Source organism: Dendropsophus ebraccatus, chromosome 2 (genome assembly GCF_027789765.1).
Source record: "Dendropsophus ebraccatus isolate aDenEbr1 chromosome 2, aDenEbr1.pat, whole genome shotgun sequence".
NCBI lineage: Eukaryota > Metazoa > Chordata > Amphibia > Anura > Hylidae > Dendropsophus > Dendropsophus ebraccatus.
Window position 1 is genome coordinate 32,106,536 of NC_091455.1, and position 144,179 is coordinate 32,250,714.

General features: G+C 42.9%; 1 protein-coding gene across 1 annotated transcript; it reads right to left on the reverse strand.

The window, feature by feature from the left end:
- Nucleotides 1-14,618: 14,618 nt before the first annotated feature.
- On the reverse strand, nucleotides 14,619-80,450 carry GRHL2 (grainyhead like transcription factor 2). The gene is made up of 16 exons (XM_069957285.1): nucleotides 80,307-80,450; nucleotides 56,673-56,859; nucleotides 55,889-55,956; nucleotides 52,465-52,852; nucleotides 49,926-49,978; nucleotides 49,605-49,758; nucleotides 39,392-39,503; nucleotides 39,183-39,277; nucleotides 28,696-28,854; nucleotides 28,169-28,259; nucleotides 27,662-27,801; nucleotides 26,969-27,000; nucleotides 23,949-24,040; nucleotides 22,444-22,529; nucleotides 18,742-18,806; nucleotides 14,619-16,428 (listed from the first exon to the last, which is right to left on the reverse strand). Exons 1-16 carry the CDS (start codon nucleotides 80,324-80,326, stop codon nucleotides 16,311-16,313), a joined length of 1,860 nt encoding a protein of 619 aa, XP_069813386.1. The 5' UTR covers nucleotides 80,327-80,450; the 3' UTR covers nucleotides 14,619-16,310.
- Nucleotides 80,451-144,179: the final 63,729 nt, after the last annotated feature.

The following is a 144,179-nucleotide window of genomic DNA, read 5'->3' on the forward strand; positions in this document are numbered from 1 at the left end:
CAGCCATTGGAGGTAGATTCAGCTGTCATTTCAAGATGAATGGGGCTCTCCCAAAAGACCACCGACAGATGATGTAGGTGGAAATAGAGCTGGGCCTGATGAAAAATCACTGCCCGACTCCTTTGTTCAGGGAGAGATAAGCCCCAGGGAGAGTTCTCTGGCTGCAGTTTTCCACATAGAGAACACAGGAATGATCGGCCATGCCAAACATTCCTGTGTGTGGGGAAGAAGGGGGGCGAGCAGGAGATATAACTGACTGCTGGGTGTTCAGTTGGTCGTCAGTTATTGTAGATGTATGGCCACCTTAAAGGGGTATTCCACTGAAACATAACTTTTCACATGTTACTGCCCATAGTAAGACTAACAATTCCTTCCATACTTGTAGTTATTGTATTCTATTCAGTCTCCTTCCCCTAGTTCTGAGCTTCTGCTTTCTGCTGAGAACACAAAAATCTGTGTGTGAGCTTTTCGCTCTATTTTCTGAGCCGGCTGAGGTAAACAAGTCTCTATCTGCAACTTTGTAGTGCCAGGAGGGATAATCACACTGAATTCATCAGCAACTTGACCTCCGATGAACCCTCTCAGCATTACAAAGATGCTACAAAGTTGCAGATAGGGCTTTGTTTACATTGGCCTCGTCGAAAGGGAGGGGGGAGGAGTGAAGATGGAGACAAAAGCTCACACACAGTTTTTGTGTCTTCAGTAGAAAGCAGCAGCTCAGCACTAAGAGAAGGAGACTGAATAAATGTATTAGAATTATTAGTCTTACCATGGGCAATAACATATAAAAAGTGATGTTTGAGTGGAATATCCCTTTAAGTGAGCAGCCTCATTCTGTGAGCCATATTGACCTTACCTCCTTCGACCCAAGCTTATCAATCTCCCCTTCTGATTATTCCATGGTATCACAAAACATTATCTGCCTGCTCTCCATTACAAGACCTTGGCTTGATTTCCGTCCACTCCCCAATTATACACTCAAGGACTTACTATAACTCTGCACATAGTAGTTATTTTGGCTAGGAGTATATACCTTAATAGTTTTCAATGTAAATTCTTATACTGAAGAACTTGGAATGTAACCTCCATCGCCATGTTTGCTCCATTCACAGTCCCCTCTCCCCAATAACTGGCCTGTCAGAGGAACTTGATAAGAACTATTCAGATCTTCCAATATATTGGAAAATAGTGATAGAGAAGGATCCTGCCCCATGTTTTTTCTGGATCATATCTATGAATGGAGAGATGGATCATCTGCCGGGTGCCCACAAAACACCTTACTACCATGCCCCTTGGCTAGCGTAGATCGATGGCGTACAGTGGCTTAGGCAGAATTTTACTGTGAAATAACTAAGAAGGCTTATGTCCGTCTGGGTGTTTAAAGTGCCCCGCGCTTTCAAATACGCTACTCACAAAAAGTTAGGGATATTTGCCTTGTGGGTGAAATTTGTGGAAAACGTTGACTGATGCAAAGCGCTCTGCTATGCTGTGCCAGGGACCAGTGATCCTCAGTGCTGTGCCCTGATGAAAGTCGACACTGAGCTGAAATGATGGCAGCAAACAGTGTTGGAAACGTCAAGGAGAGAACTGGCAGGTGTCTATAGTGCTGGTAGTGTTACAGTGTGGGCAGGTGTGTCTAGTAGTGGTGGAGATGGTGTTACAATGTGGGCAGGTGTGTCTAGTGGTGGTGCTACAGTGTGGGCAGGTGTGTCTAGTAGTGGTGGTGTTACAGTGTGGGCAGGTGTGTATAGTGGTGGTGTTACAGTGTGGGCAGGTGTGTATAGTGGTGGTCTTACAGTGTATAGGGCAGGTGTGTATAGTGGTGGTGTTACAGTGTATAGGGCAGGTGTGTATAGTGGTGGTGCTGTTACAGTGTGGGCAGGTGTGTCTAGTAGTGGTGCTGTTACAGTGTGGGCAGGTGTGTCTAGTAGTGGTGCTGTTACAGTGTGGGCAGGTGTGTCTAAGTGGTGGTAGTGTTACCGTGTGGGCAGGTGTTTCTAATGGTGGTAGTGTTACAGTGTGGGCAGGTGTTTCTAGGGGTGGTGGTGTTACAGTTACAGTGTACAGGACAGGTGTGTGTGTAGTGGTGGTGGTGTTACTACAGTGTGGGCAGGTGTGTCTGGTGGTGGTGTTACAGTGTGGGCAGGTGTGTCTAGTGGTGGTGGTGTTACAGTTACAGTGTACAGGGCAGGTGTGTCTAGTGGTGATGGTGTTACAGTGTGGGAAAGAGTGTCTAGGGGTGGCGATGTTACAGTGTACAGGGTAGGTGTGTATAGTGGTGGTGGTGTTACATTGTACAAGGCAGGTGTATCTGGTGGTAGTGGTGTTACAGTGTACAGGGCAGGTATGTCTGGTGGTGGTGTTACAGTGTTTGAAGATGTGTCTAGTGGTGGTGGAGATGGTGTTACAATGTGGGTCGGTGTGTCTAGTGGTGGTGGTGTTACAGTGGGGGCAGGTGTGCCTAGTGGTGGTGGTGTTACGGTGGAGGAAGGTGTGTCTAGTGGTGGCGGTGTTACAGTGTGGGCAGGTGTGTCTGGTAGTGAAGGTGTTACAGTGTGGGCAGGTGTGTCTAATCAGTACAGAACTGCCGTATACTGTGTAAATTGGTACGGCGACAAGCCCATACTACTTGAATAACATCAGTAATCCAGTCATTGTGCCTCTGCATGAACATCACAGTAAAGGAGTCATCCTCCAGACAGACCATAAATATCAGACCGGTGCCAAGTGTATGGGACAGCACTGCAGTTTCTTGCACCATCGCTGCTTAAGTCCATGCAAGTTTTTAAAAAAAATAAATAAATGTGGGTGTATTAGCCCTTTAAGTGATATATTTTGTACTAATATAAATGCAAAAACAGAATAAAACCACTGAGCGTACTAACCCATGTATCAAACAAAAACAATATTTAGCACCAAGATATAAACACAGTGAATCAGACTAATGATATCATCAAACTTCATAGGAGCAGATGAGGAAAAGTGGGTCAAGATTATAAAAATATCTTTGGGTAGGTGTAGCTTGAGAGTACATTGTGTGTATCCATGGAATAGGAATAGAAGAGAATCTCGCTTTCCTTTGTTTCTGCTCTGAACTCGGAATCTCAGAGCTTCGGCATAGCGTTGGGGAGTTCTGCACATTAGAAGACAATAAACATGTTATTGAACAAAAAAATATATATACAGGATATAAATAGGAAAAATAAGCTGTGCGTGTGTTGTGAAGAGAGAACACATTAGATATAATCAGCTAGAACAATAGAAACAATGACACGAAAAGGTCAGAGAATGCAAAACTGAGAACATATTAAAAAGGAGAAAACGAAGAAACATTGATTGTCCACAGCACCGTGGAAAGAGCAAAAACTAACAACAACAAAAAAGAAAAAGAAAAAAAAAAACAGGCTTAAAAAAACATGGCCGCTTTCTTCCAGAAATAGCATCACTCTTGTCCTCAGTTTGGGAGTGGGGTTTGCTAGAAGTTAATAGAGCTGAATTGTAATACCACGCACAACCTGAGCACAGGGGTGGTGCTGTTTTTGCAAGAAAGTTGCTGTGCCTTTTTTAACTCCTGGACAACTCCAATAGCGCACTACTCCAATAACTTTCAATAGCGCAATATACCTCTGCGATTAAGGGGGTCTGGTTAACCTGGTTCCCTGCTGATTCTCAGCTCACCATAGGGTGTTGTGTAGAGGCAGGCACAACACTGACACACAGCAGTATCAGCAGGGACCCAGGGTTCAGTTGCCGCTGCTCCGCCTGCTCCACTTCAAACATGTTTTCCCTCACTTTTCTACCTATCCTCTTTCCTCTCTCTTTGCACCACACAGCCCCACCAATCACCAGGAGGTTTAGTATGCCCCTATAAAAGGGAGATTAGTTCCTGGTGGGGGGAGTTTTCTAGCCATTTCAGCCAGAGAGAGCAACACAGAGACAGTTCCTGCTGCAGTGAAGTTAGGGCCTGGCTCAGGCTAATACCCTTGTCAGGGACCAAGAGACTAAAACTTATTTTTATGCAAGTCGCCACCGCTAGCATGCAGTGCCAGACCCATCAGGAGGAAAGGACATCCTCTGAGGATCACCTTGTCCACTCCAGGGATAATCTCTACAAGATACAGGGCAGCATACCTGAGTTAGGAACTCAACCCAGTAGGACAAAGCTGCAACTTGCCTAAGTATCCTACTGTAACGCATAGCTGTTCTAAAAAAGTTTTGGTAAGTCTGCTCAACCCAGCACAGGAACCTGGGGCCTCATACTACCCTAATAGGACGGGTATCCCGACACTGTAGTGCATAAAGCGGTCTTCTCCTTTCCTCTCACTATCCCGGTAGAGCACACAACTACCTTGGACAGGGCTCTGAAGACGTTCCTTTATTTTCACTTCTGCAATAACTACCACTTCTACGTCTTGCCTGCAGCTGTAGTCACTACAGCCTTATTTTCTTGTATTGCACTGAAGAATTTAAGTAACCGGACGTTACTGTGGTTAATCGGCTCCCCTCTTGTCACAGAGGGGGGGGGTCTTGTCACACTGGGGGCCGGTGTGCCTGCCCCCAGCACTCAGGGGCGGGCCAGTGCTCACGAATAGACAAACGAAATGCACAGGAAAAAAAGGACGGTGCCACTGGCACCACCACGCTACGGTCTGGTAATATAAAAAACACAAAGTGATGTACCTAGTGGTACATTAGCTGTAAGGCTTAGGAGAGAGATGGGAAATAGCTTGCCTTACTGCACATAGCAACATAAAATGTTGATGGTCAAAAACAATATTTTCTTTTTTCTGAATCGAGAGACATAAATTTCTATGCTGGAGGAAAGTATTGCACATAAGCCTAAACCTGCAAACCTCATAAGCGTTGGCAGTAAACCCTGCACCCCTGATGATTGTGGAGCGGCTTATAGGAAGATGAATGCTGTGACCCCCTGCTCTGTTATTGTGCGCTCTTAATAAGCGGCTGTCTACCCACCATCACAGCATCGGTCTATATTGATTTTACTGACAGAGCGGAATCACACATGCAGTTTTCCAAGAAGAGATGTATAAATCATTTCTTTACATTTTTTCGAATCATCTTCTGGCTTTGAAGTACTATACACTTTATGGTATTGTGGCATGATACAGGTAAGGTAAGGTTAGGTAAGGTTAGTGACATAGGAGAAGGTTCAGTAGGTAAAGATAGTGACATAGGAGAAGGTTTGGTAGGTAAGGATAGTGACATAGGAGAAGGTTTGGTAGGTAAGGATAGTGACATATGAGAAGGTTTGGTAGGTAAGGATAGTGACATAGGAGAAGGTTTGGTAGGTAAGGATAGTGACATAGGAGAAGGTTCAGTAGGTAAAGATAGTGACATAGGAGAAGGTTTGGTAGGTAAGGATAGTGATATAGGAGAAGGTTGGTAAGTAAGGATAGTGACATAGGAGAAGATTTGGTAGGTAAGGATAGTGACATAGGAGAAGATTTGGTAGGTAAGGATAGTGACATAGGAGAAGGTTTGGTAGGTAAGGATAGTGACATAGGAGAAGGTTTGGTAGGTAAGGATAGAGACATAGGAGAAGGTTTGGTAGGTAAGGATAGTGACATAGGAGAAGGTTTGGTAGGTAAGGATAGTGACATAGGAGAAGGTTTGGTAGGTAAGGATAGTGACAGGAGAAGGTGTGGTAGGTAAGGATAGTGATATAGGAGAAGGTTGGTAGGTAAGGATAGTGACATAGGAGAAGGTTTGGTAGGTAAGGATAGTGATATAGGAGAAGGTTGGTAGGTAAGGATAGTGACATAGGAGAGGGTTTGGTAGGTAAGGATAGTGACATAGGAGAAGGTTTGGTAGGTAAGGATAGTGATATAGGAGAAGGTTGGTAGGTAAGGATAGTGACATAGGAGAGGGTTTGGTAGGTAAAGATAGTGACATAGGAGAAGGTTTGGTAGGTAAGTATAGTGACATAGGAGAAGGTTTGGTAGGTAAGGATAGTGACATAGGAGAAGGGTTGGTAGGTAAGGATAGTGACATAGGAGAAGGTTTGGTAGGTAAGGTCAGTGACATAGGAGAAGGTTTGGTAGGTAAGGATAGTGATATAGGAGAAGGTTGGTAGGTAAGTATAGTGGCATAGGAAAAGGTTTGGTAGGTAAAGATAGTGACATAGGAGAAGGTTTGGTAAGTAAGTATAGTGATATAGGAGAAGGTTTGGTAGGTAAGGATAGTGCCATAGGAGAAGGTTTGGTAGGTAAGTATAGTGATATAGGAGAAGGATTGGTAGGTAAGGATAGTGACATAGGAGAAGGTTTGGTAGGTAAGAAGAGTGACATAGGAGAAAGTTTGGTAGGTAAGGTTATACACATAGGAGAAGGTTTGTAGGAAAGGATAGTGACATAGGAGAAGGTTTGGTAGGTAATAGAGATGAGCGAACCGGGTTCGGGTTCGAGTCCATCTGAACCCGAACGATCGGCATTTGATTAGCGGGGGCTGCTGAAGTTGGATAAAGCTCTAAGGTTGTCTGGAACACATGGATACAGCCAATGACTATATCCATGTTTTCCACATAGCCTTATGGCTTTATCCAACTTCAGCAGCCACCGCTAATCAAATGCCGAAAGTTCGGGTTCGGATGGACTCGAGCATGCTCCAGGTTCGCTCATCTCTAGTAGGTAAGGATAGTGACATAGGAGAAGGTTTGGTAGGTAAGGATAGTGACATAGGAGAAGATTTGGTAGGTAAGGATAGTGACATAGGAGAAGGGTTGGTAGGTAAGGTTAGTGACATAGGAGAAGGTTTGGTAGGTAAGGATAGTGACATAGGAGAAGGTTTGGTAGGAAAGGATAGTGATATAGGAGAAAGTTTGGTAGGTAAGGATAGTGACATAGGAGAAGGTTTGGTAGGTAAGGATAGTGACATAGGAGAAGGTTTGGTAGGTAAGGATAGTGATATATGAGAAGGTTTGGTAGGTAAGGATAGTGACATAGGAGAAGGTTTGGTAGGTAAGGATAGTGACATAGGAGAAGGTTGGGTAGGTAAGGATAGTGACATAGGAGAGGGTATGGTAGGTAAGGATAGTGACATAGAAGGTGGTTTGGTAGGTAAGTATAGTGATATAGGAGAAGGTTTGGTAGGTAAGGTAAGTGACATAGGAGAAGGTTTGGTAGGTAAGGTTAGTGACATAGGAGAAGGTTTGGTAGGTAAGGTTAGTGACATAGGAGAAGGTTTGGTAGGTAGGTTTGTCTGTTTGCCAATGACACAAGTGTGCAACAGGGTTGATATTCCTGGAGGTGTCAGTAATATACAAAATAATTTAGCTTTGCTAGATAAGTGGTACAAACAATGGAAACTGCAGTTCAATGTTTCCAAATGTAAAATAATGCACTTGGGGAGGAGGAATCCTCTGTCTAAGTATCATATTGGCAGTTCTGTGTTGGAAAAGACTTCAGAAGAGAAGGATTTAGGGATAGTAATTTCTGCCTTAAAATGAGTCACCAGTGCAACCAGGCGGTAGGGAAAGATAAAAAGATAAAATACTTAAGAATGTAAATCTGTATAGTCTGGAGGAAAGAAGGGACAGGGGGGACATAATCGAAACCTTTAAATATGTTACAGGACTAAATAAGTTTTAAGAGGGAAGTGTTTTTAATTAAAAGAAAAAACTGAACTCAAGAACAAGGGAGCACAGTCTGAGGTTAGCTGGGGTAATGTTTAGAAGCAACATGAGAAAATGTTACTTTACTGAAAGAGTAGTAGATGCTTGGAGCAAACCTCCAGCAGATGTGGTAGGTAAATCTACAATAACTGAATGTAACCCTGCTGGGGATAAACATATATTTATCCTAAGATAATAGGAAAGTAATTACTAATAGGGCAGACTAGATGGACCAAGTGTTTTTTTTTCTGCTGACAATTTTCTGTTTCTAAGGCAACAAATACCCTTTTCATATCTGGCTCACACACAATGTATTTCACTTTATTGGGTATACATGAGTTAAACATTTAAAGGGGTACTCTCTACTCTCTATTTAAAAAAAAAAACTCAAGTCTTCCAGTACGTATCAGCTGCTGTATGTCCTGCAGAAAGTGGTGTATTCTTTCCAGTCTTGGAAGAAGGAGAGTTTTTCTATGGAGTTTGCTACTAATCTGGACAGTTCCTGACATGAACAGAGGTGGCGACAGAAAGCACTGTGTTGGACTGGATAGAATACACCACTTCCTGTAGGACATACAGCAGCTGATAAGTACTGGAAGACTTGAATTTTTTTTTTAAATAGAAGTAAATTACAAATATCTGGCACTTGCTGGCACCAGTTCATCTGAAAGAAAACATTTTTTGGTGAACAACCTCTTTAACCATGTGGTACCATAGTTGCTGATACATATATACTGCAGCTCTTTATTATAATATTAAAGGGGTTTGCCACTTTATAGTAAAAAAAAATTCAGTGTACAGTATTAGTAAGTGTACTCACTGTATATACTGACAGCAGCTCCCTGTGTACCTCATAGAGCTAATATCAGACTCCCCTCCTCCAGGCTGGGCTGCCCTGCTCTGTGGTGTTTTGGTCCATAAGATGGCCGACATGGAGGAGCATGTGACCATGCCCCACCCCCCAGTGTCCACCACTGAGCCTGTATATGTCTATGGAGGACACAGTGGACAGGGCCTGGTCACATGCTCCTCCATGTCAGCCATTTTATGGACTGAAACAAAACAGAGCAGGGCAGTACAGCCTGGAGGAGGGGAGTCTGATATTAGCTCTATGAGGTACACAGGGAGCTGCTGTCAGTATATACAGTGAATACAGTTACTAATACTTTGTACTGACCTATTTTACTAAAAAGTGGCCAACCCCTTTAAGTTTTCTGCATTACTATTAGGATAATGTTTTTTCTTGAGGAGAGCAAAGAATATGCAAATTATCCCCTCCAGAAGGAAAGGCGTTTACTCTCTGGTGCCACCTACTGACTTGCAGTAGCAATGCAACCTCCAGCAGATGTCAGCAGAGAGTAAGCTCCATTCCTGCTGGTGGAGGGCTACTTTACATCCCTTCTGTGTAGTACTATGATTATTGTCTGTGTCCACTCTATCACTTTGCTGATACCTTTTTTCCTTCTGCTTTGATCCCATTCCAAGGAAGGGGTCCCCACAGAAGGATGTTACAGAACAGAGAAAGCATTGAAGTAAATCCAGAAGAACAAAGGAGAAGAAGGTTCTGCAAAAAGCACAAGATACAAAGCATCTTAATTATCTGTTTGTTTACTGCCTGAGATAAATCCACAGGATGAAAGCCCAACACTCCGGAGATCAAGTGAGAACAAATGAGTGGAAGTCTTTTATCTGCCCATCCTGGGAACCTCAGTGTGTGCCCAGAGTGCTGGAAATATAGCAGAAGAACCATTAACATCTGAGTTCCCAGCTAAAAACTGGGTTGAAGCTAATCTCTCACCCCCATAACATTTCACCGTCACAGTTACATGTTAAAGTTGAAAGAAGACGAATCTGTCCACTTTAACCTTTTATTCTCAGCCTGTTTTGATTGTGACAATGCCAAAGATTAAACCTCAATATTGAATAAGAACTATAAACGTTACAGTCATCACTGGCCATGATAGCCTTCAGTAGCTAATTTTCAGCTTTACTGTGTAGATTCAGGAAGAATGAACAGAGTCATCTCATTATGATTAAAAAGGAGGGATTGCATGATAGAATATGGGAGTGTGGATAAGGCAGGACAGTAATATACAAATATAGATGAGGCTCTGTATGTACTGGCACATCCTGGTCCGTGAGAACAGTACTTCATCCCATCCTAGATACTGTATTATTCTATTGACCATTTCCTATGCATTAACACCTATTTATTGAATCTGCCATAAAGCACACCCTGCTGCTCTGTCTATACAAACAATGCAGAAGCCCCCATATACAGCCATTTATTTTATTTTATTTTTTGCTTTGTTGTGTAGATCCAAACAGCGCCATCTGAGGCACCTCAGCTCAAAAAAGGGAAATACATGGGAGATCATGGAGGTCTGGATAAGGTAGGCTATGTACACTATGTACAAATATGGATAAGGCTCTGTATGCAGGTATACCAGCACTCCCTGGTTTCCACGATGGGGCAGTACCCCATTCCATCCTGGACACTGCATTAAAAGGGATATCCGGTCAGGAAAATCTTTTTATACACTGTTGCAAGTATATAGAATATAATTACAAACCTATGCTTACCTTGCCACCCTGCTATGGGTCTCTGGGTTCCCTTCTGAATGCTCCTAACTCCACATCTGAAATGAACTGTGTGGTGACAGCCCGCTCAGCCAATCACTGACTGAGATGGGAAAGTGCAGCGGCCAGCGATTGGCTGATCGGGCTGTCACTGCTGAAGGGCGGGGCACCAGTAGAAGAAAACCAGAGGAGCGCTGTGAGGTAAGCATAGGCTCTTTATGACCTGTCAGTTCAAAGCTCACTGTCAGGGCTATTACATGCAACAGGTGGGGCTGCCAGATCATTCAGGCTGCCCATTGCATTGTCTATACAAACACTGCAGGAGGGAAGTGTGTGTCTCCAATATGGACGCCCCCCAGGGAGGTTTTTAAAAGCACATCATAAATAGCAAAAATATTTTAAAGAAATAACAAACAAACACATAATTCTTTTCTGCAGACTTACATTAAGTCGTAAAACTAAAATGAAGTGGAGGAAATATTATTAATATTATTAAGCTCGAATTCTGAAGAACAGAATGCTATTGTCGTATATAAATAGATCTTCACTCACAAACTTTTAATTATCTTCATTACTGTAATAATTCTGTTTTACTACTGTATATGTCCCTCTAAAAAATACATACATAGGGGGAGATTTCTCGAACATGGTGTAAAGTGAAACTGGCTCAGTTGCCCCCAGCAACCAATCAGATTCCACCTTTCATTTTCCAGAGTCTGTAAAGAATGAGAAGTGGAATCTGATTGGTTGCTAGGGGCAACTGACCCAGTTTCACTTTACAGCATGTTTGATAAATTTCCCCCATACTATATATATATATATATATATATATATATATATATATATATATATAAAGAGAGAGAGAGAGAGAGAGAGAGAGAGAGAGAGATCTTAAAGGGAACCTGTCACCATGAAAATGTTATCTATCGCCATATTGATTGAAAACCGTAAAACCCTGCTCATTTTGGGCTAATGAGTTCGCTGAAGAGTGTAGCTCAATGGTAGAATCACTCGCTGGACTCCTAAGTATGGGTAGATTAGAGATTTCAATCAATAATTGACAAGTTATACTGAATCTTTTCCCACAAAGATATATATCAATCTGCTCAGTTCTTCCTGCTCTATAACATAATGTCTATGGATTAGATAGCATTGTCATGGTGACAGGTTCCCTTTAAGTGTAATCTTTAGAATTGCACAGAAAAGGGCATATAGAAAATCTTTATACATCTATAAGAATAGGAGTGCAGGAAGGGCAGGGCTGTGTTTGACAATTAAACGTGTTTTGTAGGACAATGAACACTTCCAGTAAGAATAGCAGCAGCATGGAGATACACGGCCCTGCTGCTGCTACCAGTGTCGGAAACTGCAGGGTTGCTCAAGCCCAGATTCTGGCACTGTTACATCTGCTTTATGCTGTTCTAGTGATACTAAGCCTCCTCTTTTATCTGTTTTATTGCATTTTAGCATTAGAATAGACATTACACTGGGGGAAGCTGTCTGTCTCGCTGTCTCTGCAGAATAAGCTGCAGGAAGTAGCGTTTTCTCTCCAGTCCAACACGCCGCTCTCTGCTGCCACCTCTGTCCATGTCAGGGACTGTCCAGAGCAGGAGCAAATCCCCATAGGAAACCTCTCCTGCTTTCCACACTTGAAAGAATACACGCCCTGCAGGGCATACAGCAGCTGATAAGTACTGGAAGACTTGAGATTATTTAATAGAAGTGAATTACACATCTCTGGCACTTTTTTGGCACTAGTAGATTTAAATGAAAATAGTTTTGTGAACTAGCCCTTTAAACGAGATAAAATAAGGTTGCATGCTGCGCCGTATTGTTCAGGTTCGACAAAATCTGTAACAGAGGATCCATAAGTGAATGTATGAACTTAAATGTGAAGGTGAATAGAATAGTTCTATAAAATTCTACACTATAGAACAGTAATTTTCAATTTTTTTTTTGTGCAAAGTGTTTATTGCAGCAATACATAACTTGGAAGTCATAGCTGTAACCAATTGGGGGGGAGAGATTGATGATCTGTATTTCATAGTTACGAGCACTTACAGGACCAAGGAGGTGACTGATCTTCCTAGGTTTGCATGGTATGTGCGCTGCATGAGGAAGGATCCCAGTGTAATGCCATATTACAGGACCGGCCACTTTTGTTTCTCCTTCTGTTTATGTCCATAGCAACAGCTTAAATCAACAAATCCAGAAAGGTAGCGTGTTATTTTTGGCTGCGTAATTGGCTGATGCCGTGTGAACACTTATTTCTCTATATTTTTCTTAAAAGTCGATTCTTATTTAGGAACACTCTTGTATAGCGATGAGTATTTAACGCACATTCACTGTTGACATCTTCCCTCTATGTTAGAATAAAGAAGCACAAACACGAACAAGCTGTAAGCCTGCTATGTACGTGATCAGATGTGTGTACCTGCTATTAGTCAATATATGGTCCGTTTAGAGTCAAAACGCGTAGGTCACTGACCAGGCTATTCGCGTGCACTACATGTGTGAACCCATTATGATGTTATTATGATGTTGTAACAGTACTTGTTTGATTTATACTGTAAGCCACAAGTGTCAAACCTTTTGTGAAACTTCAATTTCCATAATGTCTGGCTTTGACTTTCTGGCTTTTTCTACCGCCTGGTTGCACTGGTGACTTATTTTAAGAATGTCAAAAATCACTAACCCTAAATCTTTCTTTTCTGAAGTCTTTGCCTACACAGCACTGCCGATATGATACTCTGATAGAAGATCCCTCCTCCCCAAGTGCATTATTTTACGTTTGGAAACATTGAACTACAGTTTCCATTGTTTGGACCACTGATCTAGCAAAGCTAAATCCTTTTCCATATTATTGACGACTACAGAAATCTCAACCCCATTGGTGACTTGTGACATTGGCAAAAAGACAAACCTTACCTTACCTTCTCCTATGTCACTATCCTTACCTACCAAACCGTCTCCTATGTCACTATCCTTACCTACCAAACCTTCTCCTATGTCACTATCCTCATCTACCAAACCTTCTCCTATGTCACTATCTTACCTACCAAACCTTCTATATCACTGCCCTTACCTACCAAACCTTCTCTTATTTGACTAACCTTACCTACCAAACCTTCTCCTATATCACTAACCTTACCTACCAAACCTTCTCCTATGTCACTATCCTTACCTACCAAACCTTCTCCTATGTCACTAACCTCATCTACCAAACCTTCTCCTATGTCACTATCCTTACCTACCAAACCTTCTCCTATATCACTATCTTACCTACCAAACCTTCTAGGTCACTATCCTTACCAACCAAACCTTCTCCTATATCACTGCCCTTACCTACCAAACCTTCTCTTATTTGACTAACCTTACCTACCAAACCTTCTCCTATGTCACTATCCTTACCTACCAAACCTTCTCCTATGTCACTATCCTTACCTACCAAACCTTCTCCTATGTCACTATCCTTACCTACCAAACCTTCTCCTATGTCACTAACCTCATCTACCAAACCTTCTCCTATATCACTATCTTACCTACCAAACCTTCTAGGTCACTATCCTTACCAACCAAACCTTCTCCTATATCACTGCCCTTACCTACCAAACCTTCTCTTATTTGACTAACCTTACCTACCAAACCTTCTCCTATGGTCACTAACCTTACCTACCAAACCTTCTCCTATGTCACTAACCTTACCTACCAAACCTTCTCCTATATCACTATCCTTACCTTCCAAACCTTCTCCTATATCACTATCCTTACCTACCAAACCTTCTCCTATGTCACTATCTTACCTACCAAACCTTCTAGGTCACTATCCTTACCAACCAAACCTTCTCCTATGTCACTGCCCTTACCTACCAAACCTTCTCTTATTTGACTAACCTTACCTACCAAACCTTCTCCTATGGTCACTAACCTTACCTACCAAACCTTCTCCTATGTCACTATCTTACCTACCAAACCTTCTAGGTCACTATCCTTACCAACCAAACCTTCTCCTATATCACTGCCCTTACCTACCAAACCTTCTCTTATTTGACTAACCTTACCTACCAAACCTTCTCCTATGGTCACTAACCTTACCTACCCACCTTCTCCTATATCACAATCCTTACCTACCAAACCTTCTCCTATGTCACTAACCTTACCTACCAAACCTTCTCCTATGTCACTATCTTTACCTACCAAACCCTCTCCTATGTCACTATCCTTACCTACCAAACCTTCTCCTATGTCACTAACCTTACCTACCAAGCCTTCTCCTATGTCACTAACCTTACCTACCAAGCCTTCTCCAAACCTCCTGCCATGTCACTATCTTATGTCTATGTCTCTCTGACAGTGCCCATTTAAAGTACTGTATAAATGACAGAAACCATAACTAATAACACAAAAATAAGAAAAAGATGAAGCTTTATTTTAACGGAAAATGGAAGCCTTATGGTCCTGCTTCATTTGTGATAGAGCAAAGATTTCCACTTAAATAAGTTATATTGCTTTAAAGGCATTTTTACTACAAAAAGGAGTGTATCTTATATGTCATACCAATAAAATAATTCATCCATAAGGCTAAAACATTACTTAAATGTCCCGATACAGGTTCTAAAACATTGAGAACTTGATTTTTGAGTGACCTTCCAACTAAGGTGGTTTCATCAGTACAAACAATACAGAAAAATCATCCATTACATGTACAATTCCAAAATTTGGAAGCATAGGTGTAAAAAGAAATTTAGAAGCATATATAATATTCTTTTTAAGAAAAAACACATTTCTCCAGCTATTTCACATTCACCGAAATGATAAAAATAGTTCCAGTCATATACTACACATTAATGTACAAGCTCGCCACATAATGAATTAAAATTTATAATAATTTGAGATAAAAATATGGAGGGTATTCAAGCTATCACATATCCTTATTGCAGATACAACAATATATGAGGTTCACCTTACAAGGGTAGTCCGAGGAGGTGGTGAACATAAAAAAAAACCTATACAATCCTTAGTAACTCCCCTGCTGCCACCAGTATCACAAAACTCTGTCTTCCTGTGTTCAGAGGGGGAACGTGTAGTTGCCCACTCAGCCCTTCAGTGGCGGGACACTGCTGACCTCAAACACAGGAAGTGCTGCTCTTCAGAATGGAGTGCTATGAGAGCAGGGGAAGGTAAGTATATGAGTTTTTTTATGTTCCCCAAATACCCTTTAAAATCAGACACGATTTAAAAATGCTAGATGTAACCTTCCCGCTGCATAAGAGTATTCTGAATGATGTGAGTTCAAGGGCTCATCCGCTTTTGCTGCACAAAACCCTATAATCAGCTCTGATCTGTGGAGGAATAAGCAGCTAGCATTCAATTCCCCTGCAGCACCCCCAAAGGGCAAATGAGACATTGCATAGTTCACAGTGATATCATGAAGCTTTCTATTTTCTTATATATTCTAAGTATCTGAAAATGAGTTTCAGTTTGGTTGACCACTATGGGAGTACACGTAATTGCATGTGCTAAAGTCGGGGTAGACAAAGGATTTCTGATTTTTAGAAAGTGGCCATTGCCATTGTGGCAGTAAACAAAGGAAATAATAAAAACGTAAATATAATATTGCACTTTACAAAATAATTTGTACATTGTGTTAAAAAAAATCATTTTTTTTAGATTACTTACAAAATACTTTTTGTACATTCAGTTTAAAACCAGTTGGATGCATAAGACCATGTCATTGGGCCCACATTGCGTAGACTGTGGAGATACTGCATAGAACCAAGGATTTGGAAGCCATGTAAAGTACATCATCTATAGTCCCCATCCACTTCCAACAAATGAAATTCTCATCCCTTTTTGAGATGAACATCAAGAAAATGGTTTCATCCGAAGAAAATCCATCTTGTATAGTATCATAATATCCATATAAATACAGTTCTTCTGTCCTTTTTCCTATATGGGCCATGAAATAAATCTTGCATTCCCGGTCATAGGCACTGATTAGAAATTGTCAATGTCTCTGGTGGGACAGGGACTGTAGGAGAACAGATGTCTTCTCTGTTCATGGACCTTTCTTCCCATCAGGCATCACATTGGTTGAGGGTTATATTTCCGTCAGTGTGATCTTGAAGCCTTGTTCCACCATGCTCTCCACGTTCAGTATGAAGGTGTCCTCATTGGAGTAGTGCTCGATGATGTTATCATCCATATTGACCAAAATGCTAAACAGAGAAAAGATGCAAAAAATGTATTACAGCAATTACAGCATATAAAATCTACCAGTGTGGGGGAGGGGGTCAAAGTGCGCCCATATCTAGCACCCTAGTTATTGGGATCTGGGTGCTACAAGTACTAATACTACTGTTAGAAACAAATCATTCTATAAAAGAGGTCCTGTCCTATTAACTGTGCAGGTATTCAAAATGGCAGCCCTGATAATGGGGACTCCACAGGGTATACTCAGCTAAAAAGACTTACATTTATTATGGGACACCATGAAAAAAAAGGTGCAGAGGGCCTGGTATTTTTGCTAAGAGCTGCCGACACCATTGGGTATCTGTTAGGGTATTAAAAAAAAAAAACCTGTGCCTTTCCTGGAGCTGATGGCAGCTGACAAACTTCATCTTTAATTATCTTTATTTCTTAGCCAGGTGTCAAGGAGGTGGAACCAAGCTTCTTAGGGGCCAGAGCATGGCATTCCTCTTTGCTTGCCCTCCCCTCATAGCCACCAATACAGGGATCAGTGCATTAGTCAAAGAGGGTTTTGGAGATGGAGGCAAACAAGAAAGTATGCCAGCATGTGGCACTTAAGCAACTTGGCCCCACCTCCTCGACACTTCGCTGAGAAAAAAAGAGGCATTTTCCAAGTTTGGCAACCACCATCAGCTCCAGGTAAAGTACAATTTACTTTTATACCCTAACAGCTATCCAATGGTATCTGGTGCTCCTGCCAACAGATTCCCTTTAAACCACATGTTTCTATATTTAAAGAGAAAAAGAAATGACATTTTGCAACCTCAAGCAATATCTCTCTTTGGATTCTCTGGTATGCTCTCCTAATAGCCTCATCCCTATGCTATGTAAAATGTATGTGCTTCAAGCAGTTACAATTGGAAATCCCATCAGTCAAACAAGACTATACATTCAGAATAGTATATGCAGTAAATACAATACATTTCGCACCAGCTGTGCGACCGATAATTCACAAAGCGCACCTCCCAGGGTAGCAGATAGCGTCTGGCCTTCCTTCTGTTGTGATGCTGCCGATAAGCAGGGCCTAATGTCATGAGCATGAGACTCTTAAGCCTCACAGGAAAGGCAGCGGCATTCTAAAGGAGATATTTCAGCTCGGAGTGACTCATTATTTATACGCGGAGCACTGATATGACCATAACATTGTATTCCTCTGTAAATATACAGCCGTTGTTTGACAAACTGCTGTGCTCCACTTCCCCTAATGTATGAGTCATAGTAGTACACTGAGTAGTTTCAGCTCAGTAAAAAAAAAAATCTCAATATCTTTCAGTTTTAGGAATATCAATGCAAAAGCGAAATTACTGGAAACCGTGCAATGGAAAAGGCGATGATTACCAGAAGCATGAGGTGTGAACACATAAAGGACGTGTAGGTAACCACTGTATTGCTCCAGAGCATTTAAAATTAAATAAAAATGAAAATTTACAAATATCTCAGATTTAAAATCTTATACTGTTTTGGATCCACAACTATTAGTTTCTATGGCAACAGACTACAAACAAAACCTCTGTAGTCTGATCATGCTATCACACTCAGTTTCATGAATCCCCTTCTTCTTGCTAGCCTACAGAATGTATGTATAGTAGTAGGGAACAGATGGAAGTAGTGTGACTGCTGGTTCAGACAACAAAGAGTTTGTAGTCTGTTACCATGGTGACTCATAGACCTGCAGATACTGTGTATACTCCATAGCACATCCACTCCTACATTCCTTTATGCCTCAACACTTAAGAATTGGATATGTACATTTTTTAGGGGAACCCATCATCATTTTCACACTGCCCAAACCACCAAGTCCTCAGGGTGGTCACGGTTGCCTCTCCATGCCATTATCTCTATACCCTAACAAAGAGACATCTGTCAATAAAGTTTGGCAGAGCAGGAAGAACCCATTGGGGACCATCCTGACCACTCCCGGTTTGGATATCATGAAACTGATGACTGGTCCCCTTAAAGTTTTTTTTTTTCACTCCCATAGCGTTGTGTTCGTGAGGAAGGATGGGTGAGGCAGGAGAGATATGGCCGGCCTGTTTAAAGTGCAAACATGAAATCATGAGAAATATCCCAGAGGTGATGAAGAGAAAGAAGAGACCCCAGAGTATCATGGCAAAGGGTCTGGATACTTATGTTTGTGCAAAATTTTAGTTTTTCCTTTTTAATAAATTTGCAAAAAATAAATAAATAATTAAATAAAATTCTCTTTTCACATTCTAAGTGCAGCCTGATTTGAGAAACTTGAACCTTTAAAGTTTTTATTATTCAATAATTGAGCTTCTTACCCTTTTTTGCTTTTCTTATAGATTTTAGCTATTTTTTCCACAGGAATACCATATTTTTCAGATATCTACAAAAAAACAAAACAAAAAAAAAAACAAGTTTAAAAACAGAAAACAGATAAAAGTGAGTACATCACACTAGAGAGCACTCATTATCTGGCTGAATGTGAATGAGACATTAGAGGATAAGCTAGCGCCCAGCCAGGTGCCGAAGAGGTAACAGTTTACTTTTCTACTCCTCCTTAGAGGGTTTATTTGTTGCACCATACTGCCCTCTACCTGCAGAACATAACACGACAGGTGCTGCATCACAAACTAAAGAAATTATCATACCTATATGTAAGAGTATTTTATATGGTTTATTTTCATGTGCATTCCTTCACATTTACTGCATCAGAACACAACTGTAATTCACAATATTTAAGATCTGGGTGAATAATACATTAGCCCCATTTACTTTTACCCAACTAAACTGGGTAAAAGTACACGGCAGTGATCTGAGGATATGCCTTGGATTTCAGCCATGTATTTTACTACGTGTGTTATGACATGGTTTTGTTGTTATGGGTGTGGATTCTTATACAAATTAATTGTATATTGGGGTTTAAAAAAAATCTTGGAGTCCTGTAGATAATCACATGGCGGTGCATATATAGATATGAACCTGATCTATTATTAGGTAAAATGCTATATATACAGATATCAGATAATAATAATAATAATAATAATAATAATAATAATAATAATAATAATAATAATAATAATAATAATAATAATAATACTTTTATTTGTATAGCGCCAACTGATTCCACAGCAATTTACATAGTTCATCAATTTTGGTCTCTGTCCCCATTACGGCTCACAATCTAAATTGACCCATTTGTATGTTTTGGGTGTGGGAGGAGTACCCAGAAACCCATGTAAACACAGAGAGAACATACATACTTTTTGCACATGTTGCCCTTGATAGTAGTTTATATATCTTATTGAAGCTGTGGTCACCAAGAGTAATGTAATAAAGCGTTAATGAACCCTATAGATATATGACTACATAAGTTCCCTTTAATGTCACTCAGAACTGGGGTATTATTGTATGCTAACAGGAAAAGATCCTCAGCAGCTGGATAAGCAGTGTAGCGACGGGCGGCCGATGTGCTGTGATTTGAATAATTCAAAATTTAACTATGTAGCCTGGGCAGCCAATGGACTGGAAATCTGGGCGGCCCACCGGCATTTGCTCGATATGCCAGATTGTCAGTCCGGGCCTGATTGTACTTAATCCATTAAGTATTGTGTTGCCCCCCCAAAAGTTATACAAATCCCCAATATACACTTATTCCATGAAATGCTTAAAAAGTGGTTTTTTTCCTGCACTTACTACTGTATCAAGGCTTCACTTCCTGGATAACATGGTGATGTCACTTCCTGGATAACATGGTGATGTCACTTCCTGGATAACATGGTGATGTCACTACCTGGATAACATGGGGATGTCACTTCCTGGATAACATGGGGATGTCACTTCCTGGATAACATGGGGATGTCACTTCCTGGATAACATGGGGATGTCACTTCCTGGATAACATGGGGATGTCACTTCCTGGATAACATGGGGATGTCACGACCTGACTCCCAGAGCTGTGCGGGCTGTGGCTGCTGGAGAGGATGATGGCAGGGGGATGCTCAGTGTCCCTCCAGTGCCCTGTGTCCCTCAGTGTCCCCCTGCCATCATCCTCTCGCAGCCACAGCCCGCACAGCTCTGGGAGTCAGGGCCTGACATCAGCCTGTTATCCAGGAAGTGACATCACCATTTTATCCAGGAAGTGACATCACCATGTTATCCAGGAAGTGAAGCCTTGATGCAGTAGTAAGTGCAGGGAAAAAAGCACTTTATAAGCATTTCCCGTAATAATTGTATATTGGAGATTTATATAACTTTTGGGAGCAATACAATACTTTAATAAAAATTTTCGCTGGACTTCTTCTTTAATGAATTTGCTCTCTGGAACTCTGATTATACAGCAGGGCATACTTATTTAATCTTAAAATGCTGACAAAGAAGTGAATACATTTGAGCAACATTTTACCTCTCCTTACACCAAGCTTGGAGATGTGTCCATAGGGTATAATGGGCACTATATATTTTCTATTGTTATGTGTTTGGATAGTTTGTGTTGGCATACTTTTTTATTACTGTATTAGGAAGGGCAATTGACTAAAGATGTAGCAGTTGCTAACCTTATCAACGCCAGCTTCCTGAAGACACAATATGCCAGTCCACCGTGTTTCTTGGGTCTGCAACTGTGCTGATCAATGCTTATGTACATTGCTATAGCTTCTCTGGCAATGTTCACACCCAACCCACAGAGAATATGAGGTGCACAGTGATTTGTAATGTATGCATCATCATTTACCTCACATTTACATGACACTTTAGAAGCTCTGCAGGCTCGTGGTTTTTGCACTAGGCCTAGCAAGGCATGTGGTACTGTATGCATCGCTGCAGCCCGTGCATAAAGCATGTGAGATGAAAAACCATGCACACTCACTCGGTGCTGTTTTTGTGCAGCACATCTCTGTCAGCAGGTTTATGGTGTTCTATCTCAGGGTAGCATGAGATAGTGACAAAAAAGCTGAACAGAATGATGTATCACTTACATTGCTCTGTGCAGCTGATCCATTATGTGCATGAGCTCAGTAGTCCTGGATATTCATGAAAAGCATAAAAACTCTGCCAACCAGCTGCTGATTGGCAGTTATCTATCCATGTTGTGTACAGGCAGTCAACTGTCAATGAGCAGCTTGAGGGTGGGGGTAGGGGTATGGCAAGAATCCTATTCTCCTGCACATTAGGAAAACGGCTGAACAGAATGATGTACACCGATCTGTTTAGCATTTCTGTCACTAGTAGACATGAGCGAACCGGGTTCGGGTTCGAGTCGATCCGAACCCGAACGTTCGGCATTTGATTAGCGGGGGCTGCTGAACTTGGATAAAGCTCTAAGGTTGTCTGGAAAACATGAATACAGCCAATGACTATATCCATGTTTTCCACAAGTTCAGCAGCCACCGCTAATCAAATGCCGAAAGTTCGGGTTCGGATCAACTCGAGCATGCTCCAGGTTCACTCATCTCTAGTCACTAGTTTATACTGCATTTATTTAAGGCAGCATAAACCTAGTGACAGATTGCCTTTAAAGGGAAGCAACAATGCATATAGTGCTGTATGCATCACCTTAGAAGGACAGGAGGGTCCACAGTTCAATGAGTGTTGTGTTCTTCACAAACAACTTGCAAACCACTTATTCTTTATACAATGCTTCAAAATGATCTCCAACATACACATCAATGGCAGAATGGTTTATGCCTTATAGTTTTTTACCTTTCCCTGAATTAACAGGGATAAATGCAATGGGTGCAATGCAATGGGTGCAATGCAATATCTATTCAATGGGTAAAAAAAAAAAAAAAAGTGTGCTGCGTGGTATATAGTGTTTTTATAGTGGGAGTGGATGGATGGCATATTCTGCAATGATGTGTACCGCTGCGTATGTCAGGACCATATGCTCATCTTCTAACATATACACCGAATGTAGTGAAGAAACAAGTTGTGAAAAGAGACGGATTTGACTAAATCACAACAGCTCGGTGGCGGCAGATGCCGACCATAACACGGAACATAATGTACATCTATAACATACTTACAGCTTCCAATAATCCCTTCACTGTAGGATACTTTAGCATCAAGGCGTCAAAAACTTCATCGGTTTCCTTTCTCACATAAAGTAGCACTGAAAATAATGAGGCCAGAAAGTACAGATGAAATCTCCAGATCATTCCCATTAGCGCTAAATAAGAACCACAACGGAGTTTACTGATGTGAGGAGTCGTCAGCGGCGGCGGCTTACAATAAAGATGGTTTGGGGGGCTGCCCACAGTCCATGGCTCCTCAGGGCTACACATGGGTGCCCAAACTGACAATATTCTACTGTGACCCCCTACTTCAGGTTCTCAACTGTGGGGGAGGGGTATCTAATGTGAGGGGCACTATTGTAGGGGCCATCAACTTTTACGAGGCAATATTGAAGGGGTTGTCTACATTGGGGGGGGGGGGGGGGCATTGGAGGGGCTCTCTTCTTTGAGAAGGCACTATTGGAGGCCATTATTGGGGGGTATCTACTTTGGAGAGTGCTATTGCACAGGCTGTCTACTTTGAGGAGGCACTATTGGGGGCTATCAACTATGAAGGCATTATTGAGAGGTTGTCCACTGTAAGGGGGGTACTATTGGAGGGGCTACCTACTTTAAGGGGGCACTATTGGGGGACTGTCTACTATAGGGGCATTATTAAAGGGGCTTTCTACTGTGAGGGAGCACTACTGTAGGGGCTGTCTAATATGAAGAAGCACTAATTTGGGGGCATTATTGGAGGGGATACTATTGTAGGCGCTATCTACTATGGGGGCATTATGGGAGGGGTTGTCTACTGTGAGGGGGTACTATTGTAGGGGCTGTCTACTGTGGAGGAGAACTACTTTGGGGGCACTATTGTAGGGGTTGTCTACTGTGAAAGGCTACTAATGGGGGATCTAGTTACTTTAGGGGCACTATGGGGCTTTAAACTCAGTCTGGGGACACTATTAGGGGGTAGCTAAACACTGGGTATTCGAGGGTAACTGCTGTGTGGGGTGTAGCGTTACATTTGATTGGAGGCTTATAACCAGAGTGTAAAAAGGGCCAAAGAGATTGTCATTTATCAGCCAATGTAAAATATCAAAAAACCTAAAAAGATTTTCTGGGATTTTATAATGATGGCCTATCTTTAGAATAAGCCACTTTGTATGGCTGTCCCACACCCTCCACCAATCTGAACAAATTTGCAGCAGTGATTGGCTCCCTTTACTGCAGACACAGCGCGTCATGCTTCCTCATCACTGTGTCTGGTTCTGCAACCCAGCCCATTCAAAGGTATGGATCCTGATCAGTCAGATATTAATGGCTAATCCTAAGGGTATTTATGCAGAATCCTAGAAAAGCCCTTTAAGTCTTAAAGAGGCCTTTACATATAAAAGGGAAAACTGACTTATCCTAGTTTCATCATATGGCAGGAAATAGAAAGATATAAGCAATCTCTATTATTGCTGTCACCTAATTTTTATGTTTATGTTTTTTTTTGTAATATATGAAGTTTTTGTCATAAATAAGATCACCTTTTTTGCTTTCTTCTTTCAGTTGCTTTGGAGCAGGAGGCCCGAACTCTTCATCCACCGGACGGAGCATTCGCTTCACCAGCACGCTGCTTCTGTAGAGAGCCATAACAGATATGTAATTCCTGAGATGATCTCTAGGGGCCAAAACATAGTCACCGCATACCAAGGTTCTTCTATTGAAGATCTCTACCCTCTACACACAGTATGCATGGTCGCTCTGGAAAAAAGCTGGCTCCTCACTCCCACCTAGTGGAGATAGCATCCCTTCAAAATCACTGTTTAAGGGTCAAAGTGGAACTCTGTCAAAAAATTCTTTTAAATCAACAGGTGTCAGAAAGTTATACAGATTTGTAATTTACTTCTATTTAAAAACCTCAAGTCTTCCAGTAATTATCAGCTGCTGTATGTCCTGCAGGAAGGGGTGTATTCTTTTCAGTCTGACACATTGCTCTCTGCTGCCACCTCTGTCCATGTCAGGGACTGTTCAGAGCAGCAGTAAATCCCCATAGAAAACCTCTGCTGCTCTGGACAGTTCCAGACATGGACAGAGGTGGCAGCAGAGAGCACTGTGTCAAACTGAAAAGAATACACCACTTCCTGCGGGACATACAGCAGCTAATACTGGTATTGAAAGACTTGAGATTTTTAAATAGAAGTAAATTAGGTAAAAAAAAAAAATTGTGGGAGTACCCCTTTAAAAGCCTTGAAACATAACTTAAGTTTATGGGGGAGATTTATCAAACTGGTGGAAAGTAGAATTGTCTTAGTTGCCCCTGGGAACCAATCAGATATGCCGAGACGAAACAGTGGCTGATTAGCCATATAATCTCCATGGTCGAACACTGATACGACAAGATGCTTCCTCCATTAGGTGGCAGTGATGAGCAAGCTTTTTCTCCGGTCTGGAATGGAGCTCATTTGCATATTTTTCCCATGAAGCACTGCATGGCTTATAAGACTCCATACACTAGTTTGTAATCTCTTAAAAAAAAACACACTACCCCTTCAGTATGAAATCTATAGATAATAAAAGTCTACGTATGTTCAAAGAATACATAACAGGAAAAAGCAAAGACATTTCTCAACTTATATAATGATCAGTATTCTGGATGAGAAGCAGCTTGTAGCATAAAGGAAAAGTTGGAACTAAAAAGTTTGTATTAGGCCCATACAGAGATATAATGGAGTCCTTATTACCGATACATGTGTGTTGCTCTATGGTGATATCATATTCCACACATTTCACCTGTATACCGAATCCCTTGGATCAAGGATGTTTTTTTTGTAACAGAATCTGAAGAAAAAGTTCTGAATGCCTTCAAATACAGTTTTAGGCTATGTTCACACTACGTAAAACTACGGCCATAGTTCTCGCCGCACATCGTATAAGCACATCATATACGCTCTGGCCAGGACCCCAAGAGGTGCCGGAAAAAACTGACATGTCAGTTTTCTGAGGCCGGAATTCAGTGAATTCCGGCCGCAGAAAGACCTGTCAGTTCACGCAGTGAAGCAAGCGGCTCCGGCCGCTTGCTTCACTGTGGGCTATGGAAAGCTCCGCGGCCGGAAAGGTCACCCAGCCAGGGTCACGGAAAGGCCGGGTGTTCACGTGCAGTAGGAATGTCTATATACGTTTCCGACTTCAGGGGCTTCTGATGTGTGCAGGACCGCTGCAGTGAGAGCAGTCCCGTACACATCAGTGTGTCCAGTGCGTCTCATTTACCCCTTAAACGCTGCTATCTATAGCGATCACGGCATTTAAGGTACTTAGTGACAGAACAAGCTTCTGTCACTGAGTGATCGGGACCCCCGCAGCCATGCTGCAGGGGTCCCGATCGCATGTATCGACAGGTGGGGGTAAGCCTCTTACCTCCGCCCTGTCAGTTTGGCGATCTGTGCATAGAGTCTGTTCTCAGGCAGGCTCTATGCATAGATCGCCGATAACACCGATCTTTGCAATGCTATTGCATAGATCAGTACATGCAATCTAATTATTGCATATTGTACAGTGAAAAAAAAGTGTAAAAAAAGTGTAATAAAAAGTTTTTAAAAGTATTTAAAAAAACCCTTATAAACCCCCTTACCAATAAAAGTTTAGTATATCTCCTTGCCCATTATAAAAATAAAAATATGCAATTGTCCGATGTAATAAAATATAACATTATTGTTCCCACACGGGGAACGGCATAAACAGAGAAAAAAAACACACATCAGGATTGCTGATTTGATTAAATTATATATCAGAAAACAATTAATAAAAAGCGTTCAAAATTTTTCTATTACACCAATATGATATTAGTAAAAACTAGAGATCATGACGCAAAAAAATTACACCCCAACCAGCATTGTAGGAGGAAAAATAAAAGCGCTATGGCTCTTAGAAGGCGGGGAGGAACATTGCATTAATTTGATCTGGGCATAAAAGGGTCTTGAAGGGGTTAATGTACACAAAAATGTATACACCAACAAAAAACGAATCCTTTTTTCTTTTATAATGGAAGTCAATGGAAAAATGGATCGAAACGGAGGCTCACAAATGCATACTTTTTTCATCCTTTTTGCCCCCGTTAAACGGAGACGTTAAATGGACTTCAAAAATACAGTGTGAACCCAGTCTTAGGGAGTTCCCTATTACAGACAATTATAGCATAAGAATTCTTCACCTATTAGGGTAACAAAAGTATCCTGTCCCGAGTCCCAATTTGTAGTAGAGACGGAAACACCATTTATTAAGTCTATGGGAGTTTACACGGAGTAAAATCGGCGGAACTCTCTGCCCGCCTCAGTGTGACACTGTTTCTCTATAGGAGAACTCGCGCAAGCCCTCCAATAGGGAAACAATGTCACATTTTACTACATGTGAAGTGGCCCTATGAAAACCATAATTTCCATGGGATCCCCACTGTTATGATAGGAGGATCCACTGGACGGTATCATATATGTATGCCATATCCGGTAGTAGACTAGAAGACTGAAATAAATACATTTTATTTTAAGCATACTTATAACATATCCCTTACCCTTCTATTTCATCATCCGCATTGTAGAAAACCTGCAAGAGAAAAAAAAAATCATCAGTACTAAATACGCCTGCATCCCCATTATTACAGTCAGTGATGTATCTGCCATCTATCGTTACTAATCGGAAAATGATTAGTATAGGAGATCAATAACTGATGGGGGGGGGGGGGTGCAACCACTGGGACCCCCACCAATCAAAAGATCTTAGTTCCCAAATTAATGAGGATTTAGTGGGCGTGCTCAACTGCCGCTGGCACAACCATAAATTCAAATGGCTCACAGAGGGACACATACGGCCAAACAGAAATTCTGTCAATAATTGCTCTATGGTGGACAGCCAATTGCTGGTGTTTTTAGATAAGGTATTGATAGGACAATCCCTTTAATACACCATTTTCGTAGAGCTTTGACATTTATAACAGAGATGGGGAACCTCCGGCCCTCCAGCCGTTGCAAAACTACAATTCCCGTCATGCCTGGACAGCCAAAGCCTTCGGCTTTGGCTGTCCAAGCATGACGGGAATTGTAGTTTTGCAACGGCTGGAGGGCCGAAGGTACCCCATCCCTGTTTTATAATGATCAGCTATTAATACCATTAGAAGGCGCTATCTTATACAGTACAAGTGCTACTGGGTAAAACTATCTGCTGGGACCAATTCCATTGGTCACTAAAGAACCTTGATAGCAAATACCTGTCCGGTCCTCTGTAAGTTTCCAAAGTGAACATCTGGGATGAAGAGGACGGGCTGGGAGTCCAGATCAGACATGGTTTTGAAGAAGGTTATATCGCTCTTCTTTTGTAGCGGTAAAGCTGACAACTTAGAATCAGAAGCTAGAGAAGAATGGATAAGGTAACAGAGTCAGGAGGATGAACTTTGAGTTATGGATACAACAAATACGGAACAATCCAGCTTGGTGATGATAGATGGTCCAGTCTGGCCCAGGACTCTATAGACTTATTATTGTTTACTCAAAGTCATCTAATATACTGTGTTTTGGCTAGTGCAGATCCTGGGGGGCGGAGCATGATACACAAACACCAAACATGGAAATTATGCTCCACCCCTGCGGGTCTTTCTCCAGCCATAACACAGTGTTTCATTTATTTTCTTTTAGATTTTCTTTAAATCTCTAACAAAAGAAAAAAAAGTTTTTCTGCCCCCAAACAAAACAGATTCACCTCAATCCCAGAAACTCACAATTATTCGAGCCCTGGGTTTGGGCAGGTTGACTTTTTCCTTTTTTTCGGTTTTGCTTTCGCTCTTCATCTCGTATTTTTCTCTCAGCTCCCTAAAAATATAAAAGAATACACATCAGATTTTTTTTTTAAAAATGAAAAACTCAAAGAAAATGTTCCAGTTTTACATTCAGTTACTGTAGATTTAACAACCACATCTGCTGGAACAGTGTTCCATGCATCTACTACTCTTTTAGTAAAATATTCCTGATCTCCCCCCCCCCCCCCCCAATAATCTCAGATTGTGGCCCTTGTACTTGTTTTCAGTCTCTTATTTAAGCCGAATATAATAACCATAAATGATAAGGTATAGTTGTGTGACATTCTGACATCATCGGACAATGCTATCTGTAACAGGAGGACAGATCTGCTGGAAGAATCATCATCCATTAAACATGAAGGGCCTCGCGCAGCAGTCAGTCATCATTACCTATTCATTCAAGAGAATAATGGATTATGGGCTGTCAGAGACGTCCGCACTTATGTTACCTTATCACAGAAGACCTTGATCTGGCAGTAGGCTCGGTGGATTGGTCGGTTGCTGCGGTTATTATAGCTATAGGTGTCAATCTGAATCATGAGTGGAAGTCCTTTCACCCCTTTCTGAGAAGAGAAGTCTGTGCTCAGGCAATTCACCGTGATAAAAATCTACAGAGAAAGAGAGGAGGAAAATGAACAATGGCGGCAACTGGGACCATGCAAATCACACATCCTGGTTTCATCTAAACTTTCACATAGTACCGTGCATAAATATATCAGATTAAAGCGGGGTTCTGACACTGAAATTTATTTTTAATTGTTTAATAAATGAAAATATAATGGTAAATTAAGTTATTTTGCTCTGTTTCTGTGGCTTTTCATTGTGCTCTACTCTGTTGTCTTCATTGCCCTGTCTAGTGTACATACTCTATCAGACTTCATGTTCCTGCATTACACTCTAGCTCGGAATTTAGCCAACTCTTCTCTCTCCCTCCTATTATACATTCTTGATTATAATATAATGCACTGGCTAAATTCCAAGCTATAGTGTACAACAGGTAACTCAATACATTATATGCACTAGACAAGTAGTGAGGTAATGAAGAACAGTCAGTTTTCATTAGAAGGAAAGCAAAATTGACAAAAGAAAAGCAGTAAAATATATCCTGTACCAGACCTTCTTTTTCAACTGTACACTCTAGCTTGAATTTTAGCCAACTCTATCTCCTCACCATTGTGCCACACTGACTATAACCTCACCCACTACACCCACAGGGCCCTTTCCATCATTTGGTAGTTCTTTTCAAATCAATGCCTAGTTTGGGGCTTCCCTTCTCTACTGGTGCTGGTATTCAGGTGAAAAACATCTTTTATTCTGGCGGCGTGGCAAGGTAGGGTGTCAAGAAGGCGGGACCTAAAGCATTCATGTCCTAAACTTGCCAAAAGTAATGATCCAGCCCAGGGGAGTGCCAACAGTGAGAGAGGCACTGCAGCCCTAGGGCATGAATGGTCTAGGCCCCGCCTCTTTGACACCCTGCCTTACTGCCCGAAAAAAAGAAGTTTTTCCCCCAAATACGAGTCTGCCAGGTTCACAATCTGCCTCCCGGATCACTGTGCATGCCATATCCTGTGTGGAAGCAGAGCAGAAAGGAGCTTTCCCTTTAAGGGCACTGTGCACCCTCAGGCCACGCCTCATTGACACTTTAAAATGTGTAAAGTAAAGGTATGACACCTCACCTATGATATTAGTGCCGGTAGTTTGCAAAGCTACACAGATTCACTTTAAAAAGAATCTAAGCAATATTTGGTGGAGTCTCCCTTTAATATGATGCAATACAAGAATCTTATATTTATTATAAGATTATTTCCACTGTTTCTTATGGCTTCTGCTTGCACTACCTCACCATAGACCATGATTCCCTAACCTGGCTATAGGGCATGGTGGGACTTGTAGTTCTGCATTTGCCACAGACTGCAGCTGATGTAACCAGAAACAGAAGATACTGAGTATATATCTAGCAGAATGAAGAAGACGCTGATGCCCTTTAGCTCCTATAAGTGCACTTTTATGGGAACATTACTAAGGCTAGGCCTATAAAGAGTCACTCAGGAGCAGTAAGATTCCAGGTTTACAGCAATGCTAATAACTCCATCCGCTGTTTACACTCTTTTATTGAAACTTTTACCCTATACCACACCCTGGTAACCAGCTCGACGCCTGAGAGGTGACACCGCTGGAGCCAGTGTATGCTTCTCTCTATTACCAACAAAGAATACGACTTTTTAATATAATCATGGAGTCTCAGCTAGTCGTTCACAGGTTACAACCATCATGTAGCCCAGGGGCGTAACTAGAAATGGCTGGGCCCCATAGCAAACTTTTGATTGCCCCTCCCCCCCCCTCTTCGTGACTGACCACTAAGCCATCAAGTCTAGCCAAAACTGAATAACTGCTAGTCGTCAGGGACATCTGCAAGACCGGGCTGATCCGCTTGGCCACCTGGTGCTGAAAATGATGACAGCTCAGAGGGCCCAGTGTACTGCAGGAGCAGCCAATGGGGCCCCCTGATGTGGTGGGCCCCATAGCAGCTGCTATGACTGCTACAGTGGTAGTAACGCCCCTGATGTAGCCTTAGATTTACCTACAAATTGTACCGCTATACTTAATATATGGGTTCCTATTTTGGCTAACATCCATAGTCATGTTTTAAAGGGGTTCTCCAGCTAAATTCTTTTTCTTTCAAATCAATTGATTCAGATTTCTATTTACAAAACTCAAGAATTCCAGTATTTATCAGCTGCTGTATGTCCTGCAGGAAGTGGTGTTTTCTTTTCAGTCTGACACAGTGCTCTCTGCCGACACCTCTTTCCATGTCAGGAACTGTCCAGAGCAGTAGCAAATCCCTATCAAAAACCTCTTCTGCTCTGGACCGTTCCTGACATGGACAAAGATGTCAGCAGAGAGCACTATGTCAGTCTGAAAAGAATACATCACTTCCTGCAGGACATACTGCAGCTGATAAGTATGGGAAGACCTGAGATTTTTTTTAATAGAAGTAAGTTACAAATCTGTATAATTTCTTGAACCAGTTGATTTACAAGAAAAAAAATTTCACTGGAGTACCCCTTTTAGGTTCTTCCTGTATTGTCCTATAGGTGGCACCAGAGAGACAGGTTTTTTGTTAGGTTACATGCTGGCAAAGTACATAGGAAAGTTATAGCTGAGCATTATACAATAAAAGGCCTTTATTTGCTGAAACCATAATACCCCTTTAAGTACAATAATCCTTACTGATAGATCCTTTAATATTGTGACATCTAGTCTGCAGTATGTGTGTATAGCGAGGGGGGTTACATGTGAAGGGGCTTAGATATAAATCATCATTATTATCTCTATATCCTTAGGATATTCTTTACTTCTCATCTGAATATTAGGCAGGCGTAATACACGCATTGTTTATCGCATTACCATAACAGCCATGTACATTGGAAATGCAAATCACAGTTCCAGGCATCCCGTCAGCTCAATAGATCCTCTTTGAAATGCAAAATCTATCAATCTATATGTTCCATGTATTTCCCCAATGGCAGAAATTTATATAATAAAGAACAGAATGGATATCATCTCCCTATATGCATGCAGAGAGAAGATGAGCCTCATATCTCCGATATTTCTCCCGCTATATGAGTCTCTTAAAGGTCCCAGAGAGTTTGTACTTTAACCCAACACAGTCAATAAAAAATAAGTCCTGGCTTAGGATTGTCTTACCAGCTCTTTTATAATGTTGTGTTTTAGCCTTGGTCATATGTATAGCTGTGCCGTCCTGGAAAACGACATACTACATTTCTCTGGACCTGGCTGATTTAGTAAATGCTCGTATATCTATCTATCTATTTATCTATCTATCTAGAGCCGTATTAACAGCAGCTGCCGCCCTAGGCACTAAGCTGGATAAGACCCCCATACTAGACCTGACCAATACCACCATACTGTGACTGCATAACACCACTATACCAGACCTGACCAATACCGCCATACTGTGACTGCATAACTCCACCATACCAGACCTGACCAATACGGCCACACTGTGACTGGATAACACCGCCATACTAGACCTGACCAATACCACCACACTGTCACTGGATAACACTGCCATACCAGACCTGACCAATACCACCATACTGTGACTGCATAACTCCACCATACCAGACCTGACCAATACGGCCACACTGTGACTGGATAACACCGCCATACCAGACCTGACCAATACCGCCACACTGTGACTGGATAACTCCACCATACCAGACCTGACCAATACCACCATACTGTGACTGGATAACACCTCCATACCAGACCTGCCCAATACCACCATACTGTGACTGGATAACTCCACCATACCAGACCTGACCAATACCACCATACTGTGACTGGATAACTCCACCATACCAGACCTGACGAATACGGCCACACTGTGACTGGATAACAACGCCATACTAGACCTCACCAATACCGCTATACTGTGACTGGATAACACCGCCATACCAGACCTGACCAATACCGCCATACTGTGACTGGATAACACCGCCATACCAGACCTCACCAATACTGCCATACTGTGACTGGATAACACCGCCACACCAGACCTTATACCGGCATACTGTGACTGGATAACACCGCCACACCAGACCTGACCAATACCACCACACTGTGACTGGATAACACCGCCATACCAGTCTCCCTCACTCTACTCTGTAATCACGCCTGTGCCCACTCCCCCCCTGCTCCCTGGTGCTGCCCCCCTTCAAGGTGCTATGGGGTGCCGCTTGTTCACAGTGCATTTTGTCCCACCAAAAACAGTTTGTGTCATTCTGTCTCACAAAATCTTATTCTGTGCCACAAAATGTAATTCTGTCCGACAAAATGTCATTCTGTGCCACAAAATAATAATTCTGTACGACAAAATGAATTTTGTGAATTCTTTGTGACAGAATAAATCCTGTGAGACAAAATGAATTCTGTGTGACAAAATAAATCTTGTATGACAAAAGTATGTTGTGTGCCCACAAAATGAATTGTGTGATCAGTAAATTCATTTTGTCACACAGAGTACATTTTGTGGTACAAAATACACTGTGAACAAACGGCACCCCTGCTGCCCTAGGCACCGGACCACAGGTGCCTAGTGGTAAATACAGGCCTGTATCTACCTCTCTCTATCTCCTATCTATATCTGTCTATCTATCTGTCTATCTGTCTATCTATCTATCTATCTATCTATCTATCTCCTATGTATCTCTCTATAATCTATCTCTCTATTATCTATCTCCTATCTATCTATCTCCTATCTATCTATCTCCTATCTATCTATCTCCTATCTATCTATCTATCTATCTCCTATCTATCTATCTATCTATCTATCTATCTATCTATCTATCTTGACCATACATACCTAAGTCAGGTTCTGGAGAAGTTCTGGGCTCTTCTGCTCTCTAGTCCAAGAAAGGATCCAAAAGAGCTTTATATGAGCTGCATTATGTTTGAAAATCTCTGGAAAAGAGAAGGGGTCCCAAAGGTGGACACTATACACTATATACATCACTAATGGAATAGTGGGAAGAGGTAACGTCTGCATGTGCCACAAATAAGATCCTGTCACGCTCCATTTTATGCACCACTTTAGGGTATATTCACACCTGCAGAAAACATGCAGCGTTTCTGCACCAAAACTAATCAATGTGTCAGATCAGCACTCATTTATTGATCCTATTGCACGGCTCAGTGATCGTATAGCCAGGGCCGCAGGAACGTTGGCTAGATTGTTCTTTACATGCATCCACGTAGCATGTGTGCGGATTTTCAGGCAAAAAGTCCACAGCAGATTTCCATGCATATGGATCTTATCCAAACCGTACAGAGTTTGCACAGATTTTAAAGGGAAACTATCAGCAGGTTAGACGGATCTAAGGGCCCCATTACACGGGATGATTATCGTGCCAAAAATCGTTATATCGTTCGAATTTAAACGATAATCGTTCTGTGTAATTGCAGGCAACAAGCGAAAAATTGTTTGTGTGTCGCTGATAGATGATTTAGATATGAACCTAAAGTTAGCGCTAATCGTTCGCCGTAATTCCACATTCGCTTGCTCAAGTTTCGCATTTGTTCACTAATCGTTCAGTGTAATAGCACATTGTTCATTGTTTTGCTGGGATCAGAAGAAATAAACGATAAATAGTAAGGATCGCAATAACGATCGTAGTAACAGTCGGAACTAACGACTATCGTTTTGTGTAATATGGTGACCGATTTAAGGTTAACGATAAACAATCTTGTGTGCGATTGTTTATCGTTAGTCATTAATCGTTAAAAATCGCTCCGTGTAATAGGACCCTAACCTGCTGATATGTCCCTATTGCACAAGAGATGCCAAGGAAGGTTTGTATCTGCCCATCCCCATAGCACCGGCCCGCCCCTTTCCAATGATAATGAATGGAGCAAACCGGCCAAGGATGGGCCAGATCGGCAATATGGGGGCGGGGCAGTGCTCCTAACGGTCTCACTGGACTATTGTTTAAAAGACTAACTGCACCGGAACGGCACCGAGGAGGAAGGTATATCCCTTCCTCCCCAGCGTCTCCTGTGCAATAGGGACATATCGGCAAGTTAGATTTGTCTAGCCTGCTGATAGTTCCTTTAACTAGATGTGGGGTGGATTTTCCCTGTAGATTTTAGTTGTATTGCTTTCGAAATCCACAGCAGTTCTGACCCTTGTGAATGTATCTTTAGTGTATTCGCAATTTTCGAGTGCAATAAATGTTCAGTTCCTTAAAGGGAACCCGTCACCATGTAATGCTATGTAATCTATCGGCAGCATGTTATAGAGCAGGAAGAGCTGAGAAGATTGATATATTTCTTTGTGGGGAAAGACTGATTGACAACCCTGCTCTTTCTATTCTTAGAAGTGCCACTCAATAATAGGACCGCCTACTGGACTCCTTCGCATGACAAGATCAGAGATTTGAATGAATAAATGATAAGTTATCCTGAACCTTCTCCCATAAAGTTATATATCAATCTGCTCAGCTCCACCCACTCTATCACATGATACTCATAGTTTAGATAACATTTTCATGGTGACAGATGCCCTTAACGCGCCCTGCCTGTCACGCGCCCAGGGGATTAAAATCCTTTTTTCAGGTAGTCAGCACCTGCTGCAGCCACGGCCGTTACGTGCCGCAGTTGCTACAGGAGCTGTATACAGTGGTTCAGGGAACCATATCACCCCGATTGGGCTAATTGGTTCCCTTTAAGGCATCCCAGGTATCCCACACACTCAGCACTGTGGAGAGCCCCTTTAAGTCAGATCTATGTTGGTATAACTCACATGATGATAATAATTCTCAGAAGAGCACAAAGTGGTGGAAATCAAACATAACAACAGTAGTTGTGCGTCTTTGTTGTGTACATATGAGCTCTGATATTTACCCAACAATAATCCTGCAGAGCCGGGACAGGGAGGAGCGCCCAGTAAACAAGTACGACTCTTCCTATAAAGGGCTGTAAGCCTTGTTACATGCTGGAGAATTCAGCTGGAAGCATTATACTGATATATAACTGAGGATGTGTGATCATAAAGCATCTAGTTTATTAGCATCATCATATGGGGATGGGTCAGAAGAGTCTGGGAGTCCTCCTCACACTCCCGCATCACTATAGGACAGTGTAGGCTCTGATGGCGTCATGTCAGAACTTTCCATTGGAGATATATATGCTAGGCACATTACTCTATTGCCTATTGCTCTGAAAGAAGGCTCCGACCTGTTCATGCATACAGTAGTATAATGTAATTCATAGGATCACAGGGGGAGATTTATCAAACGTGGTGTAAAGTGAAACTTGCTCAGTTGCCCCTAGCAACCAATCAGCTTCCACCTTTCATTTTCCAAAGAGTCTGTGAGGAATGAAAGGTGGAATCTGATTGGTTGCTAGGGGCAACTGAGCCAGTTTCACTTTACACCACGTTTGATAAATCTCCCCCATAATGTGTAAAAAAATAAAAATAAAAGTATATTGCACAGTATATGATTTTTTCTTAGCAGATGCCTCTGGTGCGGATTATAGTAGCCTACTAAAAGACGCACTTTTTAGGTCAGTGAGCCTGTAACGTCATATATTCATGTAAACTTCTGCTCATTCTGGGCTAAGTAGTCATGTGGGCAGTCCTAATCAATGATTGACAGCTCTTAATATGTACACTTATTCACAGATAGCTGTCAGTCACTGTGTAGGACAGCCCACTTGACGATTTAGCCCAGAATGAGCAGAGATTTACATGGAATAGGTGACAAATTAATCCTGAAATTTTCCCTACAAACATATGTATCAATCTGCTCAGCTCCTCCTGCTCTGTAACATGATGCCTGCAGACTGTATGCATTTTCAATGCAAAGTGTGCTGAAGAAAGATGTAACATTAAGAGATGTTGGACTCTTAATATAATTTTGTGCCCTAGCCAACCACATGATATCTACACATGTGGGTGGCTGCCAATATTATGACAGTGGTGGACCATGCCTTGCGGGATTGGCGTCTATGCCACAGTATGCCACGTAAACAAAGTGTGCCACTACATCTGTACACTAACTATGAGCTGGCATATATTTCTAGTATAAATTATAGTAAATGTGTCAGGCTATGGGAGGCACACCCTTTCTGTTAAGCTCCGCCCATTTATTTTATTTTTTTAAAAGTAGCACAAGAAGCAAATTTACTCTCAAAAATTAGCGATTAGCAAAATTAGCAAGAAAGCCGTAAATCGAAAATGATACCTCCCACGACTGTACGTACACCTGGCCCAGCTAGCATTTATCTGTTCTCATCATCAAGATTGCTGGACAATGCATACTGTATATTATTGTATACACGTAAAAGCAGCTATATATACCATATCATATAACCACTGCACAACAGACAGTAAAGTTGAGCATTAAAGGGGTTGACAATCAAAAATCTTTTTCTTTCAAATCAACTGATATACGAAAGTTATATAGATTTGAAATTAACTTCTATAAAAAAATCTCAAGTCTTGCCATACTTATCAGCTGCTGTATGTCCTGCAGGAAGTGTTTTATTTTCAGTCTGACACTGCTCTCTGCTGACATCTCTGGCCAAGACAGGAACTCTCTGTCTCGGTTTTCTATGAATCCCCATAGAAAACCTCTCCTGCTCTGGACAGTTCCTGTCTCGGCCAGAGATGTCAGCAGAGAGCACTGTCTCAGACTGAAAATAAAACAACATTTCCTACATGACATGCAGCAGCTAATAAGTATGGGAAGACTTGAGATTTTTTAATAGAAGTAAATTATAAATCTATATAACTTTCTGACACCAGTTGATCTGAAAGAAAAAGATTTTCGCTGGACAACCCCTTTAAGTGACTATAGTCCCTAGTAAAGGACTAGACCCCCCCACCCCCAGCACCAACTTTAAGATAGTACTGACAGCACTTAGTAATATTTTATTTGGCATAACCATCCCCTTCTGGGATTTTATGGTCTAGTGTATGATGAATGATAAGACAAAGGTCATCAGGAAAGAGAATGCTACGTTATTGCAAGTCTGAACCAGTTTTCACAATATAACCATCACAGAATAAGGGGGGATGGGGGGGGGGGGGGGGAGAAATCGGACTAAAGTTCATGTATGGCATAATAATGGCTACTGTTATCTGGTATATATATATATATATATATTATTGGGTATGTACAGAGAGGAGAAGGGGCTCCACAGCAGGGATTACAGCCGCTCCCTTTACTACTGGGGACAGAAGGACGTCATGATTGTGTTGCAGGAATTGTATAAAGTTAGAAACACATGGCTGCTTAATAGTAAATGTGGCAATACCAAAATCAGCCCATGGTGGCACTGTTCGTCAAAGAAATCAGCCCTATTGTTTTGTAGTCATATAAAACCCTTTAACCTCTTAAAGGTACACCTTCAATAACTGACGGCTGAACGATCGTTTAGCCATCAGTTATCTTTCCTAAGCGGCCCCCACCTACCCAATAGACAGGGAGGGCACGGCTTATTGATCCTGTATTCTCTATGGGGAGGGTTAAGCTGCAGCCAGAGAGCTCTGTCAGTAGCTTATGTCTCCCAAACTAAAGGGGTTGGGCAATGGTTTTCCTTGACACTATGTTTACACATGTTCCGTGATGTATGACAGCCATATCCCCCGCTCACCTTATGGGCAGTATGGGGTGCATGGCGAGGTGGAGAATAGGTGTGGCCTCCTTCAACGCCATATTTATCATGATTTACACCTCGCAGGTTTAGATCTGCTGCACAATGCTACGCCAGGGCCGACCGCGGATTTACAAAGAGTTGTGCGTCTAGCAGTAAATCTGTGCAAGAAACTGGGGGCGGGTCTTTATTTAAGACTGAGGTACTCATACACCCATCTTCATAAATGCCCCCCTCACTGTTTAATTGGTGTTTAGTTAGTGTTAATTTGTGATATTTTACTTCAAACTGCAATATAACTCTAATTAAATGCTATGTGTGAACATAGCCTTATACCTGACCCCTAACTGAATAACATGGACAATAAGTAGTCCTCTCCATTATGTCTGTAAGCCTAGTAGTCCTGGATATTCATGAGCAGCAGCAAACTCCACCCTCCAGCTGCTGAAGGAGGGGAGGGGTGTGGCAAGAATTCTATTCCCCTGCATATTAGGAGAACGGCTGAACAGAATGATGGAAGTAATACACCTCTATGTTCAGCATTTCTGTCACTAGTCTATGCTGCCCTCATTTAAGGTGGAATAAACCTAGTGACAGATTCCCTTCAATAAAAAACAGTCTCTGTATTGGTTAGACACGATCAGGACAGACTTTCAGCCCCTGGATGTATAGTTGATTGAGATCTTGAAAACAGTGAAGAAGCATACTAAAAAAGTTCATGTGAATACCAAACAGGGGTCTATTAGACTGTTACCTTGGCTTCTTCGTTAACATCCCAGGTAAAGGACACTGCATTGTAAGCAATTTCTTCAATGTTCCCAATAGTGTTAAAACTTTCCTTGTAATCAGCTGTGAAAAAGATGAGACGTATTAATGTACCAGAAACTGTACAATGATAGAGATGTATAACGTTATAGTAAATGGGGCGAAAGGGGAGGGGGGTCATTGAGAAGCATTGGTTACCAATGTCGAGGACGCGCTGCTTGGCTGTGTGCTGGCGGGAATGCCAGTATTTCCAGTACTTCAATTGTTCATCGCGATTCTTGTCCTCACTGAACACAACCATGATCACACTCTGCGGGGAAAAAATAAATGGGTAAGATTTAGTCTAATGTGGGGGTCATCCTGCTAGGAAAAGCTATCTATCTTATTGCCTGTACATAAAGAAATGCCTTAAGCTTACTATTAACAGTATACATATAGTACTGTCACGCTGTCTTTACCTATAAATAAATTGGGTACAGATAGTACTGTCTTCCTGTCTCTATATAATGCAGGCACAGCCAGTACTACCTTCCTGTCTCTATATAATGCAGGCATAGACAGTACTGCCTTCCTGTCTCTTTATATAATGCAGGCATAGACAGTACTGCCTTCCTGTCTCTTTATATAATGTAGGCACCAATAGTATTGCCTTCCTGTCTCTTTATATAATGCAGGCACAGCCAGTACTGCCTGTCTCTTTATATAATGTAGGCACCAATAGTATTGCCTTCCTGTCTCTTTATATAATGTAGGCACCAATAGTATTGCCTTCCTGTCTCTTTATATAATGCAGGCACAGGCTGTTCTACATTGCTCTCTCTGTAAATAATACAGAGATCAATAGTATTGCCTTCCTGTCTCTTTATATAATCCAGGCACAGCCAATATTGCCTTTCTCTCACTTTATATAATGTAGGCACCAATAGTATTGCCTTCCTGTCTCTTTATCATGGCCGTTTCTAGGGGCGGGCGGGCCGGGCGACCACACTGGGCGCCGAGAGGTTGGGGGCGCTGGTGGCACCCCCAGGACCTCACTTAGCGGCGTGTACTCCCGGCCGTCAGCCCGCCCGCCCCATCACCTGCTCCGACCCCTGTACCGCCGCTGGACTGCAGCTCCGCCCCCCCGAACAGCGCTTGGCTGAGCCGAACGCTCATCACCCAGCTGGCTGCTGCCGCCCCCTCCTCTGGGTCCTGGCCTGACCTCCCCATCAACTGCTCAGACCCCTGTACCGCCCGCCGGACCGCAGCTCCGCCCCCCGGATGGCACTTGACCGAGCCGAGCGCTCATTACCCGGCTGGCTGCTGCCGCCCCCTCACACATAGTCTCCCTCCAGCATATGACGTCATCTGACTGTGCTGGAGGGAGAAGATGTGTGCAGGGGCGGCGGCGGCCTGCTTGCTCCTCGCAGGCCGGAGGAGAAGAACAGACAGGGACCCGCTCTATCTATTGAGGTGAGTATAATGTTTTTTTTTTGTGTGTGTGTGTGTGTTTTGGGGGGTGGGGTGCAGAGCACAGGGGGAGATTATTTATATGAGGACAGCATGGGGGGATTATTAATATCAGGACAGCATTTGGGGTATTATTAATATCAGGACAGCATTGGGGGGATTATTAATATGAGGACAGCATTGGGGGGGATTATTAATATGAGGACAGCATTGGGGGGGATTATTAATATGAGGACAGCATTGGGGGGATTATTAATATGGGGACAGCATTGGGGGGGATTATTAATATGAGGACAGCACAGGGGGATTATTACTATGGGGACAGCACGGGGGGGGATTATTACTAATTTGGATGCAGCACGGCGAATTATTACTATGGGGACAGCACAGGTGGCATTATTACTATATGGGGGCACAGCAGGGGATGCTACATACAGGGGGCAACCCACAAACCTACTCACTTTACTGCACATGACACAAAAAAGTGGAAATTATAAAAGTGCGGAGCCTAAAAATGTTTGTCCGGCAGGTTCACAAAAGATCATCATGGTGGTCCGGGCCAGAAGGGGAGGAAAAGGGAACAAAGAAGACGTCACCTGTGAGTCACTGAATTACTTTTTTTTGCCCCACGCAGAAAAGGGTTGAATAACACTGCTGTATGCCATGATACACACACTGCTTCCCCCTAGTAACACCCGCACCCCCTCCACATATCAGTTTGGGGGGGGGGGGGCGCTTTCAGCAAGATTCGCCCTGTAGTTCAAATTACCTAGAAACTGCCCTGCTCTTTATATAATGCAGGCACAGACAGTTCTACATTGCTCTCTCTGTAAATAATACAGAGATCAATAGTATTGCCTCCTTTTTAGCTCTATATATAATGCAGGCACAGACTTTACTGCATTCCTGTCTCTTTATATAATGCAGCTACAGATAGTACTGCCTTCCTGTCTCTTTATATAATGCAGGCACAGACAGTTCTGCATTGCTGTCTCTGTAAATAATACAGACATCAATAGTATTGCCTGTCTCTTTATAAAATGCAAGCACCAATAGTACTGCCTTTCTGTCTCTTTAAATAATGCAGGCACAGACAGTACTGAATTCTTGTCTCTGTAAATAATGCAGGCACAGGTAGACCAGCTTTACTCTCTTTTTTCATGTGTGCACAGATAGTAGTGCCTCTCTATCTTTTCCTACAAATTATATGGGCTCAGGTAGTACTGCCTCCCTGTCTCTCCAGGTGTTGTAAGTCATGCCGCAGCCTCTCTCATTTATTCACTAGAAGCAGGAAACCTCTGAAATCCAGTATGGATATGTAACGGAATTATCATTACTTTAATAGAGTATATGTTTATACACTAACAATTAACTGAGGAATAATAAAAAATAAGAATACTAAGAACAAGATTGAAGTTCATCCTGTATTATCTCCCATAATAATATACAGAATGCATACATTGAACTACAAAAGTTTAAAGGGGTTATCCAGTGCTACAAAAACATGGCCACTTTCCCCCCTCTCTTGTCTCTAGTTCAGGTGTGGTTTGCAATTAAGCTCCATTTACTTCAATGGAACTGAGTTTGAAACCCCACCCAATCTGGATACAAGAGAGGGGGGAAAGTGGCCACGTTTTTGTAGCACTGGATAACCCCTTTAATGAACAAGAAGCAATAGGAAACAGAACACTGCCCAAATAATGTAGTAATGTAAGGATCGGCGCACTTCCCTGCACAGCTGCTGCTTACTCCCTCCTCCATGTCTTACTCTCTACATGTACAAACAGGAATTCTGTCACCATCAAACACTTTCATAGGAAGGATTTTCACATTAGCAGCCACTCCTTGGTACAATATACAAGTCTTTGCATTCCTTTAGCAGTCCCTCCTGAGGTTTAGTATTCCCTCCCGCACATTCCTCATAGTGAAGCAATGTATCCCAGTATATGGAATGTGGAAATCAAGGAAACATCAATGCAGCGCCAATATACACCTGGTCCAATCCCTTAACTGGATTTTTCTACTAAAATACACTTACACCACAACCACTATGTGTCCTCTTATCCTCAGCCCCACATTCACCAATCTTTTGAGACAGTTTATCCAATGCAATGTTTTCTGTTTCCAGATGTAAAATAATACACTAGGGTAGGAGGAATCCTATATCCGAATATCATTTCGGCAGTTCTGTGTTAGCAAAGACTTTAGAAGAGAAGGATTTAGGGGTAGTGTTTTCTAAAAGCCTTAAACAGAGTCACCAGTGCAACCAAGCGGTAGGGAAAGCTAATGGTATGCTGGGCTGTATATATAATGGTATGCTGAGCTGTATATATAATGGTATGCTGGGCTGTATATATAATGGTATGGTGGGCTGTATATATAATGGTATGCTGGGCTGTATATATAATGGTATGCTGGGCTGCATATATAATGGTATGCTGGGCTGTATAAATATATATATATATATATATATATATATAAATAAAATGATATTCTGAGGTGTATATATATATATATATAATGATATGCTGGGCTGTGCTGGGCTGTATGTATACATAATGGTATGCTGGGTTGTGTATATATATATATATATATATTATATATATAAATAATGGTATGCTGGGCTGTATATATAATGGTATGCTGGGCTGTATATAATGGTATGCTTGGCTGTATATATATAATGGCATGCTGGGCTGTATATATAATGGTATGCTGGGCTGTATATATAATGGTAGGCTGGGCTGTATATATATATATATATATATATATATATATATATATATATATATAAAAAAACGGTATGCTGGGCTGTATATATATTATAATGGTATGCTGGGCTGTATATATAGTGGTATGCTGGGCTGTATATATAATGTTATGCTGGGCTGTATATATAATGGTATGCTGGGCTGTATAGCTAGAGGTATAACTAGTAGGAAGAGGGAGATTGAGATCCTGCTGTATAGAGCTCTGGTGACATCACATCTGGAATACTGTGTCCAGTTCTGGAGACCTCACCTACAGAAAGATACTGATAAAATAGAACGGCAACAAAAATGGTGGAAGGTGTGAGGCATAAAACGTATCAGGAAAGACTTTGAATCTGTATAGTCTGCAGGAAGGGACATGGGGGACATGATTGAAACCTTTAAATATCATAAAGAACTAAATAAGGTTCAAGAGAGAAGAAACTGAGCACAAGAACAAGGGGACATAATCACAGCTAAGTTGGGGGAATGATCAGAAGCTATATTCAGTGGTACCTTGGTTTAAGAGTAACTTGGTTTAAGAGCGTTTTGGTTTAAGAGCTCACAGTTTTTCAAAATTATGACTTGGTTTAAGAGCATTGCTTTGGTTTAAGAGCTCACAGTACTGGGTGGGAGGGAGAGTGGCGGAGGGGTATGGTCTGCATAGTGTGGTCTACAGCACTGTACTCTGACCCAGGAAGTCTCCCTCCCCCTCCAAATCATAGCAGATCCTCTTTAGGCTGGGGCTTACATCAGAGGACAGGACTGTGGAGGTAATCTCTCTCCATAGCTGTATCCCCTCTCTCCCCGTACAGAGAGTGCCGCATGTATGTGCCCACATCTGCCCTGCTCATTCCTTCATACTCCCTGCAGTCTCTGTCCGCCCTTGTGTTTCCCATCCTCTGCATTATTGTACAGTAACTTATAATATCACAGATTCTGCTGTTTCTAAATGTTTATTTCATCTGTTTTACATGTTATTCAGAATAATAAATCATTATTTTTGGGGTGTGGAACCAATTGTCTGCATTTCTATGATTTCTTAAGGGAAAATTTGCTTTGGTTTAAGAGTGGATTTGGATTACAAGCACGGTCCCGGAACCAATTATGCTCGTAATCCAAGGCACCACTGTATATTTATAATTACTTTACTTTTAACTTAGAACAATACTGTACTGAAAGAGTAGTAGATGTTTGGAACAAGCTTCCAGCAGATGTGGTTGGTAAGTCTACAGTTAGGAATGTAACCTGCCTGGGATAAACCTATATCTATCCTCAGATAATAAGAAAAGAAATAACATAGGTGCAGACTAGATGGACCAGGGGGGCTTTTTCTGACCACAATCTTCTGTTTCTCTATCCATCTCTCAAGTACAGATGGAAGGGCAAAAGCTCCAGACACCCAATGGACATCACATTACATTACATGGATGGGCATTACATTACATTACATGGATGGGCATTACATTACATTACATGGATGGGCATCACATTGGTGAATAAACCTCTTTTTCTCGATCATGCTGCCACTATGAGCATTGACATAGGTATGTTTGAACTGGAATGCACACCAACTATCTATCACTGTCAGCGGATAAGGGTGCTGATGGATTCCTTTTACTATATAGAGAATAAAAGCCAGATTATTCACTTCACCTTTGACAACATGTTTGCCCAAGGTATGGTTCCCTTTCCTTATGACTTTGAAGAGTGCGTCTATAGTGTAGCTGCAACCTGACTGCTCCCTCTACTAAAGCGAATGAACCATAGGAGAGAACTTGCATTGCTTCCACTGGCGGCTACCAGGGGGGTATAACTTGCCATGCCGTGTTTTTGTAAAAATTGGTTTGAAAAAAAAACCAGGTGCATTTGTGTGCATCCGTTTTGATCCATTGACTTCCATTATAAAAAAGAAACAAATCAAAACGGATCAGTTATTTTTTTTCAACGGACACAAAAACATAGTTGACCTCATTATTGTGTCCGTAAAAAAAACAGATTAGTTTTGATCAGTTTTTTTTTTTTTATAATGAAAGCCAATAGAAAAAAACAGATCAGAATGGATGCACATGAATGCACCTGTTTTTTCATCCGTTTTTTGCAAAAAAACGGATTGCAAAAATGCAGTGTGAACCCAGCCTTAGTCAGCAGAGGGATGTAAGGAAATCTCTATATACATATCTAAGCAATGCAATGAAAAAAGAGAGAGGATTTAAACATGGACAGGGAAGTATCCGGCACTATTTGTATGGAGTAGCGTTGAGGGAACTTGCCCAACTGTTTGGCAATGTTCTCCACACCCGAATACTCAGCATTTGACATTGGACATTTGACATTGAACTTAGTATTTGACCCAGCGGCTGGAAAAGTTGGATACCACCCTAGGACTGCCAGGAAAACATGGATACAGCCTATGGCCTATGACTGTATCCATGTTTCCCAAGACTCCTTAGGGCGGCATCTAACTTTTCCACTGGGATTTAAATGCCGAACAATCAGGTTCAGAAAACGTTGTCAACAGTTTGCCATGTCCGTTCAACACTAGTATGGAGGTGGGTGACCAAAACACGATGGGGAAGATTTATCAAACATGGTTTACAGTGAAACTGGCTCAGTTGCCCCTAGCAACCAATCAGATTCCACCTTTCATTCCTCACAGACTCTTTGGAAAATGAAAGCTGGAATCTGATTGGTTGCTAGGGGCAACTGAGCCAGTTTCACTTTACACCATGTTTGATAAATCTCCCCCTAAATTTTCTTTCTTCCACCTATAGTAGGAAGAACAGGAGACTACAATGATGGTCTAGTGTATTGCAAGGCTGGGTTCACACTAGCATAATATGACCGGGTTTTTACATCCATTTTATGACCACAAGTCTCGACCCGACTACAGGTCACAGTCAGGCCAAGACTTGCAACCACAATGCGGATGCAAAAATATGTGAACCCAGCCCTAAATTGCTATTTATCCAAAATATCTGTAAATAATTCACTCTTCAATGATGGAGATGATAGAGGGATACCACCAATTGCCACTGATCAAAGTCTGTATGCTCCATTCACTTGTCTCACCCGGGTGCATACAGTAAGCATTCGCCTACAGGCATCAACATTGGATGTATGAAAAGGAATGTGAGCAACGCTCCGTGTACTGTGTGAGGCTTTGTACAACATTACCCAGAATTCCACCTTACAAAGGAAACATTATCACCTGTGAATTATAGGTCTGGTACTCATATATTCCTGATGTTCATTCAGTTCATATACACATGCTTCCCCCGGGGGAGTTTTCCTGAACACCTGTAGCTGCCGCTTTATTGTAAATGGTTTCAATGAGAAATTCAGTAACAGCTGCTTACCGTTACAGCACTGAACATTAACTACACATGCAAACCATAGCCGAGGCAAGCTTAACTAGAAGCCATCATTGTGTGCCTACCAAACATGTAAAATAGCTAGCCCATATGACAATTACCTCTCTCAATCCTGATGCTCGGAAAGTATGTATTTTTAACAGAGGGGAGAGTAAGCCGCTGCCAGACACGTCCGGTAGCAGCTTATCCGTCAGAGAACATAAGGATTAGACAGTTGAATTCCAACAATACTGGAGTCACAATACACATGCCAAAATAAAGTGGTCTGGCCAACATTTGGGTCCATCCAATTGTGTACATCCATCCAATAGAATTCTTGGTATGACCCTTGAGTTGCCTATACACCCCTGTACCCCATACACATGAACATTCGGCATAGCCAAATGATCATGTGGTCCCTATGGATAGAGGTAAGCCATAGCCAGACAGAACATAGGGATCAAGCAGTGAAAATCAATCACCTCCGACCCTATCTCCACCCACATCATCTGTCAGTGGAACCTCAGGAAGACCCCAGACACTTTATACTGATGACTGAACCTGCCGTCAGCCGGCATTAGTATAAAGTATATGGGGGGCTTTACTCATGCAGCAGTTTTTTAAAGAAGCCCTTTGTGGAAATGTATTGTTACAGACTGATCTGATTCATAGTTCTATTAGGTTAGTTTTACTTTTTGTGTCTCTTTTACCCCCTCTCCCTGAGGTTCTATGAAAACAAATCTTTATCCTCACAGAAGCCTAAAGCCATAGAAAGGCATATCCTGACTACTGACAAATGTCCTTGTCTGTTTTCTGCCCTTTATTTGGTGTCCATTAGTCCTGGACTTGCAGTATATGAGACAGGATGGTTTCTAGTGGAAATATGATAAACTCATTTATACAGGTCCGTATTTACCACTAGGCACCCGTGATCCGCTGCCTAGGGCAGCACCTTGCAGGGGGGCAGCACCAGGGAGCAGGGGGACAGAAAAAAATATTTTTTTTGTTTTTATTTTTTTAATTTCCCTCCTCCCGTTCAGACTTGCCAGTAAATCTGGTGTCTTTTCCAGGGGGGTGGGGGGTATAGTGGTATTGGTCAGGTCTGGTATCGCCAATAGGTGCGTGAAGATGGGGCGTCTTCAGGTTTAGTGCCTAGGGCAGCAGCAGCTGTTAATACAGCCTTGCATTTATATAGAAATAGTTGTTAGGACAGTACTGTTGAGCGGATGAACCGTTCAGCAATGTTCTCTACACCTGAACGCTCACCATTTCACTCCTGGTGGCTGGAGAAGTTGAATGCCGCCCTAAGGGGTCCTGGAAAACATAGATACACCCATAGGCCATGTTCACATGGTGTAAGACACCGTCTGGGTCACAGAAGGGCCGGTGTCAGAGAAGATCATCCCGGTCGATACTGCACACAATGGAGTGTGCGGCCAGAGCTGCACGCTCCATTGTGTGAACTCACAGGTTCTCTGCAGCCGCTATTTTTGCGGCGCTGCTAGCGATCCCAGCCTGAGTGTTTACTATGGGGGAGATTTTCAAACATAGTGTAAAGTGAAACTGGCTCAGTTGCCTCTAGCAACCACTCAGATTCCACCTTTCATTTCTCAGACTCTTTGGAAAATGAAAGGTAGAATCTGATTGGTTGCTAGGGGCAACTGAGCCAGTTTCACTTTACACCATGTTTTATAAATCTCCCCCTATGTGTATACACTCCGGCTGGGATTCCCTCAGTTGCAGCACAACATAAGTTCTGTATTAATTGCAGCTGTTGTTGCCATTGTACAACAATGGCCGTGATTAATACAGAACTTATGTTGTGTGAACATAGCCATAGGCTGTATCCATGTTTTCCTGGAAGCCCTAGGGCAGCATCCAAATTCTCTAGCCCCTGGGAGTCAAATGTTGAGCATTCAGATTTAGAGGACGTTGACGAACAGTTCATCAAGTCTGCTCAACACAATAAGACAGCATATTCCTTATAGCCTAGTGACTTTGCTTATAAGCTCATAGCCGCCTCAGCACTACATATACAGTACAGACTAAAAGTTTGGACACACCTTCTCATTCAAAGAGTTTTCTGTATTTTAATGACTATGAAAATTGTAGATTGTAGCAGCATGCTATTCCATCCGGTTTGCGTTTAATTGGACCATCATTTATTTTTCAACAGGACAATGACCCCAAACACACCTCCAGGCTGTGTAAGGGCTATTTGACAAAGAAGGAGAGTGATGGGGTGCTACGCCAGATGACCTGGCCTCCACAGTCACCAGGCCTGAACCCAATCAGGACGGTTTGGGGTGAGCTGGACTGCAGAGTGAAGGCAAAAGGGCCAACAAGTGCTAAGCATCTCTGGGAACTCCTTCAAGACCGTAAGAAAACCATTTCCGGTGACTACCTCTTGAAGCTCATCAAGAGAATGCCAAGAGTGTGCAAAGCAGAAATCAAAGCAAAAGGTGGCTACTTTGAAGAACCTAGAATATTGTTTCACACTTTTTTTGTTAAGTATACTGTATAATTCCACATGTGTTAATTCATAGTTTTGATGCCTTCAGTGTGAATCTACAATTTCAATAGTCATTAAAATACAGAAAACTCTTTGAATGAGAAGCTGGGTCCAAACTTTTGGTCTGTACTGTATTGGCAGCTTCGAATCTGTGTAATTTCTGAGAAATTGTAGTTCCATTCCACCACCTATACGGGATTTCAGTGACCAGTCTGTAATTGCAATGACCCACCAGAGTTTAAGGATGGTGCAAATGTAACCTGTATGGAATGGGTATCTGATATTCCAGGGATTGTTTAGCATCTGCAGGTATAGTCAGTCACTATCGTGAAGATAACATTTCTTACCCTGACTTTGCTGATAGGGTGTCTAAAACACTTGTTGCTTCCAGTTTCGCTCAGAGTGACGGCATAAAACTGTCCTTTGTTCAAGTAAGTCATCGGTCCTTCCCCTTGCTTCTGGCGAAGAGACTTGGTAGCTTCTAGAGTATACTGAAATGTGCTGTAGCGTGGGAAAACATCCGAGATTATCTATATTACCTAATGCAGTAGCCACAATATCTTAACTATATCTTTGTGTTCAACAAGCTTTATGAGCCATGGATCCCCCCTCCCCCCCAGGACATTCAATGGCATAGTATAAAAAAAAACAACCTAATTGCAACATACCTTGCTGTTTGATCGTACATGAAGTCATCCGCTACTGATGAAGTCCGATATTTCTAACACAATGAAAAGAGAACAAGCGTTAGATCAGAGGTATAATCTATGATGCAGTCCTTGAAAAGTTGGAATTTTTTAAATAGTAGTATTTTCTAGGCCTTTTCTCAGCCATTATATATAACTCGGTATTACCTCATTTAGTTTTTACATTCTATCTGGAAATTCCAGAAATCCTTCTTTTAGTTGGGTCCTGTGAGCTCATTGTGACCCCCTGTAAATTACATGTGTTTCTGGGCTTTGGAGCCAAAGCCTGTATTAATAGAGCTGCATGGACTGTTCCACACAAGCTGTTCACAGGGGGAAGCAGGAACTAACATTAGAGTTATGGATAATGATTATACAGCTCCTGCCTTGCACATATAATGGGTGAGAGAGAGAGAAAAAAAAAAAGAGAGAGAAAGAAAGAACAGGAAAGAAAGACTATTACACTGTGCTTTTAGCTGGCTTTAGCTGCCCGTGTGATACTATGCTGATGCATCATGGGATTGAGAGAAGGTTTGACTAGAAAATAATGTAGTTTGATATCTAAAAGTCAAGATGATGGCCGATCAAAAGTCACATGACTCAGTATGAAATGTCTGGATACAGCTGAGCTGGGATGAAACAGATGACACCGCAGTAAGGAGATAGTGTACATTATATCGGCAAAACAAAATTCAGAAGGGCCCACATTATTTTTAAAGAAGCAGTTCACCCAAAAAATGTTTGGGCCCCCCGGTAGCCGCTGGCATGTATACTCACGGAAGATGATCGATGTCCCGCGGCGTAGCTCCGTTCCCGTCCTGCAGTGCCGTTCAAATCTGGCGCGCGCTCACTTCCGCCGGCGCTGTGACTCCTCTTCTCTCCCTTGTAATTTGAACGCCGGAAGTCACGCGCTTCCATAGAGAATGAATGGAAGCAAGTGACTTCCGGCCTATAATGACAGCTCAGAGATGAGGACTTACAGCATCGGTGGAAGTGAGAGCGTGCCGGATTTGAACGGCACCGTGGGACTGGAACGGAGCTACGCCGCTGGACATCGATCATCTTCTGTGAGTATACATGCCAGTGGCTACCAGGGGGGCCAAAAAATTTTTGGGGTGAACTGCTTCTATAAGGAATAACATTGTCCACAGGCTGTGTCTGGTATTGCAACTTGGGGTTAAACTACAATATCAACCACAAATCAAGCATCAAATGTAATAGGCGCTAAACCCCAAAGCAGGATGTACTGTGTAGGTAGGTAGGTAGGTAGGTAGGAAGGAAGGAAGGAAGGAAGGAAGGAAAAGATTACACTGTTCTCCTAGCTGGCTTTAACTGCCTATGTGATGCTGTGCTGATGCATTATGGCATTGAGGACAGGTTTGACTAGAAAATAATGTAGTTTGATATCTAAAAGTCAAGATGAAGGCTGATCAGAAGTCACATGACTCAGATGCAGTATGAAATGCGTGGATACAGCTGAGCTGGGATGAAACAGATGACACAGCAGTAAAGAGATAGTAAGTTTGCATTATATCGGCTAAACAAAATTCAGAATGGCCCACACTATCTTTAAGTAATTACATTGTCCAGAGGCTGTGACTGGTATTGCAACTAGGGGTTAAGCTACAACATCAACCACAAATGAAGCATCAAATGTAATAGGCGCTAAACCACAAAGCAGGATGTCCTGTCTCTAGTTAAGCTCCTACTAGTTACAGTCCATCCCAGCAGCCACTTTTCTTCACATCTCTGTAATACCTGCCCAGAAAACATCAGTATTACCACCAAAAATTACTCTATAGCACTCTTAGGAGTCTGCTTTGGGGTTATTACTTTTTGCAATGTAAAGAAGACATAACACTGTATATAATACAGCTAGTAAAGATCTGTCACTGTACTGTAAAAATAGTAAAAAAATAAAATACTTTTGCCTTGAAATCCACATTACCAGGACTCCTTCTCTGCATGCGAACATTGGTTGCTGAAATCTTAGCACAGCACAGACAGATAAATATATTCTTGCTTTGGCCGCGTTGCCAGGCAACTATGAACTTGTTAAGATTACGAGTTTTCTTTGGCTTTTGTAGGGTTGTTTCTCTTGTTATACAGAAAGAAGTTATTTAAAGGGGTTGTAAAAATCTCTGGCATCTCATGTAGAATATGCTAAAATAAAGCTATCCGTGACTTTATAGACTAAAAAAGTTACTTCAATCTGAAGAACCCTCTATTCTGAAGAGAGATCTACTGATGATCGACTGTTTACTGCAGATCCTGTTTGATCAGGGAAGGCTGCAGTGGCCACTGCAGGAGAATAGTGGTATTACATGGTGTCCAATTAAATGTATGGGCAACCATCTGATTCTGAGTCCTCCAGACCTGGAGTAGCTCTTTGCAACCCCTTTAAAATCTCACTTCAATTATTTCGGGCAGTAGAAGAAAATTGGACAATTGTAAATATTTGGAAAAAGACCAAGCTTTGGCACATATATCATCAGGGGGATATGTATTTTACATTTCTTACATCAGACACTGTCTCTTTAAAGCTTTCATTGTATGTACTATCCGGGGTACTGCGCTGATCATCCTTAAGGTAGTCTGTATGTTGGCTGATGTGGGCTCCATAGTGAGTCTGCTCAAAAATGACCCCTCTCGGTTCCTCGGTGTCCGTCCTGTAAGTCACTGAAGGGGACATGAACACCGGGGTGAACTCCTCTGCTTTTACCACAGCCACGGAGGATGTAGGAACTGAAGTGGGACTTCCAGACAAGCTGCTGTTATACTGATCTCTCTTGGAGGATTCTACGGGTTCTGAGTTGATGGAAAGGTTCACCGGATTGGTTTTTAGAACTTGCACCCGATTCTCTCCAGGGCTCAGTGTACTCTGAGATTCAGTGGTTGGAACACCATTCCTATAGGGAAGAAGATCCATGTTACGTATTGTTATGGTAATAGCATTAATGTGCCATGCTTTAGTCATATAACCTTGTAATATAGCTTCAGTAAAGAAAATGCATATATATATATATATATATATATATATATAATGGTACCTTGGTTTAAGAGTAACTAGGATTGAGAGTTTTTTGCAAGAAGAGCTCACAGTTTTTCAAAACTGTAAATTGGTATAAGAGCATCGTTTTGGTTTAAGAGCTCTCTGTACTGGGTGGGAGGGGGAGTGGGGGAGGGGAATGGTCTGCGTAGCATGGTCTACAGCACTGTACTCTGACCCAGGAAGTCTCCCTCACCCTCCAAATCATAGCAGATCCACTTCAGGCTGGGGCTTACATTAGGGGACAGGACTCGGGAGATAATATTTTCATAGCTGTAACCCCTCTCTCCCCGGACAGAGAGTGCTGCATGGATGTACCTACATCTGTCCTGCTCATTCCTTCATGCTCCCTGCAGTCTCTATAAGTCCTTGTGTTTCCCATCCTCTCCATTTCTGCTATAATGTGCCTTCACTTACGCTCAGCTATACACACTGCTTCTATAATGTGCCTGCAATTGCACTCAGCTATACACAATGCTGTCTAAAAAAAGTTTCTGTCACTGTCCTCCTGCACAGCTCTGTGATTCTCACTTCCTGATTAGTCCGAGCTAAATCCCTTCCCCATTGCTGTCATGTGACCACACAGACCTCTGACAGCAGCCCTGCTTCTCTAGTCTAGCCTGTTATACTACACACTGCATTATGGGTATCAGCATCTCCATTCTGTATCTACAAACTGCTGCTGTATTTTCAGGTTTATGCAGTTACTAAACATTATACACTACATGCTGATTGCTATACTGTATAGTAACTTATAATATCACATATTCAGCTGTTTCTAAATGTTTTTTTCATCTGTTCTACATGTTATTCAGAATCAAAAATCATTATTTTTGGGTGTGGAACCAATTGTCATTAAAAGGGCAACACAGCCCCTCTGCTGCCACTAGTGTTGGGAACTGCAGGGCTGCTCAAGCCCTAGTCCTGTCCTAATGACTCAGACAACTTCCTCAAGTGCAGTATCTATTCTAATGGAAACATGCATTATAATAGACATTAGGACAGGAGAAGCTCAGTATCGCTGCATGTAACAGCACTAATGATATGTAAATGTAGCCCTGCAGTTCCCAAAACTGCCATTGATAGCAGCAGAGGGGCAATGTAGCCCCTTACTCCTGCCAGTGTAGGAAAAAAAAGGCCCACCAGATCTGGTGTACAAGTCATATTTGCCATTTTGCTATAGTTTAATATAATATTGAGATGCTATTGACATATGTATGCAGAATTGACCATAAAGACACCAGTCTGACCTGTCATCACTTTTATGCTGCCTGAGCCACAAGTCATCAGGTGGCCCCCGGCAGCTACTCCCCACCCTACCAGCCTGTTTGGATATAGGAAGAGATCTATGAGGCTAGGCTGGTAAACCAGGAAGAAACCACTGGGGACCTCCCCAGTGACTAGTCGTTAAAGCTAATGTACCATTTGTTATATTACACGATCAGTGCCAGAGCAGGGATCCCAGTGGCACGGCCCTTTTTTTTGAAAACACAGCCCGGTTCCCGCACTCTACGACGTTCTTTTGCCATACAACGGACCGGCTCTATGCACTGGGGGCGGGCACTGAGCTGCTTTTCAAAAAAAGGACCATGCCACTGGGATCCCCACATCAGCATTGATAGAGTGTGTGTGTGTGTTTTATCCTTAGATGCTGCTTCACTGTCGTTATTTACTTACATTATACACTCAATATTGCAATATTTCCCTTATCTACAAGAGGAAGAAGAGCCTGGAGGTGTTTTATGAGTTTCCTTATCGTTAGTGAAGAGTGATAGTTAGATAGAACAGGCAATGGTAAGAACAGTAAAGGGTGAGTCAATGCTCAGATAATCCCTGGATTTCAATGATTTATTTTCTAGTAAGCGCTGCAGAATCTGTTGGCGCTATACAAATACATGTATTATTATTATTATTATTATTATTAATGTGACATAATGTAGTATAGTACAATCTATGGTATATCCCTGTGTACAGGACAAATCCCCATAGAAAACCTCTCCTGCTCTGGACAGTTCCCGACATGGACAAAGGTGGCAGCAGAGATCACTCTGTCAGACTGGAAAAAATACACTGGAGACTAGACTGGAGTTTTTTTTTTTTTTTAAATAAAAGTAATTTACTAAACTTTATTCCAACACCAGTTGATTTGAAAACTATTTCTTTCCCTTTGAATACTTGTATTTTCTACTAAATAATTCTGGAACATTTCTTTTTATAATTTTAAGGTGTGCTGTACTCCTCCTCTAGTGGCGTAGCTACCATAGAGGCAGGGAAAGCAGTTGCTATGGGGCCCTTGGAGCGAGGGGGGCCTGGGGATGCACAGGGAAGATAAGAGCCTCCTGTGACCTTTTGCTTTAACCTTTATTTACTGCAGTGTGTAAGTGACCCAGTGTTCTCTTACATGCTGCAACACAAAAAAAGGGGTTAATGAGCTCAAGACAATTAGCTCTTTGCTTCACTGCTCTGATAACCTCTGACCTCTGTTCTCTGAGCTCCTGCAGAGATCAGGGGTTATCAGTGCAGGAGTAGTGAAGCAGAGAGCTAATTGTGTGAGTGTGTGTGATATATATTATAGTGTGTAGGGGAGGGGGGGCCCCATACAGTTTTTTGCTATGGGGCTCCATGAATCTTAGCTACACCTCTGTTCTCCCTAAAAAAATATATATGAATTAATTATTGACAAATGGGTGTTCTCATTCTCCTTGTTAAAGGTGGGACCCTACCTAGGGGGCACATTACACAGCGCAACATGTTCACAAAGTGCATTTTTTTGCTTCAAGGTTTTAAAGTGAAAGCCCTCCTCTATATAAAAATGTGTTAACCTATTGCCGTAGAGAAAATTGGCGACATCCCTATAAAACCCATTAGCCAGACAGTAGACGATCACATGTATTACCTTTTGTCCTGGTCATCATGGACATCATTTATTTTATTTAAAGGCAACAACCTTTTCTCCCTTGGAACCTGAGAACAGAAAGACACAACTTTAATCCAACAGATTTACGGCTAAAGAAGAAATCTTTACAGTCATAAGACTGGAGCTGATCACTGCAAGTCTCCTCTTGCAGTAACCTATATGTATGACTATGTTATGCATCACATTTCACATATCCTATCTAGGGATGAGTGACTTTACAGTACTAGTGAATACAGCCTTTGTACTTTGTACCACTCTGCTCCGGGTGCCTGAAAAAGCTGGATCCAGTCCTGGGAAACTGGGAGAAATTTTCCAGGACTGGATCCAGCTTTTCCAGGCACCCGGAGCAGGGCAGCATGGAGTTCATAAGCAGCTGACTGACAAGCCAATGGGCGAGCCTAGCGAAATGCTTCACTTTGCTAGTACTGTAAAGTAGCTCATCCCTAATCCTATCAATTCAGCCTGTCTATATCTTCGGTTTATATCATAGTATTCAATAAGTTGTCAGTGCACAAAAGAACATACGGGTTCACCTCACATTTTAGTAGATGTAGTTTTGCAATAGTAGGAGAGCCACAGGATGAGGAACACCGGTCTATATATAAGCAAATTTAGCAAATTCTTAGTTACTTTTTATATAAAGTGAAATTTAAATTGAAAGAGAAAAAAATTATTAAAAATATAAAAAATAAAAATTTTAAGCAACTAGCACAGTCAATGGGGAACAAGATAAATACAAGATTAATATCTACAGCAAGTGTACCTTGTAGTAGTCATATAAAAGACCAAGTGCCGCAGCGCTGTCCTCGTCCCCGTTTATACTCATCATCGCTTTTGTTGCCGCTGTCAAGGGATTTTCCAAGTACGTCTTCCAGGCCTCATCCTCACTGGTGTACGGCCGTCGGGAATTAAAAGCTGCTTCATTGGGAACCAAGACCACAAGCCTTTTACTATATTGAGGAAAATAACAGGGGCAGGTTTCAACAACGAATAATTGTTATGGGACAGAACATCTCATTAGTCAATCAATACTGAACACTATGGTGAATAGGTACGTTATATGGTTATAGGCCCATAGATCATGGCTGCTTTCTTGTAAAAACTTCACTATGTCCGAAGGTTGTACACAGTTGTGCAATTAGACCCCATTCACTTCAATGGAACTTAAATACCAGCCAAGTTTTTCTTTTTAGAGATGAGCGCAACTGGAGTCCGAACGTTCGGTGGCTGAAAAAGTTGGAGGCAACCCTAAGGCCCTATTTACACGTACACAATTCTGTCTGCAATTGCGAATTTGCAATTACGGACAAAAAAAAAAAAGTTTAATGCATTTCAATGGCCCGATCCACAACATTCACACATCCATAGGTCTGTAAAGGGCCATGATCCATGCCGCAGAAAAAAACAAAACAGGCCTTAGTGTGGTTTAAAAGTCCTCCACGGACACACCAATAGAACTCTATGGGATCCATAATTTTGCAGATGCAATCCACAAAAAATACCGCAATCTGCAAACAGTAAGTAGTTTATTATTAAGTACACTTTTTCATTTTAATGGATCAGCAAAAATTATGGATGGAATTTTGCAGATTTGGAATGAAAAATTTGCGGACTCAAATTTGCAGAGTAAAAAATATGTGAATAGACCCTCAGGTTCCCAGAAAAGCATTGATACAGCCATAGGCTATGTTCACACATTGTAAGTTCCGTAGCAATTATGGCTGTTGTTGCAACGGCCATGATTAGTACGGAACTCAAGTTGTGCTAAAGGCTGAGGGAATCCCGGCCAGAGCGTATACACATAGTATACACTCTGGCTGGGATCCCTAGCGGCACCCGAAGAAACTGACATGTCAGTTTTCTGCGGCCGCTAGTCATTGAATAGCGGCCACGGAAAACTTTGTCAGTTCACACTATGGAGCATGCGGCTACGGCCGCACGCTCCACTGCGTGCAGCAGAGAATTCGGATGCGGGCACGCACGGATGCGGCGGTAAAGATCATCCGGCCGGTACTGCAGTACTGGCCGGGATGATCTTATCTGACACCGACCGTTGTCTCACGTTGTATGAACATAGCCATAGGGTGTATCCATATTTTTCCAGACACTCCCAAGGGCTGCATCCAACTTCTTCATCCGCCGGCAGTGTCAAACTGGCCCACTGGAGGACCGGAGGATCCTCCGGTGGGCCCCCAGCTCAGAGTGACAGGTTGTTTCTAGCTGGTTCTTTATTGGTGGGCAACCAGGATAATTTCCTCCAGTGGGCCCCAGATACACCAGTCCGACACTGCCCGCCAGTATTCCAATGCCGAACAATTTGATTCGAGCATGTTTGAACTGTACTCATCTTTACTCCTTAATTCTATACATATTGTATCAGTGACGCTTCCAGCATAGAGCTTGGAGGAATACCATGTACATGAGGCCCGTCCATTGTAACACAGAAGAATAGCTTTATATATGGAAGCAGAAAATCACTGTTTACCGATGGTTGGTCTGTTACATGTCTGAGAAGATACCCATCTCTGGGGGGAGCGGACCTTCAGTAAAATATGCTTTTAATGGAAACACTGCTTTGAAATAGATGCTCAGGAAATGCCCCGAGAATCCAGGATATGTCACATTCATTCTTTAGGGATATTTGGAAAAAAAATCCTGGACTTAAAAGAGATGTAAAGGAAATAACCACCCAAAAATAGTCATAGCAAGACGTTTGTAATGGGCAGACAACACTGTCTTTATACAGGATATCGCTCAGCTATTCAAAGCTAAACAACATATAAATCTGCATTGTTAGGTAGACCTGCATATGATCGGACTGACCCACCAAAGGACTTGTGGATCCCCCAGCGGACTAAACTCTGACATAGTAATGACTCACAAAGGTCTAATGAACAATGTAATTAAAGAAAAAAGAGGAATTAAGAAAGACATACACAGTAGACCACTGTCGACCAAAAGGGCTTATAGTGCTCATCTGTCCTGATTCTCAGCTCGGCCAAGAGTACATGTTTTTCTCAGAGGGGAAGACGGAAAAAAAAACTCCTGTAGTGGTGGCTTATCTCCTCAAGATCACAAGCACTGAGCAGTTGAAATCCAACATGTCTGATCTTTCTCTGAAGCCCCCCATAAACATTAGATGGTCAGATGGTCACACTAAAATCAGTCTATGGCCAACTTTAGAACGTATTACTGATCGCACCCATGCATATAATGAGAACAGTGTAACTTAAAAGGGAACTAGGTTTATGTTGCCTACTGACAGAAATGCTGAACAGATCGCTGTATTACTTACATCATTCTGTTCAGACGTTCTCCTAATATGCAGGAGAATGGAATTTGTTGTCCCCATCCCTCCCATTGTTGATTAACAGCTGACTGCCTATATACAGCATGGATAGATAACTGCCAATCAGCAGCTGGTGGGTGGAGTTTTCTGCTCCTCATGAATATCCAGGACTACTGGGCTCACACACATAATGGAGGACTACTATACAAATAGTATTATAGGCCCATATCAGAGGGATACATGCCCCTGGATCCCAATACAAAGACTGTACGTACCATGTGCCTGACTTTCCCATACACATGAACATTCAACAAGGCCAAATCTTCACATATTCTCTATAGGGAGAGCCCAGCAGGTCTGGTGCCGACTTATCCCTACAAAATCAATAGGTTTGGACATTGAAAATCCATCACAACTCTTCTCTCAACCTACAGCTTCTGCCGGTGAGGTGTCAGGAGGTTGCCATACACCTTTAAGAGTTGGCCAAACCCGGCAGAGAATGTGTTAGATTCGGATGACTTTAGTGTAAGGTGTATGGACACCTAATAAAGCTATGCCACTGTCTGTATCTGCAATCTTGAGCAAAGTAGTAGTAATACTATTGATATAAAAGTTACATTTACTTCAAAACAGCAAATAAGCCACAAAAGAATGAAATCACACATCCGACGTTCCAGCCCGGATGATGTCGGATAATAAACCATTGGTATCTATGGGCATCTCATTGGCATTCCTGCATAGCAAAAAGTAACGTCCAACAGCTCAGGGGCCTATTCCACGGGAGCGATAATCAACCAAATCGGCCCGATTCGGCTGACTATCGCTCGGTAGAATAGAGAAAACGATCAGCCGATGATCGTGTCATCGACTGATAGTTCATTTAGGTTCAAACCTAAAATCATCGGTCCCCCACCGCGCATAGCTAAAGTGGAATATCGGTGCGTGGCAGCGACCGATAATTTGAGAAGCAGTATACATTACCTGGCAGGACTTCTCCTTTGCTCCATCTTCCTCCCCGACTCCCGCGGCACAGCATCAGCAGCTCCGGAGTGGCCTGACTGAGCAGTCAGACCGCTTAGCCAATCACAGCCCAGGACCGCCGCGGCCAGTGAATGACAGCTCAGTCAGGCCGCTCCGGGGGTGCTGATGCGCCGCGGGACCCGGGGAGGAAGACGGAAAGGAGGAGAAGTCCTGCCAGGTAATGTATGGTGCAAGGGCTGAAAGGACATCGGTAACAATGTCCCTGCAGCCCTCGCTCAACGATCATCGGGCCGGGAAATAGGACCAGTAAACGAGCGCTGATCTAGCAGATCGGCACTCGTTTACATCGTTGATCGGGCCCCCATCGGCCAGTGAAATAGGACCCTTAGTGTATCCTAATGAAAGACACCATCCGTACAAAACAATCCCATTAATAGTGCCAGAAATATGAAGGACATGACAGATTCAAGAGGGAAAACTCTAAAGCGACTCCTCTACGAAAGTCATACAACTTTTATAGGCAGACCTTATTACAGTGTATCCTGTTACTTTCCAGCGTGTCATAATGATTCATAGAGATAAATCTTGTGAACACAGGGATTATGGGCCAAGTGCGCCAACTGTGCTGAGGGAGACGGGATGAGAGCGGCGTAATGATGGGAGGCTCACTGCTGATTTAATAGGATTCTGAATTAAAACTATAAATCTTTCATGTTGGCCCAAGGGTCTATTTCTGCGGTGGAATGATGGGACTGTCAGTATAAATAAAGATATTAGCCACACAATACAGAAGACAGACAATGGATCTTGAATATCACACTGTGTTAGCTGCCCCCTCTACTGACAAAATCACTATCTATAATCTGCAAGTAAAATTTTGCTATGTTAAATAGAAGTGTGCAAAGTCTAAGAATACACAATATTTTGCACAAGACATTGCCCCCTCTGGTTCATCATCTGCTATTAGAATCCTCAGTGATCATATGTTTAGGACCCTGGCATCAAGTGTTCAATTGCCCTACAGCGCCACCACAGGGGAATATCAAGCATTACATAGAGTCTGTTGAAATTAATTGTATGTTTGTGTAGCACATGGACATGTTGAGTCCTCCAGGGACAGAGATGTTCTTTGTAACCCCCAAAGACTCCCATAACCCTAATTATGTTCTATATGACAAAAAAAAACCCTATAAATAATCACATTCTTCACCTGTAAAGGGATCATCCTCTTATTGAACATACTGTACACAAAATGCTTATATGTACAGAAGCCCAGCTGAGCCAAAAATGTCAAGAACTCAAAGGGATTCCCAAATTCAGACATGATAGGTCCATTCGCCACGTGTAATAGGGAATGTGCAGCCAATGGCTGATAGCCGCAAAGGACCATATGAATGATCCAACAATCATTTGTGCAGCCTGCCTGATCTGTTAGATCTGTAGACGAGCGATGATCACAGAGATTGACGCTCATGTGCTCAGACCATCTAATATGATCCTAAGTGTTCCCCCAATTTTCTATAGACTATAGGACTGCTGATTCCATGGAAGACTACGACTGCCCAAAGAACAGCGATATGGAATAAAGAGTACCCGTGGTTCTGTACAGGTTTGTGGGGCTTCTTGAGCTGACCTAGAGGGTCCTTGCCCACAGCCGTGTCATATGCAATAGCCCTAGACTGTTTTCATTATAGGAAATTCATTATGAGCTATACAGCCCAGACTCCACCATGACATATTTCACCTGCTACTGATACATTGCAGCAACTATTGTTGAACGAGCATGCTTGGTCAAGGATAGTACTCGATCGAGCATCGAGTTGGATGCTTGACCAAGCACCTTGTGGTGCAAGTCACACTGAAAGTGAACCAGGCACCCTCTGCTCTGCTGCACAGGTTAAATGCTCGAGTGTCCCATTGATTTCAATGGGGTTCGTTACTCGAGTCGAGAATTGAAACGTAACAACTACTGAAGCATTTTAGTGCTCACTCAACGCCAGTAGAAACTCATCCATACCATCAAAAGATTTGTGTGAAATTTCCTGTGAATAAACTCATCCCGATTATTAAAATAACATACGGGTCATTCCCCTGACCCAAACCCGATAATGCGGTGACCAAAATGGTGTCAGTAAACATTTCATAGCGTACAACAATATACAAATAAAGATAACCGTTACCAAATAAGCAAATGTTTTGCCGTCCAAAAGGGCAGCTGTGCGCCATGCCGAATGCCAAGTTTCCCTTCGCTAAAATTATTAAGTAAACTTCATTTTCATGGGAGATAACTTTTGATAAGACACGGGAGGCAAATAAAGTGTAATACGGTGTACAGTGTATTCAATACAAACTGGACTGTGTGCGGCTAACAGAGCCGGGCGCACGACAAGCGTTCTGTCTGGAGGAGTGCGCCATGGGCTGCCAACTGGCTCACACACAACCATTCTTATCTATAGAGTTTTAGACAATTATTCAGACAGTCAAGTCTTATTTTCTGCATCCCTGGCCCATTTATTCGAATGGCTCATGAACATGCGTGGTGCTGTTTTTCGATCCTATTCAACCCACTAATATTTTATTCACATGTGCAAATTAACATGTCATATACACATACATATATATATATATATTTTATTACTGGGGGGGGAATAAAGAGTTTTACAGCATGCTGACTTGTGATGAATAATGCCTCAGTCAGAAGAGCAGTTGGGGAATGAATGCAGCAGGTTCTGTAGACTTACTCAAAACAGAGCATTATTCTGCTGTGTTCTGCAGCAATTCTGGGCAAGGAACTGGCAGCAGTGCTGTGGGAGGGGAGTAGGCAGGATGGGAGGGCAATGATGGAGAGTTGAGGGGAAGCAGTGCATTCTGGGAATTGTAGTGCTGAGCAACTGCTCAACCAGGAAAAAGTAAAGGGACACATTAGGAAAAGGATTACCTACACACAAACAATGTATTTTTGGTGTTTTACGAACTGACACAACAAGTAATTAATGCTATGTTTCTGCAGCAGTTTTTTTTTTATCTGGCTTCGGAGTTTCCCTATAATGACTCTCTCCTTTTGCCTATAACATAACATACTATAACATTTATTTTATAACAATACTGAAACTAATAAAACTTATTATTAATCTTCATCCTAAAACACAATGCACATGGAAAAACTGCTTATATATCTATATGATCCCACACTGATTCCCTATAGGACTGTATAATTGATGAGTAGGCACTTTGCTGTCATATTCTTCCTTTATCTATCCATCCATCCGCCATGCTTCCACCATCTTATGTAAGGGCAGCGCTAACAGCACAAAATCCTGCAACACAGCAAAGCGGCCATATTTAGTTGTGGCAGCATCACCATGACAACCACAGAGGCTGTGTGTAGTGCAGTCACTGACAGTTACAGAGCGGTTGTAGGACGTGTGCAGGTTGTGTTAGTGCAGTGTAGTGACCATATGTGTCCCTCTATGGGCGTCTATAAAGTTATGAGGTATATGCTGGTTACAGGGCCGGTCTGGGGTATATATCACATCTACAACTACCTGTACCTGTCATCTCTAAGCTCTTATTATTTAGTGTCTTTAGTGTCCTAACAATAAGCTGCTTGGTCACCAGTGTGTTTATTGACCTCTGCAGTAAAGCAAATCGCCAGTCATTAAAGAATTAATATATCTCATCATTATGGGCACCTGAAGTCACCATGGCAACCGTGACCTGTGGGGACAATCGCTGATGTCATAAAGAAGGTTCCATAAAAGAAAGGCACCCTGCCTGGATCAGTGCCATCTTGGATGCGCCAGAGGACCTTGATTGAGCTTGACTACTTTACACTCTCCTAACATTCACACAATTTGGAGGTTCTAGCAGGGGAAAAGAGGGTGTCTGCTATAGACTAGCCCTTCAATTGAGTTTTTGAAAGGTGGACTTGGATCTGTAAGGCAGAAAAGGTACTTCCACCCAGCCATTAATAAGGTGACAAGTACGGCATCCAGATCTCTCCTACATCTGTTATAGTATATTTATTGCCTATTTTTGTTGTTATTGTCTGTAAATCAGATATAATATACAAATTCTTAAGCTATGTTATATTGGTGTTAACCTGTTAACCTCTAAGCCCAGGGGAGGGGCAACTCTCCAGCCATGGCTCCCTCGAGGTTTCCTCCACAGGGGGGTTTTCCTTGCCTGAGTGCTGGAGGGTGACTCTTTGTGAGTCGGGGTTTGACATTTTCAGTGTCATGTGATTTTAAATAAAAATTTGACACCTGAATACAATGTGTTGTGTCTCTATTTTGCGTTCTTTGGTTACATTAATTTTGCTTGGGAGTTGGAGTCGCCTATGTAATCCCAGGAAGTGAGTGCCAGGGAGCAGAATGCTTTAGCTATCATCTGCTGTCTGAACAATCCCTTTTAAAAACAGAAAATAAAGCCTAGGCTACTCCTCTGTCTGTAATGAAATACAAGAAAGTCAAAAGCATCTACTCGCTGGCTCTTGGACATGAACATACTGGTTTTGCTGACCTGAAAACCACAGATGCAATAGCACAGATGGCCCAAGGAGTATCATGCTCTATGCACAGTCATGAACCATGCACAGAATAAAAATGTAGGGGCCTGGACTAGAAAAATAAATAAGACATATTGTCTTATAGAATAAAATGGGTCCCATATTATCCATAATTGTGCTCAGTATACAGACTATTTTTATGGTTGTGTACAAGAACCATAAAGGTGTCAGAATGGCAGGCACAATGACAGATTGTCATTTACTATTTTTCTATATCCCTCATTTACTTCTAGGGTTAGAATCCCTTAAATTTATGTTCTACAAATTATACTTCTCTAGCTGTTGCAAAACTACAACCCCCAGCTGGAGAGCAAGTCAGGAGGATAGGAGAAAGCTTGGAGCTGGCATTACCAGGGATTATTTTTCCTTCTGGTTTGTTTACTTCCTCCAGAATTTCTCATCTGTTCCGGAACTGAAAAGTGGTCACCCACACTTCATAGAGTATATTGACCAGATTAGAGCATTTCCTGCATTCCAGACTGGTAGAATAGAAAAACTGCAAAGATCAAATATTTCCCAACCAGGTAAATAGTAGAAATATCTACTGATACTGATACGCCTTGAATAAAAAATACTATAAGTGTGTTATTCATAGTGACCTGAGAACTATGAAGAGCTCACACAGTCTAAAGCGACAAAAAGTAAATGTGCGCTGTGATGAGAGAAATAACTGAAGAGTCGGCACCCAGATCTTGTGGTTAGGATGAGAATCTTGAGAACTTGAGAATGGAACACAGCCAGGTCCCGACTGGACTGGAACGCTTCTAGTCAGTGCAGCAGCAGGTACCGCAAGGTTGCGGCCTTGTGACACAGGAGCAGCAGCAACACACACCCTTCTCCCCTAAAGGTGGAGAGAAGACTGAGGTAGGACAGGAAGTCACATGGTATCCCCAGCCAAAGCTCGACGGCTATTGGAGTTACCATGGCAGCAGGGGCAGTCACGTGACATCCAGCCATTGCATCATCACACCATTAGGCATATTGGACTGAATAAAGAGAAGTGAGTGAAACAGTAGACCTGAATACTGAGAGGGGTGACAGGATACACAGTTTGCAGTGGACCACAGTTTCCAGAACAGAGGCAATAAAACACTGACTGACTCAGATATAGGAATACACTTTTGAGGAAAACAACAAGAGGAAAAGCCTGTTCTGGGACACTGCAAATGAATGGGGTTGGTAATAATTCCAACGTCACAGAAGCCCTATGAACCACACTGATGTTCTTCTATCCACTATATCTGGCCATACACATTAGATAAATGTTGGCCAAACAACATATTCCTGTGATTGGCCAAACAAGTAAGTGAAAGGAAGTCCAGTGCGTGTACTACTGGCAAACAGCCCAGCCCTGGCCTCACCCCCTAAAATGTAGAGAATAAGAAATAATAATTATTTAAAACAGCAAAAGCCCTAAAATCACATTCTAAAAGAAAAACAGGACAGCACTCCATGGCACGGATCAGCTGGACCGAAAAGGGTTGAAGGGAAAGCTTATGGCAACCCTCACCTGGTTGAGTTGTGCTGATAAGGAGGCACAACTCTCGGAATAGCATGAATAGCATAAACTGTAGACCACCAAGGGAATAATGAGCAAAAACCACCAAACACCAACAACAGGAATACAGACGCAGGTCCGACTAAAGGTGACCCAATAAATAAATGAAAATAAAACTATAAAAGTCTAATAATTTGAAAACCCAACGCGTTTCGGAACCGTACCGGTTTCTTTTTCAAAAGACATAGGTATGACTCTTGAAAAAGGACCCGGTACGGTTCCAAAACGCTTTGGATCTCCATACTGTTAAACTTTCATAGTTTTATTTTTATTTATTTACAGTTCCTTTTTCAAGAGTTATACCTCCTCTTGAGTAACCAACAGGTTCACGAAAACCTAAAAGAAAAACATAGGACTGCGCTCCATGGCGCGGATCAGCTGGACTGAAAAGGGTTGAAGGGATAGGGTATGGTAACCCTCACTTGGTTAAGTTGCGCTGACAAGGAGGCACAACTCTCGGAATAGCATGAATAGCATAAACTGCGGACCGCAGCCACTCCAGAACTCCAACAAGGTATTATAGAGCAAAAACCACCAAACACCAACAACGCGAGTCCAGGCGCAGGCCCAACTAAAAGTGACCCAATAAATAGAGGAAAAGTTAATTTTCCAGGTATACCCCTTTAAGGACCCGGACACACGCTCATGGAATTAACTTATGTTTTTTGTCTTGTTGCCAGTCGGCATAAATAACTGAGCTTGTGAAGAATTATCCTGAGAAAGTGAGAAAATGATGTTTACTAGAGTCAATGCTAAGTGCTGTTATTTTATGTTTATCCCATAAATGTCCCTTTGACGTATGTCACCCGGTGTAATGGTTTGCAGCCCTGTATTTCATGTAATCCAGCCCATTACCATTGCTGTCAGAGTGCAGCCAAGCTCCGCGGCTTTATGAGGTTGTAATGTGAGGTTATACAGGATACAACAAGAACAGCTACTCACTTGAAAAACATGAATCACTGAATAGTCTTGAAACATGAGCCTCTTGGGTGTTTTTTTCCCCCAATAAAGTATATGGAAGGATGAACCTTTATTAAAATGGAGTCATCTCGATGGAAAAATTGGGGCATACGGGCATCAAAGTGATTGGTCCATCTCTAATAAGCAGCTGTTACCTTGGCACTCTACGCCATCCATGTAATCCTACATTTCACCTGTAGTGGGCGCTGTTTAGGAAATATGTAGACAGCAACAACTTATCTACATGAAAATTCTGATATTAAAGAGAACATATCATTTTGAAAATGCAGTCTTATCTGCAGGCATCATATTATAAAGGGAGGAGCTGAGCAGATTGATATATAGCTTTGTGTTAAACGTTCCATGATAACCTGATTTATTCATGTAAATCACTGCTTGGGACCGCCCACATGACTATTTAGCCCAGAATAAGAAGAGGATTACATGAATAAATGAATAAAGTTATCCTGAAAATTTTCCAACAAAACTATATATCACTATACTCAGCTTCTCCTGCTCTATAACATAATGCCTGCAGATTGCAGACTGTATACGAATATGACCGGACACTTTAAAGGGATTGTTTGTGCTACGGGAACCTTTTGGAAGCAGGGAAGGGGGCTTCTAGGACCAAGGTATTTGAAGTAGAATTTTAAATTTTTTTTCCTCTGTTTACCCAAGAGTCCTTAACCGAGTCTCCTTCCCAGCCACTTTATTTAGAGTAGAAAATTAAGCATTTTCCCCAAATAAATTAATGTTTCCATAGGGGTCTGATTTCAGGAGTATTCAGCAACACAAAAAAACTGAATAGTAAAAATCTAACGTTCTAGTATAAATCAATGCCTGGGGACCACGACTGAGCAGATGGGGAATCTCTTGTATTTGGTTACGCCACCTTTCAGCCATTGATAGGGGATAATTACCCAGATCCCTATGGATATTTATTACATCCATAGACAAGAGGTAGAAAAGGAAGCCAAAAACTATTGTACTAGGATTAGTGCAAGTTCTAGTTAGGCTGCATTTACACATTCAGTGTTTATCTTAGGGTACTATTACACGGAACGATAATCGGCCGAATTGGCCCGATTCGGCCGATTATCGCTCCGTGTAATAAATGTAACGATCAGCCGATGACAACGATCATCGGCTGATCGTTGATATAGGTTAGACCCTATTTTCGTCGGGCGCCGACCGCGCACCGCTGCGTGTAATAGCGGTGCGTGGCCGGCGACTAACGATATACATTACCCATCCACGTTCCAGGGCTGCTCCTGCCGTCCGCTTCTCCCGGGGTCCCGCGCGCGCTCGAGCTTCACAGAGGCCTGTCAGCTGATAGGCCGCTCAGCCAATCACAGGCCGCGGCGGTCCCGGCCTGTGATTGGCTGAGCGGCCTACCAGCTGACAGGCCGCTGTGAAGCTAGAGCGCGCACGGGACCCCGGGAGAAGCGGACGGCAGGAGCAGCGGACGGCAGGAGCAGCCCTGGAACGTGGATGGGTAATGTATGCCAGTTTAGCAAGGGCTCAAAGGACATCGGTAACGATGTCCCTGCAGCTCTTGTCAAACGATTATCGGGCCGTGTAATAGGCCCAGTAAACGAGCAACGATCTAGCAGATCGCTGCTCGTTTACAGGTATTATCGGGCCCTGCTCGGCCCGTGTAATACCACCCTTACTCCATGATTGTAGTTTGCTAGCTACCTCTATGATCCGTGAAAAACCGTCCGTGTTGTCACCTGTTTTGCATCCGTGTCTGTGTTTTTCACGAATGTGTTTAAAGCTTTTTAAATTACACTGATTACATCACATCCGTGTTTTTCACAGATCACACAGATGTCAGATCCGTGCTATCCGTGCAAAACACGGATCTCATAGACTTCTATGGAGGAATCCGTGCTGTCATCTTGTCCAAATCATGACATGTCCTATTTTTTTTTTCACGGAACGGATTGTGGATCCGGGAAAAAAAAACGGAACATGTGAATAGCTCAATAGAAATCAATAGGCTGGAATATTGTCAGTGATCATGGATCCGTGATCACAGACAACTTCATGGAACGTGTGAATAAGGCCTCAGTTCAACTAAAGGGACAGATTCTCAAAAGATCCAGCATATATAACAATAAAATGGGAATCATCTTGAATTATTTATTTTGTATGCATGGAGTAATAAAATCACTCACAAAGTATATAGCATTACATGCGCTCGTAACAATTCCAATTCTCATACACTGCAGAGATTGTATTAGGTTGGATTCACATGTAGTATTTATTTTCACATCACGATTCTGCCGTCTGTGTAATTATTAGAGATGAGCGAACCGGGTTCGGGTTCGAGTCGATCCAAACCCGAAAGTTTGGCATTTGATTAGCGGGGGCTGCTGAACTTGGATAAAGCTCTAAGGTTGTCTGGAAAACATGGATACAGCCAATGACTATATCCATGATTTCCACATAGCCTTAGGGCTTTATCCAACTTCAGCAGCCACCGCTAATCAAATGCCGAAAGTTCGGGTTCGGATGGACTCAAGCATGCTCCAGGTTCGCTTATCTCTAGTAATTATGTCTGCGACATGTCATAATGATATGATAATATATATGTGCATGTACAGGTGCAGGCCCCATTGGCTTCAATGGCCCAAACGTAGTCCGTCACCATCATTCCCTTTACATAAACATGTATTTAAAAAAAACTAAATTAAAAAATATTTGTACCATTTTTTGTTATTTGGACCCATAGTTAGGCCTTATTCACATGTCCGGTAAAGTTGTCCGTAATTGCGTGTCCCTAATCACGGTTAAACTTGGGCTATTCACACAGTCCATTTTAATTTTGATCCGTAATCCATTCCGTAAAAAAAATGGACATTTTCTAATGCGGATTGTGATTGCAGTACGGATTACCATTAGAACAATAGAAGTCTATGGGATCCATATTTTTTATATCCGTGTATGTATGTATGTATCCGTGACATCCATAAAAAACACAGATCAAATCTAAGCAAACTAGTACTGTTCACATTTTATAAAAATGGATACGGAAACGGATGCAATTACGGATTCAAATATGGATGACTTTCCACAGATCACGGAGAGAAAAGAGCCGGACCCGGAAAAATCACAACGTGTGAATGAGAGCTTAGGTTTGACTAAAAATACTGACCAAAATTCTAGATGTGAACCCAGCCGCAACAGTTTTTTCATTCAGAGCTGCTCCTCCAACTGCGGACAGGAAATTGCTAAATCTTGAGGGCTATAAAGGGGCCTGTAAGTATTTCAGGGACTTCCCAGCTTTTTCCTTCTCTTCTCTATGCATCTTCTGTGACTACTTTTATGTTTATGCAGCAAGAGGCCATCCCTACACTGAGTCTATGGTGATAAAAACACCAATGCTTTTTAATGTAAAAAAAAAATCATTGCCATAACTTCACACGCATGTCTCATTCCAAAGGAGTATCCAAAAAGTTTAAAAGAAAAAAAATCCAATTTCTATACCCAGTGTCATTTACTTTAGCTTCAAAATCCAACATAAAAGTATAAGGAAACACAATAACTCAGGGGAATTAACAATGTCTTTCTTGCTCATCTTGTGCATTGTTTGAGGGAATCACAATAGCTTGGCATGTGGCTAGCAGATTGGATAAGCACAAATAAACATAGACAGAAACTAAACAAAGACCTAAAAGAAGATAAATTGATTCATTAGAAAAGTTTTTCATACTATGTTCCAAATTTAAAGGTCCTAAAGCAACTCAGGCCTTAAGGTGCCCATGCACTTTTAAAGCTGAACGTTCGTTTGGCCGGCGGCTATCACTCCCGAGCACTCCATACAAATGCTAGGTTCAAGTTCACGTGTACTAAATGATAACAAAAAGGGTAACCTGCTTCAAGAAGATAGTTTAAATCCAATATGCCCCACCCCACTTCACTCTCCCAACAACATCAATGGGAGAGTTTGGAGGCACTCATTCACATTAGACAGTTAGCTGGTCCAACCAAAAGTTAAGTTGACTTTTTTCTAATCTGCATAGACTCTTTTTCCCTTAACTGGGCCTATCTCCAGTGAGAACATAAAGGAACATAGAGGCCATACATCTTCAACAACTTTTGGTCAAATGATAAGGAGGGCCCCATACATCGCAAACGGTGGGCGACATGAGTATAGAGTGCTTGGGGACCATAACTATCAGGCATTGCAAGTCAACAGGTCTTCATGCCTTAATCTTTCTTTAACTTATACCACTGGTTAAGGGGGAGTTTGGCCACTCCTACATACATAAGATAGTTGGCCAGTCCTGCCAAAATCATTGGGTTTAGTTGAGTATAGGATATAGGGACATTCACATACCTTAGAAGCCTCCAAGGAGCCCACAAGAGAAGGTCAATGTAACCTTGCTCCATAGCTCTTTGCGATGGACAATGTAAACCTATGTGAATACTGGTTTACAAAATTAAAGGGGTATTCCAGCAAATACAAGTCTATTTTAATGCATATTAGCATTAGAGTAACATTAGAGTTGGGCTAGCTATGTAAATTTTTGCTATGATGGTCCTTCTCCATTGTGTATATCTATACTGTATCTGTAGCAGGTTAGGACAGGGCTTGATCACAGAATGCATGACCAGATTACTGCCCAAGGTCCAATGAACCTTTAATGCTCTTCGGTTATCAGAACATCACAATGTCCTCTCAGTAGATGTTTTTGGAGTGTGCTGAAAACTTGGAAACATTTCCCATGATATCCAAAAAGACTTGTGAGACAAAAATAGGATTCTAAAAATTGTGGCTTAACAAAATAACCTTTATGCCTGGGCCTCAACGTAGAGGAAGGTCTAGTGAGGTCAAGTCATGAGTGTACACAACAATACAAAACAAAAACCTGGACAAGATAAGAGCAGAGATAACCATAGGAAAAGAGAGATTAGAGCCAATCATAGAGGACAATTGGGTGAAGAGAGGTTATAGACGTACAGGAGTGTGAGGTCTTGTACACAAGCATTGGTGCAATCAGCGTCTTGTCTGACCGGCTCCACATGGGCTCAAGTGTGTCAATAAAGAAGACAATGAAAATCTACAACTAATTGTTTAAAGTTGTTCACCTCGTCCTGCCAACATCAATATCTATTTTCTTTGTATCTTACCAGACATAAGCCTCAATAAAAGTACAGCCCAGGTCATAGGCCGGGACCGACTGGCAATAGTAAGTTTAAAGGCCGTATTACATTTTCCGGGAGAACATGTCAGGTGATAGATCACTTGGTACTATGTGGCAGCCATTGTTGTTGAGATACTATATCTGTGAGGTTTATAGCCCAGATACAGGTGGAGCTTAGCTTGGCAGCAGGGGTGCTGTTGGACTGCTCGGTTGTTCTGTAGCTTTGTAGTTGCTGTGTAAAAGCTTTGGGGTTCACCATGCACTTTTTCACCTAAAGGTGGCCATAGACCTCCAATAACTGAAAACGGAGCGAACATCCAGCGTTCAATTATCACTCCCGTCCAGTCCTTTTCCTCTCTATACACAGGAACATTCAGCGTTTTGTGTTCTCTATGGGGATGAGAGCTCTGACTGCTGCTTATCTCTCCCACAACTAAAGGCCCCCAAGGCCCCCAGACGAATGATCACTCACCTGCTGCCCCATATACAGGAAACTTTGGCACGAACGAGCCTTTCTGTCTTCTCTATAGGGAGGGGTAGAGCACTCTTGATGTTTAATATCTCTCTCTCTGTTAACGGTAGACCCCTTTAACCCTTAACATCATCTATCGGCATTTGTTCGCAATGGACTTTCCATCATGACCGTCTCCTTTCTTTTGGGAGGAACCCATACAACTTATACCGACAGCCAAATATTTACATTTTTTACTTCCAACTGTGGGCGATGCTCACGAGAACAAGTCTTTTCATTGCAGATAGAAGCCAAACCATGCAAGGTGTTTGGAAGCCCCCCGATGATGCTCGGGGAAAGAGGATTGGACATGTTGGAATTCAACTGTGTGACCCATTTATTTCCAGGAGATAAGTCATAGTTGCCCAGCAGTGGCTTACCTCCTTCTCTTCCCACTCATCCACATGGAGAGATCGGAAGAGATATCAGTTGGCCAAATGAACCTTTGTCCGAGAGAATTCTAATACTATGTGTCAAGTAAAATTTAAAGGGACTTTGACCAAGTTATACGGCAACATTGGGGGAAAACATGGGTTAGCAAGCAGTCAATTTTCCTTGGTAAAAGCACCAGGGTTATGTTCCCGAGGTTACTTTCCATACCATAGTGAAATAATAACCCACGTGTTTCGGCACGCCATGTGTGATCATCAGGGCTGATAACAGTCTCTTCAGCTATTATTTGACCGACCACAATGAGTATTTCTATGGAAGGATGTTCTTGTGAATAACAAAATTATGAAACAATATAAGTGACACAAGTGCTGACTGTTGCCAGAACAATGTTTGGTTTACACACTAGTAAGGGCCACGTCACCGCAGCTTTTCCATGTCTTTCAGTCTCGTATTCTCATCCCTGTAAAAATAAATGGACCATTCACACTCTCTGATAATTCCTCCCATTCATAATCACTTGATGTCAGTTCTAGTACATATACACACACACATTAATAAAGAGGACCCATAGGCCGAGCATTGTCTGCCGGGAGCCTCAAGAGTTCATATAGCCACTTTAATACTAATCTAACCCCATCGCCTATCTGCTCTCAAGATAAATCACAGCTCGTACTTATCTGAAGCAAGACAATGTGATTCACGGTGCGCCAAACCTCATTCTAGATTCAGATTACAAAATCTCAGCTTACACAAGCAGTGAGATCAGGAACAGCTGCCCTACACAACCTGACGTAGAGAAGAAGCAACTGATCAAAGAAAAAGCAGGCAGTCATTTTTAATCATGTCTAACCCCTATCTCCAGCAACATCAGTCGGTGAACGGTCAGCAGAGTCCTATACACCTCATACTGACGGACCTCTGATAAAAGTATGAAGTGTGTGGCAGCAGAGAGCACTGTGTCAGACTGGAAAGAAATCACAATTTCCTACTAGTGATTGCTGAGGCAGCATAAAAAGACCTTTTTCTCTAATAAAGTACTATGTTTAATGTCTGCACTTATATAGCAGCTGATAAGTATGGGAAGACTGGAGATTTTTAAATAGAAGTAAATTACAAATCTATATAACTTTCTGAAACCAGCTGATTTGAAAGAAAAAGATTTTCGCCAGCGTACCACTTTAACGTAAGAAGATAAAAAACATACTCATTCTATGTTTTTATGCCTGAGGGATCATGCTCACATGCACAGAGGCCATACATCGGTGCTTCTAGGGAAGGATAGTGCCACTATTTTTCTGTTGAACTCATACAGTAACCCCCCTATGCTCCATGGTCCATTGATTATGACAAATGTGATGTAAATTATCATAGTAAATGTGTCTTTTGTTAAAGTTGCCTTCCAAATTTCCAAGAACAGAATCCAGAGAGATGATCACACTTGTGCCCTTCAGGTGCTGGCGATATCTTTAAGGCCATGTTCACATCACGTATAACACCGGCTGTTCTGTGACCCGGCTGGGTCACAGAACGGCCGGTGTTACTGAAGATCATTCCGGATGGTACTGCAGTGTGTGCGCCCGCATCTAAATTCACCGCTGCACACAATGGAGCGTACGGCCGGAGCCGCACGCTCCATTGTGTGAACTGACATGTTTTCTTCTACATGGCCCGATATGGGGTTGTGCATGGATACAGATGAGTGATGATCAGCGAGATACCTTCAGAAGGCATGATGAATCGTTCTGCCAGGCCACAAGAACGTATCATATTGTATGTGCGGCTATTTAGATATATTGCTATTGCCGCAAGGAGATGTGCAGTAGATATCAATATATATTTTAGTGATCAACCAACAAGCAGCATTTTCCAGCTCCTCAGCTGATCGCTGTCACCTTTACATGGGCTGATTATCGGCCAAAGAAGCATTTCAGCAACACTCTTGGCCAATATTCGGCCTGTATAAAAGGCCCCTCAGACATCAATCTGGTTCAGTCTCTGCTAGGAAATCCATTCATTTGGGGGTCTTCATTGAAAGTACCACCAACACAGAGGCGCATCTTCATAAAAACACGAAGATTAGCATAGGCTATCCTCCAGTTAGTTGTTTAATAATGGCCAACAAAGTGGCGACTGATATTACGGGGCCACTACTATTCTTCCCTCTTATATGGAGGTCGGAGGTTCCAGGATTTATGGTTTTACCATCAAGATGCATCCATCACCACCAAGAAAATACTGTGTAATCCTGAACTTACATTAAGACTATTATAGTCCTTCCTCCTATTACATAGACTAGATTACGGCCTGTGGACATGAATAGAAGGAACGGGGGAAAATACCCTTATTATCAAATATAATGGTGTAACTCATGACCATGTGATATAATAAAATCACCAGACACCAGAAAGAAATGTAAAGGCACCTGTAATATCCGATCACTGGGGGCTCAGTCCACTCATCTGACAACAGAATGGGGGATGTACATATGGTCCTAAGTTTACTCTCCGAGTTGGTATAGGCCTAGCCATAGTTTCTGGATTATCACCATAAGGGACAATTCGCACTAATAACTATGTGCTTATAGTAAGTTCACCAGTGGCATGTGGATGGTAAGTAGAGTCATTGTAGATGGTAAGTAGATAGTCATTCTCTGTGTGATTAATGTTTTTTATTGCAGTGATTGAACAGAGACAAACATATTCTTGACGATCTCCATCTGCCATAACATTGAAACCATCCACCTAACATTTTGTAGGCCTCACAACAACAGCTGTGACCCAATGAGGCCTGGACTTCATGAGACCTTTACAGTTGTTTTGTGGTATTTTCAAAAAGACTTTAGTAGCAGATCCTAGAGGTCAGTGTTTCTCAACTCCAGTCCTTAAAGAGGATGTACCATCAGGGACATCCTCTTTAATCTGACCCACGGATCGAACGGCGTCGTCACGGGGAAGCCGGTGCCGCGGTCCGTTTTTGGAACCGCAGCTTGGTTCCCGTGTACGGCGTTGTTCTATCCACGGGTCCCGGGACGGTGCTGAAGCACAGGAGTCGGGCCAGCCTGCCCCCAGTGGGAGGGAATTCCCTCCCCTCTATGACGCAGCTCCATTGATTCTAAAGGAGCCGCGTCATAGAGGGGAGGTAATTCTCTCCCACTGGGGGCGGGCCGGCCCCACTCCTGTGCTTTAGCACCGTCCCGGGACCCGTGGATGGAACGGCACCGTACACGGGAACCGGGCCGCAGTTCCAAAAACGGACCGCGGCATTGCCTTTGTTTAGCACAGCTGCACCCTATTATTAGATATTAAGTGGTGCCCTCCCTTTCAATACACTTGTATGGCTTCCCCGTGACTGCGCTGTTCGATCTGTGGGTAAGATTAAAGAGGATGTACCTGATGGTACATCCTCTTTAAGTATCTCCAACAGGTCATGATTTGAGGGTACAAGGAAAACTTGTGGTGATACCTGATGCACTCACTATAGTTACATCAGCTGTGAAATACTATGAAAATACTCAAAACATGACCAGTTGGGGTGGCTGAAGAAGTTGGATGCAACCTTTAAGACCTTATTACATGACATGATAATAACAGGGAAGCGAGCACTCCCTCCTTGTTTCCTCGCTTGCTGCCTGTGCTATTACATGCACAGACAGTGAGTAGGGGGGGGGGGGGTACAGCGGGAGCATCGGGAAGTGATCCTTAGATCGTCAGAGCTGCCCATTAAAGTCAGCGGTGGTCTGCCTATTACATGGAGCGACAAGCAGAAGACCGTCACTGTCATAATTGGGCCGTTTCCACATGTTAAAGACCACGATCAGCCGACTGTGCATTTTGACTGATTATGATGGGGGAGATTTATCAAACATGGTGTAAAGTGAAACTGTCTCAGTTGCCCCTAGCAACCAATCAGATTCCACCTTTCATTCCTCACAGATTCTTTGGAAAATGAAAGGTGGAATCTGATTGGTTGCTAGGGGCAACTGAGCCAGGTTCATTTTACACCATGTTTGATAAATCTCCCCCCCCCCCCAATGGTCTTTTAACGTGCTATTACACCAAACAATTGTTGAACAGAACGGCCAGTAATCAGCCAAGTGCAGCTCATAATCGTTTGGTGTAATAGTGCACTGTCTGGTAAACATAGATACACCCATAGGCCATAGGCTGTATCCATTTCTTCCTGAACTCCCTAGGGCTGCATCCAACTTCTTCAGCCACCGATAGTCAAATGCAGAAGGTTTGTGTTCAGGTGAAGCAGAACATGCTTGAGGTTCGTTCATCTCTAGACGACACCAATTTATCCAATACAGACAACAGCTGAAACCAGTAAAAGTCACCCATAGACGGTAGATGAGTATTGGTAGATTTTGTTGCTTTCCACAAGATCAACAATGATTTCCAGGGGTTGCAGTCTGTTCTGTACTTTGCTCTTCTCCAATTTATTTTGCATCTTTTTTAAAGTGATTGTACCACCAGGCCCAGGCTGAAGCACTGGAGGCGGGCCGAACCACCCCCAGTGGGAAGAAACTCCAGCCCCTCCATGACGTGACTCCATTAGAATCAATGGAACCCTATCATAGAGGGGTCTGGGTTTCCTCCCACTAAGGGTGGGTCGGCCCTCCTCCAGTGCTTCATCCTGGGCCTGGTGGTACAGTCACTTTAAACACACTAATGGCATTAATACTCAGTCAACTACACATACTGCCGGGGAGGATCATTGGGTTACCCTGACGTCTTATGTTTACAGTCTTATATGCTTTATGGATTTACATAGACCGACACAGTAAATATGGGTTTATAGGGGATTTTAATAGATTGAGAAGTTAAAGTAAGCTGAAGCGACTGTGTAAATCATTTGTCCATATTGTGTAGATCTATTGTAAAAGAAAAAAAATTCCCCTTGTCTAAACCTTCTGTATCTACTGTTGGCCATACATATTCAGTAAAAAAAAAAAAAAAAAATTAATGCTAGTCCAACCTCACCATTCACACCATACATGAAAGCCAAGATGACTGACTAACGTTTTAGTCGAGTGTTGGACATCGCACAATATTTCATGCATACATTAGCAAAACCAAATTTCTGTATGATAACCCCACAGCCCTAGACTAAATTTATTCTAGAGCACTTGGTATACACTTCTACTGCCAGAGCAAAGAGTGGCTACCAAGAGTGTCCTTCATTCTGGATGACCTGACATCATCCACCCATTACACTACTAACCCATTGATTTCTATGCGACCTGTGTAATACTTTCTCTCTCCTATGGTGGCGCTGTAGAGGAATGGACCACTTGCTGCCAGATTCCCCTACAGATTACAGCTTAGAACTCCGCAATCAGCTTATCATAGGGGGGCGATTCTCAGAGCAAACAAATGTTAAAGGAGGACAACCCCTTTAAGGGGTATTGTGCAATAGTTGACAATCCCAGAGAATAAATCAAATGCAAATATTATATTCGCCAACAATAAAAGGATAAAAATCTTAGCTGTTTTATCTCTACCCTGTGTCATGCCTGAGAGGTTGATGTACAACTTGCCTCAGCTTGCTATAAGGAGATGCAACATATCAGACGTCCTATGTTGATGCCTGCAGCGTTTTATAGCTGCAATGGGTGGACCCCATATTTGCAAATTACGATCCCTGGATTACATCCAATTGAATTTTTTGAAGACAGTCTCTTTTCCTCCATTAACTTAGTTACAAACCCCCCAAAGAGAGAGATTTTATTGGTCTTTATCAGATAGTCAGGGAGGGACGTGGAGTCGGGAGGTAGTGACCATTCAATGCGTCTGTCCATCATTCATTCCAGGGGCCAAGAACAATAGCAAATGAGGGCAAGAAAGGACAAAACTAATAAGAGATGAAAGACAAGGTTTAGGAGATTGAATGTCCCAACTCGTTCCCCCAGGGCACAGAATGGTGGACAGATCTTCCTGATCCTACCCAATGATGGACGACAAGGCAGCCCTCCATATAGACCCTCAGAACAAAAGTCACTAGTGATTGATGGCTAAGAAGTGACAGGACACCTTGTATGGTGCCATATGTCATGCCAGACCATGTCCACCTATAGTCCTCCAGCTGTTGTGCCACTACGGGACTCAAGATGCCAGGACAAGATATCTCGCCTTGTAGCCTGATATTAACATATGGCACAATGATAAGCACTAGGACATCTACGGAATATATATACAATCTGAAATGATCAGACACAAAGAGAAAGTACATTTACTGAAAGAGCTTGGGAGAGATTTTTCCGCCGAAAAGTCTAAAAAAGGCTAAAAAGCAAAGGCACACTATACATAATAAATATACATGATCACAACTATAACACATCATCAGCCGAGATGCATCACTTTGTCTCTTCCCGCTGTCAATCTACGATTCGGCGTTGCATTTCATCACAGAACAGTACGCAGATGTAACAATAAAAGTATGACGTATAGTATAACAAAAAATTCCAACGTGTATAACAAAAAGGCAAAAAAAATAAAATAAAATTCTGCTTTCGGCTTAAATATAATAGCGTCACCTATAACAATAAATTCTACTTGTCTCTAGTCTGCGAGGATTCGCTGCTAGGAAGGGGCGACACTAACGGATCTCCCACCAGAGCCCACCCGTCACGGCGCGCAGGATACCACTGTTTGTACAGCCAGAGAAAAGTCTTTTGTTACTTGCACACAAAAGCCAATCTCTCTCCCTCTCTCTTCCTGGGCCGTTTCCCAGCTCGGCGGCCTCCATGAAACTCTCCAGGTAAAGAAAAAAAAAGCAAAAATAAAGTCCTAAAAACTTTTTTTTTTTTTTTTTTTTTTTAAAGCAACATGGTGGCAGATAAGTTTGTGATGATGCGAGTACAGCTTGAGGGGGGGAGCAGGTCTTATCAAATCAATCCAACCGCAAGGGAGAGAGAGAGGAAGGAGAAAAACTTTCCCAGCTTCTCACTGCCACCAGATCCCAAACCAGTATGATCACTTACTTGTCCGTCTCTTGTGACATGTTTGATCCAATGAACTCTCCCTTTATGTTCTCCCTAGCTCCCTGGTGGAACTGGACTTTCAAGTCTGTGCAGGTAAAGGTGTGTGGAAGGGAAAGAGATGGCAGAACAAGTGCTACTGGTAATTCTTCTTTTTTTTTTTTCCTCTCTACCTTCCACCCCTCCCCCCCTCCTTTGACTTTTTTTTTTTCTTTTCATTCCCAGCCCAGCTAGAAAGGTGAGAGACAGGTAGACAGCTACGCCCCCAGGTCTCTCCTCCCCATTCTCCACCTCTTGTGGAACAGTCACACAGGTCAGTGCTGTCCTATGTCCCTTCCCATGTACGCTGCAGCAGAGAAGCATTGACAGAGAAGGGGTTAACTCTGTATACAGTAATATCACCTGTATACACAGGTAAAGGTGCGCTGCTTGCACCTAGGAAGTTTCATACTTTTTTTTTTTAATAACATTTGCGAGAGGTAAGATGTCTGCACGGTGACCGCAGCCATTGTGGAGCAGGAAGGGGGGGGGGGCATTTATAATTAACCCATTATTGCACCAATTCAAAACTTTAGGGCATCTTCATGAAAACAGCTCTATGTATAGATACATATAGAGAGTGTATTATTACAATGCTTAAAGGGGTTTATTAGAATAAGCACTGCTTTCCTTAACAAAAACTGTGCCGTCCCTGTGGGCTTCTTTTATTTCAATAGGACTGAGCTGCAATACCACACACCAACTGAAGGCAGGAGTGGCGCTGTTTCTATGTTTTTCTAATCCTAGATAACCCCTTTAAGGATACAGAGATATGTGCTTTAGTTGTTTTACTTATAGATGTAAGATGGCTAAGAAGGTTGTAAAAATTAGTTTGTTTTCACTTAAAGGGGTATTCTGCTCAAACATAAATTGTCATATGTTGCTGGCCATGATGAGACTAACAATTCCTTCCACACTTGTTATTTTTTAATTAGTCTCCTTCCCTCAGTTCTGAGCTGCTGCTTTCTGCTGAAGACTAGAGATGAGCGAACCTGGAGCATGCTCGAGTCGATCCGAACCCGAACATTCGGCATTTGATTAGCGGTGGCTGCTGAAGTTGGATAAAGCCCTAAGGCTATGTGGAAATCATGGATATAGTCATTGGCTGTATCCATGTTTTCCAGACAACCACAGAGCTTTATCCAGTTCAGAAGCCCCAGCTAATCAAATACCGAACGTTCGGGTTCGGATCGACTCGAACTTGAACCCGGTTTGCTCATCTCTACTGAAGACACAAAAATCTGTGTGTGAGCTTTTCTCTCTTTCTCCTCCTCCCTTCTGAGACAGATGATGTAAACAAGTTCCTGGCAAGCTTTATCGGCAACATTGTAGCGTCTTTGTAATGCTGGGAGGGTTATTCTGAGGTCAAGTGGTTGGTCAGGTTGTCTCCTGGCATTACAAAGAAGCTACAATGTTGCAGATACAGCCAGCCAGGGACTTGTTTACATCAGCTGTCTCAGAAGGGAGGGGGTGACAGAGAGAAAAGCTCACACACAGTTTTTTGTGTCTTCAGCAGAAAGCGGCAGCTCAGAACTGGGGAAAGAAGACTGAAATTGTTAGTCTCACCATGGGCAGGAACATATCAAAGGTTATGTTTGAGTGGAATATCCCTTCAAAGGGGTTGTTAACTTTAGAGAATCTCTTTTTGTTAGAAGGGTCACTTTATGGCGTAATACAGACACATTTTTCCCTCCATATTCTGGCCTGACTGCAAGTCTGATGACCCGGTGACAGCTGTCATCAGACTTGTGATGAAGTGTTGAATTTCTTTGCAGCAACACTACAGGGGAAATGAGGTATTACACCGTTTTCATCAAAATCGAAAGGTTGTTCATAAAATTTACAGAATGCCTCCTCTAAATTCATTGGTTAAGGGATAAGGGTAAGTATATTGACAGGTTTGTCAGTCTAAGGGTGCGTTCACACCTACAGGATCCGCAGCAGATCTGCAACAGATCCGCAGCAGATTTGATGGTGCAGATTTGATGCTGTGTTCAGTTATTTAAGTGAAATCTGCTGCAGATCTGCTGCGGATCCGCAGCAGAAAATCAGCTGCGGATCCGGTAAGTGTGAACGTACCCTAATAAGATTGTCTCCTTTAGGGTAGCTTCACACGTACCGAACCGCAGCGGATTTTCTGCTGCGGATCCGTAGCAGATCCACAGCAGACTTCCCTACATGAATGAACACAGCTTCAAATCCGCACTGTCAAATCTGTCAAATTTGATGGTGCAGATTTGATGCAGGTCCGCAGCAGAAAATCCACTGTGATACGGTACATGTGAAGCTACCCTTAAGCTGGGTTCACACTATGTATATTTCAGGCAGTATTTGGTCCTCATGTCAGGTCCTCATAGCAACCAAAACCAGGAGTGGATTGAAAACACAGAAAGGATCTGTTCACACAATGTTGAAATTGAGTGGATGGCCGCCATATAACAGTAAATAACGGCCATTATTTCAATACCACAGCCGTTGTTTTAAAATAACAGCAAATATTTGCCATTAAATGATGGCCATCCACTCAATTACAACATTATGTGAACAGAGCCTTTCTGTGTTTTCAATCCACTCCTGGTTTTGGTTGCTATACAGCCTCACAAATACAGCCTCAAATATACATAGTGTGAACCCAGCCTGATCAGGGTGCGTTCACACCTACAGGATCCGCAGCAGATTTGATGGTGCAGATTTGATGCTGTGTTCAGTTATTTCAATAAAATTTGCTGCAGATCTGCAGCAGAAAATCCGCTGTGATACGGTACATGTGAAGCTACCCTTAAGAATTTTTTTTTATGGCCAGTGAAGTATTTTCAGAATAAAACATTGCAGCACACAGATTCAATGCACCCAACCCATCTGAACATGGACTTGCACAATGTCCCATTTAACTGGTTTCCTAAAGGGGTACTACGGCAAAAATCTTTCTAATTCAAATAAACTGGTTTTAGAAAGTTATATACATTTGTAATTTACTTCTATTTAAAAATCTCAATTCCTATACTAATCAGCTGCTGTATGTCCTGCAGCAAGTGGTGTATTCTTTCCAGTCTAAGGGTACTATTACACGGAACGATAATCGGCCGAATCGGCCCGATTCGGCCGATTATCGTTCCGTGTACTAAAGACAACGATCAGCCGATGATCGTTGTCATCAGCTGATCGTTGATATAAGTTCAGACCTATAATCGTTGGGCGCCGACCGTGCACCGCTACGTGTAATAGCGGTGCGCGGCCGACGCTGACGATTAGCAAAGAAGAATACATACCTAATCCATGGTCCAGGGTTCCTCTTCCTCAGAGCTTCTTACCGGGTCCCGTGCGCTCCTGCTTCTCAGCGGCCTGTGTCAGCTGACAGGCCCCTCGGCCAATCACAGGCCGGAACCGCCGCAGCCAGTGATTGGCCGAGCAGCCTGTCAGCAGAGACAAGCCGCTGTGAAGCTGAAGTGCTCGGACCCGGGGAGAAGTTAAGAAAAAGAGGAACCCTGGACCATGGATTAGGTATGTATACAGTTTAAACAAAGGCTGCAAGGACATTGGTAACGATGTCCCTGCAGCCCTTGTTTAACGATTATCGGGCCGTGTAATAGGCCAAGTAAACGAACAACGATCTAGCAGATCGCTGCTCGTTTACAGGTATTATCGGGCCCTCATCGGTCCGTGTAATACCACCCTAACACAGTGCTCTCTGCTGCCACCTCTGTCCATGTCAGAGCAGTAGCAAATCTAAATAGAAACCTCTCCTGCTCTGGACAGTTCCTGACATGGACAGAGGTGGCAGCAGAGAGCACTATGTCAATGAAAACAATACACAACTTCCTACAGGACATAAAGCAGCTGATAAGTATGGAAGGACTTGAGATTTTTAAATTGAAGTAAATTTCAAATCTATGTAACTTTCTGAAACCAGTTGATTTGAAAGAAAAAAAAAATTAAGCCGGAGCAACCCTTTAAATGCCTATGGAAACATCCTCAGTTTCTGGCATCATGTAACTTGGCAGGGAATGTCATAAAGTATTAGCAGTCATCTATTGCCCAGGTGCTGGTTAATAGAATATGTGGTTAATGTTATGTATACTAAAGCTGGGCTGAAGTGATGTGTATCTGAGGCTTATGGTTATATAACTGCAACTGATCATGTGATACGTCCGCAGGGTAAAGGAGACCGTGACATTATAATCAGACTATAAGACTGTTTTGAAAATAATACCGCCTGGTTGTAGCCGTGTTTTTTTCATGTGACATATGGTATTACGAGTCTGACCACAGCATAGTTTTCACCCTAAACGCCTCCCTTATTTTCATAGCGACTGTGGCAGCGCAGCATAGATGACGTCAAATGTTTGCTTTCCCTTTATATTCCTATTTAACCCTATGCAAAACACAGGCACATGCTCCATCAGGTGCTATAGCATAGAGTTCCTTATTACAGTGTGCTTGTCACTTCTAATTGTATTGCTGGACAAGGTGGCCATTTTTATTTCAGTGGGTACAGAGGAAAAAGAACAATACACCTCTGTCAGTGATTGGACCCCAACTATTGCGTCCTCTTTATAACACTGTTGTCTTCCTATGGGGCAGAGAGGCTTTAAGGCTTCCTCAGGTACCAGGCCTCTATGTGACTGCTACCTCTGCCCCCCCTATAGCTATACCCTGACTGCTATCCAGCATGTCCAATTCCTCTTTTCTCATGTCCGATTCCTCTTTCCTCATGTCCGATTCCTCTTTCCTCATGTCCGATTCCTCTTTCCTCATGTCCGATTCCTCTTTCCTCAATCCGATTCTTCTTTCCTCATGTTCGATTCCTCTTTCCTCAAGTCCGATTCCTCTTTCCTCATGTCCGATACCTCTTTCCTCAATCCGATTCTTCTTTCCTCATGTTCGATTCCTCTTTCCTCAAGTCCGATTCCTCTTTCCTCATGTCCGATTCCTCTTTCCTCAATCCGATTCTTCTTTCCTCATGTCCGATTCCTCTTTCCTCATGTCCGATTCCTCTTTCCTCATGTCCGATTCCTCTTTTCTCATATCCGATTCCTCTTTTCTCATATCCGATTCCTCTTTCCTCATGTCTAGAGATGAGCGAACCTCAAGCATGCTCGAGTCGATCCGAACCCGAACTTTCGGCATTTGATTAGCGGTGACTGCTGAAGTTGGATAAAGCCCTAAGGCTATGTGGAAATGTGGAAAACATGGATACAGCCAATGACTATATCCATGTTTTCCAGACAACCTTAGAGCTTTATCCAAGTTCAGCATCCGCCGCTAATGAAATGCTGAACGATCAGGTTCGGATCAACTCGAACCTGAACCCGGTTCGCTTATCTCTACTCATGTCTGATTCCTTTTTTTCTCTGTCATCAAGTTGAAAAGGCTCAAGTCCACATAAGATCTTGTACGATCTTGACAAAATTTGTGGATTCTCCTGTTTTTTTTCTGTATGTGTAACAGGCCCTGGTCTGTGGTAAACAAAGAACTACTAGAAAGTACTAGATGTCCACTTCACCTTTAGCACCCTCTACTGGCACACCTTTTTTAGAGTTTTGATACTCTGTTGCCCCCAGGACTAGAGTACTTGTTGGCTGTTGTTGTTATTAGTTAGTTGCCTGAGTAATGTGTAGAAGAAACAGAATGGAGGGAGACTGAAGTCAAACAGTGACGGATTCACCAAACTTTTAAAGGGATTCTCCGATTAAAATGCACTTGTCCCCTAGCCATAGGACAAGCAAGATATTAAAGGGGGGGGGGGGGGTCTCCAGATTGGCCACTGGCTCCTTTGTTTTGAATTCAGTTGTGGGTGGGCACGTGACTCACAGCTCTATTCATTCTCTATGGAGCCACCGGAAAGAGCAGAGTACTGTACGCGGCTCTCTCTGGCACCTCAATTTATTCTCTATGGTGCCCCCGGAAAGGGCCAAGTGCTGTACTCTTTCTGGCGGCTCTATAGAGAATGAAAAGAGCCACGGGTCTGACCTCCATACCCCCCTGACGATCTCCAGATCGTCCCCCAGCTCATTTGTTTGGAATACAGACGCCGGTCAGCAAGTGATCCACGGCGGTACTTAAAACAAAGGAGCCGAGGGCCGATCTGGAGATTGGCAGGGGATATGGAGGTTAGACCCCATGCAATCTCTTATTTGCCCCCTATCAAGTTTTAACTGAATTCTGGAAAATCCCTTTAAGCAGAAGAATCACAGTAGCCTTTATGGATACATTTTTATTGGATCCCAACATTGAACCCGTGGCTGTATTCAAAATAGAGGAGCCCAGTGCCTATCTGGAGATCGTTGGGGGGGTACGGAGGTCGGACCCCCAGAAATCTCTTACTTGTCCTCCATCCTGTAGATAGGGCACAAGTAAGTTGAAGAACCCCTTTAATCTCTTCCAGAGAGGTTGGAAATGTAATTGCATAGAAAGGAAGTCATTTGTTACTATTAACCAACCTTCCACCGCTATGTACCTTACCACTATCTGACGTTTTCTTTCTCTAATATTTAGGGAATTAAAAAAAGGAAATAAAATCGCCATTTTCTATAACAAAAAAAGTATTTTCACTACAATCCACAAACATCATTGGCCATCTGTCAGGACTACTCCATTACTGTGTAACATTCAAATATAAAGTTTCTGCAATAAAAATCTAAAACTAGGGTGAATATACCAAAGGTGTGCAGTGTCCTACTGGGATGCCTGTGGTTGGGGGTTATGTGTCACATCTCAGAAGTAGTTTTGATAGTTATAATGCTTTATACTGATTTGCACTGTTTGTATAATGCTTTATACTGTTCATTATAGTGGTGATATATATTAGGCAAGGTTTAATGAACATTCGGTCCAGGTTTAGGAAAACATGGTGGCTTTCTTCTAGAAACAGCACCACTCTCGTCCATAGTTTTTCTATGGGTTTTGCAGCCCGATTCCATTGAAGCGAACAAAGATTAATTTTAATACCACACACAACCTGGGGTGGTGCTGTTTTTGCAAGAAAGAGCTGGAGATCTGAAGTGCTGTATAGCAAGTGCCAGGGCCTAGAGAGGGAGGGGGTGGTGGCTGGTGTCCTGATAATCAGCCCTCTCATTGTAACACAGGGTGACCAGGCTGAATATCTGAAGACAGAGAAAGAGCAGGACCTGTGAGCATCCTGCAGAGAGAGGGATGAAGGACTTGATCACATGACTGGCAGGTCCTCAATACTACAGTGTGTGTATGTTAGTGGTGTCTCAAGTGATTGTGCATAGTGGATAGATAGATGAGGGGCCCGCTTGAGAGTCTGTCGCCCAAGGGCCCATAAAAACCTGGAGCAGGCCCTGGCTATGCTCACATTAGTGAGGGCAGGCTCTCTTCCCACTTGTGTCATGGCTTCTGATCACAACAAAACCACGGCAGCCTTTACAGATACATCTTCTATAGATCCCAACTTACATTGACCAATAACATTTTAGTAGAAAATGAGTGACCAATGACCAATTATTGGTGGTATTACTTATTCAGGGCAAATGGCTGATTGGAGGGGGTGTTAAGTGTTAGGGGCCTTTTCCACGGAGCGATAATTGGCCCGATTCAGCCGATTATCTCTCCGTGGAATAGAGACAACGATCAGCCGATGATTGTGTCATCGGCTGATCATTTATTTAGGTTAAACCCTAAAATTATTGGGCACCCACCTCGCATCTCTACATGGAATAGTGATGCGCAGTGGGCAACTGATGATCTCACAAGCAGCATACATTACCTACACATGTTGCAGGGCTTCTCCTGCGCTCCTTCTTCCTCCCGGTCCGGCGCGCAGCAGCAGCTTCAGTGCGGCCTGTCTGAGCTGACAGACCGGTCAGCCAATCACTAACCAGGACCGCCGCGGCCAGTGATTGGCTGAGTGGTCTGTCAGCTCAGACAGGCAGCACCGAAGCTGCTTCTGCGCGCCGGACTGGGGGGAAGAAGGAGCGCAGGAGAAGCCCTGCAACATGCTTAGGTAATGTATGCTGTTCCTGCAGTCCTCTCGAAATGATTATCGGGCCGTGAAATAGGCCCAGTAAACGAGCGCCGATCTAGCAGATCGGTGCTCGTTTACATTATTATCGGGCCGCCATCGGTCCATGGAATAGGACCCTAAGGGCCCTATTCCACCGGACGATTATCGTTCGCATAATCGTTAACGATTAACAATCTCAAATGACCTCCATTGCGAAAGACCTGAAAACATTCACTCAATTCCATGGAACGATAATAATTACTTATGATCGTATTTGCGATCGTTTTTTCTTTGCTATTTCTTCGCTATTGCGTTCGTATCTACTGCAAACGACCGAACCACGTCTTATTCAATGCGAACGATTTGCGAACATTTTGCGAACGGGCAACAATAAAAATAGGTCCAGGTGTTATAAAGCGATCAACGATTTCTCGTTCGGTCGTTAATCATTAAATGCATTTCAAACAAAGGATTATCGTTTACATTCGAACGATTTAACGATAATCTAAACGATAATCGTGGAATAGGGCCCTTAGGGCCCTATTCCACCGGACGATTATAATTCACATAATCGTTAACGATTAACTATCTCAAATGACCGCTATTGCGAAAGACCTGAAAACTTTCACTCATTTCCATGGAACGATAATTGTTACTTATGATCGTATTTGCAATCATTTTTTCTTCGCTATTTCTTCGCTATTGCGTTCATATCTACTGCAAACGACCGAACCACGTCTTATTCAATGCGAACGATTTGCGAACATTTTGTGAACGAGCAACAATAAAAATAGGTCCAGGTCTTATAAAACGATCAACGATTTCTCGTTCGGTCGTTAATCGTTTACTGCATTTCAACCGAAGGATTATCGTTTAGATTCGAACGATTTAACAATAATCTGAACGATAATCGTGGAATAGGGCCCTTAGACCCTCATAGATCAGGTATTGATCAGCATGGGACAGAAACCCCTTGAAATCTTGATTTTAGATGATTTAATTCCTTATGAGTTCTAATATGACTCTATGGGCCAGGGTTAACCTTAACCCTAATAAATCCTATACTGTACATACAGTGCTGCTATGTTGCTCATGCAAACACGGAGTGTTCTTCTAGTTCTTGCAGCTTTAAAAGGATGTTGTGTACTCTTCATGTTAGTCCTTGCCTTGCCCTCCCCCACTTGTAATCCTATCACACACCCATCATTCCTCCGGGCTCTCTCTATTTGCTGGTGACTCTTGCAGGCATTTGCAATGTCGTTACCTTCTGGAAGAAAGAAGGAAGCTTCGCTCTCAGATTTTTTTTTCTTTTTTGCACAATACGCTCTGGCCCAGGTTTGCGTGAGAACAACAAACAGTCATAATAACAGTCACGTAACCTGCTAGGACATTGGTTGGCAAAAATTTTGCTGCCAGGATATCAAGAAGCTAATCTCGCTTTGTGTGCTTTACCAATAACCCTCCGATTTGCTGATCCTATCAGCCTGTAACTATATCTCTGAATGCCTGTAGGAGATTTCCAAACTCCTAATCATCGCTGCCTGCAGTCCGGGTAGATGGCAGATTAGTTTAGTTTATATTACCTGGAGGAAGCGGCATCTACCGTTGCCCCATAATTAAAGGGGTTATCCAGCGCTACAAAAACATGGCCACTTTTCCCCCTACTGTTATCTCCAGTTCAGGTGCAGTTTGCAATTAAGCTCCATTTACTTCAATGGAACTGAGTTTCAAAGCCCCACCCAAACTGGAGACAACAGTCGGGGGAAAGTGGCCATGTTTTTGTAGCGCTGGATAACCCCTTTAAAGGGGTACTCCAGCATAAATGTTTTTCGTTCAAATCACCTGGTTTCGGAAAGTTATATAGATTTGTAATTTACTTCTATTTAAAAATCTGCAGTCTTCCCATACTTATCAGCTGCTGTATGTCCTGCAGGAAATGGTGTATTCTTTCCAGTCTGACGCAATGCTCTCTGCTGCCACCTCTGTTCATGTCAGGAACTGTCCAGTCTAGTAGCAAATCCTCATAAAAAACCTCTCCTGCTCTGGACAGTTCCTGACACGTACAGAGGTGGCAGCAGAGAGCACTGTGTCAGAGTGGAAAGAATACACCACTTCCTGCAGGACATACATCAGCTGATAAATACTGGAAAACTGGGGATTTTTAAATAAGCATAAATTACAAATCTATATAACTTTCTGAAACCAGTTGATTTGAAAGAAAAAGATTTTCAGTGGATATCCCTTTTAAAATCTATGGAAACTTATTTTTTTTTATCAATTATGTTTTTATTATTTTATCTATGGACACTTTTAAGAGTCCATTTACACAAAGATTATCTGAAAGATTATCTGCCAAAGATTTGAAGCCAAAGCCAGGAAAGGTCTATAGAGATCAGTTCATAAAGCAAAGCCTGAGATTTTTCCTCTTTTCAAATCCTTTCCTGGCTTTGGCTTCAAATATTTGACAGATAATCTGTCAGATAATCTTTCTGTGTGAATGGACCCTAATGCAGACACATTAAGGTTTATAGTTAACAACCTGCTCCTAGTTTCAGATTTTTTTAATGTGGACATATCCTTCCCAATACTACACGCTTAGGCTATGTTCACACTATGTATTTTATTTCTTGTGATGAAATAATGAGTGGCATTGAAATCAATGCAAGTAGATTATTGAACAACAGCCGCTGCTTGCCACGGCCGCACAAATAATTGATATTGAACAATAATTTGCAGCTGTTGTCTGGAAACAGTGGGCGGCAAATTATTAAAGGGGTTATCCAGTGTTACAAAAACATGGCCACTTTCTTTCAGAGGCAACACGACTCTTGTCTCCAGTTCAGGTGCGGTTTGCAATAAACTCCATTCACTTCAATGGAACTGAGCAGCAAAACCTGCACCCAAAGTGGAGACAAGAGTGGTGCTGTCTCTGGAAGGAAGTTGCCATGTTTTTGTAGCACTGGATAACCCCTTTAACAGTTCACACACTGTGTGGTTGTCATGTCGGCTGTAGTGTGCCTGGAAATCAGTGGTTAATTGATTTCCAGCCACACCCATACAGCGGCCAGATTTCAGTGATTATAGAATAATGTTCATCAAGCCGATAAGGCAGTATCGGACAGATGAACATGTAAAACAGCAGTTGTTGTCTAACAATGCCAACAACGGCCGTTGTTATACATTGTGTGAGCACGGCCTGGATAAGAATTCTGAGCGAACAGGAGGCTGATGTCTTCACAGCTTCGTTCCTGTACTCCTTACTTCTTCTAGAACACAGGTGTCAAACTCGCGGCCCTCCAGCTGTTTTAAAACTACAATTCCTATCATGCCTGGACAGCCAAAGCTGAATGACCAATTGTTCATGTCTTACCTATGGGGAGGGATAAGCTGTGGCCACAATGCTCTGGCACTGGCTTATTTCTTGGAGAAAAAAAGGGTCATCAGCAGATCATTGGCTTAGGTTTGAATCGTCGGGGGCCGACTGTGCATCGTTACGTGTAATAGCAATGCATGGCCGATGGCTGATGATTCCCCAGACACCTGACACCCGGCCTGTGATTGGCTTACCGGGAAGCTGCGAAGCACAGGAGAGAAGCGGGGAGTAGGGAGAGGAAAAGTGTCAGGTCTCTGGGATTATCAGGCCGTCTAATAGGTCCAGTAAACAAGCGACGCTCGTTTACTTAAGTGATTGGCCCGTAGTCGGCCCATGTAATAGTATTATTTTAGGAGGGTAATACTGTTAAAACCCAGTTGGAGTTGTGATTCTCTTTACATGTAAATAACCATTACGCTTATGTGTCTCTATTGAGAACTGCAACCGCTATGAAATATCGTACCACTTTAAGTGATGGAAAAGTTAAATAAAACTTGCTTGTCTGAATTATATTCCTCTGCACTTGTTTCCTTTCAAAAGAGAACCAGCATGGGAGAGCCTGAGAGTTCGGATTGTCCGACCGAGAACATTGTTCTCTGGATCAGTGGAGGTCCCGGAGGTCAGCCGCCCACCAGCCGTAATCTTATTGCATATCCTAGCGATTTTCTATAACATTTCAAGATGAGAAACGAAAAAGCACAGCGGCACAGTAATAAAACAACAGGGTGCAAAGCGAACAAAGGAGAGGAGAGAAAAGCACCACGAAAAATACAAGTTCAGAAAATCAAGTTTTATCATTAGTGGGTGGGAATACAAAATGAAGATCCAATTCCACCTTAAAACCAAGGGCCCTATGACACGGAACGATAATCGGCCAAATCGGTAAAGATCAGCCGTTGACAGCGATCATCAGCTGATTGTTGGTTTAGATCTACAATCGCCGGACACCGACCGTGCATCACTGTGTGTATTAGCGGTGCGCGGCCGACAGCTGACAAATATCCAACTTGAGAACTTTTGGTTGTTGTATTACTTTGATAAACTTAGCTCAGGTTGTCAAAGAACTTGCCTAGCGTGGGATGGTATGCCTTAGGGTCCTCTTACACGGGCTGATCATTTTAGTAAATAAGCGCCGATCAGTTAAATAATTGGGCAGCATGGACATCGTTAGCGATGTCCATGCAGCCCTTACCAAAACACCTGTTACCTTACCTTTCCCCACTCTCGTTCTTCTTTAAGGCAGCTTCCCGGTCCCGGGGTCTGCATCGTCTAAGCAGCCTTTCAGGTGACAGGCCACTCAGCCAATCACAGGTCATGGCAGTGCCACCCTGTGATTGGCTGAGCGTCCGCTCAGATGCTGCTGTAGGGACCGGGAAGCTGAGGTGCACAAGAGAGAAGACCAGGAGCAGGGAGAGGTAAGGTAACAGGTGTTTGGGCAAGGGCTGCATGGACATCGCTAACGATGTCCATGCAGCCCTTACTGCCTGATTATAGGACCATGTAATAGGTACAGTAAGCAAGCACCAATCTAGCATAACACCGCTAGTGTAGTAAAATGATCAGGCTGTATTCGGCCTGTGTAACATGACCCTAAGGGATACCATCCCACGCTAGACAACCTGTCCTAAGTTTACCAAGTAATATAACTACCAAAAGTTCTCAAGTTAGATATTTTTGATACATAAAGCGATAGAACACAAGTCAAGCAAATGAAATGTCTCGGTGATAATGAAATTTAGCTGAGAAATGTGTCACTTTAATGCTGGCTGTTCGGCGGCTGACACTATGCGCTGTGATTCCCAGAGCTGTGGTTATAAGTTTTACCGCCTTAGGCGCTTATTAATTCTCGCATCTTGGAATATTGCTTATCTGCATGAAAAGACACACTCTTACTAAACCCTAAATAAACTCACTGATGTTCTATAGAATTCAATCTATTTCTTATTTAAATCTCAACTTTTATGGGGAAAAAATTCCTAATCTAAGTATAGAGCCCACATTTATAGAACCAGGAGAGGGCGACATTAAAGTGGTTGAGGTGGTGATGAACTGGCGATAAATATGGCACATTTGGTTCTTTAAACTGTGTAAAACTGTGTTAAATAATACACATGCTATACTTACCTCCCCCTGTCTCCCACAGCTGCTGCACCTACATCCCAGACCCTAACTGGTCTCTGCTTCCACTGGTTCCTTGTTATCCCAATCCAACATGACCTGTCTGTTCAGCCAATCAGAGACACTGAGCGGCAGGTCCTGTAGGGTCATACATATAGAGACCAGTGCAGGACTGGAGGAGGTGAGTATAGAATATTTATTATTTTTTCACCATCCCAAGCCATGGAGCAATTTTGTTTTTAACTTTGCCCAGATAACCCCTTTAAGCATTATTTATAATAGTTATGTAAATGGATGACTTTACTTTTAAGAGTTGGCTCTGTTTTGTCTAGTATGAAATTGTATGGCCCCATATTTCTAAGGTTGTTTTTAACAGTTTTCTTTCAGCAGAATTGTTTGCACCCAGTGGAATATGTACAATAAAAAGCACAGTAAACAGAGCTGGTTACAGCAGGGTAATGCTTGGGTGAGGACCTGTATTACCGCTCTTTGCTATGAGCGATTATTGTGTGCTCTGTTTTATAAACAGCAGGTATACAGAGACAAAGATCAACTCATCTACTCCGTACAGCCATAAATAATAGGGGCCTTTTGTTTTTGTTTTTTGTTTTTTTTACCTAACCCAGTTACCTCTTGTATGAGGCGTCTGATGAGTTTGTATTCTCTGTTGAATGTATATCCTATAATATGTGTCAAAGTGCAGAATCTCGCACATGCAGGAGGTATAGCCAGTGCACAGAGGCTTTCAGATCCCTAGTGTGGAGCCATACAGGCTTTTGTATACTACAGTACATACAGTGACATATGTACAGAAACATTCTCCCCTTTAAGTACAGTAGTAATATTATTATTATTATTATTATTATTATTATTATTATTATTATTATTATTATTATTATTTCCACTATGGGAAAATTAGAAAATCTTATGTGCTCAATAAAAATTTAAAGGTAAACTATCATCAGGTTAGAAGAATCTAGGCTCTCAAGCAGATGCACATGGGGCCATCTATATGGAGGCTAGATAGAGGGGGGCATATACTATAAGGGGGTCACATAGAGTCAGCCTACCCTCTAAATGAGGGTACAAAGGGGCCAATACAGATGTGCATTGTGTATAGAGATGAGGATGGTGCCAGAGTGAGGAGCCTAATATGTCTGTCTGGCAGATCCTGTGGATTTGTGGCTCGGAGAAGTTCTCATAACGGCCCAGGGCAGATGGAGAAGATGAAAAGGAAAGAACTCGAGGGGGAGGGGGGGCCCAATCAAAAGTTTGCTATGGGGCCCAGCTATTTCTAGTTACGCCCCTGGTTGAATATCATCAATTGGAGCAGATCAATGCACTTGGGGTGGTAATTCTGCCAACAGTGCCACAAGTGGCCAAATTTAGGTTCCAAGTCCACATTGACACCTCAGAAAATGCAGAAGATGCAAACACCTCTAGAATGCAACTGGGACAGCAGGGGTAGCATGAAGTAAAGTGGCCCTTGAGCCCCACAATTTTTTCCCACACCCTGATGCAGTTGTGCATAAGAGCCTAATTATTGGAGGTATTAGGTAAAGTAATAACAATACAGTCTTCGTAATTGGCCCCAGAGTTCAAATTTACACACTTTTAATCCTTTAGGTCCTCATGTCAGGTCCTCATAGCAACCAAAACCAGGAGTGGATTGAAAACACAGAAAGGCTCTGTTCACACAATGTTGTAATTGAGTGGATGGCAGCCATATAACGGTAAATAACTTCCATTATTTCAATATAACAGCCGTTGTTTTAAAATAACAGCACATATTTGCCATTAAATGACGGCCATCCACTCAATTACAACATTATGTGAACAGAGCCTTTCTGTGTTTTCAATCCACTCCTTGTTTTGGTTGCTATACAGCCTCAAATATACAGCCTCAAATATACGTAGTGTGAACCCAGCCATCAGTACATTTGCTTTAAGACTAGCACATGGATAGAACGGCGCTGGCGTCAGGAAGTCAGTGCCGCGGTCCTATTTTTGAACAGCGGCCCGTTTCCCGTGTATGGCGCCATTCTATTCCCGGGCACCAGCCGGGGGTGAAGCACAGGAGGTGGGCCAGGCAACCCCCAGTGGGAGGAACCCCCCCCCCATGACGTGAATAGTGTGGTAGTCGATCGAATAGCTACTTGATGTAGTACTACTAGTGTGGTGTCCCACCACAGGTGTTGCTATTAGTTACACCCTTCGTAAAAGCCTGTCCTTTTTCCAGTGTAAGATGTCGCTATTGCAAGTGTGGATTGAAGGGGTTATTGTTTGTTTATATGTCACATGGATCTGTAAGCCAATGAGAATACACTCTTCTCCTATCCTATAATTTCTCTTTTTTTTACTTCTCACTTATGCACTCCTCAACCACTCACAGCACACCTTACAGAGGCTGTAGATAGGAAGTCACATGGGTAGAAGAAGTGTAGTGTCTTTTGTCGCTAGACTCTTTAGAGACAGGACGCAACCTACAGTTTCTTCTCAAGTAACTCCACTCAACACTATGCAGTGTTAAACCTTCACTACAGAGGACAAGTCAGAGGACAAGATCATCTCAACCCACGCCGTGGACAAGGAGAGTCACAGTGCAGGACGTAAAGAAAGTAAAGGAACTGATCCGGATAGAGCAAAGTTGCTAGAAGTGTATGAATTCTATCTCGCAGTATGGGTGTAAGCAGGGAACCCTTAGCATTCCGCTCATCCCAGGTAACAAGGTCTGGGGCTTGTGTCACCCTCTAGGACAAGTCACTCAACACTGGTGGGCAATAGGTGGTGCAAAGACCAAAGAGTCAAAACACAGGCACAAGTATTCTTTCTCTTCTCAAGTATTCTTCTATTTCTAACTCCGACATCCCGGCAGAGCACAGTACTACTTGGGTTGGGACTCTCACGACATCCTCTTTTCTACTCTTTTGATTCTCTTTCATTCCTCTTAGTACGCAACCCAGTCAGCACCACTGTACCACTCTCTATACTCTGGATCCTAAACTATCAAGTTTCTTATCAAGTGTAAAGTCTTATATCAATGCAAAGCTGTATGATCTGCTGCATACAAACTGTATGATCTGCTGCATACAAGTATTTTTGGCGTAAACCAGATTCTATTTATGATGAAGAGACTCTGTGATTCCTCATCAAGCACCAACACAGTACACACATACTCCTTGGGTCATGTCCCCTTTCTGTGGGTGGCAGTGCCAATAGTCCGGGTGGGTCACTATTTCACTCCAGGCCACCTTGATAAGTACCCAAGAGACCCTGCAACAACCCGACAGGACACTGTTCACAGGGGAACAAGGTACAGCCGGCCCCTTTAAAATAAAAGTAGCTGTGCCACCATACCTGTGTGCCCAACCGGCACTGTCGTCACGACATAACATCACTGGGTCCGGCTATATCTCGGCCAACCACCATAGAACTGGCGTCACGCTTAACCATCTGGCAAGTGACCGGCCGTACCTCCACACCGGGGGTCACCACACTAGCTCATCTCTATCTATTATTATGTACTTCCCATGTATAAATGTCATCATAGCTTGACATGTATGTGTATACAGTTTGCATTGTGTTACAGGACTTTGCATTTTTCTGCTTATTTTTATCACTCCGGAAACTATAGTTTATCTAAGTCAGTATTAAAAATAATTCCCCTCTGGTGATTGTTAGAATACAGCGTAGACTGGTCACACCTGTTACACATGTTAATCTGGCAGTTCACTTACACATACAACCGGTAAAGCAGGTGTACAGCGTGCCGGGTCAGACCGTGGGCAGCACCACTTAACGCATTCACCTACTCAATGAGCTGCAATGATTATTTATACCGGGAGGGAATCCCTGCCCGTATTGAATCAAATGGTGACTAAAATATTTAAATATTTTGAACATAAAATATAAAATATTTTGAATAAAAAAAAAGTTCTATTTATAATTATATTCTCTTACATCTACAGATTTATTTATAGAATTGGGTTCAGTAAATATTCAGCTACCTAAAGAATTTCAACTTTAGACTGACCCTTCAGAGTCGTGGTTTTTGGGTTCTCACTGCTGTTATTGAGCCTCTAAGAGTTGCCCCCAGCCCCCTTGCTAGGGATGATGATAAGCTAAAGAGAGGGGGGGAGGGGGAATAACATTCAGGAAGTAGAACAGTGTACATTGTAAGAACACAAGTACAGTATTTACATAAGTTACAGCAGCCTAGAACTTTATGGGTGATTAGAGAGAAGCCTTGATTTACCTTTTAGGCAAAGTATGGACCCTCTGGGGGAGGCAGACAGGCACAGGATGCATGCACACAGTTCAGTTTCTCTCCCTCTCTTTTCCCCTCTCCTCTACATAACACAATCAAAGCCTCAGCCTCACCTATCTCCTGTCTTAGGATTCTATTAAACGGGACGATTATTGTTCGCATAATCGTTAACGATAAACAATCCAAATGACCGCTATTATGAAAGACCTGAAGTCTTTCACCCATTTACATGGAAAGATAATCGTTACTTATGATCATTCTTGCGGTCGTCTTGTTGTTACTATTGCGTTCGGCACTACTGCGAACGATCGAACGACTTCTTATTCAATGCGAACGATTTGCCAATGAGCAATGATAAAAATAGGTCCAGGTCTTATTAAACGATCAACAATTTTTCGTTCGGTCGTTAGTCGTTAACTGCTATTCGAACGAACGATTATCGTTTGGATTCTAACGATTTAACGATAATCTGAACGATAATCGTCCGGTGGAATAGGGCCCTAGAGTCCTATTAGACAAAGCGATTTTTAACAATTAACGACTAACGATAAACGATCGCAAACAACATTGTTTATCGTTAACCTGAAATTGTTCACCCTATTACACAGAACTATAGTCTTTAGTTACGTTCATTACTATGATCATTACTGCCATCGTTACTACGATCGTTTACTCCATCTGATCCCAGCAAAACAATGAACCATGTGCAATTACACGGGACGATTACCGAACTTGAGCAAACAAATGTGAAATTACAGCGAACGATTAACAATGATTTTAGGTTCAGATCTACTGGTCCATTTACACAGAAAGATTATCTGACAGATTATCTGCCAAAGATTTGAGGCCAAAGCCAGAAACAGACTATAAACAGAGATCAGGTCATAAAAGAAAGCCTGAGATTTTTCCTCTTTTCAAATCCATTTCTTTGGCTTTGGCTTCAAATGTTTTTATAGGGGAATGGGTAAATAAAGTGATTTACAAATATCATAGAAATCATATAGTCTATCAAAGTTAGTTGTCTGAAATCATAGTGACCATGAGAGAGAGAGAGATGAGACAGATAGTAGATAGATGAAAAATTAAAGATAAAATCAGAGAGATTAAACAGATAGATGGCAGAAGGGGAAAAAAGACTAGAAATAGATAGATAGATAGATAGATAGATAGATAGATAGGAGATAGATAGGAGATAGATAATAGAGCTAGATAGATAAATAGATAGATAGATAGATAGATAGGAGATAGATAGATAGATAAATAGATAGATAGATAGGAGATAGATAGATAGATAGGAGATAGATAGATAGATAGATAGATAGATAGATAGATAGATAGATAGGAGATAGATAGATAGATAGATAGATGATAGATAGATAGATAGATAGATAGATAGATAGATAAGAGATAGCAGATAGATAGGTAGATAGACAGATAGATAGGAGATAGATAGATAGGAGATAGATAGGAGATAGATAATAGAGCTAGATAGATAGATAGATAGATAGATAGATAGATAGATAGGAGATAGATAGATAGATAGATAGATAGATAGATAGATAGATAGATAGGAGATAGATAGATAGATAGATAGGAGATAGATAGATAGATAGATAGATAGATAGATAGATAGGAGATAGATAGATAGATAGATGGATAGATAGATAGATAGGAGATAGCAGATAGATAGGTAGATAGACAGATAGATAGGAGATAGATAGATAGATAGATAGATGATAGATAGATAGGAGATAGATAGATAGATAGATAGATAGATAGATAGATAGATAGATAGATAGATAGACACTTGTGATGTTTGCTGTACATTCATTGATGGAATAAATCCACATTTTGACGTTTTTCTTCACAACGGAGTGCTCTGGACTATTGTTTTTGTAGATAGATCGATATAAAATAGATAGATTAAAGAGAAAAGATACCTTTGTATTATATTAAATGTATAAATGGATATACATATGAACATAAACACAGAGGGTAAATGAATGGAGCGCGGTAACGCCAGTGATGGACGGATGACGGAGCGCTCTTTTATTTTCAAACAGCCAGTAATATTGGGCAAATATTTGGGCTGGGCAAACAGAAAACATACTGACAATAGCAGCGAGCCAATAGCTTGCGTCACCTGCCCTTTTTTTTTTTTTTAAAGCTCTGTGAAAGCTCCTGCTCATATTATAGCAAACATGTTGTGCAATTACATTGCTAAGCTAGGAGTGCTGGCGGTTATAGTTTCTGTATGTATGTGGGTTTAACTCTTCATGTACTGATGTGTTGTGTATTATATGTATGCATGTAACCTCACATGCCGCATTCATTTGTTAGGATATTAAGCCCATTCCTTTTGTAATATAAAATTCCGTAATTTTCCATATATATATATATATATATATATATATATATATATATATATATATAATTTTTTTTAATTGTATTAGAAAATGAATGCAGCATATAAGGTTACATGTACAGATTTGTATTAATTTACCATATATCTCAAATAAAATTTTTATTAGCTTTTACTTTAACTTTTTATTATGCAATGAGTACACTTTCCTTGCTGAGACTAGAATACCACTTTAAGCCAAATTGTGGCTCCATTTGTGCCAGAAAGAATTGGTCTTTGAGGGTTCTGCTTTTAGAAGCTTCAGCTTTACAATGTCCATAATGATCCTTTGTATAGGTCATTGTTTGCCTAAGCGCTGCTAAATGCATGGTCTATTATGGAGGCCTCTATATGGACTATTGACAGAGTTAATGCATGGGCAGGGACATAAAGGAGCTTTATAGTTCGGCATCTACAAACTGCTCACTGAAAAAGCTTAGGATTTCCTGAAATGTCAACTTGGAGGTTTATTTTCAATTATTTACTAAATTCCCAGTAAAAGACACATTAATGTATGGTGATGCCTATACGCATTAGATGAATGAACTGCCAATAACCATGGGGACAGGCAACTAGCGAATGTGATGGAAAAAAGGATCCGACATGTTGTGTGGTGTCTCACCACTGGTGTTCTTTTTCATGTACACCTGTCGCAAAAGTTTTACCATAAGATGTCAGTATTTTATATGTATGCTCTTATGTGTTGCACAGCTGAAGCTAACAAAGGGTTACTGTTTTATGTGTACCATGGGATTTTGCCAACCTATGGGAGATGCTCTTTCTTTCTAGCCTATGACTTTTCTTCTTTTTCTTGCACACATTCCTTTCCACCACTCACAGGGTCCCTTACATAGCCCCTAAAGGAAGTTACTTGGTGGGAGGAGGTGTAGCATCGGTTCTACTCAGATTCTCGTGGGAGAAGGACACACAGAGCAGATGTCCCTGCTGTAGTCAAGCCGGGGCCTGACTCTGCCAGGACCCTGGTCCGGGACAAGTCAGTTCAGACAGTGTGTTTAGTGAGTTGAGTCTAAGACATGTGTATGCAGATGCAGCTAAAGACACGTAGTGCTTTCTGTATTTCTACTCTATCCATTATGCAGTGCTAAACACTACAGAGGGCGAAGAATCTGGGATCATCCTAGCCCATGCCGTGAACCAGTATAAAAAGTGCAGGGCAGTATCCTGATACAAAAGAGGAACTAGCCTGGATAGGACAAAGCTACCAGAGGGTCTACGTATCCTATCTCGCAGCGCAGATAACCGGGAAGGCTCGGAAGCTTAGCTTCACCTGGATAACCAATGCTGGGGCTTGTATCACCCTATTAGGATGGGAAGCTCGACACTGTAGGGCAGAAGGTGGTCATACACAGGTACAAGTATTTCTCACTCTCAAGTATTCTCTCAAGTTTCGGCAGAGCACAGTACAACGTTGTTTTAGGACTCCCTTGGCAAACTCTTTTGCTCTAGGCTGCTCCACTCTACTCTAAATTCTTCAAGCACTATTACAACTACCTATACTCTATTACTTCAAGCATCTACGCAGCACAAACGGGTCTAAGCACTAACGTCTGTACAAAGGTTTATCTTTTTGCTGCCAAGTGTTTTATACTATCAAGAGACTGTACAGTAAAGCGGTTCTATTTTTACATCACTGGGAATCAGTCATCCTTTCCTTTGCACCAGCACCTATACACACTAGCCGTACCGATACCAATAGTCTAGGTGGGTCGATTCAGGTGCCACTCAGGACTACCATGACAAGAGCCCAAGGGACTTTCTCTGGTGCCACTCAGGACTACCATGACAAGAGCCCAAGGGACCCATCACAATCCGGCAGGCCACCGACCATTTGGGGAACACTACAGACCGGACATACTAAAGCAGGTACCAACATCACACCTGTGTGCTGGACTAGCAGTGGCGGCACAACACTACCATCACTGGCCGAGTACCACACCACAGTTGGATTTCAAAATACTTGATTCTTTGTTTTCTTACAAAACAGGTGTCTGGCAGCAACTAATCCACCCTCCCCCATTGAAAACAGCTGTTAGCCAAAAGAGCATTCAGCCAACGGCTATTTAGGCCATGTTCACACAACGTATATATTCATTAACCAACGGCCATTGTTGCAGGTTTGTAACATTGGCTGTTATTTAATGACAGCGGCAGATTACATTGAACTCTATAGAATCCCAGCCGGAGTGTATACACACTGTATACACTCTGGCCAGGATTCCAAGTAGCCGCACAAAAAACTGACATGCCAATTTTGTCTAGCCGCTATTCATTGAATAGTGGCTGCACAAAATTGACTGTGCAGCAAATGTAAAGTGCAGCTCTGGCCGTAGTTTACATTGTCTGTTATGGTTAATTTAAACGCAGGCACGCCGGAATGTGCCTGTATTCCAATTCTAAAGAAGTTATGTTCATCCAGCCAGTACTGTAGAAAAACGGATGCAAAAAACTGTGTGCAATCCGTTTTGATTTTTAAAAAAAATAACAGATCCGCTTTTTTTTCATAATGGAAGTCAATGGAAAAACAGATAAAAATGGATTGCACGCAATTGCATCCCTTTTTTGCAAAAAAAGGGACTGCAAAAACATAGTGTGATCCTAGCCTTAGTGACATGGAGCCTCCCTAATGTCTGTTGTAATGCCTGCTAGCATGAGAATGGACATGACACTTGGGGAAGCTGCCTGCGTCACTAGCGCTGCAGCCGGGGCACAGTGTAGGTGGTAATTGACAGTTATCCTGGCTGCAGCTAGTGACACAGCCTGCTTCCCAAGTGTAATGTATATGCTAATGCCAAGAGAAAAAACAGATACTTACCTAGCCCTGGTCCACGCAGCTTTTGTTCACCTTTATCTGGTCTGAGACGACCACTGGCCACAGCAGCATCTCGTCTCAGGCAGTGATTGGCTGAGGTGGCAGGTCCTGCTCTCGAGCCCTCATCTTGGAAACAGAAGGAAGAGAGAAGTTTTTATCCAAAATCCATAAAAAGTGTTGAGTGGCGTTTTACACTTTCAGCCGTCTCGGGAGGAGGCAATCGCCGGTGATTTGCTGTGTATTAGTTTACACTTTCTATTGGGACGCTAATGACGGAGACAAATAAAGCTTTGTTTGCTCACCAGCCTTGAGTGGAATAGGAACCGTTTCTTAATGGCTTTTTGGGCTGAACTCATTTGGTTTGTGGAGTGTGTTTTAAGTAAACAGGCCTTTATGTTTGGTCGTCCTTTGTGCTCCAGAAGATGACAGATCACAATGTGAGCTTGAATGGGTAAAACAACGCATTGAATGTATAGAATAATGGTTTCTATACATTACAGATCGTCACATGGCCGCAGGTAACTACCAACTGAACATTCCCCGTAGTCACATTTTTAAGGGATGAGTTTATGATCCCCTATATAGCCTAAGGGCCCTATTCCACAGTAACGATAATCAGCCGGATCGGCCCCATTGGCCCGATTCAGCCGATTATCGTTCGGTGAAATAGAGAGAACGATCAGCCGATGATCGTGTCATCGGCTGATCGTTCATTTAGGGCCAGACCTAAAATCATCGTTCCCCCACCGCGACCGACGATTTGAGAAGAAACAGCAGCAGCATCATCATACATTACCTGGCTGCAGGGCTTCTTCTCTGCGCTGTCTTCATCCCCGGGTCCCGCGCGCTCTATCTTCTGAATGGCCGGTCAGCTGACGGAGCGCTCAGCCAATCACAGGCCGGGACCGCCGCGGCCTGTGATTGGCTGAGTGTGGCCTGTCAGCTGACCGGCCATTCAGAAGATAGAGTGCGGGGGACCCACGGAGGAGACGGACAAGCCCTGCAGCCAGGTAATGTATGATGCTGCAAGGGCTGCAAAGACATCGGTAACAATGTCCTTGCAGCCTTCGCTCAACGATCATCGGGCCATGGAATAGGCCAAGTAAACGAGCGGCAATCTAGCAGATCGCCACTCGTTTACATCGTTGATCGGGCCCTCCTCGGCCCGTGGAATAGGACCCTAAGAGACTGCTCAAGGCATTGCTTCTACCATGTAAGGCTGGGTTCACACTACGCATATTTCAGTCAGTATTGTGGTCCTCATATTGCAACCAAAACCAGGAGTGGATTAAAAACACAGAAAGGATCTGTTCACACAATGTTGAATTTGAGTGGATAGCCGTCATATAACAGTAAATAACTGCCATTATTTCAATATAACGGCCGTTGTTCTAAAATAACAGCAAATATTTGCCATTAAATGGCGGCCATCCACTCAATTTCAACATTGTGTGAACAGATCCTTTCTGTGTTTTCAATCCACTCCTAGTTTTGGTTGCAATATGAGGCCCACAATACTGACTGAAATATACGTAGTGTGAACCCAGCCTCAATCTGTATACTGATGTGTTACATTGTATCTTTGTCTTTGTTTTGACACGTCGACTGGATAATGGGTCTGTAACTGGACCCGGGAGTGAAGGTTCTCTAGTTGCCTTCTATAAGGAAGGTATGGAGCTTGGCTAGGCGCAGGAAGATTGTTGCACTTGCTGGAGACTGTGCAGAGTGATCTCGATACACTGCCCCACCGGTATCGATTGGGGGTCGGGGGGGAGCAGCAGAAAGAGATAAAAAGGACAATGTTTGACAGAATGTTGTTGGCCTATGTAGACAGGTAGCTAGAGATTAGCACAATTCGAGTATGCTCCAGTATGATCGTTCATCATTTGAATACCAGTAAGAGTCTGTGAGGAATTAAAGGTGGAATCTGATTGGTTGCTAGGGGCAACTGAGACAGTATTACTCTACACCATGTTTGATAAATCTCCCCCTATGTGTACATACACGGAAGATTAGCAAATGATTAGTGAACGGTTAACAATGATTTTATGGTCAGCTTAAAAAATTCGATCAACGGATTCGAAAATTCGATCCTGCATACACAGAAAGATTACCATTTAAATTGGAACGATTCGAACAATAATCGTCCCATGTAATAGGGCCCTAAGACTATGTTCATACGCTGTCCTTTTTTTCCGTCTGATGGCCGTTTTTTAGCACAGCCGTCATAGTGAGTCCAAATAACGTCCGTCATTTTAAAAAAGACTAAAAAAGATGGCCATCAAACGGGCCAAAAAAAAAGGGGGGGGGGATCAGCATAAAAGCCTAATCATATTTATTGTTTTCTTTTTTTATTTTTTTTTTATAGAAAAATATTCAATTTAAACTACTATAAATGATAACAAAATGAACCATATGAAGTAACAAATGGATAAACAATGTTTGACAGTTCTATATATAATACCAGCTTCTGTTTTTTCATCTCCGCCCCCAGTGATTGATCTGAACAAGCCCGCTTCCTTTATTTGCTGCTCACAAAGTAAAACCTTTCCCTGGATTTGTGTAGAAAGGTAACTTTGCCCTATAAAACTAGGCTCAAGCTCTCGCCTTCCCTTCATTGTAGAGAACCTGAGTGCCGCCAATGTATTTATTCAGTGAGTTCACAGGCGTGGCACGGAGATTTGTTAAATCTTCCTTCTCTTCCACCCACCCGGCATTTTATTAGCAAACAGCCTGCGGGGAGGGAGGAATGGTTATCTCATATTTTTTTACATATTTTCCGTGGATCCACAGATTACCCTTAAGGCAACTATTACACAAACATATTTTTTTTACCAGTTTCCAAGACGAGTTTTTTTTCCTCTTTCATTCATATGTCTGTTTTTAGGGTAGGATTTTTTTTTTTTTACCTTTCTTGATAAAATACTCTGTGTTGCTGTGATATTCAACATGAATACCTATTTATTTAAAGCGACTCTGTACCCACAATCTGACCCCCCAAACTACTTGTACCTTCGGATAGCTGCTTTTAATTCAACATCTGTCCTGCGGTCTGTTTGGCAGGTGATGGATTAAAAGCAGCTATCCGAAGGTACAAGTGGTTTGGGGGGTCAGATTGTGGGTACAGAGTCGCTTTAAAGGAGAAGTCCGGGGGGAATTGTCACAGGCAGGAAAGGGGGGGATAAAAAAAGCAACATACTCACCGTTCCCAGTGCCCGCACTGCGCCACATCATGGAGCTTCTAGACCTCACCGGCTGTCATCTACTCCCAGGTTCCAGGTACGTCACACAGAAGGGAGGAATTTAACCCACTCAGCCAATCAGTGACTGCAGCGGTGTCCCGCCCCAGTCACTGTCTGGCCACGGAACGATCATTGGCCGTATTCGTTACGTGTAATAGAAGGCAACGATCAGCCGACGATGAGCGACGTTGGCTGATTGTTGCAGTCGTTTGTCTTTAAACTTGTTGAAAGACAAACGACTGTGATAGCAACGATCTGCTGCCGTCGCTCTGTGGTATAGGAGCGGTGGCAGCAGACCGCTGCTATATGCTATGGGTTGCTGCCGTACTTTCCAAACTCTTCGTGATTGGCAACTTTCTCTGATCCCGAACACTCAGCATTTGACTCATAGTGGCTAGAGAAGTTGGATGCCGCCCTAGACAGTCAAGGAAAACATGGATACACAAGACTCCCTAATGCGGCATCCAACTTCTCCAGGGTTCACCCAACACTAATCATAACCATGGACGAAGCTCCACACAGCAGTACAAAAAAAAAAAAAAGTAGTGACCATAACAAATTTCCAACCACATACATATGTTAGTGCCAAGAACATGGTAATGACCATACAGTTGTTTTTTTTTCTTTATATAATAATATTTATTTGTATAGGGCCAACAGATTCCGCAGCGCTTCTTTAGAACAGGGATGTGGAACCTGCAGCCTTCCAAAAGGTCCCTCATCCCTGTTCTAGCGGCATATGATGATGATATCATATCACACTTCCACCGCCATAGAGCTATACACGTGTCGAAAAGGAAAACCTTGTTTATCTAGCTTCTTGAATACCATTCAGCTTTACTCGAGCCGTGTCTAAACCCCTGTAAGACTTTCCATTTAGATCAAGGCAGAGGTGCAGCCGCTTCACACAATCCAGGATCATTTAGAGGAGGGTGTGGCGGCCCCCTCCAGCGACCTGCACCTACTCTGGCGTTCTTGTCCACAACTGTTCAAAACCATCCTGAGAAGGCAGGATTAGCCAGGAATGTAAAGTGACTGTCATAGGTGCATCAGCCAGGATTGAGAGGTGAAGGTAAAGCTGCCTTCATTTCCCTTTATCCTCTTCCTTAGCCTTCTCTTGATGTTAAAGACTCTAAGGAATTCTGGGTAGAGAAGCTATTTGTGGACACAAGAAAATTCCTCTAACAGGGGCCACACACGTGGTTACTCCATTGTCCATCCTGGACACCTGGACAGAAATGGTTCAACATTATCATACTGTACGTGCGGGTTCACATGAAGGATTCTGGTCAGTAAAGGATTTTAGCACCAGCATCTAAGAGTCCTATCAGACCTGACATGTCAAACTCTGGCCCACTGTGCTGTTATTTTTGGCCCGCTGCACTTTTCCATTCTTGTGTTAAATCTGACCTACCAACGTCGCATCATATAATAATATGGGTGGTCCAGTCGGACCGCCCATATTATAATCTTGTAGCCTCCCGCAGCCGTGGTAGATGCAGGATGGGTGAGTCCAAGCACAGGGGGCAGTCATGAACAACCATAATAGTGGCTGGCTACTTTATAAGAGACTATTGGAGATGGCTGTCCTCTATATAAGAGACTATTCTGGAGGGCTGGCTTCTATATAAGAGACTATTCTGGAGGGCTAGCTATTATATAAGACTATTGGGGAGGGCTGGCTACTATATGGGACAGGTTAGTATTGGGAGGGCTGGGTACTATATAAGAGACTATGGGAGAGCGCCACTTACTATATAAGAGACTATTTTAGGAACTGGCTTCTATATAGGACACTACTTGGGAGGGTTGGCTTCAATATAAGAGACTATTGGGAAGGGCTGGCTACTATATGGGATACGATCAGGAGAACTGGCTACTATATACAGTAGGTCAGTATTGGGAGTGCTGGCTACTATATGGCTACTATGTGGGGCACTATTGGGGGAGTGGCTACTATATGGGGCACAATTATGGGATTACCTACTGCTTGGGGGATATATTGGGTAACTACCATGTGGGGCAATTACTTAAGGATAGTAAGGGGACTAGGACTGCATGGGTTACAGAAGGAGGCATTATTACCACTATGGATTGGAAGCTTATATATAGGTGTGTAGGGGACATTAAAAAAGTGCGGTGCCTATGGTGAACTAGAGATATGGGGGGGGCAAGTTCTGTGAACAGCCTGCAGCCCATGGTACAATTAATCTGCCACTGGTGTCCACATCACTGCTTTACGTACCACCCATGGTGCTGGATGCTTTCTGCCATAGGGGAGCCAGCATACTAGGCCGCAGGCCAGCCATCCCCATAGGATGGCAGTATGTGTGACATGGGTGGTACGTGCAGCAGTGAAAATGTAGTTATGTTCTAGTAGGATGCAACTTGTTTAGGGGCCCCCATGCTTTTGTCACATTGGGGGTCACAGTCATTTATTTGGATGTGAAGGTCATGACAATAGCATAATCTACGTAGCAGGACTCTATAGTGATGGACTGGACTCCAAAGAGATCTGCAAATACTCCAGAGTTTGCGTAAATAGGGTTGTACATAAAGTGACTCTCCAATAGCCCTTATTGTACCTCTTTCCCTAATCTGTGTATCCTACATTATTTGGAGAAACATGACAATAGAGGATTTTTATTAGGTTTTGCTTCAGTGCATAAATTAAAAGCAATCAAAGTATCTGAAATGATCCAGTTATGTTAATGGGTTAATAAGTGACCGATCTCAGGCCGCAGACATTAAGCACATTCCTTCATCTAACTAAAAAGCCCTGGAAATGGACTTCCCATTCTGAGAGCTAATTGTTTATCAGGCAAATTACCCTCTAACATCCTTGAGAAGTGCAATGAGCCAGACACGTGCAGTCTGGGATTTCTTATGGGTGTAGGCCGAGGCTGTATAGTAATAATGGGAACATGGCATTTAGAGGTTTCAGAATCACATTGTCATATTGCATGTTTTGTGTTCCTGTGAGGTCACATGATAATGCATTTTGACAAGTCACATCTTCAAATGGCATAAAACCAAACCATCAGTATTGATTGACATACAGGAATTGGCCTCTAGAACTGAGCCATATTAGTCAATTGGTTAAAGGGGTATTCTACCCAAAAATAACATGCTCCCAAATCTAGCTGGTCTTACTCTCTAAGTTCCCCTGAGTATTTTGAGCCATGTCTCGTCTTTCTAGCTGCCACCATTCCTGAGTTAAACATTTTTCTAAAAGCCAGTCTATATCCAATATGGTGCCTGCTAGGAAACTACATATCCCAGCATGCATTGGACCTCAGAGCCAACTGTCAAATATCCACCTCATCTTGTAGTATCTGCCCGCCTCTGGCTCAATCTGCTTTTGATTTACACTGTAAACAAAATATCTATCTATCTATCTATCTATCTATCTATCTATCTCCTATCTATCTCCTATCTATCTATCTATCTATCTATCTCCTATCTATCTATCTATCTATCTATCTATCTACATAGATAGATTAGAAAGAAAGAGAGAGATGAAACAACCATGCTTTCTTTTCCCTATACTGCTCAGAAGGATGTCACTGATCTGTTGTTTTCCTGCCCCTTGGCTCGGTGCTCACTAACTGGTGAGATGTCAGTGGTGGGCGGGGTTACAGATAGGTGTTACAGCTTGCCTGGCAACAGAAGAGAAAGAGATCATGTGACTTTGGTCTCAAAAGGGAAGGGGATGACAGAGGACCAGGAGAGTGGACCAGGAAGTGAGGATTTTCTTCAGCTTCAGGGTGTGAGTCAAGATGTGCTGCAGACAAACAGCCCAGTTCATGTAATAGAAACATATTACAAACAAGCTTAGATTATGAGTGGGGATTGAACAGGGTTAAATCTTTCTTTAGTGGAGTACCGCTTTAAGGCAGGGAAACGTGTGGAAGAGAACAGGCGTGTATGCTGCAGCTCAGCACAGCCTCATTGACATCTAACCATGATAAAGCAAATTTCATTTAAATTTGCATATTAAAATATATGGGGGAAATTTTCTAAAACTAATTCTTAGTGCAAATTAGACAAACTTTATACGTGCAAAAAATGATGTTCGCATTGACTGGCTGTTTGTTATATCTAGTACATCTATATGCAGCCTGGTGTAAGTTTGTACCGTTTATCTTAAAAGGGTTAGAAAAACATAGCTGCCTTCATAAAAAAAACAGCGCCACTCCTGTCCTCAGGTTGTTTGTGGTATTACAATTTGATTCACTTCAGTGGAACTGAGCTGCAAAACCAACACCCATACTGCGGACCAGAGTGGTTTGTAAACCTCCATAAACCCTTATTGCTGGTTTCACACATGGCCGTTTTTGTGCCAAAGCCAGAAGTGGATTCAGAGTAATGGGCACAATAAAGCAAGAACTTACATCTCTCCTACCTGCGGGATCCACCCCTGGCTTTGGCTTTCTAAAAACCTGCCATATGTGAAACCAGCATATGTAAAAACCATATGTAAAACCATATGTAAAAACCCCATTTTAGGGCTGAGTGAATTTCAACACTGCAAAAAAGTTTTAGAATTTATTTTTACCCCATTCATCGTATAGTGTACCAAAAAAAAACCCTGTATTTGTATTTTAACAGTTACACAAATCAGCTTCTTTACATTTCTTACTTTTGCACAATGACATCATGTTTTATAGATTTTTTTTTCACTTGTCTATATGACATTACATTATTGTCTTTGCATGCAAAATGGGTCCTAGCAGGCACTGACACTAGACAACCCTGGGGCTTATGCTAGACAGGTTTGTCTGTAAATCCATCATCCTGGTAATCCCGAAGCTGGGAACCACACTCTCTTTACCTACCAGGAAGGAGATCAATATAAATCTCAGTGCTTTAGGCGTTAAAGGGGTACTCCAGTGGGGGGGGGATTCTTTCAAATCAACTGGTTTTAGAAAATTATATAGATTTGTCATTTACTTCTATTTAAAAATCTCAAGTCTTCCAGTACTTATCAGCTGCTGTGTGTCCTGCAGGAAATGGTGTAATCTATCACAGTGCTCTCTGCTGCTGCCTCTGTCTTTGACATGAACTGTCCAGAGCAGTAGTAAATCCCCATAGAAAACCTCTCCTACTCCAGACAGTTCCTGACATGGACAGAGGTGGCAGCGGAGAGCACTGTGTCAGACTGGAAAGAATACACCACTTCCTGCAGGATATACAGCAGCTGATAAGCATGGGAAGACTTGAGATTTTTAAATAGAAGTAAATTACAAATCTATATAACTTTCTAAAACCAGTTGATTTGAATGAAAAACATTTTTGCTGGATAACCCCTTTAAGAAAAAAAAAAAGAAAAAAAATCACCGGCGTAGCCCTTTAAATATTAGTAATTGTGACTGATATGGGCTACTACTGTGGCATCAATCCACCTTAGATAGCTAAGTACATAGGTAATTGATAATAATCTCTATAACTTACAAGTTGATTTGAAAATATTTTTTTCTCTAGAGTACCCCTTTAAGAATAAAAGGAAGACCATTTCCGCCATGTCTATTCGCCAGGTGTCCACTACATCACTAGCTACAAGTACATCATGGTAAGACTTGCTGCAGAGCCGTGAAGAGGTGAAAGGTCAGAGTATAGTATTCCATAGGAATTCGGAGCCGTGTGGCAGAGGACCAAAGCGTCTCTTACCTGTTTGACAAGTAACAATTAGAGAGTGATCTCTTGCCAAACTGGAATGTGTCTGGGGAGGCCCAGCACCCATTATCTGGTTTACATGGAGGGCAGGTGTGGGCTACAAAGACTCAAATTGGTATGAACATGAACAGAATTCCAAGCTCCAATTGTCTCTTGTAGCCTGGGGTGAAAGGGCTGGGTGCAGGCACATATCTTATAGGAAGAAGAACATTATGGGAATGTTCTTTTTTTTTTTGGCATGTAGAGGGGATAGTAAGCAAAAAGACTATTATTAAGGTTCACTTTTACATCTGTATGGAGAAGGTAAAAAGCTTAGAAATCAAGGTATCATGGGATCTATATGTGACGGGGATAGGTCCAATGAGCGAACAAGTCACTTTGCATTGTCCAGTGTACATAAAGTGTCACTGTCGTTTAAATTTTTTTCAGAAATTAATAGTACAGGCGATTCTAAGAAACTTTGTAATTGGGATTGTTAGCCGAAAAATGCATTTTTATAATGAAAAAGCAGTTTGAAGCTCTCCCCCCTGTCTTCATGGTTCTCTTATGGAGAGGGGAGGGGTGGAGGGAGATGAGGCACCAAAACAGGACAACAAAGAGTTAATTTACAGCTACATCACCAGGCTATCTCCTCTGAAGTCAGAACTGACCTCTCTGACCTCTGAATACCGACTTTCACACAGGTCCCGCTGTGTAATCCTTTGTTCTCTACTGGCAACTAATCTCCCTCCTCCCCCTGGGAAAAGTCTTTTTGAATGCAGATAATGGCATATTTGTCTAATAAACCCAATTTAAAAAAAAAAAAAAAAATCGCCTGTACTATTGATTTCTGCAAAAAACAAAAACAAAAAAACCCCCGACAGTGACACTTTAAAGGGGTACTCCTGTGGAAAAATAACACAGACAGCTTCCCCAAGTCTAATGTCCCTAACACACACAGCTTCCCAAAGTCTAATGTCTTCTAATGCTAACATACAGTGGAACAGACATTGAGGAGAACCAGTATTTGTATGTAATTGGGTTTTAGGATCAGGGCTTGTGCAGCCCTGCAGTTCCTTATTCCGCCATGGGTGGCAGCAGAGAGGCTGTTTTTCTATTTACTGCTGTAAAAATGTAAAATTAATAAATTTATAATTTTTATTTTATACAGAGGTGCCTTGGATTACGAGCATAATTCGTTCCGGGACTGTGTTTGTAATCCAAATCCACTCTTACACCAAAGCAAATTTTCCCGTAACAAATCATTAAAATGCAGACAATTGGTTCCACACCCCAAAATAATCATTTTTTATTCTGAATAACATGTAAAACAAATGAAAAAAAAAAACATTTAGAAAGCTGAATATGTGATATTATAAGTTACTGTACAGTATAGCAATCAGCATGTGGTGTATAATGTATAGTAACTGCATAAACCTGAAAAACAGCCGCAGTTTGTAGATACCAAGAAGTGAGAACCACAGAGCTGTACAGGAGGACAGTGACAGAAACTTTTTTATACAGCAGTGTGTATAGCTGAGTGTAAGTGCAGGCACATTATAGCAGCTATGTGTATAGCTGAGTGTAAGTGTAGGCACATTATAGCAGCTATGTGTATAGCTGATTGTAAGTGCAGGTACATTATAGCAGCTATGTGTATAGCTGAGTGTAAGTTCAGGCACATTATAGCAGGAATGGAGAGGATGGGAAACATAAGGGCTGACAGAGACCGCAGGGAGCATGAAGGAATGAGCAGGGCAGATGTGGGCACATACATGCAGCACTCTCTGTCCGGGGAGAGAGGGGTTACAGCTATGAAGAGATTACCTCCACAGTCCTGTCCCCTGATGCAAGCCCCAGCCTGAAGTGGATCTGCTATGATTTGGAAGGTGAGGGAGACTTCCTGGGTCAGAGTACAGTGCTATAGACCCCGCTATGCAGACCATGCCCCTCCCCCACTCCCCCTCCCACCCAGTACGGGGAGCTCTTAAACCAAAGCAATGCTCTTAAACCAAGTTACAATTTTGAAAAACTGTACCACTGTATATATATTTTTAATAGATTACCTTTTTAAGATAAGCTTTCCTAATTTCTCCATACACATGAACACTTAGTTTTGCTAAGTGAACGGTGGTGGCCAATCCCCCCAACCCCTGACTCTTCTTAATGTAACATGGTCAGATGTCTTTGCTGAAGTGGTGGTCAATCTATCAAACAGTCAATCTACACTGACTCTACATGTGAGATTCATGTCAATATTCATCAGGGATCGGCTGACGGTCTATGGTGTATGATAGCAAGGGGACGGTCCCAGGAATTCCACAGTTGTCGGTGAGAAGGATCGACACATTGGATATCAGCGTGTATAATTCTTTGTTCTCCCATAAGCATATGGTGCTGGTTTATTCTATTCTCTCTATTAAGAACAACATTCAACCTCAGAGTCGGCTGAGATATTATATGACATATTCTATTTCAGGTTAAGATTCCCACCAAGATCAGAGGAGAACTATACTTCTAGTCTCATGTCAGAATGAGTGGTTGTCACCCACAATAGATGGCATGATAATAACTGTAGCTGCTTTCTGGTCATGCTACATTAACACTTGTATTGGTGGATTAGGTGGATTTTCTTTGAATATTGAACTTGTCAAATCGAATTTAACAGTGACTTCATAAAGGCATCACCTGCAACAGTGACATCTGCAGGATGAAATAGGAACTGCACCGAGTCATGGAGACAAAGAACTTCAGGATGAAAAAATCAAATTTTGTTGCAATACCAAGCATAAAACTAGATTTGCCTTCCAGGAAAATACATAGTGCTTGAAAAGAGCGCCCCTTTACCAGTGACTTCCTTTTAAGAGATACTTTAATCCTGGGTGCCGTCCCTTTAAGAGCGACTTGGGTCCCATCCCTTTAAGAGCAACTTGGCTCCCGTCCCTTTAAGAGCGTCATGGGTCCCTTTAGGAGCGACCTAGGTCGCTCTTAAAGAGACACATTTCGCTCTTAAAGGGACCCATTTCACTCTTAAAGGGACATATTTAGCTCTTAAAGAGACCCATTTCACTCTTAAAGGGACATATTTAGCTCTTAAAGGAACCCAGGTCGCTCTTAAAGGGACCCAGGTCACTCTTGAAGGGAAGCAGGTCGCTCTTAAAGGGAACCAGATCGCTCTTAAAGGGACCCAGATCGCACTTAAAGGGACCAAGGTCGCTCTTAAAGGGACCAAATTCACTCTTAAAGGGACCCAGGTCACTCTTGAAGGGAAGCAGGTCGCTCTTAAAGGGACCCAGATCGCACTTAAAGGGACCAAGGTCGCTCTTAAAGGGACCAAATTCACTCTTAAAGGGACCCATTTCGCTCTTAAAGGGACCCATTTCGCTCTTAAAGGGACCCAGGTCGCTCTTAAAAGGACCAATTTTGCTCTTAAAGGGACTCAGGTCGCTCTAAAAGGGACCCAGGTCGCTCTTAAAGGGACCCAGGTTGCTCTTAAAGGGCCGCATTTTGCTCTTAAAGGGACATATTTTGCTCTTAAAGGGACCCAGGTTGCTCTTAAAGGGACCCAGGTTGCTCTTAAAGGGACCCAGGTCGCTCTTAAAGGGACCCAGGTCGCTCTTAAAGGGACGCATTTTGCTCTTAAAGGGACATATTTTGCTCTTAAAGGGACCCAGGTTGCTCTTAGAGGGACCCAGGTCGCTCTTAAAAGGACACAGGTCGCTCTTAAGGGGACCCAGGTCACTCCTAAAGGGACCCATGTCGCTCCTAAAGGGACCCATGTCGCTCACAAAGGGACCCAGGTCGCTCTTAAAGGGACCCATGTCGCTCATAAAGGGACCCAGTTCGCACTTAAAGGGACCTAGATCGCACTGAAAGGGACCTATTTCGCTCTTAAAGGGACTCAAATCGATCTTAAAGGGACCCAGGTCGCTTTTAAAGGGACCCAGGTCGCTCTTAAAGGGACCCATTTCGCTCTTAAAGGGACCCAGGTAGCTCTTAAAGGGACCCAGGTCGCTCTTAAAAGGAACCCACGTCACTCTTAAGGGGACCCAGGTCGCTCCTAAAGGGACCCATGTCGCCCCTAAAGGGACCAATGTCGCTCATAAAGGGACCCAGGTCGCTCTTAAAGGGACCCAGTTCGCTCTTAAAGGGACCTATTTCGCTCTTAAAGTGACATATTTCGCTTTGTAAGAGCGACTTGGGTACCGTCCCTGTAAGAGCGACTTGGGTACCGTTCCTTTAAGGGACTAATTTCGCTCTTAAAGGGACCCATTTCTCACTTAAAGGGACCCATTTCGCTCTTACAGGGAACAAGGTCGCTCTTAAAGGGACCCAGATCGCTCTTAAAGGGACCCAGGTCGCTCTTAAAGGTACCAATTTCACTCTTAAAGGGACCAATTTCGCTCCCAAAGGGACCCAGGTAGCTCTTAAAGGGACCCAGGTTGCTCTTAAAGGGACCCATTTCGCTCTTAAAGGGACCGAGGTCGCTCTTAAAGGGACCCAGGTTGCTCTTAAAGGGACTCAGGTTGCTCTTTAAGGGACCCAGGTCGCTCTTAAAGGGACCCAGATCGCACTTAAAGGGACCCATTTTGCTCTTAAATGGACCCAGTTTGCTCTTAAAGGGACCCAGATCGCTCTTAAAGGGACCCAGGTCGCTCTAAAAAGGACCCATTTTGCTCTTAAAGGGACCCATTTCGCTCTTAAAGGGACCCAGGTCGCTCTTAAAGGAAATCATTTTGCTCTTAAATGGACATTTTTCGCTCTTAAAGAGACCCAGGTCGCTCTTAGAGGGACCCAGGTCGCTCTTAAAGGGACCCAGGTCGCTCTTAAAGGTACCCAGGTCGCTCTTAAAGGGATCCAGGTCGCTCTTAAAGGGATCCAGGTCGCTCTTAAAGAGACCCAGGTCGCTCTTAAAGGGACCCATTTCGCTCTTAAAGTGACCCATTTCGCTCTTAAAGGGACCCATTTCGCTCTTAAAGGGACCCAGGTCGCTCTTAAAGGGACCCAGATCGCTCTTAAAGGGACCCAGATCGCTCTTAAAAGGACCCATTTTGCTCTTAAAAGGACCTATTTCAATCTTAAAGGGACCCAGGTCGCTCTTAAAGGGACCCAGGTCGCTCTTAAAGGGACCCAATTAGAGCGACTTTGGTACCGTCCCTTTAAGAGCGACTTGTTACCGTCCCTTTAAGAGCAGCTTGGGTACCATCCCTGTAAGAGCGACTTGGGTACCGTCCCTTTAAGAGCGGCTTAGGTACCGCCACTTTAAGAGCGGCTTGGGTACCGTCCCTTTAAGAGCGGTTTGGGTACCGTCCCTTTAAGAGCGGCTTGGGTACTGTCCCTTTAAGATCGGCTTGGGTACCGTCCCTTTAAGAGCGGCTTGGGTACCGTCCCTTTAAGAGCGGCTTAGGTACCGTCCCTTTAAGAGCGGCTTGGGTACCGTCTCTTTAAGAGCGGCTTGTGTACTGTCCCTGCTACATGGCTGCCTCAGCTCTGCTATTTTACTGACTAAACTCTGCTACTCATAATGGTAAAGATCATTGCTCGGTTACCATGACAATCTTACTCATGTCAGTGAGACAAAATCGTTAAGGACCTTCCATATATTACATCATCTACTGGCCAATAGTGGACATGTGACTGTGTGAATGTTGTGAGACATTGCCTGACAAGACCTTAGAGTTCCTATTGGCTGCTATATTTCAGCTATTTGCATATGTGCTGTGATTGGCTGTCAGCGGTTAGAGTGTGGCCATTATTTCCAATGGGCCATTATTTTCTATGGGAAATTTGGGGTCTTTAAACGTAAATTTCTTAAAAACGACAAATCTGATCGAAACAAAAAATAGATAGCACACCTCACACCGCCGAGGGCTTTGAAACGTAGTTTGAACAGAGTCTGTGCGCAAAGCGGTTCGGGCTGTATTACGCGCAGAAAAATGGCTGGAAGAAGAAGAAGAAGAAGAAGAAGAAAACAGATTACAATATAGTGCTTTACAAGCACTATAATGATGGGGAAGGTGTTATAACAAAAGAGAGAGAGATAGTATGGGTACTATTACACGGGCCGATGGGGGCCTGATAATAACTGTAAACAAGCGCCAATCTAGCAGATTACTGGGCCTATTACACGGCCCGATAATCTTTTAATCTTCCTTGCAAACCTTGCTTAAACTGTATACATTACCTATCCAAGGTCCAGGGCTCCTCTTGCGCTCTGCTTCTCCCTGGGTCCCGCGCGCTGCAGCTTCAGAGCGGCCTGTCTTGGCCTGTCCTGGCCTGTGATTGGCTGAGCGGCCTGTCTGAAGAGGCCGCTCTGAAGCTGGAGCGCGGGGGACCCGGAGAGAAGCAGAGCGCAAGAGGAGCCCTGGACCATGGATGGGTAATGTATGCACTTTGCATATCATCAGCCGCCAGCCGCGCACCGCTGTTACACGTAGCAATGCGCTGTCAGCACCTGACAATTATAGGTCCAAACCTATATCAACGATCAGCCAATGATCGTTGTCATCAGCTGATCGTTGTGCTTATTACACGGAGCCGATTCAGTTGATTATCGTTCCATGTAATAGTACCCTAAGGATTGCAGCATGAAGAGGCTGAGGAGAATCCCAGTGTACCCTAACCAAGCCATGATCCGCCATGACATCTTACATACAGCCAGTTCTCAGTAAAGCTATAAAGTATTGGATTAACCCCAAAGTTCATTGTGGAAAAAAGGGTTGAGTATGTGGGTGGAGGTTGGTAGCCCCCTCTCAACCTAACAGGGTTGTCTCCTTACTATTGAGCGATCCAGCCCGACTGTGTGTAAAATATTATATTTTATCACTATAATTTAAGCTGGCTATACACATAGGGGGAGATTTATCAAACATGGTGCAAAGTGAAACAGGCTCAGTTGCCCCTAGCAACCAATCAGATTCCACCTTTCATCCCTCACAGACTCTTTGGAAAATGAAAGGTGGAATCTGATTGGTTGCTAGGGGCCACTGAGCCAGTTTCACTTTACACTATCTTCGATAAATCTCAAAGATTGTACAAATCCATCATCTTGGTGATCCCAATGTTGGGGACATAGGAAGAGTATACTCCCTTTATTAGCCGGATGATCCATAATGATCACAGTGCTTTAAGGCTTAAAGGGAAACTATTAGCAGGTTAGAAGCATCTAATGCTGACATTTTTTTTTTTAAATAATAAATGGAAATGAAACAACGTCATGTGAACATAGCCTAAACTTACATGAATTACTCTATATACACCAGAACAGGGATGGATGGGGAAACAGGGAGCAGGAGAGCAGGAGGTTTGGGATCTTTACTTTGTTGTATATTTTGGATTTTGTTTTCAGGTTTGAGTTGATGTCGACATAAATCGTATATTTCACGTAACCAACTTTATTTATTAAAACAGTAATGAAAAATTTTTATTTGAACAGTGGAAAGTGAACTGAGACCTGGCCAACAAATTCTGCCAAGTCAAACTGGAAATATTATTTGGTGAAATGCCATGTAACAAGGAAATCCTGCTGGGAGACGACACACAAGGATATGCACTGAAGACAATGGGGGACATTGATAAGGGTCCATTTACACAGAAAAATTATCTGACAGATTATCTGCCAAAAATTTAAAGCCAAAGCCAGAAACAGACTATAAATAGAGATCAGGTCATAAAGGAAAGCCTGAGATTTCTCCTCTTTTCAAATCCCTTCCTGGCTTTGGCTTCAAATCTTTGGCAGATAATCTGTCAGAAAATCTTTCTGTGTAAATGGACCCTATTCCATGAAAATGACTCTACAGCCTATCAGTGGTAAAGCCGCCCGCTATTACTCCTGGGTGATCCACATTGATCATAGACTACTTGTGCCTGATAAACTCATAATCTGCCATGCTGTCTGCTGGGAAATAACAGTGCTGTATACTTACCTGTCCCGCTCTGACGCAGCCGCCCACTGTCATAGTCTTCACAACATCTGCTGACGTACTGCTCCCACCGGAAATGGAGTCATATCTACGCTGAGCGTCCATTTTCGGTGGGAGCAGCACATCAGCAAATGTGCCAACGATGAAAACAATGGACATCAGGTGGCCCGGGAACTAGCTGCTGCAGCAGAGCGGGAAAGGTAAGTATACAGCATTATTAAGCCCCCACCAGCCCCGGCAGGATCACAGATTTTGAATTTATGCCAGACAACCTGTAAAATTAAAAATAAAAAAAATTAAATGTAGTTTTTTACGAATATCGGCCAAATTTTACTACTAACTTAAAGTACAATATGTCACAAGAAAACAATCTCAGAATTGCTAGGATAAGTTCTAATATCACGGAGGTATAGTCACATAAAGTGAGACTGGTCAGATTTAAAAAATGGGCTCTGGTCCTCAAGGCACTATGGACCGGTCCTGAAAGGGGTTGTGTGTTTTGCTTTTTTAACTTTTGATTATTTTTTATACTTTGAAAATAACTTTTTTTATTATTATTTTTTACTTCCACTTCACTAGTGGACACAATCACTCGTACCATACACTGCAATACTTCTGAATTGCAGGGTATTGTACCTTGCTTGATGTCATCTGTAAAATATTGGGAAGAGCTTAAATAAACTAGTCACAATGTGTTCTGGTGCTAGAACCCAAGTGAGACCCTGTAACCTCTGAGGGAACCTGGGTAACCTGGGAGAGCAATTGTTTAAAGCGAACGTACCATTAGGTACATTCGCTTTAACACGACCCACGGATAGATCGGCGCCGGCGCGGGAAAACCGATACCACGGTCCATTTTTTGAATCACGGCCCGGTTCCTGTGTACGGCTCCGTTCTATCCAGGGGTTGATTCTAACAGAGCCGTGTTATACAGGGGCAGGGGATTCCTCCAATTGGGGGCGGGTGGGCCGGCCCGCCTCCAGTGCTTCATCCCCGGCCCGGTACCCATGGATAGAACTGCGGGCTGTGGTTCAAAAAGTGGACCGCGGCACCGGCTTTCCTGCGCCGGCGCCGATCTATCCGTGGGTCATGTTAAAGCGAATGTACCTGATGGTACATTCACTTTAAATTTTCTACACACCAGCAAAGGACAAATGAAGCATTACACAGTTCATACTAAATCAGTGGAGTTGTCTGGTCCCATTCGGGAAGATTACTCTTCAATAGATCTAATAGATCTATTCAAAATTCCTTCAATTGATATTTCATTATTTTAGAGCATAATTATCTAATTATGCGTCGCACATAAACAATGCAGCTTCATTCATTCTGAATGAATAGCTGAGTACAGCATTTGTCTGTGTCTGCAGATCCCCTATGAAGCAGTAGTGGCTCCATTGTAATGGGTACCCCCATTTTTTTAAATTATAGAAGCCCTACTGGTCAGACTGCTCTCGATCAGGTAGTTATCGTAACTTTGCAAGATGGGAGAACCCCTTTTGCAAAAGGGGATCTCCTGCAAAAAATGTTTTCTTTCAAATCAACTGGTTTCAGAAAGTTATATAGACTTGTAATTTACTTCTATGAAGTCTTCCAGTACTTATCAGCTGCTGGATGTCCTGCTCTCTGCTGCCACCTCTGTCCTTAACAGATCAGTAATAAATCCGCACAGAAAACTCCTCCTGCTCTGGACAGTTCCTGACATGGACAGAGATGGCAGCAGAGAGTCAGACTGGAAAGAATACAACAGTTCCTGCAGGACATACAGCAGCTGATAAGTACTGGAAGACTGGAGATTTTTAATTAGAAGTAAATTACAAATCTGTATAACTTTCTGAAACCATTCGCATTGCCCGAATTTGCTGGAGCACTCCTTTAAAGGCTCCAAGCCTTGGAGCCATTCTGAATAACATCAGAGTTCGATGCTTGACAGCCCTTTACATGGTTAAAGGCATGTGTAGCTATTTTTCTGCACTTGAATACACAGATGAGATACAGTTTACTCTCCTCATTTACAAACTGGTTAAAGCTTGAGAGCCGAGCAGGACAGAGAGAGCGCAAACATCCTCTTCTCTACTGGAGCCAATCTCCGGAGGCAGAACTCGCTTGTTCAAGGTTTCATCTTTCATTTGGAGACAGCAACTAAAATCATCATATGATACTGACCTAATATAGGGGTGTCTGCTAGAAACAATGTGGAGCTAGTGTTGCAGATTTGTATACGTGCATATGTTAAAATACTACATTTGCTATGCAAACTCTATTTTGCATTTCTACAACTGTTATTCTAGTAAGTTATGTATGATTTACTGTACAAAATAGACTATGGGGGAGATCTACAGTAAATCCCCATAGAAAACCTCTACTGCTCTGGACAGTTCTTGACATGGACAGAGGTGGCAGCAGAGAGCACCGTGTCATACTGGAAAGAATACACCACTTTCTGCAGGGCATACAGAAGCTGATAAGTACTGGAAGACTTGATTTTTTTTTTTAAATAGAAGTAACTTACAAATCTTTATAATGTTCCAACCAGCTGATTAAAGAATTTTTGTTGTTTGTTTTCTCCGGAGTACCCCTTTAAATCCTATATTCGCCATTGTATCTACATATAAGGAGTAAAGGTCACTCGAGTTCTTGAGCACAGACACTTTGCATTAGACTGAAGCTGTAATTTATGTGCAGTGATTCAGTACAGTCGATACACTGTGCAAAGTTCTGTTTTTGCATCTACTACCGTCCAATGGATCAGATATTCCAGACATACTGTTCTATATCCTATAGCATAGTGTGTCCCAGGGTGAAAGTTAGATTTTTTTCCTCCGCCCTCCACGGTTTGGCTGATGTAACTTGTAAGATATTTTTAACGTTTTCATTTATCAATTGTCCTCGGAGAAAACCTAAATGATTGCAGAGGACGGACAAAGAATAAGGAACGGAAAATGTGGTTTCACAGATTTTGTGGGAAAATCCTAAAAAGACGACAAATAGTTCTTTTTAAAGGCACAGTAAATCCGAAGTCTGCCCTATTGACAATGCGCACATCTCAATATAGTAAATTATCTGTAATTCTATTTTACTTTAACTTAAAGGGGTACTCCGGCAAAAGAATTTTTCTTGTAAATCAACTGGTGTCAGAAAGTTATATAAATGTATGATTTACTTCTATTTAAAAATCTCAAGTCTTCCAGTACTTATCAGCTGCTGTTTGTCCCTGCAGGAAGTGTTGTATTCTTTCCAGTCTGACACAGTGCTCTCTGCTGCCACCTCTGTCCATGTCAGGAACTGTCCACAGCAGGAAAGATTTTCTGTGGGGATTTGCTGCGGCTGTGGACAGTTCCTGACATGGACAGAGGTGGCAGCAGAAAGCACTGTGTCAGACTGGAAAGAATACACCACTTCCTGCAGGACATAAAGCAGCTAATAAGTACTGGAAGACAGTCTTGAAGGAGATTGTTTTTCCTTCACTCTGAAATCTAATGCTGCGTTTACACGGAGTGATAATTCGCCCGATCGTACGATTAACAATTTCGAAGTAACAATTTTTTTTTTTTTTTATAACGATCAGCGTTTAGACGGAACGATATATCGGACGGAAAAATCGTTTTGCAATCGTTTTGCTTAAGCCTATCTCGCACATAGGTAAATTCGGTGAACGACTGTTTACACGGAACGATCTGCGATTTTTTTGCGAACAACGAAAAACGATTTAAGAACATGTTCAAAGATCAAAATGAACGATTTCTCGCTCGTCGCTTGATCGTTCGCTGTGTTTACACGTACGATTATCGTTCGAATTCGAACGTTATCGTGCATATTTGAACAATAATTATTATAATCGTTCCATAATCGTGTAAACGCAGCGTTACTCATCCCAAAGAGCCTCAAAGGGTTTTAGGATGGGTGATTGTGGAGGTCATGTCATCTGACAGAACCCACTACCACTGTCCTGCTGGGTCAAATAGCCCTTACATAGCTAAATGTGTGTTTGGGGTCATTGCACAAAAGCAAAAACTAGATGGAAAAGCATGTCTGTAGGATGGCGCCATGTAAATGTGCCATGAAAATCACCAACAATACCACCAGCAAAGCACCTGCACACCATCACGCCTCCTCCCCCTGCTTCACAATGCAATCCCCATGGGGGAGATTTATCATACATGGTGTAAAGTGAAACAGGCTCAGTCGCCCCTAGCAACCAATCAGATTCCACCTTTCATTCCTCACAGATTCTTTGGAAAATGAAAAGTGGAATCTGATTGGTTGCTAGGGGCAACTGAGCCAGTTTCACTTTACACCATGTTTGATAAATCTCCCCCGATATCATGTGTAGAATCCATCTACACACCATCTATGTCTAACAGCCCTATTCCACGGAACGATTATCGTTCATAAACTCGCTCCAACGACCGCTCGTTAACGATCACTAAACTTTTTTTTTTAGCGAACGATAATTTTACAAACCGATTAGCGAATTATCTTTCAAAGACTAACAACTTTTTTTCGACATGCTGAAAAACTATTTTGAACGACAGTATAACGATTTCGCCTTTATCGTTCGCTCGTGTACACCAATTCCACGAGGCGATTATCGTTAACGAGCGGTCGCTGGAGCAAGTTTATGAACGATAATCGTTCCGTGGAATAGGGCTATTATAAAAACCTTCACTTATGGCCGTTGTTTGGGTTTATTGGCCAAGTCTCCTCCTCTCTGTGTTGTTCTTCGGTCAGCAGTGGTTTACGTTCAGCCATACGGCCATAAAGGCCTGGCTCTCGTTGTCTCCTCTGATCAGTAGATGCGTCTGGCTCTTGATCTCTGGGAACGATTATGTGACCTCTAAGCGGAGGTGCTGGTAATTTACTGGTAACTCTAATGAACTCATCCTCAGCGGCAGAGGTTGCTCTTGATCTTCTTTTCCCGGAGAGAGTCCTCAGGAGAGTCCGTTTCATCATAGCGTTGGTTGGTCTCTATGATTGCACTTGAGGATACCTTCGAAGTTTTTGCAATTTTCTCGACTGAGTGACCTTCATGTCTTATGGCCCTATTCCACGGAATGATTATTGTTCGTTTGCGGACGATATCGACCGCTACGGACGATAATCGTTCCGTGGAATAGAGTGCAACGATCAGCCGACATCGTTCATGTCGGCTGATCGTTGCAGTCGCTTGTTTTTCAACATGTTGAAAAACAAGCGACTGATATAGCAGCGATCTGCTGCCGTCGCTCAGTTGAATAGGAGCATCGGCAGCAGACGCTGCTATATCCTATGGGCTGCCCGGACGATCAGCGATCCTCCGAGCAGCCCCCCCGCCCCTCCCGCACTCACCCGCTTGCTGCAGCCGCGTTGAATAGCGGCGGCAGCGAGCGGCGAACGAGGAGCAAACGAGCGCTAATAGCGCTCGTTTGCTCCTCTAAAACGACCCGTGGAATAGGGCCATTAGGGCCCTATTCCACCGAACGATTATCGTTTGCATAATTGTTAACGATTAACGATTTAAAACGACCGCTATTGCGAAAGACCTGAAAACGTTCACTCATTTCCATGGAACGATAATCGTTACTTATGATCGTAATTGCGATCGTTTTTCTTCGCCATTTATTCGCTATTGCGTTCGTATCTACTGCAAACGACCAAACGAAGTCTTAGGGCCCTATTCCACCGGACGATTATCGTTCAGATTATCGTTAAATCGTTCGAATCTGAACGATAATCGTTCGGTTGAAATGCAGTTAACGATTAACGACCGAACGAGAAATCGTTGATCGCTTTATAAAGACCTGGACCTATTTTTATCGTTGCTCGTTCGCAAATCGTTCGCATTGAATAAGACATTGTTTGGTCGTTCCCAATAGATACGAAAGCAATAGCGAATAAATAGCGAAGAGAAACGATCGCAAGTACGATCATAAGTAACGATTATCGTTCCATGGAAATGACTGAACGTTTTCAGGTCTTTCGTAATAACGGTCGTTTGAGATCGTTAATCGTTAACGATTATGCAAACGATAATCGTCCGGTGGAATAGGGCCCTTATTCAATGCGAACGTTTTGCGAACGAGCAACGATAAAAATAGGTCCAGGTCTTATAAAGCGATCAACGATTTCTCGTTCGGTCGTTAATCCTTAACTGCATTTCAACCGAACGATTATCGTTTAGAATCGAACGATTTAACGATAATCTGAACGATAATCGTCCGGTGGAATAGGGCCCTTACAGTAATGAAGGACGACTGATTCTCTTTACTTTAGTTGATTCTTGCCATAATGTGGATTAGAACAATAGATAGGACAGATACTGTACTTCCACTTCTCAACATAACTGATGCTCTCAAACACATTATAAATGCAAGAAATTCCACACAAAAGGCTTCACATGTACCGCACTGCAGCGGATTTCATGCTGTTAGTACTGATTATCATTAAAGGGGTTCTCCAGCATTAGGAAAACATGGCCACTTTCTACTCGAGAGAGCACCACTCTTGTCTCGGGTTCAGGTTCCATTCACTTCAATGGAACTGAGCTGCAAAACCCCACCCAAACTGGAGACAAGAGTGGTGCTGTCTCTGGAAGAAAGTGGCCATGTTTTTCTAACACTGGATAACCCTTTTAAAGTCCATGATACTCCATTCTAGCAGCAGAATGAAAATCAGCTGTGATTTAAAGGGGTCATCCAGGCTTAGAGAAACATGGCTGCTTTCTTCCAGAAACAACACCACTCTTGTCCTCAGTTTGGATGTCGGTTTTTAAATTATGCTCCATTCACTTAAATGGAACTAAGCTGCAAAGGCCACGGCAAAATGACGTAAACCATGTGGTGTTTCAAAGAAAGGACCATGACACCAGGATCCCTGCACTGTCGCCGATCGGCTCATGTAAAAAAGTTGTACTTTCGCTTTAAATAAGTGGCAATGGTTTAAAATGATTACTTATTTGTATTTTTTACGGATTTGCGAATGATAGGCTGGGTTAACACTATCTTTTTGAAATGTTTTTTTTTCAGCCATTTTTGCAAAAAAAAAAAAACAAACTGATGGAAAAGCGAATGCATTTGTGTGCTTCGGTTTTGATCCGTTTTTCCATCCGACTTCCATTATAAAACAGGATCAAAACGCATTCTTTTTTTTTTTTTTTTTAACGTACGCAAAAATAAGGTCATCTACGTTTTTGTGTACGTTAAAAAAAAACGGCTGCGCTTTGATCCTTTTTTTTTTATAATGGAAGTCAATGGAAAAACAGGTCAAAATGGATACACACAAATGCATCCGCTTTGCAAAAACGGATTAGAAAAAAGGATTGCAAAAACATAGTGTGAACACAACCTTACAGACATTTTATCCGCAAGAAAATTCCATAGATTTCTATGGGACAATTTGTGCCAAAATTATAGTCCGCACTAGAGCTTGTCAGTAATTTTTGCAGATAAGTAAATCTACAGACTATGCGGGAGATTTATCAAACTTGATCTGTGAGGAATGAAAGGTGGAATCTGATTGGTTGCTAGGGGCAACTGAGCCAATTTTACCATACACGATGTTTGATAAATCTCCCCCAATGTGAATACATCATGTGTTGACTCTACCCACGTGATGACATCATTGTTTGTCTTTCCTATTCTGTGATATCACTGTGTTCATTGTCTGATACCATATTGTCAGCATATCATGTTATGCCTTATCCTTATTGCCTGCTTATATAATTCTTTTGCTGTGATATCATTGATTAGATCATGCCTGTACCATGACATCACTGTGTGCATTAGAAAAATAATCCTATGCTTCTGTAGTCTAACGCAGCTAGTTTGTTCCACAAACAGCACCACATTCACATCAATGGAACTGAGCTGCAAAATCCACACCCAAACGGAAGACAGGAGTGGCGCTGTTTTTATGTTTTCTAATAATAGGTAACCCCTTTTAAAAGTTATCATGGGGGAGTGGGGTTCCTTACTAGGTTTCGGTCATGGGCCATATGTTAACCTATTATACTTTTGCAAAATGCACATAGGTGTAAGGCCTCAAATGGAATAGATATGCTTACATCACTAGCTAACACGGAGGCAGACCATGCATCTGCTATGGGGCCCGTGCAGGCCCCCCTTGGCAAAACATGTGGTTTGCCTCCATGGTAGTAATGATAGCAACTACAGGCAGACCTTCCGCCAGCTCACCAACAGCACCCCTCTAATATTCATCTAATATCCCCATATGTACCCTCCTAATATATATTACCCTCATATTTACCCCTCTAATAAAGGGGTACGAACATATGAGGATATTGTATACATATGAGAGGGGTATTTATGAGGGTAATATATACATATGAGAGGGGTATATATGAGTGTATTTTATACATATGAGATGGGGCCGGCATCATACTTGTGGGGGAGGGGGGCCCTGTAAAGTTTTTTTGCTATGGGGCCCCATGAATCTTAGCTATGCCTCTGGCTTCCATGTAGGTGTAAATATGTTACAGTGAAAAATATACAAGCATTGGATGTTTCCATCTTGGGTTGGAGACACTTGGCCTCCTCAATAGTCATTCTTCTACATCCAATATAAACAATAGAGCCCCATCCTATATAAACATTATAGATCCACCGTGACGTAACCCAGGAATCCTTCCATCAAAATAATTAAGGCTGGCTGGCACTTCAAAGAGCACATGTGTATTAACTTGTCACAGGAAAATTCATTGCATTCACAATTTGCATATACAATTTACATTTATGACAATAAGCCATTGTAGAATCATTGCAGCACATAATGTCGGAGCGTGGGCTCATATATATATATATATATATATATATATAATGTTGGGCTTTAGGAGAAATAAATGGGGTCTGTAAAGTTCTGAAATTAAACAAGAACACGTGATCAATTTCAAAGTTGAAAAAAAAAAAAAAAACTGCCATGCAAATGAGGGACATAATAGAGAAGCTATAGGATAAGGGATAGCACCTGTCTGGTCTGGGGTCTTAGGTGAATGTAAAAGAGTTCACTACAGTCAGAGGAGTCGAGCGCTCTTGCTTCATGGCAGAACGCACTTCAATAATTTATTAGCTTGTTGGCCCGTGACAGAACCTACAAGTCAAGTAGTCTTCAAAGACATTAACCTAAGGCATAGTCATTGCCTTCCATTGTAATTGTATCCAAACCTGTAGAAAAAGCTAATATAGATAAAGGCTCACATGAAAGAAAACTCTCTAGGTAGTCTGGAACTTATGATATGTATGGCTGGATTTTTCCAGACTTTAAGTGACTCTGTACCCACAATCTGCCCCCTTCCCCTCCCCCAAACCGCTTGTACCTTTGGATAGCTGCTTTCAATCCAAGATCTGTCCTGGGGTCCGTTCGACAGGTGATGCAGTTATTGTCCTCAAAAACAACTTTTAAACTTGCAGCCCTGTGTCAAATTAGTGTGGCCTAGAGTGACTGTGCCCTAGGCCTGCATCACCTCTCCGTCCCTCCTCCCTGCCCTCTTCATCATTAGGAATGCCCCATGGCAGGATTTCCCCTAATCATTACTTGTCTGAACCCTGCACAGGTGCCTTACGGATCCAACACCTGTGCAGTGTTCAGACAAATGATGATTAAGGGAAATCCTGCTCAGGGGCATTCCTAATGGTGAAGAGGGCGAGGAGGAGGGACGGAGAGGCGATGCAGATCTAGGACACAGACACTCTAGGCCGCACCAATTTGACGCAGGGCTGCAAGTTTAAAAGTTGTTTTTTAAGACAATAACTGCATCACCTGCCGAACAGACCCCAGGACAGATGTTGGATTAAAAGCAGCTATCCGACAGTACAAACGGTTGCGGGGGGCAGATTGTGGGCACAGAGTCCCTTTAAAGGGAATCTGTCAGCTCTAAATATTGCATTTCTGTCTCTTAGCTGATAGGTGTTTGCAAAGTTATAAATCTTATTTTCACTTCTAAGCTGAAGAGTTACGGAGATCGTGCTGAGCTGCAGCATGCATGCCTCCTCTCCCCTCCAATCATTCCTGCCCTACATGATTGATGTACAAGGCTCAGCGCTGGAAACCAAACCCTAACTATAAATTATAAAGAACAGACAGGGAGGGAGATATGCACATCAACATGATTGTATAACTGTGCAAACAGCCATCAGCTAAGAGACAGGTTTCATTGGTTTTAGCTCTGCAGGTCTATCTGAGCTGCCACATTCATTTCAAGTTCTAGACTTAAAATCCAGAAAATACAATAGTTCAGCATCATGGGGTCTCACGTCTTCTGGACTGTATATATCCATATATCCAGGAATATAGATTAATAGTTTGTTCTCATGATAAGTCACCAATGTGTGATTGCTGGGACGTTCCTTAGACTTGCATAATAGTGAGATTACAGAGAAACAGATGTCATAGAGGCTTTCCAGGAACTTTTATACTGAAGGTGAGGCAGCGATCCTCATCAGGCATCTGCGGGCGGGGGATCTTAAAACGATCGCAAAACGATTTTTCCGTACGATATATCGTACCATCTAAACGCTGATCGTTAGTTAAAAAAAAAAATATGTCCCTATTGCAGTTTTCTGTCATTTTTATGTAATTTTTAATTTAATGCTGCGACTGATAAGGCAGTTTGAAACACTGCCCCACCCCCAGAGCACTGATCTGGCCCACCCCCCTCTTCAGCCAATCAGTGCTGCCGTGCATTGATTGGCTGAAGAGGAGAGCCGGGAATTTCAAACAGCTCCTCTTCAGCCAATCAGCGCTGCCGTGCACTGAAGAGGAGCACTGATTGGCTGAAGAGGAGCTGTTTGAAATTCCCGGCTCCCCCCTTTTCAGCCAATTAATGCACTGAAGAGGGGAGCCGGGAATTTCGAACAGCCGCTACGCCAAGCAGGTAAGGTATGCTCGTGGCCAGGGCGGCGGGGGCGATCGGAGCGGCGGCAGGGGTGGCGATCAGAGCGACGGCATGGGTGGCGTTCGGAGCGGCGGCGGGGGTGGCGATCGGAGCGGCGGCGGGGGTGGCGATCGGAGCGGCGGCGGGGGTGGCGATCAGAGCGGCGGCAGGGGTGGCGATCGGGGCGGCGGGTGTGGCGATCGAGCCGGGCTGTGGATGAGCGGGGGGGGGGGACGGGCTGCGGATGAGCGGGGGGGGGGCCGGCAGCTGGACTTTCGCGACGACTGTTTACACGGAACGATCTGCGAATTTTTTGCGAACGATCAACGTCATTTGATCGTTTGCTGCGTTTAGACGTACGATTAGCGTTTGAATTCGATCGTTATCGCGCAAATTCGCACGATAATCGTTACGTCTAACCTGCCGTTCACCTTTAATAGTCTTTGAGATGTTTCTACACTGTGATTGGAGTCACCTGTGGTAAATTCAGCTAATTGGATGGGGTTTGGAAAGACATGCCCCTATCTTTATAAGGTATCACAGCTGATAATGTATATCAGAGCAAAAACCAAGCCATGAGGAGGAAAGAACTGCCTGTAGAGCTCAGAGACAGGATTGTATGGAGGCATGGATCTGGAGAAGGGGACAAAGAAATTTCCGCTGAACTCAAAGATCCAAAGAACTCAGCAGCCTCCATAATTCTTAAACAAAGAAGTTTGGCACAACTCGGACTCCTAGCATTGGTCGCACCAATAAACTAAGAGGAGAAGAGGCTTAGTAAAAAGAGGTGACCATGAACCCAATGATCACTCTGGCTGAGATCCAAAGATCCTCCAAAGAAAGCAGCCTCCACCAATCTGGGCTTTATGGCAAAGGAGCCACAAAAAAGTCATCCTCGGTCACATAAAACGAACACATTTAAACATGATGCTTTCTTTTTACTAATGTAACAATGTAAAATTCTACAATATTGCACGACTGACTAATGATTAGCTTGACTGGGGTTGCTAAGTGTTGGTATTAGCAGTGGGCTAGGTGTTAGGTGTACCGAATAGGCAATTGTCACGGTGGCCACGAGTGGTATGCCCACCCCCGGGTATACACTGACACAAGACTTTGTAAAAGGTAGAGCAGGTGTAGGTTTGAGGATGGAGTAATCACAGAGTCCAAGTTATAAAACAACAGTTTACCGGGCAAATCTTTAGCGCAATGCAAAAATAGTACTTTTAGCAGTAAGGTGCAGTATATAGACTCAAAAAATAGTCCTTCTATTGGACAACACAGAATACTTAGACTGGGTACTTGAGGTATATAAATGAAGATAAGGCTAGCCACTGAACATTCCCTGAGATGGCAGAGCAAACATCAAAGAAGTATCTCTGTGATGTCCCACCACGGATGCTGTTTAGAGCACCTGAGTAAGTCATTCTTTCGGGTTAACAAAGTGAGAGATGGTGGAGGAAGTGAGTCAGTTCTTAGTTAGTTTTCAGAGTGAGAGGACAAAAATAAACCCAGTTCGTGAAGAAGTTAAGCCAGGGCCTGGCTTTGGCCAGGAACCCTGACAGGGACCAAAGATCACAAGCAACAGACTTTCTTTTATGCAAGCAATTAAGTTCACCATGCAGTGCTAAGTTCCCCTTAAGAAAGAGAAGCTACCTAGTATAACCCTTGCCCATGTTAGGAACCTTTCTAAGTTTCCTGGCAGTCTCCTGACACTGTAGGTACTGACCCCAGTAGAACAAAGCTACCAAGAAAAAGGTCTACGAATCCTACTGCGCAGCACAGAACAACTGGGAAGTCTTGGGAACCTGCTACACCCAGCTAACCGACGACTGGGGCTCATGCTACCCACCTAGGATGGGTTCTACGCAACTAGGGGGCATAGGTGGTTCAGAGCCACAAGTAAGCATCTGCGAGTATGAGTATCACTTATCTCTTCTTTTCTAAACTCCTGTTCCAGCAGAGCACATATTCTACATTGGGCAGGGCTCAAAGCACCTACTTCTACAAAGCACTGGTTCTACTGTACGTTTTCAGTGTCAAGATTTGCAATACTGTATTACGTGTACTGTTCACCTCAAACCTTGTTCAGTAAAGTGTTCTATTTTTCTACTAAACACACGGGACTCTGTCTCATCTATCTGCACCTGCACCCACGCACATCACTATTTTCCTTGGGTTATTTTTCCCCTTTCTGTGGGTGGCAAGACCGGCATCCCGGGTGAGTTCTTTTACCACTTCTGGTTACCGTGACAAGTGCCCAAGGGACCCTCAACACTCCCCGAGGTTACCAACCATTTGGTGACAGAAAACGGGCCGAACAGGTATCAACATCACACCTCTATACACCTACACCCGAATACCGTCACAGAGGTGGCCGAGAGGTGCCGAGGCCAAGTACCACACTGCGGCTTAGTCTTGCTCTGCGTCACTGCAGACTAACCTTTGTGTTTCTCGAACCTCTTGACCTGAACACCTGAATACTTTGGAACGTTAGTTCAGAGGAATCACTGTAACATAGAGTCCTTGTCAATGGACCTGGCTTCCAGGCCAGGCCCTGGAGTAAGCTTCCGCAGGAACAACTCTCTGTTCACACTCTCTTTAGACATAAACTGACTAGGACTGAACCCCCACCCAGGAACGCACAGGGAGTTTTATAGTAAAAACCAGGACTAGTCTTCCATTAGTGGGAAAGCTTCTGGAACAAGCTGAACCTAAGCGTTTGATAGGTTGTTGTGTGGTGTGGTACTCAGCCCAAGGATTGTGATACCTTCAGCTGTGCATAGAACATAGAAAGTGAGACACCAAGTGGCAAAGGAGTAGAAAGCAACTTTTAGTCCAGAGCATAGTAATTCATACAAGAATACCTGACAACAGATTGTGCTAGGACATAGTGGCACACCTGCTCTGGGATACTACATTTATGCACAGTGGGATATAGTGCACATAGCTACTAGTACATAATCTGGTGAAGTCTGCCTGGATCTACCCATAGTATATTTTTTTTACACTTTAACTTGTCTAACACTTCAGCCTTTACATAATACAGCGATGAGATGGGACAGAGGCAGGGATGTCATACAGCTCCACTGAGGTTCATGTGGAGTAAACAGAAACACTGCATAGAATATAAGTGTATACAGGGTAAGTTGCTACTTGGATGCACTAGTGCATGGATGGGGAACCTTGGGTCCTCCAGTTGCAAAACTACAAATTCAATCTTGCCTGGATAGCCTTTGGCTGGTAATTGTAGTTTTGCAACAGCTGGAGAGCCAAAGGTTTTCCCTGCACTAGGGATAAAGCAAATTAATAGGCCATAATCCTGCCTCCTTTAACAGGGACATTACACAGAACAATATATATATATATATATATATATATATATATATATGTATATATATATATAATTTTTCTTCAAACTTGAACAACAAATAAAGATTTTAACACCTTTATTCTAAGTTTAATACTGGCCATAAAACAAGATTGTTCTCTGTGTATAACAGCACGCCCCAAATTGAACACTGATACAAATAAATGACACAATGCTGCCACCTGCTGGAGAAAGAGTAAACTTCACACATGCCTAATTATTTCTACTTTTTTTTTCAATTCTTTATTTTTACATTTAAAAAAATAAAATAAAAACAACAATTTACAATTGATCAGCGCCCGGCAAAATATTGCACCAGAATTTTACAGATCAGTAAATACATCGTCTACACTTCACAGATCAATAAATACATCATAATACCAATATGATCTATAGCGCTATAGTTAACGAGAGGGTGATGTTAATCTAGTGGTGGTATTGCGTGAAACAAATGGATATAGGTTTATAGTAACTGTACAGAGGGTTGCTATAGCTGAAAAACAGGTGAATACCTCAGGTTTGTATAGTGAAATAGTACATACTCGAATTACAAAGCACTGGTATAGTGCTATATATGACTGCTTAGGTGGTGTCGTTATTCCTACCTGTCTTGCGCCGTGGTGGTGTCTTGTTCATATGTCCATAAGTTGCAGTTTTACTGTAAAGAAGATATCGTCCAAAGAGTTGAAGGGAGATATGGAAGTTCTGTTTGTCGGGGTTGGGAGCGAGCTCCGGCCGGCAACTCTGCTGCTTCCAAACACCCGGCGTGGTGGAGTAAATCAGGGGGAATCCACAATTCAGTGACGTCACTATGGTGGATACGGAGGCCGATGTGGGGAAAAACATCTAACACGTTTCTGCGAGCCAAAAGGCTGGTGAATACTACTCACCCCAACATAACTAAAAAAGGAAGAGGGATGATAGGTGGAGTAGTCAATATAAGGAGGAAGCATTGGAGTCCGTACCATCTCTGACGGGGGCGACCGTAAGCGCGCTGAAACGCGTTAGATGTTTTTCCCCACATCGGCCTCCGTATCCACCATAGTGACTTCACTGAATTGTGGATTCCCCCTGATTTACTCCACCACGCCGGGTGTTTGGTAGCAGCAGAGTTGCGGGCCGGGGCTCGCTCCCAACCCCGACAAACAGAACTTCCATATCTCCCTTCAACTCTTTGGACGATATCTTCTTTACAGTAAAACTGCAACGTATGGACATATGAACAAGACACCACCACGGCGCAAGACAGGTAGGAATAACGACACCACCTAAGCAGTCATATATAGCACTATACCAGTGCTTTGTACTTCGAGTATGTACTATTTCACTATACAAACCTGAGGTATTCACCTGTTTTTCAGCTATAGCAACCCTGTGTACAGTTACTATAAACCTATATCCATTTGTTTCACGCAATACCACCACTAGATTAACATCACCCTCTCGTTAACTATAGCGCTATAGATCATATTGGTATTTTGATTTTTAGATTTTTACGGAGGATACGGAATCCTCAAGATCTATATAGCAGCAAATTAGCTACGTATCTGCAGTGAAGCGCCAACGAGTGTATAACTTTACGGAGTGTACACTTTTCTATATATCTTAATAAATACATCATGTACTGTACATTCTGACTTAATCAAGTGTATAACAGAGCCCCTCAGGGCATCATGGCAACATTATCTAATTTATACATTTTACCCTACCCCTTCCTCCCTCCCACTTAATCCTCCCCAGCGAGCCAGCGGGAAAAGCTAAAAACAAACAAACACAGCAACAGAACACCACAACTCCTGTTACAGCAGAACCCGCCTTAATCAACCAGGATCCATTTTTGCCATTGTTTTTTAACTTTATTACCAATTGCTTTGGATTCTTGCGACTCCACCCCCTCATATCTTCTGGTTAAGTCAACAAGATTTTCCCACTCCTTACAAGTTGGAGCGGATGAGCCAGTCCAATTCCTGAGTATCGCTAATCGTGCCAAAAACAAAAGTTTACATAAAAGTGTTTTATTTTCCCCGATATCGCTAAGATCCCCCAGAAGGGCTTGCTCTATTGATAATGAATGAGTATATATACCTTTCCTTACCAAGTTGTCCTCTACCCCTTGTCAGTAAGATCTCAGCTCTCTACAGGACCAGAACGTATGTATCAGACCGACCCCCTCTTCCCCGCATCTATCACATTTTGAGGAGTCTCGCAGGCCTATCCTCTTCAAAAATAAAGGAGTATAGTATGCCCTATGAATTATTTTAAATTGGGTGAGTCTGTATTCTGGTTTAATTGATACTTTAGAAATATTCTGCATTATGTTTGGTATCCGACAGTGACCCCAATTCTTTCTCCCATTGTCTTCTATACCCGATAGCAGGTTGGTCATATTTTTGCCCCAAAAGAATTTTTATAGATTCTGGAAATCAGTTTTTTACTTCCCCTTAACTCCTTGATTGTGTTTATCCCTTCGTTGTGTCTAACTATAAACCTGTCCTTATCCTGTGACCTAGAAAAGGCATTCCTCAATTGCCAATACTTAAATTTGTGATTCCAATCTTGGTGTCCGCTAAAGCCTAATTCTTCATATTTCTTCAGCATTCCACCTTGAAATAAATCTTTCACCACAATACAATGTCTGTTTATCCAAAAATCTACATTGGCGAATTTTGTAAATTCCTCAAATCGTGAATTACTCCATAATGGTGTAAAGTCCAAACTATACCTAACCCTACAAATAATTTTAATTGCATCCCATACTTTCGCTATCTGTAATCCCAACCAATCTTTTTTTTTTTTTTTTTTTTTATTTATTTATTTATTCATACGAGAAAAACATACAAACCCAGAGACCTTGCAACGTACAAGGGCAACTGCGTGAAGAGTACACAAAATAGTACATGAATTTATGATTTTACAAAAAACATATGGCACTTAAACAATAAATAAATTCCCACATTATTTAAACCTATACAAAATGCCAACCCATTATATACAATGTGACAAAAAAAAAAAAAAAATCCCTCCCATCCCTTTACCTACCCACCAAATTCATATCCCACCCAACCCCCCGCCCCCCCCCCCCCCCCCCCATCCCTTAGGAGTATTAGAAGTATTATGGTTAGCGGACTGCTGGGTATTTCTATGCCCGTATTAGTTTTTATATTCAACATAATTGCTTCCCAGAACCCCCCCAACTTCTGACAGGACCATACCATATGCAAAAACCCCGCCGCTCTCAACCCACATCTGGGACAGCTCGTAATTCCTACATGATTGATTTTTTCTAGAAAGGATGGAGTGCAGTATATCCTTTGTATAATGTTATACTGGACAATTCTATGATTAAATGATTTAGAAACATATCTAATATTGTGCATAATTCGCATCCACTGTACTTCGGACATATTACCAATCTCTTCCTCCCATCTATTCTTACTTTTTTGGGATCCCTCCAGTTTACTCACAAGATATCTATACATATAGGAAATTCTTCTAGGTCCACTGGGGGGATCCCTTATCGCATCTACCAGTTGATCGCTCTTTATCTTATCCCCCTCATTTCTAATACCCTCTTTAACTGCCGTACTAACCTGGATATAAGAAAACCAGTACTTTTCAGGTAATAGATACTCCTGTCTAACTTCCTCCCATTTCTTAACCTTATTACCCACCATAATATCAGACAGAACCCTTATGCCTCTTCTAAAAAGCGTCTCCCCTAGCCCAATATCATGAGTCCCCAGGTTATAATTATACCATATTGATGCAAATGGGAGTTGTCCCTCTAGCCCAAGCAATTTTTTCACGGCCTTCCAGACACAAACGAAAGATCTTACCATTATCTTCTCCTTACCACTTGTTTGGACTACCAACCCTGCCTCAATCTTCTGAATCACATCCAGACCTAGGACATTTCCTGTTTGTCCGATCCAGTCATGAAAGCCCCTATCTAGCGACTTCTGAAACCACACCAACTGTGATGCCAAGTAATAAAATTTAAAGTTGGGGACCCCCAAACCCCCCCTGCCCAAAGGGAGTGTAAGATTGTCCAGCTTAATACGCACCCTTCTCCTCCCCCATATCAGATCATTTGCTAATTTCCTTATTCTCCTGAAAAATTTATCCCCTATCCAAATAGGAGCTACTGCAAAAATATGAAGAAACTTCGGCAAGCAGATAGCTCTTAATAACACAATCCTGTCAGCTTTACTTAACTGCAGCCTAACCCATATGTTTATTTTTCCCTCCAACTCTCTCAGGACTTTCCCCAGGTTCAACTTATTAAAATCTCCGATCTCTCTTGATACCTGCACTCCCAGATACCGAAAACTCCCCCCCTCCTCAAGAGTCCTCACTGGCAATCCTCCCACAACTACTCTTTCCTTCAGAGGCATCAAGATGGATTTATTCCAGTTCACCAATAATCCCGAGAACTTCCCGTTTTCCTTAATCAATTCCATTACCCTTGGAATAGAGACCCGAGGTTCACTTAGGAACAGCAGCATATCATCCGCATAGAGTGTCACCCTGTCTCATCCACCCCTCGCCTAAACCCTTCAATCAGGGGATCTTGTCTAATCAATGCCGCTAACGGTTCTAAACTCAAGACGAAGAGTAGAGGAGAGAGGGGACACCCCTGCTTAGTACCCCTCCCCAGTATAAACCCCTCGGAGACCCTATCATTAACCCGTACAAACCCATTGGGCAAGTTATACAGTAATCTAATCATTCCTATGATCTGGGGGCCAAACCCAAATTTCTCCAACACCTCCCATAAATAATCCCACTCCACCCTGTCAAATGCCTTAGCTGCATCTAATGACAGGATGGAGTGGGAATCAGGAGCCCCCACCATCTGAATGTTTTCAAATACACGCCTTATATTAAACTTGGCCATACGCCCCGAGATAAAGCCCGTCTGGTCCTTATGTACCAAATCAGGCATAATGCCCTTCAGGCGATTGGCCAATATTCTGGAATAAATTTTTACATCAGCATTAATAAGGGAAATTGGTCTATATGATTCTAACTCGGTCTTATCTTTCCCTTCCCTGATACAGAGGGCGCATAGCACCGGCGCCCTCCATCCCGGGACCCGATCGATAATGAGCCAGGGGGAGAGCGGTCTGCCGCTATCCGCAGAGTGGGGTCCGGGAGGGAAGGGGAGTCGGGATCCTATCACGAGCTGAGTGGGGCCCGGGGAATGTCACTGCCGGTGCATCGCGTGGTCGCCGGCTAAATGGAACTGCTCTCACTACTCTCCTCCCTCCCAGCAGCATCACCAGTGTACAGAGCTGCTGCAGCTGGGAGGGAGAACGGAGCCGCCATGGGCATCGGTGCCGTGACACTGCTGAGTGATAGCAGTGTCCCGGCACTGAAAACTAAATTTTATTTTTTCCCCCCTTACCCGCGTACCCCCTCAACCTGCGCCGCGTACCCAGTACCACAGATTGAGAAACCCTGGTCTACAGCACTGTACTCTGACCCAGAAAGTCTCCCTTACCTTCCAAATATAGCTGATCCACTTCAGGCTGGGGCTTACATCAGGGGACAGGACTGTGGGGGTAATCTCTTTATAGCTGTAACCCTTCTCTCGCCAGACAAAGACGCTGCATCTATGTTCCCACATCTGCCCTGCTCATTCCTTCATGCTCCCTGCAGTCTCTGTCAGCTCTTGTGTTTCCTATCCTCTCCATTCCAGCTATAATGTGCCTGCACTTACACTCAGCTATACACACTGCTACTATAATGTGTCTGCACTCACACTCAGGTATACACACTACTGCTATTATGTGCCTGCACTTACACTCAGCCATTCACACTGCTGTATAAAGAAGTTTCTGTCACTGTCCCCCTACACAGCTCTGTGATTCTCACTTCCTGATTGGTCCATGCTGAACACACACCCCTTCCCTATTGCTGTCATGTGACCACACAGACCTCTGACAGCAGCCCTGCTTCTGTTGTACTATACTACTGCATTATGGGGATCTGCATTTCCATTCTGTACCTACAAACTGCTGATGTTTTTCAGGTTTATGATCTTACTATACATTATACTCCACATGCTGATTGCTATATTGTACAGTAACCTATAATAATACATATTCTGCTGTTTCTAAATGTTTGTTTCATCTGTTTTCCATGTTATTCAGAATAAAAAATTATTATTTTGGGATGTGGAACCAATTGCATTTCAATGATTTCTTATGTGAAAATTTGCTTTGGTTTAAGAGTGATTTGGATTACAAGCACGGTCCTGGAGTGAATTATGCTCACAATCCAAGACACCACTGTACAAGAATTCTTTAAAGAAGAACTCTGGCTATTTTTTTTCTCAAATCAATTGATTCAACTGTCCATGTCAGGAACTGTCCAGAGCAGGAGAGGTATATATATATATATATATATATATATATATATATATCCCTCTAGAGAACTCCTTTAAGTCTTGGATAGTTATAACTATGCTGATGATCACTAGACTGCAGATGTCACCTTACCAGTCGCCTTTCCTGGGTTCTAAAAATGGATCTCAGTACCCAGATACTCCCTGGGCAGAACAGTCATCAGAGACAGAGCCATTAGTTGTGCAAGGAAATCCTACAAGATCCCATCCAGTGGCAGAAGTAAAAACACTCACCAAAGATGTTAATGGCTGATGGAGGTAGCAGTTCTGCAGGGAGTTGGTGAATGGCCCGGACAAGTCCAAACAACAAACACAACCAGACAGACTGAGGGGAGATCTGACAGGAACTGAAACCTTCATAGGCCAAGCTCTGTAACACACAAGGGAAACTCCCAAAAGCAAATGCTAAGGACAGAATGGCCAAGACAAAGACGGCACATGGCAGCAACCAAATGAGTATAATTAGCAACTTAGGCTGGTAGTCAGACCCTTAAAGCGACTCTGTACCCACAATCTGACCCCCCCCCCCCCCCAAACCACTTGTACCTCCGGATATCTGCTTTTAATCCAAGATCTGTCCTGGTGTCCGTTCGGCAGGGGATGCAGTTATTGTCCTAAAAACAACTTTTAATCCTGCAGAGCTGTGTCTAACGGCCGGGGCTTACATTTGTATATGCATTAGGCTGGCACCACCTCTCCGTCCTTCCTCCCCACCCTCCTCATCATTAGGAATGATCCAGGAACATTTACTGCTGTTTGAGCCTTGCACAGGTGTCTTAACGATCCAGCCCATATTCATTATGCACACAGGTGGGGAATAGGAAGCAATCTGCCTGGAGCATTCCTAATGATGAAGAGGGTGGGGAGGAAGGACAGAAAGGTGGTGCCAGCCTAATGCATATACAAATGTAAGCCCCGGCCGTTAGACACAGCGCTGCAGGATTAAAAGTTGTTTTTAGGACAATAACTGCACCCCCTGCCAAACGGACCCCAGGACAGATCTTGGATTAAAAGCAGCTATCCGAAGGTACAAGCTGTTTTGGGGGGTCAGATTGTTGGTACAGAGTCGCTTTAAAGTGTACCTGTCATTTCAAACAACTTTGGAGAAATCAATAGTACAAACTAATATAAGAAACTCTGTAATAGGTTTTATTAGGCAAAAGAGCTTCCTTCTGTACTGACAAGATTGTTTTCCCACCTTCCCCCTCACTGCTCATCTGTTGAAGAGAAGCAGAGTGAAAACTGGTTTGCTGTGTCTATTATAGTCTATGGAGGGGCCATGGGGGGCGAGTGACCAGGGAGAGGAGAGAAACAGCCTGTGTCTAGGAGCCAGCACAGCACAACATCCTGCAATCTTACCTCACCGGGTTCCCAGATCAGCACTGAGGAGACTGACCTGTGAATCCAGCATTTTCTGTGGCCAGAAAGCCTCCAAACTGCTTGTCTGCTCTTCCTGCTTACTCATGCCCTGGCAGCCCCCACCATAGATTATCATGGACACAAATTCATCTTCATTTAACTTTTCTGTAATGTAAAGGACTTTGCCTTTATAATAAACAGATATAAAGTTATTACTCTGCCGGCTGCTATAAATCGCCAGACTTCTCCTTTAAAAACAGGGAAACAGAGATGACACAGTAGGACCAATCCTGCCAGGCAACAATAGGATCCTGTGTAAGGTGATGGTTGGGGATTTAAAGAGTCACAGATCAAATCATTAAAACAAGGACTTGACCATATTGGCAAAATGCACCTTATGGTTTCAGTTCGCACCTGTGGACATAGAAGCTTACAGGAGGAAGGTCTCTTTGTACCCAGCCTTGTTCCTGAGTAGCTTTTCTTAAAGGAGTTGTGCAAACCTAGAAAATCTTGACTGCCTTCCTCCAGAAGCAGTGTGACTCTTGTTCTCAGTTTAGGTGTGGCTTTTGTAGCTCAGTTCTATTGAAGTGAATGGTGCTGAAAAGCAGTACCACACACAACCTGAAGACAGAGGTGGTGCTTATTCTATTTGTGGATAACCCCTTTAACCAACCCATCCAACAGCCATCCGCCATCCCCCAATCAGGCAGTCCCTGCGGCCTGTGCGCCCTCCTCCTCCTCCAGGTATGTGCCGGATCCAGCCCATCACCCCCAGCAGCCACTGTCACCCCCAGCAGCCACTGTCACCCTCAGCTGCCCCTGTCACCCCCAGCAGTCACCCCCAGCAGTCACCCAATCACCCCCAGCAGTCCCACAGTCACCCCCAGCAGTCTCACAGTCACCCCAGCAGTCCCCCAATCACCCCCAGCAGTCACCCCCAGTACCCCATCACCCCCAGAGATCACCCAGCCACCCTCAGTAGCCCCTGTCACCCCCAGCAGTCACCCAGTCACCCCCAGCAGCCACTGTCACCCCCAGCAGTTCCCCTGTCACCCCAAGCAGTCCCCCAGTTACCCCCTGTACCCCGTCACCCCCAGCAGTCCCCCAGTCCCCCGTCACCCCCAGCAGTCCCCCAGTACCCCCAGCAGTCCCCCAGTCACCCCCAGTACCCCCTGTCACCCCAGCAGTCCCCCAGTACCCCCAGCAGTCCCCCAGTCACCCCCAGCAGCCCCTGTCATCCCAACTGTCCCACTGTCACCCCCAGCAGCCCCTTTCACCCCAGATGTCCCCATGTCCCCCTGTCCCCCCCAGCTGTCCCCCTGCCCCCCCCCCCCCAGTAGCCCTTGTCACCTCCAGTAGTCCCCTAGTAACCCCCAGCTGTCCCCGTCACCCCCAGCAGCCCCTGTCACCCACAGTCACCCCTGCTGTCCCCATGTCCCCCCCAGTTGTCCCCCTGTCCCCCCCAGTAGCCCCTGTCACCTCCAGTAGTCCCCTAGTAAACCCCAGCAGTCCCCCAGTCACTCCCAGCTGTCCCCCTGTCACCCCCAGTAGCCCCTGTTACCTCCAGTAGTCCCCTAGCAACCCCCAGCAGTCCCCCAGTCACTCCCAGCTGTCCCCTAGTCACCCCCCAGCAGTTCCCTAGTTACCCCCCAGCAGCCACCCGCAGCATTCCCCTAGTCACCCCCAGCAGTTCCCCAGTCACCCCAGCAGTCCCCCAGTCAGCCCCAGCTGTCCCCCTGTCAGCCCCAGTCACCCAGCTGTCCCCCTGTCAACCCCAGCTGTCCCCCAGTCATCTCCAGATGTCCCCCCAGCTGCCTCCAGCTGTTTCCCCTGCCCCAGTCATCCCAGCTGGTCCCCCTGCCACTCCCAACTAACCCCCGCCCCTGTCACCTCCAGCTGTACCCCCCCCAGCAGCCCCAGTCACCCCCAACTGGCCAAGTCACCTGCCCCAGTCACTCCCAGCTGCCCCCCTGCAGACAAGTTGTGGTCAGAGAAATCTTCATGGTGGCCGTGCGAAAGCGAAAAGTGAGCTACAGCAATCAGAGAAGACATCACCTG

What these genes read in the sequence shown, in the direction of transcription:
- GRHL2 (XM_069957285.1), bottom strand. Translation starts at nt 80,326, where the DNA reads ATGTCACAAGAGACGGACAA. An exon ending in ATGTCACAAGAGACGGACAA is followed by an intron (nt 56,860 to 80,306) that starts GTAAGTGATCAT and finishes TCCTCAATATAG; the next exon opens with TAAAAGGCTTGTGGTCTTGG. An exon ending in ACCCTATCAGCAAAGTCAGG is followed by an intron (nt 39,504 to 49,604) that starts GTAAGAAATGTT and finishes TTTTCCCCGCAG; the next exon opens with AGTGTGATCATGGTTGTGTT.